General features: G+C 34.5%; 4 protein-coding genes, 4 long non-coding RNA genes, 2 other non-coding genes and 1 pseudogene across 39 annotated transcripts; 6 read left to right on the plus strand and 5 right to left on the minus strand.

The window, feature by feature from the left end:
* Positions 1-29,653: 29,653 nt before the first annotated feature.
* LOC136217973 (uncharacterized) lies at positions 29,654-35,356 on the minus strand. Of its 3 annotated transcripts, none has more exons than XM_066004693.1 (7): positions 35,228-35,356; positions 35,082-35,130; positions 32,134-32,232; positions 31,747-31,866; positions 31,364-31,646; positions 30,422-30,529; positions 29,654-30,330 (listed from the first exon to the last, which is right to left on the minus strand). In XM_066004693.1, the coding sequence occupies exons 5-7, from the start codon at positions 31,568-31,570 to the stop codon at positions 30,052-30,054; spliced, it is 594 nt and encodes a 197-aa protein (XP_065860765.1). In that variant the 5' UTR covers positions 31,571-31,646; positions 31,747-31,866; positions 32,134-32,232; positions 35,082-35,130; positions 35,228-35,356; the 3' UTR covers positions 29,654-30,051. The 3 variants fall into 3 exon arrangements, with proteins under 3 accessions (XP_065860765.1, XP_065860764.1, XP_065860766.1); XM_066004692.1 differs by having other exon boundaries at positions 31,364-31,651; XM_066004694.1 differs by lacking the exon at positions 30,422-30,529 and having other exon boundaries at positions 31,364-31,651.
* A 5,910-nt stretch (positions 35,357-41,266) lies between these two features.
* On the minus strand, positions 41,267-41,337 carry LOC136221377 (small nucleolar RNA U30). The gene has a single exon (XR_010685142.1). It is a non-coding gene; the product is annotated as a small nucleolar RNA U30 (small nucleolar RNA).
* A 4,704-nt stretch (positions 41,338-46,041) lies between these two features.
* LOC136217971 (LEAF RUST 10 DISEASE-RESISTANCE LOCUS RECEPTOR-LIKE PROTEIN KINASE-like 2.4) lies at positions 46,042-51,507 on the plus strand. Its single transcript, XM_066004691.1, has 3 exons — positions 46,042-46,929; positions 50,096-50,146; positions 50,228-51,507. Exons 1-3 carry the CDS (start codon positions 46,128-46,130, stop codon positions 51,319-51,321), a joined length of 1,947 nt encoding a protein of 648 aa, XP_065860763.1. The 5' UTR covers positions 46,042-46,127; the 3' UTR covers positions 51,322-51,507.
* Positions 51,508-52,018: 511 nt separating this feature from the next.
* LOC136220360 (E3 ubiquitin-protein ligase RGLG4-like) lies at positions 52,019-55,588 on the plus strand. Of its 11 annotated transcripts, none has more exons than XR_010684501.1 (8): positions 52,019-52,603; positions 52,864-53,027; positions 53,205-53,267; positions 53,362-53,501; positions 53,581-53,694; positions 54,087-54,207; positions 54,463-54,624; positions 55,315-55,588. XR_010684501.1 is itself a non-coding variant. In XM_066008170.1 (8 exons), exons 4-7 carry the CDS (start codon positions 53,474-53,476, stop codon positions 54,543-54,545), a joined length of 342 nt encoding a protein of 113 aa, XP_065864242.1. In that variant the 5' UTR covers positions 52,019-52,603; positions 52,864-53,067; positions 53,205-53,267; positions 53,362-53,473; the 3' UTR covers positions 54,546-54,624; positions 55,315-55,588. The 11 variants fall into 11 exon arrangements, 10 of the variants coding, with proteins under 10 accessions (XP_065864242.1, XP_065864248.1, XP_065864240.1 ...); XM_066008170.1 differs by having other exon boundaries at positions 52,864-53,067; positions 53,581-53,690; XM_066008176.1 differs by having other exon boundaries at positions 52,864-53,067; positions 53,205-53,249; positions 53,581-53,690.
* A 4,444-nt stretch (positions 55,589-60,032) lies between these two features.
* On the minus strand, positions 60,033-60,660 carry LOC136217140 (uncharacterized). The gene is made up of 3 exons (XR_010683445.1): positions 60,577-60,660; positions 60,361-60,493; positions 60,033-60,273 (listed from the first exon to the last, which is right to left on the minus strand). It is a non-coding gene; the product is annotated as an uncharacterized lncRNA (long non-coding RNA).
* Positions 60,661-63,354: 2,694 nt separating this feature from the next.
* On the minus strand, positions 63,355-68,171 carry LOC136217974 (inositol hexakisphosphate and diphosphoinositol-pentakisphosphate kinase VIP2-like). Of its 8 annotated transcripts, XM_066004699.1 has the most exons (9): positions 67,899-68,171; positions 67,589-67,663; positions 66,908-66,970; positions 66,759-66,833; positions 66,587-66,639; positions 66,287-66,480; positions 65,993-66,062; positions 64,413-65,777; positions 63,355-64,035 (listed from the first exon to the last, which is right to left on the minus strand). In XM_066004699.1, exons 2-5 carry the CDS (start codon positions 67,652-67,654, stop codon positions 66,616-66,618), a joined length of 228 nt encoding a protein of 75 aa, XP_065860771.1. In that variant the 5' UTR covers positions 67,655-67,663; positions 67,899-68,171; the 3' UTR covers positions 63,355-64,035; positions 64,413-65,777; positions 65,993-66,062; positions 66,287-66,480; positions 66,587-66,615. The 8 variants fall into 8 exon arrangements, 5 of the variants coding, with proteins under 5 accessions (XP_065860771.1, XP_065860769.1, XP_065860767.1 ...); XM_066004697.1 differs by lacking the exon at positions 66,587-66,639 and having other exon boundaries at positions 66,305-66,480; positions 67,956-68,171; XM_066004695.1 differs by lacking the exon at positions 66,587-66,639 and having other exon boundaries at positions 66,305-66,480.
* Positions 68,172-68,814: 643 nt separating this feature from the next.
* Positions 68,815-71,480, minus strand: LOC136220363 (uncharacterized). The gene is made up of 3 exons (XR_010684502.1): positions 71,021-71,480; positions 70,639-70,804; positions 68,815-69,616 (listed from the first exon to the last, which is right to left on the minus strand). It is a non-coding gene; the product is annotated as an uncharacterized lncRNA (long non-coding RNA).
* Positions 71,481-81,319: 9,839 nt separating this feature from the next.
* On the plus strand, positions 81,320-88,608 carry LOC136217975 (uncharacterized). Of its 6 annotated transcripts, none has more exons than XR_010683593.1 (6): positions 81,320-81,692; positions 81,985-82,075; positions 84,437-84,479; positions 84,732-85,672; positions 87,136-87,558; positions 88,159-88,608. It is a non-coding gene; the product is annotated as an uncharacterized lncRNA (long non-coding RNA). The 6 variants fall into 6 exon arrangements; XR_010683597.1 differs by lacking the exon at positions 88,159-88,608 and having other exon boundaries at positions 84,732-84,822; positions 84,928-85,672; positions 87,136-87,684; XR_010683596.1 differs by lacking the exon at positions 88,159-88,608 and having other exon boundaries at positions 81,906-82,075; positions 87,136-87,685.
* Positions 88,609-100,066: 11,458 nt separating this feature from the next.
* Positions 100,067-106,133, plus strand: LOC136217976 (LEAF RUST 10 DISEASE-RESISTANCE LOCUS RECEPTOR-LIKE PROTEIN KINASE-like 2.4; annotated as a pseudogene).
* Positions 106,134-124,636: 18,503 nt separating this feature from the next.
* LOC136220996 (small nucleolar RNA R71) lies at positions 124,637-124,743 on the plus strand. The gene has a single exon (XR_010684791.1). It is a non-coding gene; the product is annotated as a small nucleolar RNA R71 (small nucleolar RNA).
* Positions 124,744-133,988: 9,245 nt separating this feature from the next.
* LOC136217981 (uncharacterized) lies at positions 133,989-136,493 on the plus strand. Of its 6 annotated transcripts, none has more exons than XR_010683604.1 (5): positions 133,997-134,218; positions 134,592-134,721; positions 134,857-135,247; positions 135,870-135,980; positions 136,127-136,493. It is a non-coding gene; the product is annotated as an uncharacterized lncRNA (long non-coding RNA). The 6 variants fall into 6 exon arrangements; XR_010683603.1 differs by having other exon boundaries at positions 136,130-136,493; XR_010683602.1 differs by having other exon boundaries at positions 133,989-134,218; positions 134,857-135,980.
* Positions 136,494-142,379: the final 5,886 nt, after the last annotated feature.

A 142,379-nucleotide genomic window follows, 5' to 3' on the forward strand; every position in this document is an offset into this window, starting at 1 on the left:
TCAGTTAGGTGATGTTTCAGTTGAGTGATGTTTCAGGTCAGTGATGTTTCAGTTCAATGATGTTTTAGTTCAGTAATATTTCAGTTCAGTATTGTTTCAGTTCAGTAATGTTTCAGTTAATTAATGTTTCAGTTCAGTGATATTTCAGTTCAGTGATGTTTCAGTTTAGTAATGTTTCAATTTAGTAATGTTTTAGTTGAGTAATGTTTCAATTTAGTAATGTTTCAGTTCAGTAATGTTTCAGTTTAGTAATGTTTCAGTTCAGTGATTTTCAGGTGCGTGATGTTTCAATTTAGTAATGTTTCGGTTTAGTAATGTTTCAATTTAGTAATATTTGAGTTCAGTGATGTTTGAGTTTAGTAATGTTCCAGTTCAGTAATGTTTTAGTTTAGTAATTTTTCAGTTCAGTAATGTTTCAGTTGAGTGATGTTTCAGTTTAGTAACGTTTCAGTATAGTAATGTTTCAGTTTAGTAGTGATTCAGTTCTATGATGTTTCAGTTGAGTAATATTTCAGTTTAGTGACGTTTCATTCCAGTAATGTTAAGGATTTAGAAATTGAGCTTACAATTCTAAGGATTTCTAAATTGAGCTTACAATCCTAATGATTTATAAGTTGAGCTTATATTTATTACATTATGCTACTTTACGTTATATTAGGTTAGGTTAGATTAGAGATTGAGCTCACAATCCTAATGATTTATAAATTAAGCTTACGTTATGTTACGTTACATAAGGGATTATAAGCTTAATGATTTCTTATAAATAAATGAAAGCTGAAAAGAAATAAAAAAAGCCTAAGGATTTTTAAATTGAGCGTACAATTCTAAGGATTTATAGATTGAGCTTACAATCCTAAGGATTTATAAATTGACCTTACGATCCTAAGGACTTATAAATTGAGCTTATATTTTAACGTCGCGTTAAGTTACATTACGTTAGGTAACGTTAAATTACGTCACGTCACGTCACATTATATTAAGTTATGTTACTTACGCACATTAAGTTACATTACGTTACGTAACGTAATGTAATATAACATAACGCAACATAACATTATCTAAACATATAAGATTTACGTAAAATTCAAATGTTTTACGTAAAACTCGATTTTTCGCAATGTTAATGATTTTTTTTGAAAAAAAATACAACTTTACGTTAATTAAGTCAAACTTTATCTAAATTATCTCTAAAGATGTGATTTTGATTTTGTAATAATAACTTCACGTAAATTGAGCTTATATTATTACGTTACGTTACGTTACGTCACGTTACGTCATGTAAAGTTACGTTACGTTATGTTAGATTACTTATGTTATATTACGTGACATTACGTTACGTTATGTTACGTCATATCGAGTTAGGTTACGTTACGTTACGTTACGTTATATTACGTTATGTTACGTTACGTTACGTTACGTTACGTTACGTTACGTTATGTTATGTTATGTTACGTTACATTACGTTACGTTACGTTACGTTACGTTACGTTACGTTACGTCACATCACGTTATGTCACCTTACATTATGTTACATTACGTTATGTCACATTACTTCATGTCATGTCACGTTACGTCATGTCACGTTACGATACATTATGTTATGTTACTATTAGCATGAACTTTTTCGACCCTCATGATAAAATTATAGTTATCTTTACTCAGCATGTTGCAGGTGGGCCCCACGTCTCGTCGTATGGGATCACGCTTTGAAACACGATGAGAAAAGCTAGAAACGGCTCCTTGTCTCAGTAGTCTAAAAATGTGGAAAAACCGAACAAAGAAAACATACCGGTTTCAGACTCTCGTGAATTCAAAACACAAGCTCTTGATATCTATCATTTTTTTATTAGCGTTTTCATAATTTACATCATTTTTTATATTATTATTATTAGTTTACGTAATTCTATTACACTTATTATTACTTAGTTTTAAGTTAAAACAAGAAAATCAATAAAAGACAAAAGTATGGAAGAAAGAGAGGAGGGGACTTGAAAAGAGAAAAGGAAGAGACAAGAGATGAAAATAATAAATAGGGGGACAACACCATTAATTAAAAGACCAAAATCTCAAAAAAAAAAAGGTAAGAGATAGGGATGTGGAAAAAAGAGGTATGATTTGTGAAGATAATAAATAAAAAAATAGAAAAAAATTAAAAGAGGGGTTTGACTAAATAAAAGAAAAGAGATGTAGGACTTAAGGAGGAAGAAAACAGAAAAGGAGGAGAGGATCTGAGAAAGAAAAAAAATGAGCGGATGAAGATAAAAAAAATTAGAGAAAGAGGTAGAGTGATGATGTTTGGGAAAGGAAATTAGAAAAAAAAAAGAGTTGAATGAAAAAAAAGAAAGAAAAATGGAGATAACCCCTATATAAATACCATTGTATTTGATTGTTATAAATAATGTTGTACATTTCCAATGTGAAACTTTTCATGTTCCCAATTAATAAGCATTTATTAAGAGAAATATATTTAATGCATATAACATTGAATAGACGGATACAAAATTACTCAAAAAAAAGACGTCTTCTTATGTAAAATAAAAACATCCGAAGAAAAAAAATTATTTCTTGAAAGTTGGTTATATCTTGAGGAAAGAGAAAACGTTTTTAAAGCACAATATTCTAAGTTACAACTGACATGTCATCAGGTAAAACTCATTTTAATATTAAATCACAACTTAAATCATGGACCATTAGATTTTGATCCAATAACTATTAAACACTCACCATATATGGAGATAAGAGAAATTATACTGTATGACAGGCATGCCACATCAAAATCTGATGTGGTATGCCTGGCCAATAAAAATAGAACATGTGTTAAAAAAATCTTAAAGTTACACCATTAAGTTTCAAATCCCCTTCATCTCACTCGCACTTTCTATCAAATCCCTAACTCGCCGCCTCGCCGCCGTCCCATTTTGCTTGCTTATTGCAAGATAAAGATCGCATCACTTTCACTGATTTTGGATTGCACTTAGTTTTTGTTATTTAGGTACTGAATTAAGGGTTATGAAAATGGATTCCACGAATAGATCAACAAGTAAATTCCTCCTAGTGCACTGGATACAGAAATCAGATCATTTTTTATTCGACTCTTCCTCTAAGAGATAGCAAACACCAAAAGCTCATGAAACTCACAGTAAAACATTTTCATTGTGAAAAAAATAGGTATTAAACTGGGAAAATAGAGAATTGAATTGAAAATACAAGTACAGCGATGTCGGATTTCTTAATTTAAGTTGCCCCAAAATAAGAAAAGGTAAAATCTTCTCAATCTCCAGATGATTCCGTGAACCTTTAAAGCTTAATCTTCAGTTAACAATCTGGGATTTCACAATCGTAGTTAAAGGCTTAATCTTTCGTTAAAAATCTGGGATTTTGCAATTGAAGGGATCAATTTTTACAATTCCTGCTCAGATTTATGCATAAACTTTCTTCCCCCTACCTTAATTGCCTCCATGTAATCCTTCACTTTGCAAGCAATTTCTATTTTCTTATCTTCAATTCTCTCTCTATTACGCCTGATAGAAATGTAGAAATTGAGGAAGGAGGAGAACGGAATCACCTTTTACAGATGGAGGAAACAAATAAAATAATTATTTTTTTAAAGGTTTTTAACACGTGTTGTATTGTTATTGGCCAAGGCATACCACATCAGATTTTGATGTGGTATGCCTGGCATACAGTGTAATTTCTCATGGAGATAATTTAGTGCTCACCATTGAAAACAACCTCATATATATATATACATAAAAAGTATAATAATGCAGTGTAATAGGATAATACATATATTATGGAAACTCCAGTGGGGCTTCCTCACTAATGCTTATTAGTCAATATAGAAAAATCTTGTGCTTTTTTTGTTTTTTTGTGGCACAAACCCACTTTGCACCAACTATATAACCAACCATATATCATGAACTCAAACACCTTAATCTCAATGTTCCTTACCATTATAATTCTCAATTATTTGGAATGATTGCCTCTTCTTGGTTCCTGTATTCTGGTGTATACTTCCTTTTCATTCTCTTCATCTTTGCTCCATCATCATATTGTCAAGAAGATATGTTTTACAGCGAGTGCGTTAACCCATTTAATTGTGGAATTCTGACGAATCTTTCTTATCCTTTTTGGAGCGATGATCGTTCACAAATATGTGGTTTGCGAGGTTTCCATCTTCAATGCATACGTAATGAATACCCTGTCATAACTATTGAAAACCAAGCTTTCTTGGTTGTATCTTTAAATCAATCCCAAAAAGAGATGACAATTGTTCGTACTGATGTGTGGGACAATCCTTGTCCTGATGATGATGATACTACTGGATTCACCAACATAACACTAGATGCTGCTCTCTTCAGCTTTGCCCCAGACTTCTATACCAAATTTTCCAACATAAGTATATTTTACAATTGTACCGATCTCCAGAGTCCTCGATATCGGCAGAGGTTTTTATGCCCAGTAAATGGTGGAGAACGTGATGCTTTTTACGCATATGATGGGTGGCTATGGGGAACATTGATGGAAGAAATAAGCAAATGTAGTATTAGAGTTGAGATTCCAGCTCCAAAGAGTTCTATTGGAGAACAAATTTCGATTGCTTTAAGGAAAGGTTTTAATGTGTCGTACAAGTATGGGGAAGAAGATTGTGTTAGGTGCAGGGCATCAGGCGGTATATGCGGCACCAATTTTACTACTTTGGGATTCACTTGTTTTTTCCCTCATCATCCTGTTTCCAGCCCAAATAAACCCGTTATCATCTCTAATATAATGCGTTTCCAATTCAACATATGATATGATTGACCAGTCTTAGTTATCATACAAATAGGATAGTAAGATTCACTTAATTGTTTTTGTTAGACTACAGCTTTCTTTGACTCCCTCAACAGACTAATCTATCAATTTCATAATGGAAAACCAGCTTGGAATTTGCTTCTTCCCACAGCCACAAATTCATACTTGCCACTTTATTTTAGGCGCGTCCAGGATAATTCAAATTTGTTGCACAAAGTCAGTTTCAGTTTCAGTCTCAAATGAAAGAAAGAAATAAGAAAGCTAGAGTTTTTGAGCATATTTATAGGTTGTTATGCTTTTCTGTTAGATCTTTAAACTGTCACGTTTTCATTGGGACAATGTTATCTTTCAATGAGGATCCTTCACGTGTAAAGTTTCTCTATTGTTGGGTTCACACTTACATCCGGTTTTTAGGTCAAGTGAACTTAATATCTTTATAGCCATCGGAAAGCCGGCTGTTTACTCTTAGGTGAGACTTTCATCCTGTTGTGAAACCAGATGACTTTGTTCCTCTTAGAGCCGCATGTCCAGGACCCTATAAGCCGACCTTGAGCTCTCGGCTCAAACTGATGACCCATTTCAAGAGACTTGACTACTTTGTTTATGCTCCCTTGCACATCGATAGTGATTTTGATAGAAAGCAATTTTTGACAATGAATTAGCTTTGGATTAGCTTAGCCTTTACATACCATAGGTTTCTTGCACATATTTCCTCATTTATTTTGGATTTTTGAGTGATATAGTGCAGGTGTGAGAGGGATTTTTATAGAAAGCAATTGAAAATGAACAGTGTTATTTAAAAAACTGTTATTTAATATCTCAAACTTTTATTTCCAAACTTTCAAATCATAAGCTTGTACACAAATAGAATAAACCACATGCATTTTTTTAGTTAGCCCTAATATATATATATATATATATATATATATTTTGAATCACACTAACGGAGTATATTATAAATTTTCTCCTATTAATGTCGTTATATTTCAACAAATTGACATTACTTGTCACAAAGTTTTTCTGTTTTGAACCCTGTGTACTCTGGAGCCTATCTTCATCTTGAATTCTATCATAAGCTGTGTACTTCTTAGGTTTCATCTTTTTCCTTTATACCATGCAACCCTACTTATATGACAGCAAATATCTAGATGTTGAAGAATATTTCCTGCTAAAATATTCATTTCACTTTATATTGTTGAATTTTTATCCACAAGATCATATTTGCAAGCTAGGATTTGTCTCAATCAAATTTTGTTAGACACAGGCTTGCTAGCACTAGTCACTAGCAGTATTCTTGCTCTATGAATTTGCACACAATTTCAATATTCTCAATTTTACAATTGTGCTAATACTAACGACATAATTTCTTATGAAACTTTTATTGGGTAGGATGCTCCCTCCCTCTATATCACTTTTCTTGATTACATAATTTCTTATGAAATCTATATACATATCTAAATTTTGTTGATCGTTTTCCAGTTGCAATGGCATTGGTTGGGGCATTCTTCATAAGTGGCTTCATTTGTCTTCTCATGAGGAACCGTCAACTAAAGCTTAAGGAAGAATCAAGATTTTGAAGCATTTCTTAAAAGCCATGGACCTCTAGCTGTAAAAAGGTACAGCTATTCACAAGTGAAGAAAATGACCAATTCATTCGTAAGAAAAACTTGGCCAAGGCGGCTATGGAAGCGTTTACAAAGGAAAGCTATTGGACGATCTCCTTGTAGCAGTCAAAATGTTGAATGTGTCAAAAGAAGAATTAGGACAAGACTTTATAAACGAAGTTGCTGCTATTAGTGGAACTTGTCATGTTAATATTGTCACTCTTCTAGGTTTCTGCTTGGAGGGTCAGAAAAGAGCTTTGGTTTATGAGTTTATGCCCAATGGATCACTTGACAAGTTCATATGCGATCAAATGAGTGATCAACATTTAGGATGGGAAATTATTGAACAAATTGCAATTGGCATAGCACAAGGACTTGAGTATTTACATAGAGGATGCAACACAAGGATTGTGCATTTTGATATAAAGCCTCATAATGTTCTTCTTGATGAAAAGCTTGTAAAGATTAACTGTTTTACTAGTTACAGTACATTTTGGCCTAATCCACTTGTAGATCATCCGATTATATTCAATAATAGAATTCATCTTCAATTTCTCACTTCTTAATTTCTAGATGGTATCAGAGCCTTGAATCTTGATTCAAAGCTATTTTCTTCCGCAAAATTCTTGAGTTGAGAGGTTTTAAGATGACGAAGAAGAATCATAATCAAAGAAGCTTGAAGAATGGCCATGGATACCTTGATGATGATGAAGATGTTTCAGATTTTCGAAATGACTTCGATAATCGCTATAATCCTTCTCGATCGAGTTATCGTCAGTCTTTTGATGGAATTCCATCATCATCTCATCATAACGAGGGGCCTAGGTTAGAAGTTGCAAAGGAGAAGAATTTGAACTTAAAATCTGCTGATGAAGATCGATGTTCTTCCGATCTTGATGCACTGAAATTGCAGAATTCAGATAGTCCTGGCAACACATTAGTGAGTATTCCTCTTACAACCTCCAATTACCTTTCTTGGATTAGAGCAGTCAAAATTGGACTCTCAGCAAAGGATAAATTGGATTTTGTTCTGAGAGATGATTTTCAACCACCTGTTAACTCTCCCACATATAAAAAGTGGCAGAAATGTGATAACATGGTGTTATCTTGGTTGATAAATTCAATTTCTAAAGAATTATCAGAGTCTTTTTTGTATGTCAAGACTGCTAGAGAGTTGTGGTTAGAACTTGAGCAGCGTTTTGGCGAATCAAATGGGCCTCTGATTTATCAATTGAAGAAAGAACTGAATTCTTTAACTCAAGGAAATATGACTGTTTGCTTGTATTTCACTAAGATGAAGAAGCTTTGGGAAGATTTGGGTGAATTAAACCCAATCCCAGCCTGCAATTGTGTTGACAAAGCCAAGAAATTTTCACTGATGATTGAAGCTCACCATCTCATGCAATTCTTAATGGGGTTAAGTGACATGTATGATGCAACACGTGACCAGATCTTGATGATGGAGCCGCTTCCTTCTGTCAACAAAGCCTACTCCTATATCCAAAAGATGGAGAAGCAGAAACAGAATGTAACAACTCCAATTCATAAGGTGGAAATTGCAAATATGGTTAGCAGTAACAAGGAAGGAGCAGATAAAAAGAAAGATGAACTGTTTTGTACTCATTGTAAGATGAATAAACATGTTAAGGAAAATTGCTTTAAACTTCATGGATATCCATACTAGTACAAGCCAAAGAAGAAGGGAGTGAAGAAAACTCCACAAGCACATTTGGCTCAAGAAGATTCAGAATCAAGTCCTGATTTTGACCAACAGTCTGAATTCTTCTCTCACATGTTTCAGAAGGAGTTCCAGAAGTTTATGCAGAAAAGAAACAATGAAGAGTCAGCAAATTTTGCACAGTTTTCTGGATTTGCAGGTACACAATTTTCATTAACTGCTTCTGTTTTTGCACAAGATTGTGATGAGGACTCTTGGATAATAGATTCAGGAGCTACTTCTCATATGAGTGGCAAGCTTTCGAATATCATGAACTATAAAATTGCAGCAAATAAGAGAAATGTTCATCTACCAGATGGTAGTGTACAACAAGTGAAACATACAGGAACTGTGGTTTTTCATACTGATTTGGTGTTGAATAATGTATTGCACATTCCTGCATTTCAATATAACCTGATTTTAGTGGGACAGTTGTTGCAAGAAGGACAAGTCAGGGTCATTTTTTATGCAAATCATTGCTTGTTACACGACCTGAGGACTGATAAGGTGATTGGAGTAGGATTTTATCATGAAGGACTATACAAGCTTACACAAAGATCTTTTCAGCAAAAAGTTATAACTGATTTTTGTTCTAGTTGTAATGATCAAAATGTTGATTGTATTTCTAAGAATGACAGTTTGCTATGGCATTTTCGCTTAGGACACACTTCTTTTGAAAAGATGAAGCATGTATCTGCAGTCAATTTCAAAGAAATAAAAGATCCTTATTCCATATGTGCACTTGCAAAACAACATAGGCTGTGTTTTTCTAACAGTAAATCTGCATCTCACAGAATTTTTAAATTAGTCCATTTGGATGTATGGGGTCCTTATCATCAACAATCTATGACAGGAGCAAGGTTCTTCCTTACTATCATAGATGATTACTCAAGAGCATTGTGGGTAATCTTACTTAAATCTAAAACAGAAGTTCATGATTCTCTTAAACAGTTTTTTATATATGTGCACAATCAGTTTGAAGTGACTGTCAAAGCAGTGAGAAGTGACAATGGAACTGAGTTTGTAAATGGAATGTGCACTGGTTTATTCTCTTCTCTTGGCATTATTCATCAAAAAAACTTGTGCCTACACACCCCAACAGAATGGGGTGGCAGAGAGAAAGCACAGACATATTTTGGAAGTGGCAAGATCCTTATTATTTCAATCAAATACACCCATCACTTTCTGGGGAGAGGCAGTGTTGGCAGCAACACATATAATCAATCTCTTGCCTGTGAAGTCTATGAATTGGCAAACACCATTTTAGAAGTTATATGGGAGAGAACCTAAGTATGAGAATCTAAGGGTTTTTGGATGTCTCTGTTACATCACAAACATACAGCCAAGCAAAGACAAATTTGATGCAAGGGCTTTTAAAGGTGTTTTTATGGGATACAAACAAGGTCAAAAAGGATTCCTGGTATATAATCTTGATACAAAAGAAATGAAAGTATCCAGGGATGTTATTTTTCATGAAGAGATATTTCCTTTTAAGGAAATCAAAACAGTGACAACCACCGACACTAATATTTTTGAATTGCCTGTGTTTACTAGTTCTGCAGGTACAAATGTTTCTAAAGAAATTTCAAGTGATAAACTTATCTCTACTTCACCACCAGCAGTTGAGCAAGTTACTAAAATAGGAAGACAAGTTCACAAACCAGCATGGCTCACTGATTTTGTATCTGCAATACAAACAGATTCATCCAGTGCCATTAGTTGCACACCTATTTTTCATCAACAACATCTAGCTTTCTTGGCTAAAATTGCAGAAGAACATGAGCCTAAATCTTATGCAGAAGCTGTGAAGGATCCAAGATGGATTGCAGCTATGAAACTGGAGCTAAAGGCTTTAGAGGAGAATAAAACATGGATACTTGTGACATTGCCACCAGACAAGAAACCAATTGCATCAGGATGGGTCTACAGGATCAAATACAATTCAGATGGCACCGTTGATAGATTTAAAGCCAGACTTGTGGCCAAAAGTTATAATCAATTGTATGGAATTGATTATACTGATTCTTATTCTCCTGTAGCAAAAGGTGTAACAGTAAGAATTTTTCTAGCTATTGCAGCAGTAAGAGGGTGGCCAATACATCAAATAGACATCAATAATGCCTACTTACATGGTTTTATTGATGAGGATCTATATATGAAAATACCAGAAGGGTATGAAGTGGCAGATAAATCAAAAGTTTGCAAGCTTGTTAAATCCCTTTATGGGTTAAAACAAGCTGGCAGACAATGGAACAAGGAAATGTCCTCAACATTAGTGGCATTTGGTTTCATTAGGTCTACACATGAGCATTGCTTGTATACAATGAAAACTGCAGAGAATTTTACTGTTATTGTGTTATATGTAGATGATCTCCTGATTTCTAGTACTTCAGAGGTCAAAATCACTCAAGTAAAGCAGTATTTGCACAAAAAGTTCACAATCAAAGACTTGGGGTATGCCAAGTATTTTTTGGGCATAGAGATAGCAAGGTCAGATGAAGGTTTACTGGTTTCACAGACAAAATATGTCAATGATCTATTGAAGGATTCTAACCTGGTTGAAGCACACGCAACAACATCACCTTTGCCTTCAGGATTTCAGTTTCATGCAGAGACAGAGAAGTTGACATCACCAGATAGTTTCCGAAGACTGATAGGTAAACTCTTGTATTTAGGTTTTACAAGACCAGACATAAGTTTTCCAACTCATTTGTTAAGTCAAGCTATGTCAACACCATGTCAACACCATTTTGATGCTGCATTGCATATACTGAGGTATTTGAAAGGTACCTTAAACATGGCTATTCTCTATCCTATCCAAAATGACTTAATTGTCAGAGGTTATTGTGATTCTGATTAAGCTGTGTGCAAAACTACAAGGAAATCAGTGACATGTTACTACATTTTTATTGGCAAAGCATTGGTCTCTTGGAAAACTAAAAAACAGGCTACTGTTAGCAGATCATCGGCAGAAGCGGAGTACAGAAGTTTAGCTGTTTCAGCTTGTGAAATTCGATGGATCTATTTCATACTTGAAACCTTTTTGATCAAGGTTCAACTTCCTATAGCATTACATTGTGACAACACTTCTGCTATTGCAATTGCTGCCAATCCTATAGATCATGATCGAACTAAACACTTCGATATTGATGTCCATTTCATACGTGATTATATGGAACAAGGTTTCTTAACCACCCCTCATGTCAATTCAGCAGATCAATTGGCAGACCTCTTTACTAAACCATGGATTGGTTCCAGATTTACAGAGTTATCAGCCAAGCTTGGATTTGTCTTACCTTCAATTCAAGCTTGAGGGAGGACTATAAAGATTAACTGTTTTACTAGTTACAGTACATTTTGGCCCTAGTGATTTAGTAATTTGCAGTTACAAAGTTAGTTACAAGCACAGTTTTCATTCTCATTGTATCTGTTATAAATAACAGACTGTAATCCACTTGTAGATCATCCGATTATATTCAATAATAGAATTCATCTTCAATTTCTCACTTCTTAATTTCTAGAAAGCTTAGTCCAAAAATATCAGATTTCGGACTAGCCAAATTATGGGCTACGAAAGAAAGCATATTATCCATGTTAGAAGCTAGAGGGACAATTGGGTATATAGCACCAGAGGTTTTCAGCAGGAATTTTGGGCAAGTTTCATCAAAGTCAGATGTTTATAGTTATGGAATGATGATTCTAGAAATAGTAGGAGTGAGAAAGAAAGATGAACAAGTTGGAGGAAGTAATTCTAGTGAGATGTATTTTCCAAGATGGATATATAAGAGTCTTGAGTTGGAGAATGGAAATGAAGCTATTCGGGAAGAAGACAAAGAGGGTGAAATTGTGAGGAAATTGAAATTGATTGGGTTATGGTGCATTCAGACAAATCCATTAGAGAGACCAACAATGAGTAATGTGATAGATATGTTAAGAGGAAGTACTCAAAACCTCAGTATTCCACCAAAGCCTTTCCTTTCTTCTTCATCTCCTCCTCCACCATTTCCATTGTCAACATATTATTTTACCACATCTACAGTTTGATGATCTCAGTTCCTTTGTTTTTGTACCACAGACATTAATATCTGCCTTAACAATTCAATGAAGCTAAATATTGCTATATATGTACAAAACAAACTGGAAAAAGAAAACACTACATCATAAATGGTCAGTGCAACGAAACATACATGCGTTGCCTTCAATGTGTTGCAATATATAATTAAATTTGATCTATTGCAACATTGTTTAAAAAGTCTTGGCATCATTTATGATATGGTTTTACGTTTATCATCTTCTTGTACCGAAAGTCTTGGTCAAATATCTTTTAGTACTTCCTGTTTGTTATTTATTGTTTCTTCTCTTAATTGTTCTTGTCAACCAACTCATCTATCACCATGGAAACAACTTGGAATTTGGGTCCGTGGTAGTCACTTCTTTCCCTTCTTTCCACTTGGTTTTTTCTCTTCCAATTGTTTTGATGCAATGAGTACGTTAATTTACTGACGGATCTATAATTCACCGTGTCTCTCGTATTTTATTGGTACTAAATAGATATTTTTTGTGTTTTTATATTAAAAAAAAACTAAAACTCATATATAATTTCCATAGAATTTTTAATGTTTTCTAGTGACCACTGGGTGCTTAAGCCTCCCTCTAGATCCATTCATGGGTTAACAGGGATAATGCAAAACCATTTTTTTAAGAAGAATCATTTCGATTCAATTGAATCAATCAAATCATTACAAATCAGATCCTCCAACCAACTAAGGATCGAAAAAGAATAGAAAACGCTAGCCTGTAATAGAGCCTTTCATGCCATAGTATTGGCATCCCTATTCGCTAAACGAGGTGAAAAGGTTACCCTATACTCGGGTCTGATATTTAAAAGAACCTTGCAGTCTTAAATAACGACTTCAAATTCTGACCAGTCCTCCTCCGGTGAATTGATGATATTCACCACTTCTTTGGCATCACATTCTAATATGACATTGGTGCAGTGTAGCTCGATGACCCACTCCAGTGCCGATCTTAGCACGAATGCTTCGACAATTCTGGCAGTAGGACAGAATGATAGTAACCGGCTATGGCACCCCATGAATGAGCCATCAGAACTCCTAATAATAGCCCGCTCCACTTTTATCATTCTGCTGAAATAAAGCCCCAGTCACATTGCATTTTACCCATCCTTGGTCCGGACGAGACCATTTTACTGCAACCCCATATTGCCGTTCACGATTCATATCAGATCTTCCACTGCTTTGCTGCCAATTTTCTAAGAAACGTTTGGACAGCCGCATCGCCTGTGTCGATGGCAGAATCTTTGTCTCCCATACGAGTGAGTGGCGTTGAGTTCAGATTGTCCGCAGTGTTAATGCTACTCTGGTTGAAAATTCTGCAGTCTATTTCGCGAACATCTGTAATAGGCTCTCGTGCAAGTACTCCAATCGGAAAACAGTCGTGTCAATGTCGGTAAAATTCTAGCATTCTTTGGCATAACTGCAACCGATGAATAGATGATAATCATGTTCGACATCCATGACGCGCCCCAGCAGCGTTCGGTACCGCTGAGGCCGACTAAGGGATAAGTGTACCCCGTCGTTATCAAGTAATAAAATCTGGAAAGTCCAAGTATCGAATCCACAAGATTTATTTACTACAAGTATCGAGCTACTTGGTCTCAGGTGTTATCTAGGCTGTGTGGGTTTTGAGTTGGTTTTGTTTAAGTTAATCTACTCCTAGTTGAATTATGCTAGTCCTAGCTAAGTTATCTAATTCTAATTACGTTATTCTACTCCTAATTAAGTTATTCTACTCCTAATTAAGTTAAACTACTTCTAGGTGATCTTTCACTAATGCAATTACCCGAAGGAACATGGTATGAACGATAATAATGAAGATAGATTATTAGGTCAACAGATTAAAAACCTAATCTAAGTCACTTGTATTCAAGGCGATTAACCCTACTTACCCTCCTGAAGTCTCTAGTGCGTGATTCCCTTGTAAGGCCGAAACTAGGTCTAAGGCTCAGCAATTTAGTCTTAATCAACTAAGAGGTCGTCAATCTCATAGGCTCTGACTAGATCAGATTCAGCTCACAATATGTGCCTACTAGATTTTGGGGCTTTTGAATGAGTTAAACCAATTGAATAAAGCGTAAGACAGAGATTAAACAAATAATCATAGAACAAAATAAGAGCTAAGATATTATTAAAGGCGAAGAATATTGTCACGGGATACAATTAGCCTAGGATTCATAGACTGTATCAAAGAGTACAAACAAGGAAAGATAAAAGGAGATACGAAAATCCCTTTCAGGGAACCTGTCTACTCTGCCAGCTTCCTAGGTCTTAAGGACGGACCTTGAATATTCCTCGGTGAGCGGAGCTTCGAAGGTGCTTCAATGGAGGTTGAAGGAGATGGAGGAGGTGGAGAGGAATCTTCAAGGGTGAAGGCTAAAGTAATTTACAATAATGAAAGATGACAATAATTCCTAACAATTGGAACTATTTATAATGAAAAACTAAAACCTATTCCTAATGGAAAACTAATTAATAAAACCTATTCCTAATAAAAGGCTAATTAATAAAAAGCTTTCCTAATGAAAGACTAATTAATAAAAAAGCTTTCCTAACGAAAGACTAATTAATAAAGAGCTATTCTAATGGAAAAATAACTCTCCAATTATTATCTAACAAAACTAATTTATCTTTAGGGATAAAAAATCTAATTATTTAAATACAAAAAGCCCAAAGATAATCCCTAAAAATCTGCCAAAATATTCTGAATGACTTTTATTTGCATTTGATGCGCCGAGTGGGTTCTTGATTCTGATCCTTAAAAATCTCCACCTTTATCTCTAAAAATCTACACATAATCTCATAAAATATTATTTAAATAATTCACCCAAAATTAATTAATTATCCTACCAAAAATCCTTTTTTAATTACCAAGTCAAATTTGATTTATTTTTGGTAGGTTAATTTCTTAATTTTGGGTACAGATAAAGCTCAAAATAACATATAGAGATTAATTTATTAAAAGTGACAAAATACTTGACAAAAGTTAGAAATATTTAATAAAAAGCTAAAAAGTAATTTAAAAACCTAAAATTGACAAAACAGTAATAAATTGCTATTAAAGTAAATAAAAAGAAAATAAAAGATACAAAATAGTCCCTAAAACCGTACTAAAAGATAGGGGTTTTTTACCCCTATCAAACCTCCTCACACTTTAAAGTTTTACTTGTCCTCAAGTGAACTAAAAAACTAAACCCGCAATCATAAGTCAAGCTAGAAAACCTCCTGGTTTTACTAGGTGCCTGACACAATTTCGAGCATCTATAATTACATGCATTCGGAAGTACAAAATAGAGACACGATATCCAAAAGCCGCATTTCAATTATCATAGGTCATATTTTTAAGAAAAGGATACATGTTTAATTAAACGAGCTTAAGGGGATAGCTAAGTAAAACACCTCACCATAGGTAGTTCACTCAATTCACACAATTTTGGTGGCTAAAGTGTTTACTCTCAGCTTATGTTCTTTCTTAGGATTACGTTGACTTTGCACGTCCATCCGAGTTCCTCTACTATGCTACATGACTCCGATGATATCAAAAACAGCCTCGAATTGGGGTTGTAATGTGGTTAGAAGAGGGTTAAAGGTACAACAAGGGTTAATAGTTCTAGCGCTAGAAAAACAAAGTTAAAATGGCCTTAGCAAATATGAAGTAACTGAGCTTTTTATTCATTATTTTTTTTTTCTTGAGACGTTCTGATTTTAAGAACTGGGGAATGAAGTTCTCCCCTTTTTGTTCGTCTCTTTTCTTTTCTTTTTCTATTCCCTTTTTTTCCTTTCTTTTAATAGTGATGCTCATTCACCTCTTAGCCTTTTGGCTTGCTACTATAGTGCCATAAACAAAGAAAAAGCGCTAGAAGAAAATAAAGGCTCAAATTGAGCTTTGCAAAAACTCGGGTTAGGTAACAAACTAAGTGATAGTTTGCAAAAAAATAAGGGTTAGAACGAAAGAAAAACCTACAAGATACAAAAATACAGGCTCAAAGGGGCTTCCTAGAGTAGATGAAAAAGAGAAAATAAGGTAAAGAAAAGGTTAATTCTAATGAGGCCGATTCATCGTCTAACATCTCAAATCATTGCATGTAGGTTCAACTCAGTATTAGGTGCAAAATCTGTAATTTTTCCACAAGTCAAAGCATTCACACAAAAATATCAAGAAAAAGAGCTTTTTGATGTTCGCTCTTGGGCTCAAATTCAACTCACAGTTCTTGGGTTTCAAATTTGTGCTTACTAGTTCCCCCCAAACTCAAGTTTAATATCACATGCCTTCAATTCTTAAGTTATCTACCTAAGTAATGATTTTGGCATTTCTTCAAAAGTAGGGTCTAAATGCAAACTTTAGCTCATGCTTTTACAGATACAGAGATTGTGTCCTACACCTAAACTAGTTGCCGTGCAATCTTAGATTCGGTTTTCAGCCCTAAAAAACAAATAACGAAACTTTAACTTCGGATAGAGTGTACAATTCTTAGGATTATAACATACTAAAACAAATTAAAATAAAACAACGCGACACGAATTTTTCTTTTTTTTCGAATTTTTTTATTTATTTTTTTATTTTTTTTAGCTCTGTTCGGGATTTAAAAATCCCAAACTGTTGCTTATTTCGGCCGAGCAGCTCGGCGAGCTGGGCGGCAGTGCCCAGCTCGTCCGAGCTGGGCCTCCCATGGTGAAATTACACTTTTTTTGCCAGCTCGGCGAGCTGGCAGGCAGAAGGTCGGGAAATATATATTTTTTATTTTCGGGAATTTTTTTTTCTCCAGCTCGTCGCGAGCTGGCAGGCAGAAGGTCGGAATTTTTTTTTAAACCCGAACACTAAAAAAACGTAAAATAAAACTAACCAACTAAACTAAAAGCATAAATGTATAATCTAAATAAAATAAACCTGAAAAGTTTTATTAAAACTTGGGTTGCCTCCTAAGAAGCGCTACGTTATAGTCGGTGAGCTCGACATAGAATTCCCTCCTAGGTGTATGCTGACATTCGAGTTAGGAATTCAAATTCCTGAATAAATAATCCGTACCTGCAAAACAGATTATCAGTTTTAAGGAATTTTAATGAAAGCAAAGGGTGAAATTTAAATAAATTATGAAAAAGTTTAGTTTGCTCCCTTTTTGATTTGCTAGGTAGATCAAAGAGAATGAAAATTTCTGGACTTGGAGAAAAACTGAACTCTTTTATCTTTGGATTCTTCTCTAGAGACTCAATTTCAACTGATTCCTCAATTAATATTGAAACTTTTGGTTTCTCATAATTAGGGATCAGTTCTTCATTGTTAATGGGAAAAGATATTACCTTATCAACATGACCTACCAAATTGGGTTCTTTAATTGATTCGTCCGCGGTTGAATCAACTAAGATCCCTTTTTGTATGCATAAATTTTTAATTGAGGCATACAATCGTCAGTTTGATCTTCGTGAGTAGATAGAAAGTTAAGCAAATGCGTAATAGACTCCTTATTTCCATTGTTTCTAGCCATTTTCTCAAAAAAAGAAGAATCATTAAAAATAACAATAAAAATTAAAAACAAATATTCACAAAAAGTATAAAGAATTATATATGAACAAGTATAAACGATATAAACAAGGAATATTCACAAAAGAATGCCTAAACTAACAAATCAACCTTTGGTTCGATATTGCAGAAGAAATAAATCCCCGTCAACGGCGCAAAAAACTTGATGCGCCTCCGTTGCGTTCGATATCACTGAGGCCGACTAAGGGATAAGTGTACCCCATCGTTATCAAGTAATAAAATCTGGAAAGTCCAGGTATCGAATCCACATGATTTATTTACTACAAGTATCGAGCTACTTGGTCTCAGGTGTTATCTAGGCTGTGTGGGTTTTGAGTTGGTTTTGTTTAAGTTAATCTACTCCTAGTTGAATTATGCTACTCCTAGCTAAGTTATCTAATTCTAATTACGTTATTCTACTCCTAATTAAGTTATTCTACTCCTAATTAAGTTAAACTACTTTTAGGTGATCTTTCACTAATGCAATTACCCGAAGGAACATGGTATGAACGATAATAATGAAGATAGATTATTAGGTCAACAGATTAAAAACCTAATCTAAGTCACTTGTATTCAAGGCGATTAACCCTACTTACCCTCCTGAAGTCTCTAGTGCGTGATTCCCTTATAAGGCCGAAACTAGGTATAAGGCTCAGCAATTTGGGCTTAATCAACTAAGAGGTCGTCAATCTCCTAGGCTCTGACTAGGTCAGATTCAGCTCACAATATGTGCCTACTAGATTTTGGGGCTTTTGAATGAGTTAAACTAATTGAATAAAGCGTAAGACAGAGATTAAACAAATAATCATAGAACAAAATAAGAGCTAAGATATTATTAAAGGCGAAGAATATTGTCACGGGATACAATTAGCCTAGGATTCATAGACTGTATCAAAGAGTACAAACAAGGAAAGATAAAAGGAGATACGAAAATCCCTTTCAAGGAACCTGTCTACTATGCGGCCGGCTTCCTAGGTCTTAAGGACGGACCTTGAATATTCCTTGGTGAGCGGAGGTTCGAAGGTGCTTCAATGGAGGTTGAAGGAGATGGAGGAGGTGGAGAGGAATCTTCAAGGGTGAAGGCTAAAGTAATTTACAATAATGAAAGATGACCATAATTCCTAACAATTGGAACTATTTATAATGAAAAACTAAAATCTATTCCTAATGGAAAACTAATTAATAAAACCTATTCCTAATAAAAGGCTAATTAATAAAAAGCTTTCCTAATGAAAGACTAATTAATAAAAAGCTTTCCTAACGAAAGACTAATTAATAAAGAGCTATTCTAATGGAAAAATAACTCTCCAATTATTATCTAACAAAACTAATTTATCTTTGGGGATAAAAAATCTAATTATTTAAATACAAAAAGCCCAAAGATAATCCCTAAAAATCTGCCAAAATATTCTGAATGACTTTTATTTGCATTTGATGCGCCGAGTGGGTTCTTGATTCTGATCCTTAAAAATCTCCACCTTTATCTCTAAAAATCTGCACATAATCTCATAAAATATTATTTAGATAATTCACCCAAAATTAATTAATTATCCTACCAAAAATCCTTTTTTAATTACCAAGTCAAATTTGATTTATTTTTTGTAGGTTAATTTCTTAATTTTGGGTACAGATAAAGCTCAAAATAACATATAGAGATTAATTTATTAAAAGTGACAAAATACTTGACAAAAGTTAGGAATATTTAATAAAAAGCTAAAAAGTAATTTAAAAACCTAAAATTGACAAAACAATAATAAATTGCTATTAAAGTAAATAAAAAGAAAATAAAAGATACAAAATAGTCCTTAAAACCGTACTAAAAGATAGGGGTTTTTGACCCCTATCAGTCCACCTCACAAATCAGACAATGTATTGGAATCTATACCCTCTTCATCGTCAGTATGTAGCGTGACAAGATGCATTACGAGCAGATTTTCCAGAGAAACTTTCTGATCTTTAGTGGAACTACTAACTTCCATAGACCCACCCATCATTTGTGTTTGGTACCTCCCCGGTTTCTTTAGCAAAGGAAGTGATGGTAAGGAAAGTTAAAAATTAACCTTGTTTGGGAGTTTATAGGATGTAAATGAGGTTAAATGTTTAACTTCGTTTGAGAGTTTAAATTTGGAGGGGAAGAAATGTTAAATTTACTCTTCATAGATAAGAAATTTTAAAAAAGTTTACGTTACTCCCATTAACCTCTAATTTGGAGGTTAGATAGAGGAAGTAAAGATTTAACCCCATTAACCTCCATTTACTCTTAAAAAATAACTCCCAAACAAGGTTAATTTAATACTTAACCTTCCATTACTTCCATTTACTCCCATTAACCTCCTCCCAAACAAGGGCTTATGATAGTGCCTGGTACACGGATTTACTCGAATAATGACCATTTTTGGTGAAACTCCATATCAGGCGGTCTTGAACTTGCCTAGACGGGATTGTCATATTTCCTATCGCCCGTGCTTTATAATCTAAAAAGAAAGATGCCATTTTTCCACGGTCCCAAATTCGAGTGTCGGGGATGAAAAGGTTGGCTACCACATCTTTCTTGTGACCTTCTACCGTTGGTGTAGCAATTTGGAAGTTCCTCATTGAGCTAACCTAGGGGTCCTTCCAAATTGAAATCCCTCTCCCATTCTCGATTCTCCAACGAACGCCAGATTCAAGCAGTTTCACTGTTCTCCACACACTACTCCAAACGTAACTAGGATTAGTGTCCAGTTTGGAATTAAGGAAAGTTCCTACAGGATAGTATTTAGCTTTGATAATATTACTAACCAATGTATGTGGTTCGGTGATGGTATATGTGTTCCCAAGTCAAACTTAAATTTGGCAAAAGCAGCATAGTTGGAACTTTGATTTTTTGCTAATTACTTTCATTTACATATGCCCATAAATTTCTAAATGAAACCTGTTTCTTTCCAATCTTCTTCCCCTTTCTCCTCATTGATCATCCTCTTCCTGTTCATTTCAATATTATACATACCTAGCAATGCTTATAGTGATGACAAGCGGTATTACAAGCGTGCATCTTTTAGCTATGGAAACATAAAAAGTATAAGATATCCATTTTGGGGAAATGGGCACCCTGAATACTGTGGGCAACCAGGCTTCAGGATTCATTGTCAGGGACAAATAGCAACTATGATTATCATGAATCTCAAGTACCATGTCATTAAAATCAATCCCGACAATCAAATCCTCAGAATGGCAAGGATGGATTTAACGAATAGGTTGAACCGAGTTAAGAGAATAAACCGAACTGAACCGAATTGAATATTTCAGTTTCCATCAGTTCTTTGGTTTTAACATATAATTTTTTAAAATGATACTTGATGAATACCATATATAAAACTAATTAGTAATTACCATATAGAGGAGAGATCAGGTGTGACACATTCCTTATGGTGTGACAAGGCTTATTGTGTGACAACAGTGGCTTTTTAGTAATTGTGTAAAAAACGGAGGGGTATATTTGTAATTTTACATGCTTAGTATAAATAGTTATAAGTTAAGGGCATATTTGCAATCTCCTATATTTTTCTCGTTCTTTCTTCTCCGGTGATTCTCTGATATTTCTCTCCTTTTTCCGATAGCGTCGTTTCATTTCCGATCGTTTTTTTGTTGATTTTTTGGTTCGATTTCTTTGTTCCGTCTCTCATTTTGTGTTTTTTGGAAGATATCGGTGAGTTCCTGTATGTTTTCGTGTTTGTTTTCATCGTGTTTATGTTTGTTGTTTGTTCATTTCCCTTCGTTTTTTTGTTGAATATTTTGTTCCATTTATGGCTCTGATTTCCTATATTCTTTACTTTATCGGTAGGTTCGGCTCTCTTTTTGTGTATTTTTGAAGATATCGGTGAGTTCCTCTGCGTTTTCTTTGTTCATTTTAGATATTGTGTTATGCATGTTCTTAGTTTTTTTGTTTATATGTTCTGTTTAGGTTTTGTATTTTGTTTTTGTTTTGTTTCTTATTTTTTAGGGTTTCAACGGCATTTCATTTTATTTTTTGATTCTTTCCGTCTATCATTTGTTAGTTTTCTGACTTGTATATGTGTTTTTTTGTTGTTTTTCAGTATATATCAGAATGTCTAAACTACTTCTAGTAGGAAAGATTGTTTGCGTGAGAATGTTATTGATCCTGCGTTGCTTGATGCTAAAACTCTGATTATATGGGAGATGATGACGACAGGTACTATTTTGTTACTTATGTTTTTATGGAACAATATATGCATTCTTTTGGAACAATATATGTATTCGTTTGGAACAATGTATGTTTTTTTGTATGGAACTATATATGTATTCGTTTCGAACAATTTATGTATTCGTTTGGAACAATATATGTATTCGTTTGGAACAATTTATAAGTTCGTTTGTAACTATATATGTATTTTGTTGATCCAGTATTGTTATTAATTTTGTTATTTGTTATGTTTCAAGGTTCTTTGAAAAGAATAGTGATGAAGGAAGTAAACAGAGATTTGTGAAGAAATCTCATGCTTTGAAGAAAAAGTCATCAAATATTGTTGTTCCTATTGATGAAAGTTCTTCTGATGCTTTGAAGGACGTATAAAGTTATTCTGATGCCGATGAAAGTTCTTCTGATTCTCGTGATAATATGAATGATCCTGATTTTGTTATCAGTGCGAGTACAGCATCTGAAGAACAAGCAGATGATGAATATGTTGTTTCTGGTTGTGTTGGAAAGAAAAGAAAAGTTGGAGTTAATTTGAAGGGAGATGGTTCTTCTAGGTTGAAGATGAAGAAGGTTGAGGTTGTGAAAGTATCTGGTGGTTCTAGATTGAAGAGGAATAAGGTTGAGGTTGTGAAAGGAGTTGGTTCTTCTAGATCTGTGAACCGTGATTGTGAAAGAAGGATTGTGAAGAAGGATAGTTGCTATTCTGTTATGGAGCAAGATTTATCTAGTGTAGTATTGAATCAGAGGGTGCGTCCAACAGCATTTTTTAAGTTTGTTAAAACTATGCCAGAGACACACAAAGCTGCCATTAGGAAGATAGGGTTTGGTGGTTTTTTGTGTCTGGATATTGGGAAGCTCAATGGAATGTTTTGTGGCAAGGTTGTGGCTTTTGTCGATCCTGACAGATGTTGTTTTATTCTTCCTGGTAATGACCAGATTGATTTGAGTGAAGAGGATTTCCATTGTGTTTATGGCCTGCCATATGGAGGAAAGGAAATTAAGGAAGCGGATAGTAACAGTGGGGATAGTTGGTGTAATTTTTTAGAGACTTGGAGGAAGTCTTTTGGTCTAAATAGTGGCAGTCCTAAGGATAAAGATGTGCTTTATAGGCTGAAAAATCTGTTGGAAGTGGATGTTTGTGATGAGTTCATTTGGAACTTCATTGTTATTGTTGACAATTCTTGCATTCGTTCAACCAAGAATAGGGAATTCTTGCATTCGTTCAACCAAGAATAGGGCGTTGTACAATAAGTTTTTATTCAGTTGCATGAATGTGACTGAAATTTCGAAGTTGGTTTGGTGCCGGTTTAGTTTTAAGCATCTTATAGATTCTGTTCGTTCTTTCCAGAACGATTCTAAGCCATATTTTTTTCACAGGCCCTCTTCCATTTATACTGGTAATTGTTTTAATATGTTGGAATTTATTTTGAATAATTTATGTATTTTCTTATAATTTGTTTTTCTCATTTTTTTTATTGTAGATATGTTATTTTGATCGTTTGCAACGTGGGGTTGATTTGAGGCCACGTTCCTTTCCACTAACCTTTGTGTGGAATAATGTTCTAATCTCTGAAAGAATTAAGTTGGAAAAAGCCAGTGGTTTTGGCAAGGGAATTGTATTGAAGTGATTAGTGAAATCTGAAGCAGAGGTAGAATGTGAAGGCCCTAATGTTGAAGGTAAGAAGAAGAAGAAGAGAGAAGAAGAAGAAAAGAAGAAGAAGAAGCATGTAGAAGAAGGAGAAAAAGAAGATACTCAAGAAGGAGTCTCTGGCTGTCCCAGTTACTTCATGGTATGCATCTGTGTTTTTCTTTTATATAGAAGATTGTGTTTCGTTTTGATAAATTAGTGAATAGTATTTTTATAAATGCAGGAATTCACTGTCGGGTTTAAATCAGTGGCTAAGAAATTAGCTAATGCTGTAACTGAGATGTTTATGTTGGTGGATGAAGCTGAAAATATGTTTGAGGAGAATGACTTACCTGTACGGATGAATACATTTGTTGAAAACATTTTTACTAAGTACAGAGTGAGTAAGGAAGAGAGGATGAGCCAGCGTTCCGAGCGAATGCCAGCAAGTGAGCATTCGGGAAGATTATTTAAAGAATCTGATAAGGATAATGATTTTTTTAATCTGCCTGGCTTTTGGGAAGAATATAATGCTGTTAATGAAGAATATAACAAGCAGGTACAGAGAAAGATAGTTGAAGGTTTAGAAAAAGAGAGGAGGAGCAGAGAAGGAGAAGAAGAAGAAGAAGAAGAGAGGAGTAGTGAAGAAAGTTAGAGGGAAAGTAGGGTCATCTAAAGGTCTGAGGTTGAAAATAAAGATGAATTCTGCTCCTCAATTTGAGTTGTTAAGCCAGTCTTTAGCTGATCAACCTGTTTCATCTGAAATGTAATTTATTATGTTTGAATAATTCTTGTTTTTGTTTTGGAACATCTCAATTAATATTTGTGGATTAATTGATGTTTTATTTTGTTTATAGGGATGCTGATATAGTTTCTGGGGCTGGTGCTTTAGTTTGTGTAAATCAAGATCAATGGGATGAGATTGTTGATTGTACTGATGAAATTATGTAAGTTATTATTTGTTGAACAAATGGTTCAGTTTTTTGGAACCTTTCTTGTATATGTGTGGAACAATTTTTTTTTTTTGTTATATATTTGAGTTGTTTTATATTTTCACCAGTGATATCGATGATGCAATTGAGATAGAGATGTCTGATTCTGATGATGATGATAATATAGATTTGGAGTCTTTGCCTGGAAATGTTCCAGATTAATTTGCCGATATGTGTAGATGGGCTAACAATTATTTATGTCATGGGAGGACAGTTTTTACCACGTTTGAAGATTACATTTTTGGTTATCCAGTGAAAGCAGTTATATTGAAGAGGGATATTCGTGAATTGGCTGATCTAGCTCCAATAGGGTGTGGCCCAATTTTGTATTACATGAGGTATTTTTTATCTATAATTCCATGTTTGTATTAGTGATTATATTGTTTTATTTTTTTGAATGGCATGTTTACTGTATATGTTTCGTGTGTGTTTTCTACAGGCACCTTTATGATGTGATTGTGAATAATGATAGATTGGATACCACCTTCTCTCTTGTTGATCCAAACATAACTAATCATTTTGAAAGAGTTAATACGATTGGGGGGAAGATCAAGTTTTTGACAGAGAGATATGAACAGTCTGGCAACAAATGTTTGTATCTGATACCACGAAACAAACAGTATGCATTATTTGTCTATACTGATGATTTATTTTATTTGGTTAATAATGTATTATAGTTTTACTAATGTGTTTGTTTTCTTCAGGTATCATTGGACTTTGACTGTCGTTGATCTTGAGGTGAAACATGTTTTTCTTTTGGATCCATTGAAATCTCGTTTGGGCTTGGAAAATGATCAATGGAGATATGTTGTTGATGAGTATGTTTAATAATCAAATGCTTTTTTATAATGTATTTTATTTTTTGAATGCAATAGTTTGACATATATATGAATTTGTTTTGCAGATCTATTATTTCTTTTTATCATGAGAAGTTTTTGGTAAAATGGATTTGCCCTGTGGTACGTGTTTAATTTGTATGTATATTTGTGTATTTTTGTTTTATTGTTTTTAAGTTGTTTGTATTTTATTTTGTAGAATATTCCATCTCAGACAGATACCAAAAGCTGTGGTTATTATGTAATGAAGTACATGCATGATATAGTGTCTGAGAAAGTGTTGAAAATTGATAATATTGTAAGTGTTTATTCTTTGAACAATTGGTGTTTCTTCTTTGAACAATTGGTGTTTATTCTTGGAACAATTAGTTTTAATATATGACATGTTGAAGTTATAGTTTTGATGCATGATTTTAATTGTGATATGTTTTTTAGTGGGATAAGTATCCTAGGAGGTCAGCTTACGGTATAGATGTGATGAATGAATTACGTCGAGATTTGGGAGAAATTGTTTTGAGATATGTTATTGATAATGAAAATGGTGGAGGAGGTCGTGTAAGGAGGACTAAGGAATCTAAGTACCTCCGTTCTCCATTTATTTCTCGACATCCAAAGTTGATGGAGAACATGGATAGTCGTAAAAGGAGGATTGTTGAATTTGCACTGAGTCCTGGTTTAAGCAGGTAAGAAGTAGAAGTTATGTTTGTTATATGAATTTATATGTTATTTTGGCATATACTGATAGTTTTTTTCCTTGTTTTGAAGTGATGTATTTTTCAGTGATGGACAAACCTTTATTGACAAACAGGAGATTTTATCACTGTCTGGCAATGATCATATTGTCAATAATATTGTGGATGCTTGGAGTTCAATTTTGAACACTGAAGAATTGAAGAAATATAATGGAAAACTGAAAAGATTTTTTTTCAGTACATATGCTTTTGTATGTTTCTTAACTTTGTAAGTTTGTTTTTTGTTTTTATTTTGTAAATAATTGTTGTGCTAAATGTTGTTTTGATTATTTTGTAGAATCTTCTGTTTTCTAGAGCTAGTAGATCAAAAGAACATAATTTTAAGGAAAGGCTTCAGACTGAACTTTCTTTTTTCAATTTTAAAAACTTGGCTGATGTTGAATTGGTAAGTTTTATGGTGGAACAGCAGCAGTTGAATACTATAAAATGTATTGAGATACTAATGTATTTTGGTGTTTATTAAGTGTTTTTCCCTGTTATTTCTCATGCACATTTTTATCTGATTGTTGTCAACAATCTTTCAAAGACTGTTGAAATATTGGATAATAGTACACTCCCTCGAAGAATCAGTCGTGCTGATAAGTATGAGAATTGCCCAGAACAATTGGTATGTTGTAACATGATTTACTTCATTCTTTGGTTTTTTTTGTATATGTGATAACATATTTTCTGATTTGTTTGTTGTAGTTAAAATTCTATGCTCATTTTGTTTTCAAAAATGATGCTTCTTCATTAAAACAAATGTGTGCATACAAAGTGCAAATCCTGAAGATGAAGTGGAGAATCAACAATAACCACAATGATTGTAGTATTTTTCTTTTGAAGCATATGGAAACATACATGGGTCAGAGTGTGAATGAGTGGAATATTGGATTGACAAAGAATTCTAAGGTATATGTTGTAAATTCTTTATGTAACAGTTTGTATTACTATTATTCTATTTTTTATATCATTTTTTTTGCAGGGAAAAGATTTTAGAAAGCTTAGAATTCATTATTGCTGGAGCATTCTTTTGAATCCAATAAATCAGCTTATTGAAGAAATTGATAAGAAGTCAAAAGAATGGGTTGTTGGAGCTGGACTAAATTTAGAATAGCATATTTGTATCTTAAATTTGTAAATATATTTTAGAATTTGTAAATATACTTTAGAATTTGTATATAAAATTTTATATTTAAAAAGGTTTTTCAAATTATATTTGTTTATTCTTAACAGATGTCAATATATTCAATATATAGCAGATATAATTCATTCGGAACAGACGTTACATTTAATTGGAACAAATGGTACATTCATTCAGAACAAATTATATAATTACATGAAACAAGTGGTACAATTTGGTAAAATTCAGTCCACGACCTTTTTCAATACTCACAACCACTTAATGGTACATTAAGTTTGAACAAATGATATAGTTATATTAAACAATTTGTACAATTTATGTATACCTTTGGATCAATATAAGAGCATATCCAATGGTTCATACTCACAACCACTTTATATACATCATCCATTTAATAAACATCATTTTATTAAACAAATTATGTTGGAACATAGTACTAATTATGTTGGAATGGGAAATGAGTTTAGATCAAATTAAAGTAAATAAAAAGAATATAACTATTTCTGATGGAACAATGTAATATTTATTCCGGAACAACATATGTATTCGGATTGAACAATACAGTTCATGGAATGGAACAAATGGTACATTCATTCGGAACAAATGATATAATTACATGGAACAAGTGGTACAATTTGGTAGAATTTAGTCTACAACCTTTTTCAATACTCACAACCACTTAATGGTACATTAAGTTGGAACAAATGATATAGTTATATTAAACAATTTGTACAATTTATGTATACCTTTGGATCAATATAAGAGCATATCCAATGGTTCATACTCACAACCACTTTATATACATTATCCATTTAATAAACATCATTTTATTAAACAAATTGTGTTGGAACATAGTACTAATTATGTTGGAATGGGAAATGAGTTTAGATCACATTAAAGTAAATAAAAAGAATGTAACTATTTCTGATGGAACAATGTAATATTTATTCCGGAACAACATATGTATTCGGATGGAACAATACAGTTCATGGAATGGAACAAATTATGTATACCGTTGGAAGAATATAAGAGTATATCCAATTGATCAGTAAGTTTGCTTTTGAGGATTCATCCTGTAAAATAGAAAATGAAATGATATAGTTACATTTGTTTCAGTAATAAGGGATCAATAAGTAATCACTGTTTGTTTGAATATAAATAATACATGGTATATGTTTCATTAAAATTTTAATTGTTAATAAAATGAATACAGATTTATTTTAATCTGATTTTAATTCATCCCCTTTGCAATAATAAATAAATGAGGAAATAATTATTGATTCTGATAATTTATTAGTACTTAAATTTCAATTAATATAGGAAATAATACCAATAGTTTAAGAGACTGATTCACAGATTTATTTCAGTTTGCATTTAATAAAAAATTTGATATACGTAATAATCTTAATACTGCTGAGATTCCCAATATACATTTATTTTGAATGAAAAGCCGTGTTTCATTGCAGGAAAAGTAGAATTTGAAGAGACTCAATAAATTAAAGCTACTGAGTTTCCCAATAGATAATCATTTGAATGAAAGAAAGCGTGTTTGACATTAGGAAGTTGAAGAGACTAAATAAAATTCTATAAATAGTATTGCTCTCTGGTGCCTTCTATGGTTACTTTGTTTTTGACAAAGTTCCATTACTTGGTGTGTTTTCACCATTGGATGATGGAGCAGAAAATTAATCCAATGGTGAAAACACACAAAGTAAGGCTTACTTTGTAAAAAACAAAGTAAGCATAGCCTTTACCATTGCTCTCTTTATTGATCGTATTTTTTTAGTAGAACACTACAAGAAAATATCAGTTTACCCACGACATAATGTCGTCGGTACTAATAAGATTTTCGTCGGTAATATTGATTACCGATGACATACAAACAAAAATCATGTCGTAGTCAGATTGCTTGTTGGGAAAAAGGTTACCGACGACATTGAGTTTGTCGTTGGCATTAGCGACGACATTGTCGTTTGTAAGTTGTAAGTGACCAACCAAAAGAATTAATCGGTGTCGTTATTGGACACAGCATATGTCGTCGTTAAGTTGTCGTTAAATGACATGTCGTTGGTATCCTGTCGGTAATCTTCAAACTGAATTTGGCGCCAAATTAATTGGCGGGAGAAATAGCGTCAACTTTGTCGTCATTATGCGGTCGGTAAATGGCATTTAGCGCCAATTTAGAAACATATGTATCGTTTGTAAGTCGTCGGTAATTTTTCCGTTGCTATGTCGTTGCTAACATGTGTTGTCGGTAAGTTGTTGCTAACTTGAATCATATGAAAGTTGTCTGTAATATCATCGTTGGTAACATGTATCTTAAGTTGATAACTATGTTGTTGGTAGGTTGTTGCTAACATGTCGTATGTGCACATATATATATATATATATATATATATATAATAAATCGGCAACTTTTATATTATATTAATTTTTAAATAATTCTATAACTAATAAATAATATCCCATTCAAATAAATAATAAAAATAAAATAATTAAGCTAATTAGATAATATACCTAAAATAATCACAAAATATATTCAAAATTACTCCAATATTTTAGTTTTTGGAGCTTAAAGGGCTAGAGTTTTGAAAGTGATATGAACTATTTCAAAATCACAACCCTAATGTAACAAAAGATGGAACAATCAAGCTAACAAGAAGCAATAGGTTACTCAGGATGAGGAGATAAAGGTGGCCTACTCTCAGAACTTTATCCAGTCTGATTTGTAGAAAGGTTAGGAACCATCTCCCGAATCAATTCTCTAAATCGTTCAGCATTACGATTAATTTGCTCATCATTACGATCATTTAACTATTGGCGTAACTGAGTTAGTTCTTCCTGTATGGATCCATATTTTTCTTTCAAATCTCCAACTTCTTGCTCTAATTGAGCAGTATATTCAGCAGATGGTGGAGGTACAGAGGTAGCGCCACTGATATCGCTATATAAACAAGCCACTGATCCAATACCATAAATTCTATCCTTTCTTTTTCCGGCTGCAGCCTCTATGAATACTTGGCTCTCGTCTAACTCCTCCTCATTGTCGTCTTGTGCATCCAAGCGTTGTTGACGTAAAGCAACAACACGTTCCTATATACATTGAAAATTAATTAGTTAATTTATCATGCAAAAACATATGCACAAGTATATCATGAAAGTATTAATATTTATGATGTTACACATTAACTTGACGTGCTTTATCATCCACAAACGTTTGGCTATCCTTCTTTAGAGTGTGGGTCTTTACGAAAATCTCATGCAACGTAGGTTCTCTACCCAATTCTATTGCCTACATAAAATAGAAACTTTGGTTGAATATGGGACAGCAAACAGAGAAAAATTTCAATGTCCATATTCACTTATGGACACCTTTGACTCTAAATTGAACACTTCAACAATTAAACAGACTATTGCTGCAAAACATTCAGATTCAGCATTATCAACCACACAATTAATAAATGCCAAAACAAAGATATTCTCCTCTCCAATTCACACCAATGTCACGTACTTTTCATAAGAAAAAGCATTTGAAGAATTCTGGGAGTGGGAAATGCACACGAAGTCAAGCTTTAAATAAGAATTACTGAGAACAAAGTATGACAATTATGCAGACTCAATTCTGGCCATATTCCTTGAGAGCATCCAAAGCCGAAATGATAGATGGAGACCTAATAAAAGATCCAGGGAAGCATGTCCAATAATTATTTAATTTAATTGAAAAAACTGTTTTTAAATTCCCAAACTAATTTTAAAATAAAAAGGGAAAGCAGAAGTATGACATGTCATGCCATTTTTTTGTAGTTGTGGCAGGTTCCACGCATGCATCTCAAATGTGGATCCCATTTCTAGCTAATTTCAAGCAATTGTATCATTGAACTTCCAAATCTGTGCACTGGAGCAGAATGCACATGCTCAATACACCCTATGCTTATTTAGTAATTCTAAATCAGAACCCCACATAAAAAGTGGCTACCCTTTTATAGATGCTTATTTGATAATTCTATATCAGAACCCCACACAAAAAGTGGTTACCCTTTTATATATGCTTATTAGTAATTCTAAATCAGAACCCCACACAATGAGCAACCAGTAACTCATTTGTTTAGCAATTTAGAATACTTACAATTCTTCTCGCATGTTCAGCATGAGGAATAGAGCCTCCAGTGTGGCATGAAGGACCAGCCCCGTTTTTTCCTCCTTTTTTATTCTCTGAATTTCTTTTTGATTTGAGGAGGAATTCTGGACTGGTGAAAAACTTCTGCCATTCGTCCCAAATATTTTGTGGCACGAAGGGAAGTTTTTCTTTCTTTCCATTAGCAGAATATACCATATCCTTATATCGAGCGTGTGCTGTCTTATCCCATGCAATCTTGACTAATTCTTCAATGGCCTCATCCCAATAATATCTTTTCTGAAGAAACATTAAATGAAATATTAACAAAACTTAAGATTTCATACAATGTAATCCCAATAATATATACCTTAAATGGATTCATAATTTCATACCCTGAATTCTTCAAGTAGAATTTTTTTGTTTCTGCAGTTACTTCCGTCCAATGAGAACCAGATGCATCAACTTTATGCTCAAATATTTTTCGGATGGATCGAGAACAAGACGGCCATAACCTGAAACATTACTTAATTAATAGAAAAGAACAACAAAATAGAATAGAAAGATAAAAGAAGAAAAGAACAAGACGGCCATAACCCAAACAGATTCAATCTGAGTTGAGTTCTGCAAGAAATCAATCCATTAGAGTTCTAAATTTCAGCAATAATTCAGCTCATACAATTGCATCAAAACACATTAGTCAAACAAAATTAGAACTAACATGCAACATCCAAATCCCTAGTAATCTCTAAAACCACAACACCCGAATGTAGAAAACTAACCTCTAAATCAGACAATGGAACACAAATGATCTTCTCTATTTTGTCAAACAATGTAATCTGCATTCCATGTTTAGTGGCAAACCGCGATCAAATCAAATTCTGCAGAAACAAAAAAAGTTGATTAAGAAAACTCATCTTATTTTCATTCTAAAAAATTGACTAACTGTGTATCGGCTTAGAATTACAGCAAAACAGTCAACTCCACCAATTTCTATTTCTATATGGAACTCAGATGAGATGCTAATATCAGTTAATGAAATCACAGGGTCACTGAGCATAGAACTCTCGAAACAATTCTAGAAAACAACCATTGGATAAAGTTTTGACAAAACACATAGGAAAGTTCAATTATATATACTTGGCACAATTGGACCAAGACATCACAATAGTGGAAGTTGCTGGTTATAGACTTACTTATATGAATATCAGTTATTCGACAAGTATAAGGACTACATAAAACTTACGACACATGTTGGAATCTATGCACAATAGAAACTGAAAATTAGCACATGGTATGAGTAAGGTTCAAAACGTTTTGGATAAGGTTGAGATGCTTTTCTTGGCATGAACCAAAATTTTGAATGAAAATATATGTGGCTTTATCTTGAATCTCTGATACCCTCTTCACTACAACATAACAGTTTAGTTCTTTCAAGAATCCTCTATAGACTGCACCAAATCCACCTTCTCCAAGTTGCTCTTGCTCTGAAAAGTTATTTGTGGCTTCAGCCAAATCAGCATAGAGGAACTTTTGAGTCCTGATTTCCTTTATGAACAATTATCCAAGTCCACTCCACCATGATCCATGGATTCAAATGAGATGGATTTATAGGAGTGAATTTCATCATTGTCAATTAGCCCTTCATCTTGCTCTACTCTATTTAGAGGAATTTCGAAAAAGACTGATTGAAAACATTAACGAAAAGGACAAATTTTCAAAGCGAATCAGTTATAAAGAGCTTTATAGATAATAGTAAAAAGCTGTAATTCATAGTCAAAAGGCACAAAAGGGAACTGTCTCAGGAACTGAACCTGAAAGAGGCTCAAATCATTTTGATATCATTTTATATAAAGCAGTAAAGAATAGCAGAGGTGCTAGAAGGAATTGAAGGTAACGGAAACATGTAGACAGAAAATGGAATTGAATTAACTTAATGAATGATTTATTTCATCTTAAATTTTAAAAAGGTGTTTCATAGCAGAGGGACCATGCTACTATTTTTCCAGCATATGCCCCTCAAACCAGTACATGTGAAAAGAATAGCTGATTTCTACAAGTAGTAATTTAATTACCAAATTTGCAAATCATGAAATGCAAGACACTTAATGGAAAGAAATCATATTGCAAATTTGTGCTCTCAGAGTGATTTTATTAAATTATTGATCATTTTGAGGAACAATAAGAAAATCACTCTGAGAACACAAATTTGCAACATGATTTCTTTCCATCTGAAAATGAGAATCTGTTTAAGGAAAACATGAAAACATCTCATCTCAAGACTGCCTACTAGGTTTTATCACTGACGCACTTCAACATCCCATTGATGCCAATCTCGTGCCTTCCACCAACTTGTCTAGTGAAATGCCTAACCTAGGGTTACAGTCAAATAAATCCAGTTTCCCTCCTCTCTTGAGTCCATCATCAAATATTTAATTTGCCTCCTTAAATTTTCCCTCATACTCAGTTCAGTTTGAAGGTATTTAACTACCATCCTCATTCATTGACTCCATAATCACTTGTTCTTCTCAACATCCACATTCCACCACTCCTCACAAACAAGATGAAATTAATTAATTGCCTCAAATGTACTATCTAAAGCTAAAACTATGGTCTTCTCTTTCAGCTTTAGCTTGAGGTATGTAGCCGAGATTGCAGGCAATATGAAACACCGGGATGGAGGTTCAAGCTCCACTAGTATCATAGACTTGTAGAGACTTTCACTCTAATTAAATGATCTCGCACAGTTGATATAGAAGGATTTTCTGCTCTAAATGCCACCATCTTGAAATAAAAAGAAGAGATCACCACCCTTGACAACACAATCACATTCATGTCTCACTTTCAAGAAGACATTGATGAAAAAATGCACATCATGAATGACAAGGTGGATAAGCCAAGATGCAGAGGTGCTAGAAGGAATTGAAGTTAAAGGAAACATGTAGACATAAAATGGAATTGAATTAACTTAATGAATGATTTATTTCATTTTAAATTTTAAAAGGTGTTTCATAGTAGAGGGACCATGCTACTATTTTTCCAGCACATGCCCCTCAAACCAATGCAACAGTCATAGACATTTAAGCAATCCTTGAAAGTAAACAACTAACTTCAGCATAGAGGCATTCCAAATCTTTTTTCATGATACAACAAATATTAAGGTTTGTGTGTGTACAAGGAATACATATTACAACTTTGCTCAGCTCTACATAGCTTATTGGTATTCGTGGAACTTCCCCAAAACTTGAAAGCCATTAGTTCTATTGCCGGTTGACATTAACAAGAGAAAAGATGGCCAGAGTCGAAAGCGAAAAAAATTAGCGGCAGGAAATGAGAGAGAGGAGAGAGATGTAAGGAGAAATATAGTGATCGGGTCTGGAAGTTTATAGAGAGCTGGTTATGGTTATGGTTATGGTTGCAGTTGTTCAAGTTTTTAACTCAAGCCAAGCCAAGCCGACAGACGGCATTTTAAAATTTCTCTCTGTCTCTCTTACTCTCCAGTTCACAGTGGATTGGTTTTAGTGAATTTCAATGGATGACACCACAACCTACCACATCATTTCACCATCCCCTCTCTAGATCTTATCTGCCTTAACTTTACACCCCCATTCATATGAAAAAAAGGAATCCAAGGTAACGAGAAACATGTAGACAAAAATGGAATTGAATTTTTCAAATAATATATCAACAACATTACAATAGAAGTATATAGTAACAACGAATTTGGTACCTCTTTTGATGAACTTTGTTTATCTCCCTATTGATGAACTTCAGAAACCCTAAACACATGGAAATTAGGGGAAATCAAAGTAATAAAATATTAGGGAAATGTGTGAAATTGAAGTAAGGGGAAAGATGAAAGATGAAAAGAACTACCTGAGAGAAGCATTGAGAGGAGATATTGAAGTAAAGTGAGAGATGAAAGGGACCATGTGTGAAAGACGGCGTAGAGAAATGTGTTCTCAAATTCTGATTAGGGTAAATGGTTGTAGAGGGAAAAAATTTAGGGTGAAAAAATTGAGAGGGAAAAAATTGGGTGTAAGCAGGAGAGAAAAAGGTGGGAACTTTTGGGTTTTTTTTAATATATTTTTTTATTATTTGTTTGTAAGTCGTTTGTATTTTGGGTGGTAATTTAGTAATAAATAATTAAAGAGAGTTTCTTTTTTTCAAATAAATATTTTGTTTGTATGTCGTTGGTATGTTCTTTGTACTACCAACGACATGCCATTGCCACATAATTTCATCACTATTGGCAACGACATAAATCGTTGGTAACTTATGTCGTCTGTAAGTCGTTTGTATTTTCTAGGTATTTTGTTTTATTATGCTAATTGAATAATTTAGTATGTAAATAGTAGGTATGTCATCACTATTATCCACGACATATGTGTCGTTGGTAAAATATCGTTGGTATACTGTTATTTTCTTGTAGTGGAAGTTGAATTGAAGCAAAGATGTCAGGAAGCAGTTCGAGTTCGTTTAAGAGAACGAGGTCTTCTTCTCCTGTTGAACATTTAGTACCTAAAGCAGATAGTGAAATTCCTGATGAGCTATTTAAAGTTATTGAAGATATGGAGGAAACTTTTATGGAAGGGGATATTGACGACATCATAAAGAAGCTGAAGGGCATGAAGGCTTTCATGTCTTTATTTTGTGACTCAATGATGTCTTTCATTGAGAAAGGAATGGAGGAGAAAGCGGAGTTGAAGGAGGAGCTGGAGGAAATGAAGATAAATCTGAAGGACGAGATTAAGAAATATAACAATGATGTTATGGGTCCTGATAATGATTTTCTTTAATGTTTTTTTTTATTGTGAACAATTGTTTTTATTTTTATGTTTGTATGTTTTTTATGTTTATGTTTTTATGTTTTTTTTTATTTAATGATATACTATTTTGTTATGTTTTTACTTATTTTTCCTAGAAGTTACCTTTTTTTATACTGCTATATATTATTGATGTTCATATATTGTTAATGTATACACATGTTGTTTGAAATTAAAACACATGTTTTCAAAATGAAGTCAAATAAGAAAATATACTGCTAGATTAAAGAAAAGTTTAGACATAGGGAATTTACCTTATTTCTTTGCTTTTTCTGGACAGTTTCTAATGTCGTGGTGGCACAATTGATTACAACCTTTGCACATCCTTTGTTTTTTCTGTGTTTGTTCAATTGCTTTCTCTTTTTCTCCCTTCAATCTTTTCTCACTGTTTGTAACATGAATCCCAGTTCCTTTGTTTTTTGAAATTTTAGGTTCTTTGATAAGAACTTCAGAGGGCCGACTTGTTCCAACCAACATCTCTATGTCTTGAATTTTAGTAGAATTGTTGATGTTCTTTCTTTTCTTTGCTTCCAAATTTCTCCTCAATGCTTGAATGTTTCTTGTGAGATTATTTAGATCATCTTCTTCTCCTTCAGCTAAGCACACAGTCATGTGAATCTCAGACCATAATTTATTCAACATTATTTTCTTACCCATTGTTTTAGCACATTCTTCTATAACATTATTTTGCAATGTTATCTCTGGTAAGATTTTCCATCTGTTTAGGACATACTGCTCAGGAATTCTCTCCAGCATTCTATCTTTCCATACGAACACCATATGTCTACAGGGAATTCCTGCTCTATTGAACATCTTGCACGAACATGTTGTGTCGCTGTTGTCTGTATTATAAACAACCTGATATGTTGTTTTTTTACCTTTTTCCCTTACAGTGATTATGCATTTGTCATTGTATCTCTGTATATCATCAACTCCACAATTAAAGGAAGCATCTAACACTTGTTTTTGAAATTCATAAAAGATTGTTCTTGTAAATACTTCTGATCCATGTTTTTCAATAGAAATTGGTGTTTGAGATATAGGTATTGAGTGTTTGGAATCATTGTCATTTTTACCTTATGAATGCATTTGTGCTTCCATTGCACCCTCAAACCGGAGGAGGAATTCTATGAGAGTTAAATGACTTTTTGTGAAAGAACTGAAGAAGTGATTTTCACTTTCTGACCTTGATGTTGTTCTCATTAAGTCGGCTAGAAATGAGTCTCTGAAATATGCAGGAATCCATGTTGATTTTATATCATACATGTGTTTCAGCCATCCATGTTCTTCTAAATTGAATTCCAAAATAATTCCCATCTATTTTTCCTCAAACTCTTCTAGTTCCAATTCTACACTCCACACACAAGAATTTATCTTTGTGATAAAATCTGTTTCTTGCATTATTTGTCGTCTTGTATTAGTAACAAAAGAGTTTTAGAAGAAATTGAATGTATGTATATTGAACAACACATATATTTTGTAGGAACAATTTATGTATTATTATGGAACAACACATGTATTATTTGGGAACATTTTATTTATTGAATGGGATAATAGAAAATAAAGGGCATATAATGATTTTTCATACCTATTTTGTCTGACATTTTCTTCATAATGTGCCACATGCAAAATCTGTGTTCTGTTTTTTTAAAAACATTTTTTATTGCAACTATCATTGCTGGATCTTGGTCTGTTATCAAGCAAGTCGGCTCATTGTTGTCCATTGCTTTAAGAAATGTTCTAAAAACCCACTCAAATGATGTAGTATCTTCGTTAGCCACGAAACAAGATGCAAATGTAATACATTTTTTGTGGTTGTCAACCCCAGTAAATGGTCCAAATATCATATTGTACTGTTCGGTTTAGCATAAAAATAAGATTTTTTGTTTGAAGAACATGACATTTGTATTGGAACAACATAAGTTTTCTGGGGCAACACCAGTATATGAAGGGCATAAACCAATAATTTTATGTAAAAGATTATTATGTACACTACAAGAAAACAACTTGTTAGCTACCGCAGCTTTGGTAGCTGATTCGGTAGCTAGAGACATTTACCGACTGAATTTAGCTGGATACCGACCCAAATCAATCAGCCGGTAAAGGCTTAGTCGCTAGACAAATGCCGACCATTTTTCGAAGATAGTCACAGAAAATAGCGACTAATTATTTTGGTCGCTAAGCAGTCACAATAGTACCGACTATAATTTGCGACCAATTGTAGTCGCTAATGGGCAAAATGGACACGTAAGCAGATTTTTTACTGACGAATTTCTAACAGAATCCTGTCGGTATAGGCAAGACGGAAACCTAAGCTGATTGGTTTACCGACGAATATCAGGCAGAGATTCTGTCGGTAATTTATTTATTTGTAATAAAATCTTTTATATATAATTATAATTATAATTACAATTATTAAATACAATTATAAATATATTTTAACCTCACAATCCACAATATTCATGAAAACTAAAAATATATATAGAAATAATTAATATTTGATGTTTAAATATGTCAAAATACATATCGTAGGTCACAAAATATCATAATCTAGGTTAACCTAATATGTTAGGTGAAAAATCTATATGATAAACTAAAAAGGTTAACCTGTAAAGTTGTGTCAAAATATATCTAAGAGTTAAATTAACCTAAGTTAGAGATACGCTCTAACCTCTCTACAGTCGTCTAAAGATGATCGATAGTATTTTGGAGTTTGCTAATAGATGGGACTATTTGTATCTCCAACTCCGTCAACCGCTCCTGAAGTTGTATCAGATCAGTTGAATTAGCACACAAGTGTATACCTTCTGTCAATTGCTCTTGTCTTTCACTTACTTGTTGTAGACGTGCTAATAAATTGGTTCTATCCGCATTGAAGCCATCAAGACGTTCCTATACGGTCTCAAGTGTGCTTCTTATCCCATGAATTTCAGTTGTACTAGCACTTACATTGGATGGACCAGCAGAACTTGAAGATGATGCTCTTGAATTTCTGGGATACCGATCATCATAATACTGTGAAGCAGCTGAACCCAATCCATAAATTCCCCCATCCCTATTAATACCTCCAGCAGCCTCATAGAATGCTTCAAGTTCATTAATGGTATTTTGAACTTGCTCGGCAGCTTGTTCAACTTCCTCAACAGTATTTCGTTCAACTTGGGTATGACTTTCATATTTATCCTATACAAGACATTTAAAGAAACAAATTATCACATAAACAATATATAAAGAGTTAAATATTATCATTATGAATACATTATTACTCTTACTTGGATTTCTTTACACGATCATTCACGAATGTAATTCCATCATGTTCCATTGTGTGTGAATGCAAAAAGAACTGATCTGGATTCAAGGGCTTACCGTACTTTTTAGCCTGCATTACCAATCAACATAAGTAGTATGATTTAGATACTTCTAAGTTGCATAAAACATACAAGTTAAAACATACAAAACTAGCAAATCAATCCAAATTAAAGCATACAAAACTAGCAAAACATACAAGTATATGTAGTGTAATTAGCTGCTTGTATATGGCAACTTCAATTAAGAGATGCATAAATAACAACTTTAGGTTTGGACACCAAAATACACTACTGCCCCAAATTCCATAGTTATGCATTTCTGTTTCAAGAAATAAAAGGGCTTGACCAACATCAAAACAATAGCATTCACTGCTGCCCCAAACAACATTCACTTTAAAATAGCACTTTTAATGTCATTCATCACTGCTGCCCCAAATAGATAAACTAGCAAATGAGAAGAACTTGCAGATAGATACACTAGCAAATGGATATACAATATACCAAACAGCAGCATTCACTGCTGCCCCAAACAGAAGCAAACAGATTTCATTAATTTAATTAAGTGATATTTCAAACAGATATCATACTTCAAACGTTCATGTAAGTAGCTACTTCAAACATTCATGTAAGCAAATACATTAGAATACTTACAAGTTTTTCCGCAGTTCTGTAATGAGATACTGAACCTCCCATATGAGTACCTGTCGCTTTTCCAGATTTTCAAGCCCTTGCCCTTTTTGATCTTTCACTTTTTTCCTTAAAGGCCCTTGAATTCCAGACCCGCCACCAAGCCTCCCATGCCTGTTTAATGCACCAGTCCGGCATTTTTTTGTTTCTTCAGAGTTTGCGCATCGCATCCTTATATCTTTCTTGGAATTTATGAAGGAATGCTTGCTTCATTACATCATCAGAATACACCAAAGAGTCCCATACACAATCCTTCTGCATATATTCCATAATTTTTATGTTCAATGTGAAAATCAAATAAATAATAAAATGAGTATGTTGTTAATTTGATACTTATAATACCTTAAACTCCTCCCAAAATCTATCTCGAGTAGATTCTGGAAACATTTTGTACTCATTTGCTACCTCCTGTGGATATTGTTCGAAGATAGATGTAATCAATGATGAAAGGTGGGCATCAACAATCCTGCATCACATTAAAGAAACAAATTCTCTAGTTAGCCTCCCGTTGCTCATAAGTCTGTTATACATCCATACTCTATCATGACGAACCATTTTGTTCAACCTGTTGTTACCATTTTATCAATAAAATGAACTTTAACAAACAAATCAAACTTAAGAAGACCTATAAAAGCTCCTTAAAAGCCTAATTAGAGAAGAAAATAATCTATACTATGACATCACTATATGGTACAATAGAGAATAAATGAGCTGCCTGAAAAGCCTAACCAGAGAAGAACATGATGACCTGTTATCCGGGCCAACATCATTCACTGCTGCCCCCAAACAGCAGCGAAGCTACTGCTAAGCAGTAGCTTCACGAAATCCTAAGCATTTCCATTAACTCAGACTTATTGAAATCCTAAACTTTAGGACAGAACTGTCAAAATAACTAATCATTAAAATTGGGAGAATCATGTTCTATCTTTAAAGGTAAATTATGTTCTATATTTAAAGGTAAATTCCACAGTTGTAAAAGATGCATCAAAATCATGAAAAAAAAGGAAAGAAATCAGAGGCTAATGAAAAGAAATAGAAGCAATCCCCAGACTGAAATCATGTAAGCTATTACCATAAATAATAAGGAGAAAGGTGCTCAGACTAAAAAATAGAGTTTATCCTCATACTGATATCAGATTAACGAGATTATAATCTCTCCACTGCCACAGACTTAGGTGAACCCAAGAATTTAAGATTTATATTGTACTAGTGGCATAGACAACCTCTTTTTGTTGAATAAATAAAAGTATTCATACATGTATAAGATTTATAGGTGCATTGCATTTGTGTAGAAATTTCTAACATTATGAGAACATCACACTTGGCATGTTGTATATGCATAAACTTATATATTCATCATGAGAACAGCACACTTGGCATGTGTATATGCATACACTTGTAGCAAATAGATAATACTAACTTAGCTACTTCATCAATATATAGATATTTCAATCTATAAAAAGTTAGAAATGCATAGCTATTATAATCTTGAAAACTAAATCAAAAAAACCATTAGCTACATTGCATCATCCGCTTATATTTTTGGATGCAAAGATTCTGTTTTACAGATTCAAGGTAACCTTTTAATGTCTAATAAACATGCTTAGTTTTTTTCTCTAGTTATTCTAAGCATATATAACGTTGCAGGACTCTGAACAATCCTTCTGCATAACTTATCAAATTATTCTCATGCTAATATAATAAAAGCATAACACTCATTTTAGCCCCTAAACTAAAACTTCAAAGTCAATTAGGACTTTCAACTATCAAAATCATCAATTAGGTCCCTGAACTAAACAAAAATCAACAATTGAATCCTTATGCTATCCTAAAATCAAGATGCATTCCTCCTATCGAAACATAAAAAATGCCAATTTAATTCTTGATGTAGAAGAAACAGAGTTGATGAAAGAATGTAGAAATACATCAAATCATTGAGCAGGGCTAATGTACTTGTGCGGGCAGTAATGAGTATGGAAATATGAGCTAACAAGTAGAGTGGTTGTGCCTAAAGTAGAGTTACTTTCTCACCAGTAACATTTCCCAGAATCCGGAACCACACAGGTTGAAAGCACAAGACTAGACACATTGTCAAAAGGATAAAAGAAATTATAACCAATATATAAGCCAATGACCATTCATGAGTTCAAACCATAAAGACCTCATTCAATAGAACAACTCCTTACTATGGGATATGAAATTCCATAAACTCATTACTCATTAGTATTAGACTGTTAAAATATAAAAATGCAGTCCCAGTAATGAATCAGGCGAGTTCTAGTTCCAAAAAAGAAATATATCATCCCAATGGATGAACCCGAAGCTTGTGCTCCACAAAACTTTTTTTAACTTCAAAGCTACCAACAAAAACAGAACATACTACTCAACTAGTTAATAACTACTAGCAATGCCATGAACATCTAAAACAGAAGAATATCCTATCATCTTCATCAAACTCTTCTATTTCTTCATATGACTTATAAAAAATATCAGCAAAACCTAGGGACCAGCCCCCAAAACACAAGTGCAAACACAGAAATTAATTTACTAAACAAGAGCAAACACATAAATTATAAAAACTACACATCCTACAGTTCACATATAAACACTTATTTGTCAAATTATTTACTGAGGATGAAAAATACCTAAAGAGAGTGAGCTTACCTCCAACTATTCCTTGCAAAACAACCTTACATTCCTTGTCCTGTGTTCTCAAGTTTCACTTCTTCTATTTCCCTTCATCCATTAAATTGTTTTATGCTACCAAGTAGAGATATCTCCAAGAAAATAAAAATAAATTAGTATTTAATATGATTCATTGCAAAAGCTTAAGCCAGAAAGAACAACTACAAACCTTCAACCCCATAAGTTATCGCATAAGGAGAAAATAGCAAAAAGAGGATGAGCTAAGCAAACCAGTCCTCCATCTGCTTGCTGAAAGACGATTGGAGAATGAAGTTTATTGAAAGACGATTTTATGCCCAGTTGAAGTAGTCGGACGAAAAACGCAAACGCACAGAGAAGAGAGAGGTTTAGGGTTTTTGTTCTTTTTTTAATTTCTAATCGTACAGAGAAAGAGAGAAGATAGAGGTTTAGGGTTTTGTTTGCTTTTAATTTAATATAATTTCTATTTTCTTTTAATTTTTCTTTTATTTTTTTATATCAAGCGACTAAGATAGTCACCGGATAATACGTACAGTCGGTACAATGGGCGCCAATTTTCCGCCCATTGTACCGACTAGGAAAAACTATTGGCGACTAATTTAGTCGCTGTTTTAGCGACCACTTTTGACACGGTCGCTAAAAACAGTAGCTAACAAGGAGTTTTCTTGTAGTGGTAGTACCTGTTTGTGCTATATGTGGTGTCAAATGAGACCATATCACCATAAAGAGCATAGTTTTTGATACATACAGGGTCTGCCCATAAAGCTCTACAGAGTCTGCCGTCTTGATCTACTTCAAATTCGAAAAATAATGCACTCCATAACTCCTTTTTTCTGAAAATTATCTACGAATATTTGTGCATTTGAATCCTTAATATAGGCTTTCAAGTCTCTCTAGAAGTTTTTAAAATCTATCTTCGATGCACCAATATTTTCATATCCTCCATAAAGTTCATTTGCTTGTCTATAAGTTTTCAGAGGACCAACATTCATCTATTCAACCAAATCAGATTTTTTATTTTTTAGATGAAATGAGCAGAATTATATAACTAATCAGTTTAGTATTTACAATGCATAACTATTATGAAGTAGATGGTTTACCTTTGCATTATTAACTACCATCTTTTTGAGTAGAAGGTTCATGTTCCTGCCCTCTTTTTGATATTGTACACATCCTGGAGTGTAGAGAATATGATTATGTTCTTCTTTGAACTGTGTCACTTCATAGAATCCACTGTCAGAAAATTTGATAATCATTTTAGCACTGCATCCTACACGACTGAGTGTCCTTTTTCTTGTTTTTACATCACTAGATGTCGTTTTTTTCCTGTGATATTTGTAACCTTCTTTATTGCATACAAAAAATTGTTCTTTTATAACACATTGTTTTTTTCTTGAAGTTGATACCCTACTATTAAATCCAACAGCACATGCATATGATTTGTAGAATTCTTGAGTTTTATCATAATTCTCAAATATCATTCCAATAGCAGGTTTTAACTCATTTGAACAATTAGGGACCCAAAATTTTGTTCCGTTAGGACTGAGTCTTTGTAGTTACTTCTGGTGTGTAAGGTACAATTGCAGTAGAAGAGTAACTAGGCGAAAGCAAATATACAAAACAGGTAAAAGAATCGAGTTTAGGACAAAGATGTACTTGGAACAAATGGTACATTATTTCGGAACAAACCATACATTTATTTGGAACAATTGGGTCATTCATTTGGAACAAATGATAAAGTTACATGTCAACTCCGAAATCAGTTATTATTCAATAAACTTGCATTGTGTCACATTTTTATATCTTTAACCAAATATCTTAAAACTAATCATAGCTATTATTCAATGATATAGTTACATGTAACAAGTGGTAGTATTTGTTAGAATTTAGACTATAGTTTTTGTGAATAATTAGTGTAAGAAATATATTATCAAGACAGTGAATAAATTGTTAATGTAAACAGATTTCAATATTTTCAATATATAGCAGATATAATTCATTCGGAACAAACCATACATTTAGTAGGAACAACCCATATATTTAGTAGGAACAAATAGTATATTCAGTTGGAACAAATGATATAGTTACATTGAACAACTGGTACATTCAGTCTACAGCCTTTGTGAATAATTAGTGTAAGAAATCAATTACTAATGTGAACAGATCTCAATATTTTCAATATAAATCAGATAAATTTTGAGTTGCAGATATAAGCAAAATACCAGAAGATGATGTTGTTTCGTGTGTCATTTTGGACTGATTATGGTCTTCATATTCCATATTTTGGTGTTCGGATTCCATATTCAGAGTGAATTATATGAATACAGATGAGAAATCGATCGATAATGTTAAGGATAAGAGAATCGATCAGTAATGTTGAGAGAAGAAAATCGAACGATAACTCAGAGGAGAAGAAAATCGATCAATAATGGTGAGGAGAAGAAAATCAGTGATTAATCTGAATACAGATTACATATCGATCGACAATGGTTTGGAGAAGAAAATCGATCAAGCATGGTGAAGAATGAACTGTTGATTCGCGCATTTTTTGTGTGAGGAAAGCAGTGGAATGAATTGACGCGTGTTTTTTGATTTGAATTTGGTTGCCAAAACTACGTAGTTTTGTTATGTCACATAATAAGCTTCTTGCCGCACCGTAAGCCCTTGTCACACTGGATCTCACCCCTTACCATATATTCTGTTAATTATAATATCTTATTTTTCTTTGGTTACAATATAGCATATCACTGATCACCACATATAAAACATAACAACCTTTGTAGACTATATTGTTAAATTAAAAAATGTTTCAGACAATTTTTCACCAATACAGAAAACGTTGCTAATTACTTACAAATCATTATTGTAAATATTAATCGGTTCGGTTTATTCGGGATTTTTTGCTCTACAACAAACCAATCAAACTAACTGAAAATATGTGAAATATGAAACCGAAACTGAAATGTATAGATCGAAAAATCGAACTTCATGAAATAAGACTGTTATTTTAATTAATTACAGTTGAATAACACCCCTCGCCTATTAAGAGCTGAAGCCCAGTGATTTCTTTAGCATAAGCATTTTTTTGTACTTTGACTTTGGCCCCTGAATGGGTTTATGTAGGATATTTCCTCGTAGTTGAAATGGTCAAATTTTAGAAAAAGAAAATTAGGAAGCAGCATTGGAGTTGCTTTCTCATCTCTTTCAATTCTTTGAAGAACTGATAGTATACCTTAGGTTCAGCCTAATATCTTTTACTACTTCCTGTTTCTTATTTATTAGAGAAGAAAAATGAAAAAATTGGTTGCCTATTTGTTCCAGTGTTTTGGTAAATACTCCATCATCATGATTAGTCTTTTCATTCTTTTAATCTTTGCCCCATCTTCATATTCTCAAGAAGATATGCATTACAGTGAGTGTGTAAAACCATTTGATTGTGGAAACCTGACGAATCTATCTTATCCTTTTTGGAGCGATGGTCGTCGTTCAGAATTATGTGGTTTTGAAGGTTTCAAACTCCGGTGCGTAGATGATGAATTCCCTGCTATAACTATTGAAAACAAAGATTTCTTGGTTGTATCTATAGATCAATCCCAAAAGGAGATGGCAATTGCTCCTATGGATTTGTGGGATGATTCTTGTCCTGATGATACTGGTTTCACCAACATAACTCTAGCGACTAGTCCCTTCAGCTTTGTCCCAGACTTCTATACCAAATTTTCAAACATAAGTCTATTTTACAATTGTACCGACCTCAAGAGTACACAGAGATTTGGGCAATTTGGATGCCGAGTAAATGGTGAAGAACGTGAAGCATTTTACGTATATGATGTGATATGGGGACGAATATGGATGCCTGAATGTACTATTAAAGTGCAGATTCCAGTTCCACAAACTTCTCTTGTTGGGGATCAAGGTTTGAATGATTTGGGAAGAGTTTTAAGAGAAGGTTTTAATGTGTCATACAATTATAATGAAGATTGTGTTAAGTGTAGTGATTCAGGCGGGATATGCGGCACCAATTTAACTAATCGGGGCTTCACTTGTCTTTGCCCTGGCCATCCCTATCCTGATTCCTGCCCAAAGAGAACGGGTATCATCTCTCTATCATTCAACCTTAAACACACTTGTTATTATTTGAGCAATTTGCATATTCTGATTAGAACACATAGCATATGCATTAAAGTTAGAATCACTTTGCTTCTGGTTAACTAAATATTCATCGTTTCTGTCATCACTTTGGGTTCATTTTATGTTCTAGGGTCAGTTTTGAAGATGGTAAACGCATGGGTGAGGAGTGAGTGCACTTGCTGCAGAATTGTTACTTTTGTTGGATATAAATTCTCCAAGTTCTTATCTTTTTTTCCAAATGATTAGATCATAGAACAAAAACTACAATACCATATTTATATATATAAAAGTAAGAAAATAATAATAAAATACTATTTTATTTTATGTTGCATCAAATTTATGGGAGAAAAACCGTGTTTCATTGAAATGAGAACACGGTTTGATGATGGTTCAAGAGCCAACCATTATCAAATCTCCTTCCCAACATTAATTTGATGTTGGGTTGGGTTGGAGATAGTCAGGGACGGATAAAGGGAGGGATCCGGGGATGTTGGGTTGGAGATGGTCATGGACGGATACAGGGAGGGACCGAGCCCCTCCGACTGCTGGAACCACCATGACCACGAGTAGTTTCAGCCCTCTCTCTACAAAATTTGAGGTTGTTGTGGTTCCAGACCATTTGTCTCCAAAAAATTTAGATCGGGTGCTAAATTAGCATCCCAAAATTGGCCCAGGTCCTGTTAGACACTCTCTATATCCAAAATTTCAATTTTTTTTGGCTTGTTAGATCCTAAATCCAAAATTCTAATTTTTAGGCTCTTTTTAAATCCAAATTTCTAATTTTTTTTTTTTGCTTATTAGGCCCTCCCTAAATCCCATTTTTTCTATTAGACACAATTTTTTTATATGTTAAGAATCTTAAACATAATGTAGCTTGATTTAGAGAAGTTTTATATTATTACTTAAAAATTAGGCCTTGACCACTCAAATTAGAACATGCATATATATACGAAAAAAATTTGAACAAGTCTGATTTAGTAAAAAAAAAATGTTTACATACTACGTGTAAAATTGGCCCCCCAACCGAACAATCATGTATTCACTACTAAAGATGGTCTTAGGACATCATAAGATTTAAGTATTTCCTATTGACTGATTTTTGTCTCCCCTGTGACTATGTTGAATGGTTAAATGCATTATTGGTCATTGAATTTTATGGTTGTTTTGAAATGATTACTCAAGTTCAATTTGTCTCACTAAAATCATTCTAACTTTAAATTTTGTCTCAATTAAGTCACTCTCACTACTACAAGACCAACAAAACATCGGAAAAGTGACATGGTTGTCACACCAACAATAGTCAACTTTTTACTGCTGATCAAAATGACACGTTGTTGCCACCTAATTGACTGAGCGTATTGTTTCGGTCAGCTAGATGGCAGGCATATAACGTTTTAATCAGCAGTAAAAGTTGACTGCAACTGATGTGATACATACATCACTTTCCCCGTGTGTTTAAGTGAGTGATTTAATAGAAAAAATTAAAGTTAAATAATTTTATTGAAATAAATTGGAGTTGAAACACATTTTGAAATATATAAAAGTCAAATGTAGTGCTGTTTTTTTTTTTTTTTAATCTGCAAAAGGATCAGAAACGCGGTTTCTAGTAACCTCACTACATTCAACAAATTTATATTAGCAGCTATATGCATAGACATCTAAAGATAATATTAAATGTTGGCAATTTTAAATTTACTGTTGTTGTCACAGTTTTCCTCTTTGAACCCTGTGCATTCGGGAGCCATCCTGATCTTGAATTCTATCCTAACATGTTATGCTATGAAGCACGGAAACGTTGTTGAAGTAGCATTTCTACGTTTCCACAAGATGTGAGAAACGGAAATGAACCGTTTCCGGGTACGTTTCTGTAAATAACGAAAATTGGATACACGTTTCTAAAATCTGAAAGAGATTCAAAACTCAAATCGTTCGTACTGAAATTGATCTCCACACTTGAACACAGGTATCTCCATGATTTTTTCTTCTTCTTCTGAGTTTGCGATTTTCTTCTTCTTTTAGTCTGATCTCTTTGAGTCTGGTCTTAGTTTTCTTCTTCTTCTTCAAGTGCGGATTGCGATTGCGATTGCGATTGCTTCTTCGTTGACTGGTTTTGGAAATCAGAATACCAGTTTGATATCAAGTCCTTGTAATTGGTAATTTGTTCTCGTTTTTTTTTTCTTTTCTGTGCCTTCTTAAATGGTGTGATGGACAAAAGCTTCTAGAATGTTTGGGTGGGTTGGATTTGGACCTTTTATATTTTATATTGTTTATTATATAATTAGTGTTATTTCTTTTTTTACTGTAAACACCTTAATTTTACACATTTTTTATTAATTAATTGATACTTGATATTAACTACATGTTTATTTTATTAAATTGGTAGTTTTTAATTAATCTGTTTTCATTTTATCAATAATTAGTTTATGTATTTATAATTTATAATTATTTTTATAATTATGATATTTTTAATATTTATAAATATGCCCCTATATTTTTAATATTTACACGTTTCCCCCACGTTTCCGTTTCCTATGTTTTTTAGAAATCGCGTTTCCCGTTTCCGTTTCCGTTTCCGTATCCGTTTCCGTTTCAGTGCATCATAGATGTTATATGTACTACCTAGATCTATCTTTTTCCTTTATACCATGTAAGAGCATCTCCAACAGTCTCTTAATTTGAGTCTTAAGTTAAAATTTGAACAGAGAGTGTTAAAAATCAAGTTCAACTGCCTCTGAGTGACTCCTCCAATCAGTCTCTCTACCTCTTAGTGTCTCTTAATTCATGTTTTATTAATAATATAAGAATTATTGTTGGAGATGATATATCTTAATCACTCTTAAATCACTAAGAGTCAATTGTTTATATTATTTATAGAGAGTACACTAAAGGCTACTTATATTACAGTAAATATCCAAATGTCTCTGCCATATTTCCCGCTGGAACTTCAAAATTGTTGAATTTTCGTCTACAATTTCATTTCTGTAAGCAAGGATTTATCTCTATCAAGTTTTGTTATATACCGGCTTGCTAGCCCTAGCAGTGTAATTGCTCTAAACATTTTCATACACAATTTCAATATTCTCAATTTTATTATTGCGCTAATGCTAACAACACATTCTCTATTGTAGGCAGTGACCGAAATATTTTCAGTTCTGTTAAAGTGAAAGCTCTTTTTGGTAGTAAGTTCATATTATCACTTACTTTTCTTGATTACATAAGTTGCCGAAATTTGTATCTAAGTTTTATTAATCGTTTTCCAGTTGCAATGGCATTGGTTGGGGTATTCTTCATTAGTCTTTTCATGAGGAACCGACAAATAACCCCATGCTTCTTAAGGAAGAATCAAGATTTTGAAGCATTTCTTGAAAGCCATGGACCTTTAGCTGTAAAAAGGTACAGCTATTCACAAGTGAAAAAAATGACCAATTCATTCAAAGAAAAGCTTGGCCAAGGCGGCTATGGAAGCGTTTACAAAGGAAAGCTATTGGACGATCGCCTTGTAGCAGTCAAAATGTTGAATGTGTCAAAAGAAGAATTAGGACAAGACTTCATAAATGAAGTTGCTGCAATTAGTAGAACCTCTCATATTAATATTGTTTCTCTTTTAGGTTTCTGCTTGGAGGGTCAGAAAAGAGCTTTGGTTTATGAGTTTATGCCTAATGGATCACTTGACAAGTTCATATGCGATCAAATGAGTGATCAACATTTACTATGGGAAACTATTGAACAAATTGCAATTGGCATAGCACAAGGACTTGAGTATTTACATAGAGGATGCAACACAAGGATTGTGCATTTTGATATAAAGCCTCATAATGTTCTTCTTGATGAAAAGCTTAGTCCAAAAATATCAGATTTCGGACTAGCCAAATTATGCGCTAGGAAAGAAAGTATAGTATCCATGTTAGAAGCTAGAGGGACAATTGGGTATATAGCACCAGAGGTTTTCAGCAGGAATTTTGGGCAAGTTTCATCAAAGTCAGATGTTTATAGTTATGGAATGATGATTCTAGAAATAATAGGAGTTAGAAAGAAAGATGAACAAGTTGGAGGAAGTAATTCTAGTGAGATATATTTTCCAAGTTGGATATATAAGAGTCTTGAGTTGGAGAATGGAAATGAAGCTATTCGGGAAGAAGACAAAGAGGGTGAAATTGTGAGGAAATTGAAATTGATTGGGTTATGGTGCATTCAGACAAATCCATTAGAGAGGCCAACAATGAGTAATGTCATAGATATGTTAAGAGGAAGCACTCAAAACCTCAGTATTCCACCAAAGCCTTTCCTTTCTTCTTCATCGCCTCCTCCACCATTTCCATTGTCATCATATTCTCTTACCACATCAACAGTTTGATCTCAGTTCCTTTGTTTTTGTACCACAGACATTAATATATGCCTTAACAATTCAATGAAGCTAAATATTGCTATATATGTACTAAAAAAACTGGAAAAAGAAAACATACATGCATTGCCTTAAATGTGTTGCAATATATAATTAAATTTGATCAATTGCAACATTGTTTAAAAAGTGTTGTTATACATCTGCTACTCTGATCTGTTGGTTTCTAGAACTGATAAACAACTTTTATGTGTGCGTTATATAGCTGATATAGCGGTTGTTGTCCAACAAAATGACTTACGATTGTATATAATATGTGCCTTGGGTTCTTCTTCATTTTTGGTTATCTAAGTTTTTAATATCAATACTTAGAATAAACTGTGTTCAAGCTATTGGATATGGTTTTACGTTTATCATCATCTTCTTGTACCGAAAGTCTTGGTCAAATATCTTTTAGTACTTCCTGTTTGTTTTTTATTGTCTATCATCTCATTTCTTCTCTTAATTGTTCTGGTCAACCAACTCATCTATCATCATGGAAACAACTTGGAATTTGTTTCCGTGGTAGTCACCTCTTTCTCTTCTTTCCACTTGGTTTTTTCTCTTCCAATTGTTTTGATGCAACGAGTATGTTAATCTACTGACGGATCTAGAATTCACCGTCTCTCGTAATTTATTGGTACTAAATAGATATTTCACTACAAGAAAACAGCAAGTTAGCGACCGAATTTAGCAACTGGATTAGAATCGGTCGCTAAATTGCGACCGGTTCGGTTGCTAAATGTTTTTCCCTGTTGCAAAAAAGCTGTGGAAATATTGGCCCCCACATTACCGACCTGCATTTTTATTAGCGATTGTATTACCTGTTGCAAAGGAAAAAATTAAAAAGCAAAAGAAAGATGAAATTAAAAAGAAAATAAAAAAAGAAAACAAAAATATAAAATGACATAAAATAAGGAAAAACCTAATTTGTTCTCTTCAACCTCGACCTAAGCCGCCTCCTCTCCTCTCTTCTCCGACCCCCTCTCATCTCTTCCATATTGTCCGACCCCCTCTCCTGTCGTCATCTACGAACTAATCCATGTCCTCTCACACCTTCGACCTAATCCTTCTCTTTTCTGCGCGGCCAATTAACGCTAACCAAGCATCTTGGAACAGGCGGAACGTTTTTTATGTTGCTGGAGTTTCTTGGTAAATATGTTTCTCCAATTTAATTCTATTGCTTCGATTAACTCTATTTTTTCAATTCGTGGCTGTGAATAAGGAGAGAAAAAAGAGGAAATTGCAAGAAATTAGGGTATGTTATCTCCCTCTCCAAGTTAAATTATAGACCCAGAAATTGTTTATGTTAGTGTTTGACATTCTGGTTATTTATATTCTCGCTTTTGGAAATTGATTTATGCACCCAAGTTGTATCTTTGAATTTTGATATATTTTGGTACTGAGAAGGAGAAGGTTCTGCTTTATGGTTGATTTGTACCCGTAGGAAGGAAGTTTAGTTTGTCTCCTTTTGCTTTGGTATTTTTTCATTCTCTAAACAATTTGAATTTCTCCCAGGGAAGAAACATAATTGGCAACTTGTTTCTATATATAATTAAGTTGATGGGAGCCAAAAATTTGAGGGAGCAAAGTTGGAGGTCGACTTCCTCTGCTCCTTCCAATTCAACTTCATTTGAGTCACACCACGATTGTAGAAGTGATAGAAGTAAGCTTGATAGAAGGTACTCAAGAATTTCTGATAATTACATATCTTTAGACCAGGTATATGTTCAAATTTGTGTTTTAAAAGAGATTTTTATCTTTGTTTATTGGTCTTGCACATTCATTAATATTATATTGATGATTATTTTGGAATTATTTTGTGTAATCTTAACCATTTGCTTCTTTGTTGGTGACAGAGGCTTTTGCACGTGCTGGCTTAGAGTCTTCAAATCTTCTTGTTGGTATTGATTTCACAAAGAGTAATGAGTGGACAAGTTGAACTTCACTTTTCTTGTTTCAAGTTCTTTTTATGGGACATTTTGGAATATCTTTTTAATCTGGTTCTATGTACAGGTGCTTAGTCATTTAATAGACGAGTTTGCATGATATTGGAGATGGTTTGAATCCATACGAACAAGCCATATCCATTATTGGGAAAACTTTAGCTGCCTTCGATGAGGATAACATGATTCCTTGTTTTGGATTTGGAGATGGTATGTTGAGATAAATTGATTTGTTGCAAGAGTTCAATTAATAACATTTGTCTAACATGTTCAAATTTTTTGATGGCAGCATCAGCACATGATCAGGATGTATTTGGCTTTTACTTAGATGAGATATTTTGTAATGGATTCGAGGAAGCCTTGAGTCATTCTAGAGAAATCGTACCCAATCCATGTCTTGTAGGTTTGTCATAGTACTTTATGTCCACTTATGGTGGTCTTAAATTGAAATGGCATCAACCATTGTTGAGCAAAGTGGTAGTCAATACCATGTGCTATCGATAAGTGCTGATGGTACAAGACATGTATGCCATTGTATTGTGAAAACTTGACTAATTACATTTGAAAATGATATATTCTGAAACCCTTTTGAATATTCCTTTAGGTTGCAATTACACTTTCACATGCTGCTATTCTTGAAGAATCTATATGATATCAATCGTGATAATGTTGCTAAGTACATTATATGGATGTAGTATGGTTATTGAATTTTCTTTTGTTCAAAATATATGTTGTTAACTTGATAAAGCGAATTGCATCCTTAAATAGGTTGCCTTTCATGTTTGTTTCTTACAGGTAAATGAATCTGGTTGTGGAATTCTCCAACAAGATATTCTGCACTTCGTTAATAAATTCATTCAACCCAAAACTGGATCCTGCCGGAATAATGGTGGCGCAGACTGTCGTTTTGTTAAAGGTAAAACTAGAAAACACTAAATAATTTCAACTTGTAACATATGTTTTCTTCAACTTGTAACATATGTTTTCGGAGATTAAACACTAAATAATTTCATATGGTATGCTTCCTTGTTATCTACTTAATTTTGGTACATTTGATTGTTAAATTTTGGTCCTTGAACTTTTGGCATGATTGTTATCTTGTAGTGTTCTTTCGTGGTCGTTCCCTTTAATCCGGCAACTACTCATGGCTGGTTTTTTCTACGTTTTTTAGAAGGTTTAGGAGTCCAGGAAGAAGAAAAGCAAAGTCCAGTAAGAAGCAATTGGCTGGTCTATTCAAATCTTAAGGTGTTATAAAGACGCTTTTGGTCTGTGTCACTGCATTGTTGAATTTTCTGCTTTAGAGGCTAAAGATTCAATTAAAATTTATCCAGTGGTAACCTTTCTATCCTTTGATTTTTTTTCCTTGTAATATCCTATTATTTTATATTTTCTGAATTTTGACCAATGTTACATATTAAACTCGTAGTTGTGCCTTATTTAGGTGTTTTAGGGTGTATAATTGGGTTAATTGATCTTTGTCCTGATATTTAGGTGAGTGTGATTCTGATTCTTGGCTACTGGCATAAATAAAATGCATCGTGCTACTTGGCTGATGGTGTTTGTTGGCATAAAAAATGGCATACAATCATTCACACTAAATGCTCTCTGCTAGTTGGTTGTTGGTGTTTTGCTAGTTGGATGTTGCCATTTTATTTTCTTTGTTGGCTGTTGGTGGTGTTTTACTTTATGCTTTAACACTAGAAATAAAATCTTAGCAATGTGGAAAAATTGAAAAGGTTATCAGATGATCGTTTCTGTCGTTTTTGTTTTATTTATGCACAGTCAAGAAATTAGATACAGAACTATTTGACTACATTTTTTCAGCAACATTCTGCTTGTTCTGTTTACCAACATATTATGTTTATCCACAACTGCTTGTTCTGTTTTGCAGCAAACGGTAAATTAACACGTGTTCTGCCTCTTGCCTTTGTGCTATTTAATTTTCAAACTCGATGCTTGATACCAACTTGTTTTATTTGAGATGCAACATGCTTCTGATTTCGATTGGTTCTGTATATTGTAGGAAACTTATAAACCATCTTACTGAAGTTGAAATTGAACAGACTATTGAGTAAATTGTTGAGTCCATTTATTAATGAAGAACGTTCTTCCAGGCTAGATGGCTTAATAGGGATGGAGAATTTTTTGGACTAGATCAGCTGCTTCAGAGTATTATCATGACCGGTATCCTAAAAATTCAAGATCATTGTCATCTTCATATTGTGTTGGTGCATCTAATTTAGGTGTTAGTATTGTAATTATTGAGATAAGAACAACACTTGAGATTTTCCCCTTAATCGATTCAATATTTATATATTTTGACTTTAACTTATTTAGGTTAATGTAAATAATGTATTACATTATGATATTTATGTATTTTGATTTAATCTTCAAATATTATTATTAATTAAATATGTTTAATTTATTGTGAAGTAATTATAATTATAAAAATATATAAAAAATTGTTTGGCATTATAGAGCTAATTTGTCATTGCATGCTATCAACAAATTTGGCAATGAAAACATTCTGATAAATTACCGGCATTATATATTATTACAAATCACAAATATTACCGACAAATGTTTCGTCATCCGTCGTAAATTGTCACAATGCATAACTTTTGTCCGACAGTTAGCAACCGCACATGGTTGCAAAAATCGGTCGCTAACTCACTGATTTCTTGTTGCGACCTATTCAGAAAAAATCAGGTTAGTGAATTTACCAACCCGCTACTTAGCGACCGAGTCTATTCGGTTGCTAAATGATACTTTTCGGTCGCTAAACAGCTTTTGCGACCGAATTAGCAACCGAAATTTCGGTCGCTAACTCACTGATTTCTTGTAGTGTTTTTGGTGTTTTTCTATATATAAAAAAAAACTAAAACTAATATATAATTTCCATAGAATTTTTAACGTTTTCTAGTGACCACTAGGTACTTAAGCCCCCTCTAGATCCGTTCATGGGTTAACAGGGATAATGCAAAACCATTTTTTTAGAAGAATTATTTCGATTTAATTGAATCAATCAAATCATTACAAATCAGATCCTCCAACCAACTAAGGATCGGAAAAAAAAAAAAAAAACGCTAGCCTGTGATAGAGCTTGTCATGCCATAGTATTGGCATCCCTATTCGCTAAACGAGGTGAAAAGGTTACCCTATACTCGGGTTTGATATTTAAAAGAACCTTGCAGTCTTAAATAACGACTTCAAATTCTGACCAGTCCTCCTCCGGTGAATTGATGATATTCACCACTTCTTTGGCATCACATTCTAATATGACATTGGTGCAGTGTAGCTCGATGACCCACTCCAGTGCCGATCTTAGCGCCAATGCTTCGACAATTCTGGCAGTAGGACAGAACGATAGTAACCGGCTATGACAGTCCATGAATGAGCCATCAGAACTCCTAAGAATAGCATGTTCCACTTTTATCATTCTGCTGAAATAAAGCCCCATCCACATTGCATTTTACCCATCATTGGTCCGGACGAGACCATTTTACTGCAACCTCATATTGTCGTGCGTGATTCATATCAGATCTTCCACAGCTTTGCTGCCAATTTTCTAAGAAACGTTCGGACAGCTGCATCGCCTGCGTCGATGGCAGAATCTTTGTCTCCCATACGAGTGAGTGGCGTTGAGTCCAGATTGTCCGCAGTGTTAATGCTACTCTGGTTGAAAATTCTGCAGTCTGTTTCGTGAAGATCTGTAATAGGCTCTCGTGCAAGTACTCCGATCCAAAAACTGTCGTGTCAATGTCGGTAAAATTCTAGCATTCTTTGGCATAACTGCAACCGATGAATAGATGACAATCATGTTCGACGTCGGATTAAACCTCTTGGTGCCATTTTGGGAGATAAATAGGGGGTGGGAGTAGTTAAAAATTATTTACAATGGAGGGGCTGCTTTTGAACCGTGGTTAAGGATGTGTAACCATTCCGGCGCACTAGGCGCCGGATTGGGTATCCACTGCGCAAGTCAAACTTGCGCAGCGGATACTATTTGGAACAGTTACCATTCCGGCGCCACACGCGCCGGAATGGTACAATATTCCTGACCATACCTACAGCGCAAAGCCTAAAATCAGGCTTTGCGCAGGCTTGTACCCATTCCGGCGTACCAGATGCCGGATTGGGTACAAGACATTTTAGTCGACTAGTCTCTTCACGGGTCAGACCCGTGAACCCGTGAAGAGACTTATTATTCCTTCTTCTCCCTTCTCTTTAAGAGAAGGGAGAAGGTTGAAGCAGATTGCAAAAAGAAAAGAGAAAGGTTAGTAGTTTTTTTATTTTTTTGTTATTAAAATTTTATAGTTGATTTGAGTGTAAGTAAATTAAAATTTAGTAAACCATTTTAATCAATATTGCCTAAAAAATGTTAAATATAATGTACATATTTATATAAATTATAAATTGTTTAAGGAAATTTTTTAATATTTTTTAGTATTATGTTTATAAACTCAAAAAATATATATAGTTTTGTTAAGAATTTAGTAATTAAATTTAACAAAATTGTTAAATGTAATGTAGTTATTAATATAAACTTTAAATTGTTTAAGAAAATCTAATAATATTAACAATAATTATACTTATAAACTCTATTAATTTTATGAAAATGTATATAGCTTTGTTAAGAGTTTAGTAATTAATTTATATGATATTGTTAAATGTAGTGTATTTATTAATATAAACTCTAAATTGTTAAAGAAAATCTCTTAATATTCTTAGAATTATGCTTATAAACTCTAATAATTTTATAAATGTATATAGCTTTGTTAAGAATTTAGTAGTTAATTTAAACAATATTGTTAAATGTAATGTTGTTCATTAATATAAACTTAACTTGTTAGGAAATCGCTTATATTTCTTACAAGCATTGTTATAAACTCTAAAAATGTTATAAAAATACTTTCATAAAAAAATAGAAATGTTATAAATTTATATAATATTTAGAATTATTTTTACAAACTGTAAAAATATTTATAAATTGTATGTATTAAAAATGGTAATGAGATTTTGATGGTATAATTTATAAAAGTAATGTGGATTGTGATTTATTGTCAATATTACTTTTAAATGTACCTATGAACTCTAATAATGGTATACAAATATTAGTTAAACAAAATTATAGTAACCAATATCTTAAAATGGTATAATAATGTTAGAAAATGGTAGATGTAAAGTTATTGATATTTTATGCTTTATATTATAGAATTGTCATATTATAATTTATAAAATGATGCGTGTTGTGATTTTGTGCAGTTACTAACATTTCATATTATAAATTCCAGCGCCAGTTGAGGTTAGTTAATTCTATGAAGTAGATATTATAATTTTAATATTGTTTATTTTATTATTAATATTATATTTATTGTTAATATTATTGTTAAATTTTGTCTATAAACTCTAATAATGATATACAAATGTTAGTTAAACAAAATTATAGTAACTAATATTTAAAATGGTATAAAAACGTTAGAAATGAGTATATGTAAGGTTATTAGATTTATTATTAATTTGGGAGGTATAATACAAATGTTAGGTAAAAAAATTTATAGTAACTAATATTTTAAAATGGTTTAAAAATGTTTCAAATTAGTATAGGTAAAATTAATGATATTTTAAGCTATATATATATATCGAAGTTGTATTATTGATATGAAGTGTGATATTTGAACTGTGGAAATGAAATTGATGTATATATTATAGTTTGAAAGGTTTTCCAATTTATTATTGATATGAAGTTTATATTTGAACTGTGTAATTATATATTATTGATAAATATATATAGGTACAAGATAATGTCTGATTATATCTCCTACATAATTCATTGGGGTGGAAAGTTAGATCTTTCTACCCCTAGTTTGCAATACGATGCTTCATATAGTACGGCAAGGAACAAACGTTTGAAATTTCATAATAGGCCGACATATGATGCACTGGTGTCCAGAATATCAAGAGCAATAGGATTGGACGAAGATGAAAAGTTGACCCTCATTGTATATAAGTCACCTGGGTGTGGAGGATCATTAATGACCTTTTCATATTTTATCATATGTGCTGACGATGATATTGAAGTAATTTACGATAACTTTGAGTTATATTCAAGGTTATCACAATGTCGAGCTGTATGTTGAGTTTGAGCGGTTCGCAGTTGGGAATAATGACAGATTAGGGGTCACCATGACAAACACAATTGCTGATGAGAATCATCTTCAGATGACTTCTAATTGGGATGGTCAGGGTCCATCAAATGTTGGTGGCATATATGATAATCCATTACTACAAAAAAAGAGGCTTTTAATGAGAAGAAAAATTATCATCAAAAGTCCAAATATTCTCATAAAAGAGTTTTTAATGAGAATTATTACTCTAATGGCTCCCTTCATTACAGGGGTCTCTTACTAAAAGTAATTATGAGAATAAAATACCTTCTCATTATCACCATATATAATGAGATTAATTGTCCTCATCAGAATTTTTTATAATAATAAAAACTCTTCTCGTTAAATTGTTTATAATAATTAGAAATATTCTCATTAATTTTTTATATAATAATTAAAAAGCTTCTCATTAAATCTTTTATAATGATTCAAAAACCCCTCATTAAAGATTTCATCATGATAAAAAAAATATTTACATTATATAATAATATTCTACTTATTAATTATAAGAATACAATTCAATAATAAATTATAAAACAAAGTTTCATTTTAATTCATTAAGAAAGGACCACAACTTGGATCCTACATGAATGGTAGTATGGATCCTATGTTTTACTAGAGTTATAAATGATCCTCTGCTTTCTTCAACCTCTGTTTCATCCACTGCTGCGGAGACAAATCACCAGCACTGCAACTTAAACCTGAAGTAGGTACAAGTTTGTTGTAGTCACTGTATAATTTAGTCAGAAAAGATGCTGTTGCAGCAAACAGTAATGGTCCAGAATCACCATCAGGATTTAAGAGGATCAATCCACCTGTACAGATAAATGCATGTCATGTGGAATTTACACACATTGCACTAGCACCAGCAGAGTGTTTGATGATGGAAATAATTAATGAACCTGGTGTTTTCTTGAAGGTTTCTTGAGAGAGATAAGAAGAGATAAGTAACCTTGTAGCATTTGAAGAAAGATGTAAAGCATCCTCGAATGGAAAGCCAACATCCCGGAAATAGAGAAGCCTAGTTAGCAAAACCTGCAACACAGTAAGTATCCAAACAATCAAATTCCAATGTTATGAATACCTTTGCTGAACCAATAAACTTCCAACAACTTTACCGCGTTAGCAGTAAGCTTGTTGTTCCAATAATATTGGCTCCTCTACCACCGCTTCACTAAAATGATCAGTAGCATATATGATTACCGGGTTAATTACAAAATTGGCCCTATTTTATAACCCATTTACGTTTTTAGTCTAGTGCTCCAACTTTTTACAAATCTAGGCAATTTTAGAGAATTTGGACAAAAATACCCTTGTCTTCCTTATTCCCCCTTTCTTCCTCATCAAACACAATCACCATTACTCATTCATCACACTTGCTCCACACTTTCCTTCTCTTCGTTTTTTCTTTCCATTTTTTACAACACTTCATACAACAATCAAGTGAACAATCCAAGAGTTAAAGCTTAGTTTATTCATGTAAGTATGGTGTCGGGTTTAACCTAGATTTCAATTTTAATCTCAATACAATATCATATGTGTTTAATACGATGTATATAAGATGTATATGTCAAATTCAAACGAAAATAGTCTAGGGTTGTGCATTTCGGACCCATTCAACCAATTGAAACTATGTATTTTTTCATATTTTTCATGAATCGTTTTTCTGGGATTTCCCCCGACTTTGTCGTACCTGTCGCACCAAGAAAAAGTGCGACAATGGCCTGGTAGTTTAATGTTGTCGCACTTGTCATATTTTTTCACGGTGCGACAGACTCCAGAAATATGAACCTGTCGTACCTGTCGTATTTTTTTAAGGTGCGACAGACTCCAGAAATATGAACCTGTCGTACCTGTCGTATTTTTTTAAGGTGCGACAGACTCCAGAAATATGAACTTGTCGTACCTGTCGTATTTTTTCAGGGTGCGACAGACTCTCTTAGTATAAGCTTGTCGCCTTTGTCGTATTTTTTCAGGGTGCGACAGACTCTCTTAGTATAAGCTTGTCGATTTTGTCACATTTTTTAAAGGTGCGAAAGACTATCTGAGTATAAGTTTTTGTTAATATGTGTTTTTTTCTCAAATGTAGAAGTATGTCGTTTGGAACAGTTCCATGTATGTTATTGTGGCACGGCCATTGGAAAATCGTTCGAGAAGATATGACATACGTGGGCGGTCAATCGAAGTTGTTCCGTTTTGCAACTAACATCGATTTGCAAATGTTAAAAGCGAAAGTGTACACTTCAGTAAGTATTGATGCAACCGATTTTGATCTACATATCCCGGAACATTATTTGTTGTTGTTGGTAAAGATGGTAACAACATGATTTTTCCACTTGCATTTTCCATTGGACATAGGGAAAGTAACGAATCATGGACGTGGTTTTTGACCAATGTAAAGGAATGTATAGGCGATATCGAAAATCTAGCCATAATATCAGCCAGACACAAGAGCATTGAACATGCATCCAACTTGGTTTTTCCAAATGCCATACATGGAGCTTGTGGCTTTCATTTGAAACAAAATGTGAAGGCCAGATTCAGGGCCGTTAAGAATATAGATGCTGTGTTTTGGAAGACTGCAAAAGCATATCGAACTTCCGACTTTGACATGTCTCGAAATCTGTAAAATGTTCTTGTCATCCTATCAATCAACACATGTTTGACGTCGGCGATCGACTAAAGGGTGGGATTGTGGATTTGAATTCAAAAACATGTACGTGCAGGAGAAATTTTGAAAAGCACCTTTGATAAAGTGTACAATAGGTTTTTTTCAGGAAAGCTCCAGTTAAATGGGACATCCAGACTCCAAAAGAAATTCTTCTCATGCTAGTCCAAATACATGCAGTAGATGGTGCTTGAAGAAGATATAAAACAACAAAAGGAAAAAAGCAAATTCCATTATAGTTGCCCTTTACGTAAAAGAATGATTCAAGGAGAAATGTTCTGAAGATATTTTTATAAAGCTTACTATATTAATTTATTACAGGAAAATGTTAGCAGCGGTTAACTTTTGGGATATGAGAAGCATATACTTTCCAGATCCTGCTTTTACTGGAAAAATCAATCCTATCAATATTTCATGAATTCGACTTTAAGTAGAACCTATGTTTTCGGAAATGCCATCCATTCGAACAATGAAAACTTCTAACAAAGCTAATAACCAGAGTATCCTATTCCTTCAAAGCAAACAAAATTTCCCACAAAGGTGATTAAGAAGTCAGTTCACTAGATTTAACACATGAACATTCTTCCACTACAAACTCACCTCTAATTGAACCTTCCCACCACCACCCATCCCTTCCAATTCCACCAGCACCTCATGCAAGTTCCCTAGCAAAAAAATATTACAGTATGGACTATTGTGAAGCAGTCAATGCATCCAACTAGATATGCTACTATTAACAAACAGATTAACGGCATAGTAACAACAATCATGATTTTATCAGAAATATATTATCTATAATTTTTATATGCCTCTCACACAATGAACACAAACACAAGTATGATGCAGAATATGGCAATTAGGTGTAAGTTTAAAACAACAAAAGCACTAGCTTAATTAAGTCTACGCAACAGCTAGAGAAAATACGACAGGCGACAGAGCATATAGCCTGTCGTACTTGTCGTATTTTTCAAAATACGACAGGCGACAGAATATATAGCCTGTCGTACCTGTCGTATTTTTAAAAAATACGATAGGCAGAATATATAGCCTGTCGTACCTGCCGTATTTTTAAAAAATACGACAGGCAGAATATATAGCCTGTCGTACCTGTCGTGTTTTTAAAAAACACATACTCAATGTCGCACCTGTCAATCAACACATACTAATTGTGTCGTCCATTTAACACGAATGTACCAAAATAATATATTACATCAATGTCGCACCTGTCAATAAACATCAATGTACTAAACTACATACTACTTTTAACACGAATGTACCAAAATAACATATTACATATCTGTACAACAAATGTACTAAATTACAATGCCTAACTATCAGACAAAAGCAAACTTGTTTCTAGATTATCTACTAATAACTTCTGATGATACAACTCGGCTGCAAAACGCAATCTAAAATGGACGCCATACGATCCGTCAAAGTTGCACACAAACTGATCATGTCGGGTTTCACACCTTTCAGTTATAACTTGGACAAAAGCACAAGTGAATATGCCACAGTCATTTGACCCACTTAGTTCCAGGAACTCTGCTCCAGGTTATGTCTCGTTTCCCTTGTGCCTCCGACTAATGACCATTCTTAACCATGACTCTTCTAATGATATCCAGACGTAAACTTAAAAACATTTCTAGTGATTCCTCACTGCAATTTGACACCAGGCTGTCATATATGTATAAATGCATATCATGTATCGAATCAATCAAAGCAGTTGAAAAATTTAAGATTGTTTACCTTTCGTTTGCTCCGGGATTCCTTTTTACCCTTATCCATGGTAGAACGAGATTGTCGGAAAGAGGTTTGCCTTCTTCCTCCTCCTCTCACCGTTTGCCTTCTTCTGCCTCTTCCTCTCACCGTTCGACTTCTTCCTTCTCTTCCTTCTCTTCCTAGGCAGCTAGCTTACAGAAAATCAAGAGTCACACAAGGAAAGAAATCGATGTTTTGACCATCAATTTAACAAACTTCACAATAACCTGAGTGACACAAAGCATGTGAACAACAAACAATTTCTATCCTCATCTGTAAATCATCTAAGCACAAGCATGTGAACAACAAACAATTTCTATCCTCATCCATCAATCAAATGTTTGTAATCAACATAAATTTGATGCTCTTTCATATAAATTATTCTTTAACAGCAAAAATTCACAGCATTAACATAATAAAACCCCAAAATATTCTTTAACCCAAAACAAATATCACCACTACTGCTCAATAACCATGGAGAAGTTAAAAGATTTGGTATTTGATTTAGGGAAATAGCTAATATACCTTTCTGTTTGCTCCGAGATTCGTCGTTCGTTGTTCGCTGTTCTCTGTTCGCCATTCACCGGTCTCCGTCTCCAGTCGCCGGTCGCCTAACACCGTCATTGTTCGTCGTTGGTCGTTGGCCGTGCTGTTCGCCTATCGCAGTCTTCCTTTCCTTCCTTCCCTATCGAGTATCGCAGTTCAGAAAAGAAATTGATAGATAGGGCGAACGAACAGGGAAGGGGAAAGTAACGCCGTCGATGTTCGCTGTTGGCCGTTCGCCGGTTGCCTACGTCGTGCTGTTTATCGCAGTCTTCCTCTCCTTCCTTCCCTTATCGAGTATCGCAGTTGAGAAAAGAAATTGATAGATTAGGGCGAACGAACAGGGAAGGGGAAGGTAAAGGTATTTTTGTCCCAATTCTATAAAATTGCCTATATTTGTAAAATGTTGGATAACTAGGCTAAAAACGTAAATGGGTTATAAAATAGGACCAGTTTTGTAATTATCCCTATGATTACCAGTAGCAAAGTAAAGCCAAGTTCCTCCCCAGACAAGTTCATCTTTATATCCAGATGAGCTATAAAACCTTAAATTACAGAGAAATATTATACGATTCTACAACAAATAAGCTATTCACTAAAGAGGTTTCATACTAACAAACCAATATCTAGAGCCTAGGGGTCATAATGCACAAAAAGCACCACAAGGTCACACTCTTCCATGATACTATCTAAACGTGCATATATTCAACCATTAATAGGCACAACAATACGGATGGAAGAACGATTTTTTTTTCCGTTCGATGTGTTGAACAACAAATAAAATGAATGAATGAATCCAAGAATTAGTTTCCTAAACCCCCAAAGATGTAGACATTTACTCGTTTAAAGAGCTCATCAGTCACTTTCATAATCTTCTTCTTCTTCATCTCCGAAACTAAAAACTGAAGCATCGGCAGCAATTGCTTTAATATTGCTTGCTCCTACAGAGTCCATGTTAGGCATCTCAAGGCCTGAGTTAGGTTTCTATGTAGTTTGTTCTTTCGAAGGTTGTCGATTATTAAGGGACATTTGTTCTGTTCCATGTGTTAATTGGCCTGCTGTGATGTTGGATGAATCCCCTGAAGGAGTAGTAGTTTGCCTGCTGCTCTTTGAAGCATCAGTTTCTTCACTGTCACTGTCTGAGAACACATCATCTTCATTCTCGGAGGCTCTCTTTGGATTGGAATTGCCCGTAACTCCACTACTCGACTTGGAAGCATAATCTCAGCCTTTCGGTGTATCACCGGACTCCTTCCTTGAAGAATTTCCCATAGAATTTGTCGATGAAGTGCCATCGTAGTCTATCATCACAACTTCTACCTGGAAGCCTAGTGAAGGCAGTTTCCTCTGCAACAGAGCCGAGGACATAAAAAAGAAGAAGAAAAATGAGTTGTCTTAAATATCTTGTGAATATGAGAGATAAATGGATAGCTATGTTGCACAAAAACTGAAATGGGAACGTTATTTGTAAGACATAGTCTTCAAAATATAGCCAGGAAATGGAAATGGAAACACTATTGAATAGGAGTTTCCGTGTAACATAGATGGATAACATTATTTACCTTGTCAAAACCATCAAGATCAGATGCATCCAGTGTTTTTCTGTTCTCTGTCAATGTTGTATTTAACCAACTGAAGACCCAACAAAACAAAAATAGAAACACATCAAGAACTAGAGTAGACAGCCAAAATCAAATAGTGCTTCCACAGATAGTAGTAACAAGATTTTCCTTCTACTTTTGTTCATTGATCAGCACAGCAAATTGGCAAAATGGCAATCTCTTAAGTTAGCATAATATTAAATTCTGGAAATTAACTTTTTCATGAAATATCTTTCGAATAGGGAGCTCACAAACCAGTAAAAATCTCCTTACTGTTCATGAAAATGAATTTTGAAGTCCCCCGCCAACCCTGTCAGGCCTGGCTCCCCTGGTAGAGCAATCCATAAATAAGATTAACTAACAATCTGACTTGGGAGAACTAGAGCCTTCCCATCCACGCATCTTTTCTGGTTGAAGGAATCAATAGCCTCTCCAGCAGTTGGGAAGAACTACATACATACAGAAGGCAAAGAAAATAGTTATAAGAACAGGAGGAAGAGATAAAGAACAGAAAGAAACTACTATACCCTTAACATGGTGAAATTGAAGTCTAACCTTGAGGAAAATAAGAAGGCTACATATCATTACGCTTGTCCTACCCATACCAGCTTTACAATGTACAATAACCACTTAGGCTCTCATACTATTTTAAGGAACCATTTGAAGAAAAAACTTAAGTGTCATATAGTAGATTTTATATTAATCTCCCACACGAAGCAAGACAAACCTTGGCTACTTTTATATCAGCGCTTGCATTGTCAAGCCCATCCAACATGGAGGAATCCTTGCTAACAAGAGAAACCTAGAGACAACATATTGATTCAGTCGTATTGAAATATAGGAACCATAAAAACTCTTGAAATATGACATAAATACCATGATTGGTGTTAGTTTTCCTTCTAGATCAAATAGGCCTTTAGCAAATGCAGCTGCAGAGATCTACAAATTCATATCTTGTAAAATGATGTATGGAATGGAAAATCAATTCATATAAATTTAGATCAGAAAAAACCCCAATGCAATGACAGAAAAACAACCGAAGATCAAATGGTATTTCTCTGTGAACCATCAAGTTATACCTGCACTCGACTCTCATAGGTGTAAATTTTAAGATCATGACGGTAAGTACCATGAAGACGCAGCAGGCTAGTACCATCATATGCAATGTCAAACAATGTTATTAAGGGTAACATAAGAGGTCAGACTTGCATATTAATTAACAAGCTTTAGCTTCACTAACATAAATAAGCAAAATCATTTTGCAATATATCCTTGGTTCATTATGTACATGTTCTGTTTTACATATCTTACTAAAATCTAGGAATCTACTAGAATTAATGAATTAGTTGTTTTTAAGTTGTACAAGTGAGATAATATTTTACATTTATCTTCAACACTTACTTCCCTAGACAATTATGAACCGATTTGATCCTAAACATACACAACTATCTCCAAATTGATAAAATCACTTCACTAATTTTGAAATTGACCAATTAATGAAATGAAAGCCAAATATAAGCTTCTCAGATTAAATGGAGGAAAAGAAAATTTACTCACCACTATAATGACAACATCCAGTGATGCTAATTCCCACAAATGGTTCAATATGACCAACAACAGCATTCCACCACCCTGCCCATTAAGAAATAAACAATAAATTATAATAATTAGATGTTCCCCACTATTGAATCATAACAATAATCAGAGTCAATTAGATTTAAAAAAAAAAGTAGAATCTAGAATGCATCTTCGATCTCCTTTCCTACTTTAAACCCTAAATCCCAAATTGGCAGGAAAAATCACCAGATTCATTCAAAATTAAAGCAAACCCAAAGAAAACTCATTCAAAATTAACAAGTTAGCCCACCTATTGAAGCAAAATCTGGCGTTTTATGGTTGTGAGAGGTCAGAACGCAGCAGTTACCTTCCAAAATACAATCCGTACGTCTAATGACTGAGAGAAATTAAAAATGCTGGAAGTGGAGAGAGAGGGTGAGATGCTGGTTAAAATCGAGAGAGAGAGAGAGAGAGATGGGTGAGTGAGAGTTTAGGACACGGATTGAAAGAGAAAGAGGAGAAAGATATCTCTGTTACCAAAGAGGCGGGTGATTAGAAAGAGCAGAATGAAAAAGGGGGGAGAATGAAAAAATCTTCCCGCTTTAATTTTCCTTTTTCTAATTATATTTATTAGTGATATTAACAAAAGGGTTAATACACATATTTGCCTCTGTATTTATCTGTTTAAACAGATTTGCCCCTATATCAAATAAACACATAAATATATCCTTATATTTTTTAAAAAGCAGCAAAAATGCCTTAATCTAATAGAATAGTGATCTGGCACTAACGGTTCAACATGTCACCCTCCACATCACCTGCCACGTCAACTAAAAAAGGACACATTAAATTTTTAACGACAAAATTTTACGCGGCAAAAGTTTTCACGATAAAATTTTACGTGACGAAATTTTACACAACAATTGTTCTAAATCTGCCGCCAAATGAAACCATATCTACAAATTAGCGACGAAATTCGTCCTCTATAGTAATTCTAAATTTGCCGATATAACTGTAGAACGATTTTAAGTGCCCTATTAACAATTTATTTATTTTTATATTATATTTTATAGATAAATTTTATACCTAATAATAATTGACCAATGCTTAAATTTCAATCAACAAAACTTTCAGATCATTTGAAAAATAGCATATAATATAAAAATTTGTAAATTTTGATAAATGTCTAAATTGAATAAATTTTATAAATGGATCCAAATGGACATATTACAAATGTTATTTCTAAATTTGACAAAAATGATATTATAAATATTATTTCCAATTTTGACAGCCAACAAGTATACATCTTATGCTTCCTGCTGATCTTGCTGCTTCCTTCTCATCTCTTCCTCCATATTAACATCAGTTTCCTCATACTCGTCACAGAAGTTAGGCAGCTTTCGCCGTATTGCCTCTTTTTTGATAGTCTTGTTAAAATAGAGGAAAAAAGCTTTCTAGCAGCCTCTAAGCCCCTTTCACTCTTTTTCTACAATCACTGGCGTAAGATAATTGGCAGATGCCCTTGCTGCGGATTCGTCTGGTCATTGAGATTCGCCTCTTTTCTTTTGCTCACCCATTCGAAAGCAGGCGGAATTCCGTCCGAAGGCCTAATTTACTATAGAAAGAGAAAAAGAATGTGACCGTTTGCAGATTCTGCCTCGCTGAGTGCTTTTCTATCACAGTCTTCTAGCCCCGATTCCTATCCTCTTTGGCATAAGATTCCTATCCTCTTTGGCATAAGGCAGGCCTAAGTGATAAAGGGATTCATACTTCATTTCTTTCTGGGGATAAAAGAGAGTTGGATAACAAAACCAACAAAAGAAAATGGGGAAGTTTGTCTCGAGTCTTCTTGGGGGGCAAAGAGTAATCACAGATAGCGTCGTTTTTCTTCGTCAATCAATTCTATTAGCACCCACCTTCGGATCTGGAAGTGAGGATGTTCTAGTCTAGTTACAGATGAATGGAGTGGGCTTTCCGAGTCCATAATATGGGAATCGCTTGTTATTTAGATATCCCGACTATCCATACCTGTCACAACAAGGTAATCCCCCTTTCTCTTAAATTTTGGATGATCCTTTTACTGGAGAAAAGGACAATTAAAATAGCATTTGTCTATAGAGGATAAATCCTACAATTAAAACAATTCAACTCTAACCAACACTCTTGGAGTGAAAAAACCAAAACCAAAAGGAGCATTCTTCAAGAGTTCATTTGCATGACAGTGAACTAACTATCAATTGAGCATTCAACTTGAACAAATCAGTTCAAAGTAACATATCTCAAGCATCAAAACATCAGAAATTAGCGAATGGATTAATTTGACTAAGTTGTAGACTAAATTGATTTTCACACAAAATGCATTTTGAGTAAATTGACCATAAGAGCCAAGTATAAATCTAAAAACAAATAACTAGGCTTAACTTTCATTTTCTACTGTACACACCCACACCTTCATATTCCTGCTATAAAACGAAAGGCAATATACTATCATGTACCAGAATCCATATTTTAAAGCCATTTCAGGTGTGTTGCAATTTTAGTAGCCAAATTCAATGCCAATGCCATGATCACTCATCTAATAACCAAAAAATCATACAAGGATTTCTTCATCGATTACACCATTTACCAGACCTAAAATCATTTTCAAACATACACTAATCAGCCATAAGAGAGCATAACTGCAAAATATACTTATCACTTGTTGCACAAAACCAAGCCATCTCTAACACCTGTATCCTTGAAATCTATGCATTTATCAAGTCACCAGCTAATCTTTAGAATCCAACACAGCATTTACATGACATATAGATCAAATAACTCACTTATAGAAGATTGAAAAATTCTACAAATACTTCAATTCAACATGCCAACCGAATTCAAAGAAAACCACGAAAACAAGAAACTTTCAATTTTGATTGATGCATTATTAGAATTACATATTAAGCATTAGAGAGCAGGTCATAAATATGTGTTGTCATATATAGAAAAAGGAGAAACCATTCTCAGATATAAGGGATTTAGACTCGCGGAACCATACTCCCTTAATTTACCTGGCCAAAAGAGTGCCGTTTCATCTGGTAACATAACCAATTTCTTCAAGACTTACTCCTCCTTTTGCAGCGGTCTCAGAGAACCCACTTTTCAAGTTTGAAATCTAGTGTTGGGCCTTCGCCACCACACCTGGCTCCCAATTGTCACGAACAAGTGCACGCTGGCCTGTACAGTAACACACCAAATTCCAATAGAACTCAACACATAAAAAATTAAACAAGCATAAGAATGCCTCGAATTTTTATCAAAATCTATAATAAATGAGCCGCACCCAGTAGAAAAGAATCCATTAAAAACCAAAACCCTCAATCAATTAAACAAGAAAAATTATAGAGATTTAATAATAGGAAGAAAGATTAAACCATTTCAAAAGAAACTAACCTGACGATTTAAAGTGGTAGGGGTATGTCTAAGCCCTCACTATAACCCACTTCAGTCTTGGTTACACCAGGAACTCTCTGGAATACCAATTCGACACCCCAGAAGCATCCGACACCAAATTGAGCGAATCGCTAACCAGGAGGAGGCACATCGTCGTCGGGACCTTGAGGGATTGTTGGGTCCATGACGGATGGGTCTGGAGAATCCAAGCGGGACCTCGAGTAAATCGCTGATGCTCTGGATCCAATGGTCTGGCTAATTTAAAAAGACATGACCGGAGAAAACTTCAAGTTTATTTTCCTTTGCTTCCTCGTTTTCCAGAGAAGAAACCATCATCGTTCATGGTCGAAAGCGTCGTTGTTATCCTCCATTTTCCAGCCGCCTAGTTCTTCTTCCTAGAGATGAAGATGAAAGTGAAAGGTCATTTTGGCTTCCAACATATTCAGCGGCTAAATTAGGGTTTGGGTATGCCATGTGTTTTTTTTTTTTTTGAAATAGGTATGCCATGTTTTATAATTTTTATTAGGGTATAAATTTATTTTAATGATGTGTAATTTATTAATTGGTAGTGTATTAATAGATGTGCTGACTAGATTAACGGTGTTATGCCAAATAAGCAAACTGTTTAGATTAGGGCATTTTTGCTGGAATTTGAAAAAATTAAGGGTATATTTGTGTATTTATTTGATATAGGGGCAAATCTGTTTAAACGAACAAATACAAGGGCAAATATGTATATTAACCCTTAACAAAATTCTCATTGTAATTAGTGATATACTTTTTAACCAGAATATTTCCTTCTCATTAAACTTTTTCTCATTTAATGAGAATATTTCTAAAAAAAAATCTAAAAACTAAAATGTTTGGTTATTAATATTTAATGATATCATTTCCTTTCATTATATTTATCTTTCAATGAGAATATCCATTGTATCATTATTTTATTCTCATTACTACTTGTTTTTCTTGTAGATATGATATGTCAAATGATTTCCTCCATTATGCAATGAGTAGTCCATTTGAGGTTGGTCCGAGTGTTCCAAGTGGAGTCGGACAAAGTAGGTTAAACAATGTTCAGACATATGGCGCAAGCAGTAGTGGACATCAGACATATGGTGGAAGTAGTAGCGGACAAATGGCGATGATTGAAGAAGTCGATTCGGAAGAAGATGTTGATTTGGGTTGTATATCACCCGACAAAATTGGACCTGAAGATGATGATTTTGATCATGCTGAATACAATGATGATGAGGTTAATGATGATGAGGTCAATGATGCACATGATGGGGATGGTAGAAGCATCCAAACTGGGGAAGTTAATGTGACAATGGGAATGCTTGATTTGAATGTAGGAGTCCCTGAGGTGCCCTATTTTCATGGCGCACCAACAATACCCCCATTATCAGAATTTTTGTTTCCAGCTTCTCATTATATGAATCTTGCAGATTCAGACATTGGGTTGGGAGAACCCAACCAAATTGATGGTATGACCATATGGGATGGAGTATCCGAGCTGAAGGTAGGCATGGTATTTATTGGGAAACAAGATGTCCAAGCGGCAGTTAAGAGATATTCCATTAAAAGGAATGTCACTTTTGCTACATTAGGATCAAAACCCCAGAAGTATGCTGTGAAATGTATCAATGGAACCTGTCGTTGGAGGATGAGGGCGATTCTAAAAGAAAAACTAGGATATTGGCGTATCACTAAGTATGGGGATCCGCATACTTGTATCGCATCTCTTCTCACACAGGATCATAATAAGCTCGATTCTAGCATAATAATGGGTTGTATATTAGAGATGCTTCGTGAGTCACCATCATTGCGAGTGAGTGCTATAATTGGGAATATAAGAACTCAATATCAATACACGATTTCTTATAAGAAAGCTTGGTTTGCCAAGAGCAAGGCATTATTGGCGATTTATGGAAATTGGGAGGAATCATACAATAAATTGCCTCGCTACATGAACGCATTGAGTCATTACAATCCTGGTAGTGTCAGCGTGTTGATCGTGAATGAAGTGTCGGATTATCATGTTCGCGTGTTCAAAAGATTTGTTTGGAGTTTCAGGCCATGTATTGAGGGGTTTAGGCATTGTCGTCCAGTTATAATGGTTGATGGTACTTTTTTGTATGGAAAGTATCGACACACATTATTGATCGCAACCGCATTCGATGGGAATCGACATATTCTCCCAATTGCTTTTGCACTAGTTGAGAGTGAGAATCAAGATAGTTGGGGATGGTTCATGCAATGCATACGTGAACATATCACGCAACGAGAAGGTCTATGTGTTGTTTCAGATCGACATGCTGGAATTTTGTATGCAATGAATAGTGAAAACCATGGTTGGAGAGAACCATTGGCATACCATCGATATTGCCTTCGTCACTTCATGAGCAATTACGACTCAAAATTTCACAATGTGACAATTAAAAATCTGATATGGACCACTGGTACGTTGTCTTTCCATTAATATGTTGATATTTAGAAGCCATTTATTTCACTAGTTAACTTAAGCCATTTTTCACATAGGGTCTGAACCACAACCGCGGAAATTCACGAAGATAATGGATCGTATTAAGGTAATGGACAAGGAGTCATATAAGTGGATCATGGACAAACCGCTTGATCGATGGACTATAGCATATGATAACAGTGCAAGATATGGAGAACACGCCACCAATATAGCAGAATGTGTTAATGGTGTTTTGAAAGGGGTGCGTCAAATGCCCGTTAAAAGCATCGTGGAGCACACATTTATGAAGATGGTGTATTACTTTGACCTGCAACGCAAAATGTTTCATAAGTTACTTGGTCAATGAGAGCAGGTGGGACCTAAGTGCAAGAAGTTCTTGGTTAGCAATGTGAAAAAGGCAAGTGGGCATAAAGTGACCAACTATGACAGCCGCACTGGGGTTTGCCATGTCCAAACAGGGTATGATCCATTAACAAAAAAGGGGAACAACACACAAAATGTTAACTTGCACAAGAAGGAGTGTACATGCATGAAATTCCAGATATTCCGGTACCCATGTTCTCATGCCATTGCATGTTTCTTGAATCTCCATATTGATTGGTGGAAGTACGTTGATAAAGCGTACTTATTAGAGGAGAATTTAAAAGTGTACCACCATTCATTTCAACCTATGGCACACAAAGATTATTGGCCAGAGTTTCCATCTCCAAAGCTTATTGTGAATCCAAATACTAAACGACAGAAAGGAAGGCCAAAGTCAAGCAGAATAAGAAATGAAATGGATGTGAGGGAGAAAGGAACAACTTCGTATTCATGTAGTATATGTGGAAAAGACGGACACAACAGAAAGACATGTGTTGCAAGGGCTAGCACTTCTACTTTGCCTAATTGATAGTCAAAGTTGTAATTGCATAATTAGTTGTTCACCTAACAATATTTTGTGTATTACTGCACTTTTAATGTATGTGTATTAACTCCTAATTAAGCATTCTTTTTTGGTATATTCATCATTTTGTATTTTTATGGAATAGGTAATGGCAAATAGGCAATACAATCATTTCAATAACGGAGAAATAATCGATAAGTACGTTGATCCCACATGTGAAACATGGTACGGTCGAAAAAGACTATTTTCTACGGTCCGAAGTTCATATTGGATGGGGCCCACCAATGCGGGACATATTTTTGAAGGATATCACAGTACAGATGTTCCTGCAAATTGCATTGTTGATGAGTATACACCACCTGGGTGGATGAGATTATGGGAAGTTAGATGTGAGCTTGAAGCATATTGTATATGTCACAGTTTACCTAGACCTAAAGTCATATCATCAACATTGCCGAGGCGAACAGTTCAAGACATTGAAATTGTGAAAGAACAATTGCAATGTGAAATTGATATTATGGAGATTCGCCTAGATAAATTACATGGTGAAGAAGTCACAACTCTTGAACCGTCAATTATAACATCAGATTTATATTCTGACAGCGATGAAGACTTTCGAGGCTACTTACCATCTTGTTTGCCTCGTTGTTGTTACCACACGTTTCGTCTTTAGGATATGGTGAACATGTTTATGTCATATCTTATTTGCTTCTGTGATATTTTATAATTGAAAGACTTATATTTTATGAATAATGAAAGATAATATATTGTAATTGTTCTTATTTAAATTAGAAAGTAATCTCTTTATGTAGGTTTGTTGAATATGCCGATAACATATACTCCTGGTGATATATATCGTTGGATGGGACGAAAGTGGGCACTTGATGATGATTTTATGTATCCTCTAGATCCGAGACAACATAACGCGGAAAATGTCATGCGTATAATGCAAGAAGAATGAGAATATCGAGTCAATGAGGCAGATGTTTTACGTGGAGATGCAACAACTTGGGGGGTTCGCAAACCTTGTTTTAAGTCCATTAACATACCTCGCACGACCAGTAATGAACTCCACTTAGCTCTTCATAGAATACGGGAAGAAAATAACCGTATTAAGATCAGACTAAATCGATTTGAAATGAGAAAACTTGCACGCGAGTATGCTGAAGATGCACTAGTAGAAAAATGGCCATTTGCATCGGCCGTTTAGGGCCATTTGCATCGGCCATTGGCCGATGCAAAAGCCCTCGATGCAAATGTGTTTGCATCACATTTGCATCGGCCGTTGGCCGATGCAAATGGTTGTAGCATTTGCGTCGGCCCTTTAAAAGGGCCGATGCAAATGATGTAGCATTTGCATCACATTTTTAAAAGGGCCGATGTAAATGATGTAGCATTTGCATCACATTTTTTAAAGGGCCGATGCAAATGCAGTCTCATTTGCATCGGCCTTTTTAAACGGCCGATGCAAATGTCATTTAAAAAAATAATTTGGATTGAATGGAGCTCTATAATATAGCAAATAGCTTTGATTCATATATATTAAATGGAGAATTTTCATATACATATGTCCTTCACTATAATGGAGAACACAAAGTAAAAGGCCACATGGTAGGTGTAATGGAGAAAATATAGATTACTATGTCCTTAACTATAATGTCCATGCTTATGCTGAACTATACTCATGAAACAAAATGTTGATTTTCCACTTTCTATTCCTAAAATTCCCCAGCAACCAAATAAAATAAACAAAGCAAAATGTGAACACAAAATGCTATCATAACATAGGAATAAGGGACGATTACCATTTGGACTTGATTGAGGTGAGGTCGCAACCTCAGTTCGATATATTTATACCAAAAGTGTGTGGAATAATTGATCCTTGTATTCATATTGCTGTAAAAAGGGACATCAAACCATAGTCTCAAATCGCAAACTACAAAACAATCAACTTCAACAAAGTCCCCCCACCTCACAAAAAATGAAGAAATCCACCAAAATTAAGGATAATAGATACTTATTAAATGAATCCTAAACTTCCAATTAAGGAAAATAGATCAATATATTCTATGCAAATATTGAACTCTTCGAACTTGACAGTGTCAAGAGCATAGCTTAGAACAAGGAAAAATGAAAGCTTAATTACATCATCCATTTTTTTTAGGAAATAGACAGAATGAGCATGTGAATAAAGTTCAAAAATGTTTCTAATGAATTTTGATATTTAAGCACAATCGAATATAGGAAACCATGCTCTATGAATATGCAGATAAAGAGTTGGAGTGAGAATGCTATCACCGAATCTCAGACAATTTTCATCAAAGTAGGAATGCTATCACCATAAAGCCCTTGTGTAATTGACATATGATTATCTTATCAGTGAGCACATCATAAATATCTAATTGCCTTTCATGTTGTAATGCAAGATTAAGAACACGTTCAACTTCAAGCAGAGGATTTAACATCAAGATTTGAGATTTTCCCATAGAAAAATTCGCATTAAAACCTTTAAAAAACTTGATAACAAAATCATGTTCCTGATAAGCTCTAACCTTCTTAATAGCAGCACAAGTTTCACTACTACCATCAGTACATACATAAGGAGCAATCCTAAGAAAATTAACTAGTTCTTCCTAGACTATTTGCAATTTTATAAAATAATATGTTGCATTGCACATATCGCCCTACATTGTGGCTAAAATTTCATCCTGAAGTTCAACAATATGCAAAGCATCTCCCAAAAATTTCAAACTTGTGCAGCAGTGTCAAACCAAATGATAGATTATGCAATCAAAGGAGATAAAAAATGTTTAATGAGAGTACTAACTTATTACACCTACGACAAGACGGCTGATTCATAACAGGAATAGAAAACAAAGGAAAAGATAGATCCATCAATAAAGTGATCTTATTTTTCGCAATTAAAAAACCTTTGACATATCAACTCTAAGAAATTAATTCTTACTATTCAATGGTTGTGTCACTAAAACAAACATAAAAAGGACTCGAAGGATTCTAAGCCGTACGGTGATTCTCTAGAGTAACATTCGCATTCAGATTGGTAGCAAGATTCATAGTATTGTCCGATCTAAGAAACTGACTTAAACCATTAGTATTGCTTAAGAGGGCAGCAATATAGGACATAAATGATCACAAGATCAAAATAAGAACAAAGATCAGATCACAAGTTCAGAAGAAGAAAGGGAAAGCGAAAGTGAAATCGCTAGACGGAGTGCGATTCAATAAACAAGTGTAAAGCTCTCCTGTTATGATGAGGAAGATGCATGGAGTTGAATAGTTTCTTGCTTGCTTTCACTCTACTTACATCCTATTTGTTTTCTCAATAAGAAAGGAATCATCTTATGTGTTTTCAATAATCAATTGAAAGACATACCTGTCATTGTCAATGGAGATTATACTCATAATGTCTTCTATCTTATGTAATAATCATCTTCCCCATGAAAGACCTAATTCTAATTCAATAACTTTGATTATCTAGGAAATGATTGTTATGAATGCATAAAAAGGTAGATGATATGTAGTAACAATAATCATCATTATCAAAGCAGCCCTGCTTGCATTATGCATTGAATATTAATCACTAAAATAAGCAAAATTTTAACTCATAAACTCACAAGCAGATGGGACATCATGCAACGGGTGACCTTTCTGGTTCCTATCTACAATCTTTTGTGCAAGGGATACTTGCTTTCCAACCACAAGGATAAATGCCTTACCCTTTCCCAGAGCACCTCTAGCTGTTCTTCCAACACAATGCACATATTCACTTGGATCACGTGGAAAGTCGAAGAGTACGACATGATTCACACCACTAAAATCGATGCCGCGTGATGCTCTGCCATAAAGTATGAAACATACATTACTATTTTATGTTAAGCTTTTGCTATATGGATGGGGGCTCTATTTGACAGTCAGCAATCCGCAAAATCAGGATAAGGAAAATAAATGTACAAGGATCATAATACCTATCAGTGCAAACCAAAAATGAAGAGCACCCTCTGTTGAAAAAAATTAACTATTAATTTAAAACAATTAAGGAATTGTTAGTTTGAAGTCTCAGGGATCATTTATGTAATTTGTATTAATTAGAGAGCTTTTCATGTAATTTGTAAATTATAAAAAAAAAAAAAATGTGAAAGTTGGACCACCGAAATTGGTGGTCCAAGTCAAAATAATGGGCAGCAGCAATTTGCTGCTGCCTAATTAATTGGGTAGGCCAGCAATTATTGCTGGCCTTATCCCCTCCTTGGCTTATAAAGCCAAGGAGATGCTTCCTTAATTTTTGGACTTTGAGGGATTAGAAATTTAGGTGGTAAGGAGAGAATTGTGAGTATTGAAAGAGAGTAATTTATATATGCAGTATTGTGTATTTGTTAAGAGAGGGTAGTTCAATTATTTTGGGGAAAGACAAAATAGTAAAGATAATTAATTCGGGTATTTTGGGAAACACTTGAGTGTACTATTTTTGTTTTTATCTCATTGTAACACCCTCTTGTAAACCTCACAATTCAATAAAATTATTTTATCGTTTCCGCTAAATTGTCGCAATCCTGAAAAATTCCCAACAACTGGTATCAGAGCTTCAACGATCTTAAGGGATCAGTGAGTTTTGGAGAATGGCAGCCCACCAATCATCCTCGGTTTTTCCTCCTCCAAGTTTCAATGGCGAAAATTATCAAATTTGGGCTATCAAAATGAAAACTCATTTAAAAGGGTTGAGTTTATGGCAGTGGGTTGAATCTAAGAAGGAGGTAACACCTCTTGGAGACAATCCAACTTTAAATCAAATAAGGGCTCATGAAGAGGAATCATCGAAAGCTCCAAGAGCTTTGTCTATCATTCATGGTGCTGTCTCAGAGTCAATTTTCACGAGAATTATGACTTGTGAAACAGGAAATGAAGCTTGGGAAAAGTTGAAAGAACTTTATGAAGGCAATGAACGAACAAAGAGGATGCAAGTCTTGAATTTCAAAAGAGATTTTGAGACTTTGAGAATGAAAGAAAATGAGTCGGTACATGAGTATTATGACCGGTTGATGGCGGTTGTGAACAAAATCCGGCTAATGGGAGAAGATCTGCCTGATAGCAGAGTTGTTGAAAAATTGTTCGTGAGCTTGCCTGAAAGGTTTGAGGCAAAACTTTCATCTCTTGAAGATTCAAGAGATATAAGTCAATTATCCTTATCCGAATTAATTAATTCTTTGCAAGCTCAAGAACAAAGAAGAGCAATGAGAAATGGAAAAAATGAGGAAGCAGTTGAGGGAGTTTTCCTCACCCAAGATTCAAAAGGAAAAAGGGAAATTCCTCAATGTGGTCATTGCAAAAAGCATGGTCATGATGAGAAGGACTGCTGGTACAAGGGGAAGCCTCAATGTTTCAAGTGCAAAAAGTTTGGGCATTCTCCACCTTTCTACATGTCTCAATCTGTAAATTTAAGAGGCAAAATTTTGCGTGTTACCATTGTGTGCATGTAAGTATATATATAATTCTACTACTTCAACCAAATCCTAAGTTAATTCGATTTTCTATGGTTTTCAAAAATTAAAACCAACAGATAAGTGACAAGAAAAATCTTTAAAGGGGAAACTGTGTAACATACCCATCCATTTCCGGCATCTGAATGTCCATGAAGCAGACATCAAATTGGTGGGGAGGGGTCAGAAAATCAATAGCCTTTTCCCCACTCCCTGCGCAGACAACCTCAGCTCCATATTTCTTCAAAGCACCAGCAGCTACTTTAAGTTTCACACTGTTATCATCTACAATAAGAATTTTTCTTCCGAGAAGAAGATTACTGATTCCCCCTTTCACGGAACCCCCTTGTTTCCAACACCTATTGCTCGTTGTAATGACGTGGCCAACATGCTTGCCCATGTACAGCGCCGGATAAAATCCTTGAGCTCGATGAGAAGAAGAATGGAGAAGAGAATCCTTGACCTAGTCGGAGGTGGAAAAGGCAGCCACGGAAGGGAGCTGGGTTTCCATATTGTGAGAAGGAGAAGAGGGAGTTGGGAGGCGGCTACAAATAAGTACATTAACCCTAAAATCCAAATTTTATACTAACACTATTTGCATCGCCCTATTATAAAGGGCCGATGCAAATAATGTAGCTATTTGCATCAGTATTTCTTAAGGAACCGATGCAAATAGTTCAATTGCTATTTGCATCGGCTCTTTTAAAAGGGCCGATGCAAATAATACGTTCATTTGCATCGGTCCTTGTTAAGGGCCGATGCAAATAATGTAGTTATTTGCATCGGTACTTTTTAAGGGCCAATGCAAATCGTTCAATTGCTATTTGCATCGGTCCTTTTAAAAGGGCCGATGCAAATAATACGTTTATTTGCATCGGTCCTTGTTAAGGGCCGATACAAATACTAAATGTCATGACATTTGCATCGGCCCCAAATAACACTAGTACAAAAATGGCCTTTAGTGACGCCTTATTGGCAATGGTTTCTAAACAAAACCGATGCCAAAGGTCTTTGGGGTCGGTTTTTTAAAAAAACCGACCCCAAAAAAGATTTATTGGCATCAGTTTTTTTAAAAAACCGATGCCAAAGAACTTTGGGGTCGGTTTTGATAAAAACCGACCCCAATACTATTATCATTGGCAACGGTTTTTTAGAAAACCGAGCCCAATGTTTTATCATTGGCAACGGTTTTTAAATTACCAACTTCAAAGACTTTTTAATTTTTGAAGAAAAGATCATTAGAGTCGGTTTTTAAAAACCGTTGCTAATATTATTATTATTGGGGTCGGTTTTTCAAAAAACCAACCCTAATAAAATTATTAGAGTTGGTTTTAAAACAAACCGACCCCAATTAATTTTTCATTCACATCGGTTTTCCTAAAAAAACCGGAAAACCGACTCCAACTTTACATGAGTAATAGCCTATAGTAAACAATTTTAGTTCACGCCGTAGTCGTCTTCCCCAATGTTCACGCAGTCCAACAGGTCATGAGAGTCATATTCCCCAACAGTTCAGGCTTTCGATTTCGCCTAACGCGTTTCACAGTCGTCTTCCCCTAATGCATTTCACGGTAGTTCCTTTTGCTTCCACTTATTCACTTTCCATAAGGAATTTCAGAAGTCGTCTTCCCCTATACCGAGAAGGACTCGAGCAGTTCTTCCTAAAATCGTGTTCCCCTATAAAAACGACTTGAGCATTTCACGAAGTGGTTTTCCCCTAAGAACGACTCCAGCAGTTAGGAATGACTTCAGCAGTTCTTACTAAGTCGAGGAAACCTTCGTCTTCATCAGTTTCTTCCTAAGTTGGAGGTTTGTCTTCTGTTTATCTGATTTTATTCATTGATTGTGTGCCCTAAAAATTCCTATGTTGGAGGCTTGTTTCCGTTAATCTTCTGTTTTTCTGGGCAAACAAATCCATAATCATATATGTATGTTCCTTCTTCCATGATGCACACCTATTGTTCGATATAATGTCCCAGAGAGACATAGCCACCTGTAACTCCCTCATGCCTATTGTTCCAGATTGTGCCTCATGTGTGTGTACGGCTTTCCTGATTTGTGTGTACGGCTTTCCTGATTTGTGCCATATAGTTTTTAACAGATAAGAAAGCTTTGGGCCTAATTTGATACGGTATTGCTACGATGGAGATGTGATATTGCTTGTTGTTGGTTCATGCTTAATGACACTCTAGGTAAGCATTTATTTCTCTGTGTGTACGTCTTTCTCTATTTTGAGATAATTTCTTAATTTCTTAACTGCCTCTACAATATGCCCTGCTCTATTGTTTCCTTTCTAAAATCATAATCAACAATGCTACTTGATTTACATCTCTCTTAAATTAGATTTTTTTTTTTTTGCGGGGATACAGATTTCCTACTTGTTCAAATAGTCCAATGTCAGTTTTGCAACAATCTAAACATTGAATCATGAAATAAAAATTTTGTTGAGTGTGCATATTAGATTGTATTGGCATAAAAATCATTAGGTTCAAGTATCATTTTAGCATCACTGAATGTTGTAATGAGATTAAACAGACAGGAAAAGAACCCTGCATATTCCTCTAGGACTTCGATCCAGATTCAAAAATTTGAATCTGCATCATCTAACTAATCCAAGCAGATATTCATAAGAGCAGATGCTTCAAAAATACCAACAATGTCAGGATTTCTAATTATCTTTGGTGGTTTATATTGACTTGCTGGTGCTCCATTTTTCAGAGCCATTTTAATATTGAAATTGGAATTATGAATATTTTGCATGGCTTCATGTTTAATCAATTCAATTAGGCTTGTACACCAACATTTGAGGAGGAGCATTTTGGAAATCACTCAAAGTTATCAATAAAGAAAATTATAAGTACATCAATATTTGATGTTTTATTTATTTCAATATATTGATTCAACAAGTAACTTACATATTCAAAAAAGTAGGCATGAGAGGGTAATAGATGGAGCAATATGCATAAGAATTGGAATTGCTGATATGATATAAAAATACTCAGAATATCAAGTTAAGTGCAATTTTATAATGGTACCATTATACTTTTTAAAGTTTGCAAATTGCAACAATTTGAAAAGCTTATTAATTAGTTTATATAATTTAAACTTCTATATGGTTTGGTAAATATACTTATAACATTTCTCATTACCCCTTTATTCATATGATCTTTTTTATTCCCCACCATTTCTAGCTCAATTGTTTTTGTTTTTTTTTTTATCAAATATCAATTTTATACTTCTAAAACTAATTTAATTCAACTTCCAAATTAATTTCAATTTTCATTGAACATTTTAGATTTTAATGGGTGCACTTTATTATTTTTAGTAATCAAATCTTCTGATAATGTACTTTAAAAACCGACCTTTAATAGATACTAACAGAGGACCTATATGACCCCTATCAAGAGAGGAACAACACCTTCTAAGAGCTTCAATTGATTCTTGCAAGGGAAGCATCCCTCTGTAACTTCAAAGAAAATCTTCAAGTGTTTTGGACTAGTTTCCAAATTCAAGAAACTGGCATACTCTGAAATCTCTACAGACATAGAATTTCTCATTACTAGCTGAAAACTCCCCCATTGCACACATCAAATCTCTCTCTGTTATAATCTCATTGGAATTCTTTAGAGCTCTAATAAGAAACTCTACTTTTGGACATGAATTATAAAAACCAGTAACTCTCACAATATCCTATAAAGTTCTCTATAAATAAGTAGTCACAACCACTTCATATATCTTCCCCACTTCAACACCTTAAAAATAAACTGTTTCTTTGCCAACAGTAATGCCTTTTAATTCAAAATAGGCAGCAGTTGGAAGGATAAGGAATTGGGTTAACTCTGGAGGTTGCATTATATCCAAGTTAATACCCATAGGACATTCTGATGCAAAGTAATCTCCACCTAAAATCATGACATCTCCTGCATAGTACTTGAGCTTGGAATGCTTCCAGTTGCAACACACTTGACAAAACAATCCCATCCCAGAATATGGATCCAAATCTCTTTGAGAATTCATGTTGAGCCCCACCAAGAAGAGTTAAGACAGATTCTCTCATTTCAGGATCACTATATATGCATACTCATTCTGAAGATCATCACATAACATAATTGTACCCACTTGGATTCAAGCACCTTAAATGCTTTAATTAAGCATATAGCATATGGGGCAGCAATCCTATCTACTAAATCATAGTGCCTAAGGGCACAAAGAAGATGACAATACATTTGTTGCTCAATATTTCTACTTGAAATGACCTCAGGCGGACTAATGCAAGAGAAAGCCTGACACCAATATTTCTACCTGAAATGACCTCAGGCAGACTATTGCACTTCAATGTTTGCCAAGAGCTCAAAAGGATCCACTAAACCTGAATAAAAACATCACTGTTTATCATTCAACAATTCCATTACCGAGGAAACTATATAGGAAACCATAAAAATTTATAAGTGATTTGTGATATTTTTGCTATTGCTGAGTTGTTTATAAGTGATTTGTGATATTTTTGCTTCTTTTCTTATATTGTCCTAAATTTTTGTTTGGTATTTCTTCAGGTTGATGTGGAACGGAGTGATGTTGCTGATACACAAGTTCCAGGTATGATTTGATTTTAGTCTTTGTATTATCTTTAGAAAATGGTTTGTTTTTTCAATAATCAATTGTGCATAATTAAATAATGTGAAAAAAAATTAGTTGTCTAATTTATTTTAAAAGCTTTTCCGCTTTATTTCGGTATGTTACTCTTCCACTTGTCCAAGTCATTCTCGAAGTTTGGCTTTGAAAAATTCCAGACTATGCCCCATGCTTGTGTACGGCCTGTCCTGATTTCTGCCATATAATTTTTACCAGGTAAGAAAGCTTTGGGGCTAATTTGATAGGGCATTGCTATGATGGAGATGTGATATTGCTTGTTGCTGGTTCATGCTTAATGACACTTTAGGTAAGTATTTATTTCACTGTGTGTCTTCTCTATTTTTAGATAATTTCTTAATTCTAGTTTCAATTTTAGTTGATTTGCCTAATTTAATTGAGTTGGTGATTGTAGTGTCTTATAGCATTTATGGTTGAAGCATATTGGGTATTTCATTGATTGATGATGCCTGGCCTTAATTTCTACTACTTCTATATATATCAAGTGTCATTGTGTATGAAATTGAGAAACCAACATCTAGCCGGATGACCATAAAGGGAGATTACTTGGGTGGGATTTACGTATAAGCCTTCGCGGATGAGCAAAGTGTTGTGAGCTTCGGTGAGGATGCTTATGTATGTGTTTGGAAATTAAGCCATCAATGACTCTAATGAATGGAATTTATCAAACATAATATCAACTGCTCTTCGGTGTGATTCTTGTCTAGTTTCTCTTGTAATGAGCTTGAACAGGATGTTTGAAAAACTGCTCTTTTTAGTTAAAACAGTGTCGCCAAGTGAAGGCACCGATAATGCCAACTCCAGCTCATGCTCCTGCTCCACCAGTAGTGATCAAGCCACTAAGAGTCGACTATGTTATTGTTAAATACAGGAATCACTAATGTTGTGATAGATGCAAATGTGTGCCTCCAAGAACTTACTTATGGAAACAGGGAGAAATGTGGAAAATGCTACACTAGTGCAACCACCCACTGCAACAAGCCTAAATGTCCTTGAACTTCATATATATGTTTATGGAGTAAGAGGTGTAAATAGTGAGACCAGCTGAGATGCTTGTAGAACTATATCCAGCAGCAAAAGCATCAGAAACACTCTCATCTCTTTTAGGAAATCCTGCAAGGCTTGAAGTTTTTCTTATGGTATGCATTCTAGACTGTCTTCCTGTTAGGAATTTTTTGTGCATATGCCTGCAAAATTGAACTTGAGTCCTAAACATATACCAAACTAAACAAGTCATTCTGATATGATATGTTTTTTTCTTCTACTTGATGACCAACATCCTATATGATTTTATCATCTAGACTGTTGAATACATGAACAGGTGAGGTGCAGTAACAGTATATATTGCATGGACAAAATTGCAAGTTTAACTGACTTTTTTAGCATGGCCAAATAATGAGGATAGTTGTTGTTTTCATCAATTTTGATTGTTATGTTATTGTTTGGATAGCTGCATGAGATACTATGATAGAAGGAGGTCTCGAAGCCCATACCAAAGAGAAAGAGGAAGCCTTGATTATGGCCAAATTCCATGAATTTAGTTTTGAGTTGAAAATTACAGATCAGTTGCTTCTATTGTGCATGTGTTTTGAACTTAGTTGAATTCCACCATATGTCTACCCTGTTATCATAAATTTACACTTTTCTCATAATATTTTACACCATCTTGGTTATTCAGGGAACCCTTATGTTTGTCATTTAGACTCCAATCCACTAAATACATATATATATATTTCAAAATATAATTTAATAAAAAAAATAATATTGATAAAAAAAATTATATCGTCTTTGGCATCGGTTTTGAATGTAAACCGTTGCCAAAGATCTTAACATTGGCATCGGTTTTAATGTAAAATGTTGCCAAAGATCTTACCTTTGGCATCGGTTTTTCAATAAAAACTGATGCCATTGTTTTTGGCAACGGTTGTTAGTACAAAACCGTTGCCGAAAAGATAACCTTTGGCATCAGTTTTACAAGAAAAACCGACGCCATTGGTTATTGGCAACGGTTGTTTTACATAACCGTTGCGTAAGAGCTTACCTTTGGCATTGGTTTTACAAGAAAAACCGGTGCCGTTAGCACATCAGACACGCTTGTTGGAGTGGTTATAGGCAACGGTTTTCGTAAAAAACTGTTACCAAAAGTCAGATCATTAGCAACGGTTTTCAAAACCGTTGCCATTAATTGGCGTCGCATACATTGGCAACGGTTTAAAAACTGTTGCCTATGGCCAAAATAAACCGTTGCCAAAGTCCATTTTTGTACTAGTGTAAAGGGCCGAAGCAAATGAACCTTTTGCATCGCTCTTTGTAACGACCGATGCAAATGCGCCGATGCAAATGGTCATTTTTCTACTAGTGATGGTGACATAAATGAAGCACGTATATTCATGAGTTATTCCACAAGTCTAAATAATAGATCTGATATAGAAATGTCAGATGAGGAAATATGAAAAAAAAATATAAGCTTGTTTGTTAATTAACTATTTTTTTATCATCAATTGACTCTTTTGTTTGGTGTGATTCTATGATGCAATTATGTGTATGATTTAGTTTGACTACGTTAGTTTGCATATATTCTAACATTATATAAATATTGAAGGTTGTTTAGGTGGAGGGCGATGACAACTAGAACTATTAACTGGTTGTTGGCGCCATTCAATGATGACTACCAAAATTGTCGTATAAGTGATCCACGCGAGTATTATTGTGGTTTGAGACGTGAATGGCCATACAGGTTTGCGGAATCAGAAATGCTAGCCAATGACTTACGTTCCTTGGGTGTTCAGCTTGTACACCGTAGGTCTTTAAATATGCCAAGACGAAATGTCCGTGACTATGAAATGGCTGTGAAACGAATTTGGAATGAGAATAATAAAATGTTATTGCGGCGAACATGATATTATATGTTAAAATTGGCCAAAGAACATGCGATAGCTAATGGGAGAGAGTTCTCTTCTGTGCATGAACGAAGAATTTTATCAGTTCGGCGCTACCAATCTGATGAGGAAATATCAGACGAAGAGTGAGTAGTTATTTGTACTATAACTAATATATTTCAATTATGACAACTTTTTATAAATGTGAAATTCAGTTAAATTTAAGTTACTACTCTCACTACTCAAAGACCAAATTTAAATAGCGATAAAGGGAAAGTTGATGGTTCTTCAAAGAGAACAAAAGTTTATGCCTTAAATGCATACATTTTATGAAGCTCAAAAAATGAAGCAAGTGAATGAGAAAACAACAAAAAATAATTTTAATTAATTATTATTATTGCAACATTTATTAAAACAACAAAAGTCAATGAATATAAAATATTAGGGTGAATAATTTATTAGTTTATGGGTTTGTACATATTACACTAGTTAGTCCCTCTTTTTATAAATGTGAAATTAAGTTAAATTTAAGTTGTACCAAATTGGAATGCCGCAATTGTGTGCGGGGTATGGGCTGTTTGGCTAACACGGAATTTGGTCATTTTCGAGGAAAAACCACCTGATATACACCACTTATTAAGATCGATTTGGACATCCATCCGTGAAGCGAATTATAATAGTCGAGGAACTATGCGCAATACTATGTCTGATTTCCACATTCTGAAGCAGCTCTCTCTTACTGGCAGGAACTCTACGGCACCCCGTATCATAGAAGTGTGTTGGTTTCCCCCGCCCCAAGAATGGATGAAGGTCAACATCGATGGTTCTGCAATGGGGGCTCCTGGACCAGCTGGCGCGGGTGGAATATTTCGTAACTCTCGCGGATTCGCCCATGGTGCATTTTGCTTTCATATTCCTACCGCATACACTTTTGTAGCAGAGCTACAGGCAGTTATAAATGCAGTGGAAATTGCTTGGACGCGTGGATGGACTCGGCTATGGATTGAGGCGGATTCCACATACGTGGTTGACAAACTAAAATCACATTCTACCGTGGTTCCCTGGTTTGTCTTGCAAAGCTGGAAAAAATGTTTATCTCGTCTCCGGCTTATGACCTATTCCGCCACACATATTTTTTGTGAGGGGAATGGGGCCGCTGATCGATTGGCTAGAGAAGGATTAGTCACCCGTGATTACACATGGTGGGACACGGCTCTAATTTTCTGTGACTCCCTTATATATCAGGATTTAGGTGGCTTCAGCCAATTTGGATTTTCTTAACTTGTTTTGCCTCATTTGGATGTAGTTCATGTTCTTTGATACTGCTCTTTAACGATATTTCATTTATTTTTTATTATATATATATTCTTTTGGGTTCGGTTTTACCCTAGGTTCGGAGGGTGCCAACCTAGTTGGCATGCTCTGACCCAATGGCTATGCCGGATTCCAGATTTCATTCAAAAAAAAAGTTGTATCAAATAAGTTACATTTAAATTACTACTCTCACTACTCAATTTAAGTTATAAGAATGAAATAAGTTACTATTCTCACTACTCAATTTAAGGTACTAGAATTAAATAAGTTACTATTATCACTACTCAATTTAAGTTGTATCAAATAAGTTACATTTAAATTACTACTCTCACTACTCAATAATGTCCCCCAGTTCCACAATGAGTGTTATACCGAATTCTATTACTTACTCTACGACCTTGTACGGCTACTGGCCTTTGTATTTCTTCAGGGGCAACTTCTTCTTCGTTCGCTATATTAACCACCCCTTAATTTTACCAATAAAAAAAATTAATTGTATTAGTATAAATCATTGTAAATAAATTATTTAAATTTTGAGTAGATCACAAATTTATTACCTGAATTTAACTCACTTTGCACTTGGTCAAATCCAAAAAGTCCAAGACCACCAAAAAATTGTTGATCGCTAGACCCAATGTTGGAAGGACCTCCATGATCATGTATGTTATAATCAAATTGGCTTGATGATGCACCACTTGCATATGCTGCAAATGCATTTGAACCAGATGCATATGCTGCAAAGGCACTTGAACCAGATGCATGTGTCCTAAATGCGGGTACCATATGATCGTGAGGTGTGTTGGTATACCCCTCATTATTATGCTAGAATAATCATTTGGATTAAATTGTGGATTTGGGTACGTCATCATTGGATTTTGTGGATTTGGATAAGCCATTGGTGGTGTTGGGGTTGGTGTACTTTGGTATATTTGTTGAGAACTCTTGCAAAATTAAGAGTTGGGGGAGCACGTTGGGGAATATATGTATCAGCTAAGTTATGCTCTTGATTTAGAGCTCCAATCAAACTGGATGCTCGTCCCCTAATAGCCTCTCTATTTACTTGTTGCTCAGGCAAATGATACATTGCCTGAAAACCATCTCCCTATAAATTGAAACATAAGAACACACATTACGAATATATACATATATATATGTATGTACATAAATTAAATCATTCAATATTTTATACATATACGTACCATTGCACCCCTGACACCTCTAGTAGGACTTATCCATCTTCTAGTCCGCAAAACATACCATTGCATATATTCAGATTGAGGACCAAGTGGTCCTCGTAATCTCCGTGTGGTTGCTATAAAATTGTGTCGATCATTCCGTTTCTCAATGAATACCCGATGCCGAACCTCCCATTCTACCTCGGTATTATTGCGTAACTCAACAGTATGGAGAGACCGCACCTGCAGCGGAATCCCCGGAATGGGCTGATCCATACCAAATTGTCGAAGACATCGATCAGGTTGATGATATTCGACAATTTGAAAACATATTAATGGTACAACAGAACGCCACACTGATTGAGCAACAACGCAATATTGTGGCAAATGATCGAGCACATTCGTGTATGGCTCCCAGCACATCTACAACATAACACAAAATTGTCGTCAACATATTTATGAATATGATACATGTAATTCAGTTTGATTTACAAAATCCAAACCTCATCTTGTTGTTGTTCATCCAATGCCCTTCGAAATTCTTTCAAATTATGTGCCAACGCCGGATATTTCCTATCTGGTCCTTTCCACCTACAATTTAAACAAATACACATTTAACGATTTAACCAACTACACATATAACAACTTTTAATTAAATATTTACCTAAAAGAGTATGGCTTATCCATTGCAAAATGATTTTCTACACGAGGTGCAATCCTAGGAATTCTTTCACATGCCCACACTTGTAATAACTGTAAGCACCCACTGATTTGTGCAGTCTCGGGTTTTGTTGCTTTACACATTTCTCTATACAAGTGAGCTAGAGCAGCTACACCCCATGCATATTCACCTGCCTCATCAAAATCGTGTAGTAATGGCAACCACATAAAATGCACATACCCACTATTCTTCCCTCAAAATAATAAACCACCGATGACACGTAACAGGAATGCTCTTGCATAACATTCAATTGTATCATCATTAGCATTAGGTGCTAAGAATTGAAAATGTTCAGCTAACCATGATAATTTTATGCAGTTTCCCCTCATAGAACGTGGGGGAGGTACAACTCCTAAGTACAATTGACAAGTTAGTGGAAAGTCGTGGTTTGCAGTACCAGTTACTGCATTCCCATCTACACGTAAACCTGTCAGTACCTCAACATCTTGTAAGGTAATGGTGGCTTCACCCACTGTTAGATGAAAAGTGTGTGTTTCTGGTCTCCACCTTTCAACCAAGGTAGTTATTAAGCTATAATCCACGCTTATTCCACCGACCTTTACAATGCCCTCAAAGCCGGCCCGACGTATATAATTATCAAATCTCGGGTCTACATTTGTATACATTTCACTATTTGTTGTAACTTGACATCGTAATACATCCACTCCATCCTGACCACATAGTAGAACATATCATCATATTAAGTTAAATATACCATACTTAATTTTGGAATAATTATTATTGGTTAATTTCCATTTCATTGATTACCTCATTTTGCCATACACGTTGGGATCTATGAATACTTTGCATGTCTAAAACATCATCCATAATTGGTCCTGGTTGTATTATTTGTGCTGCTCTCCTTGCATTTGCCATTTTAATATATGATACGCCTATATGATAAATTATGATAAAGTACAAAATCATTTATTAAACTAAATATAATCAAATTAATAAGAACGTACAAACTAATTTATTAAACATAATATAATAAGATTACATTACACTATTAATAAGTAGACTTAAAGTTCTCCCTATTACAATAATCGTGTTGCGATAATGGGATTGATTGTCTAACTCTACACATCATTTCCCTATATAATAATTGGGTTATCATCCTTGCAAACATATTCCAAATGGACTAAATTTAACGCCACTATTTTATAGTTTCTTACATTTATTGCTTCAATTATTTCATTATATGTTTTTTTGTATCTCCATGATAAACCTTCATACAAAATCTTTAACTTCCATTTCTCACGGCCAACAAGATAACCGGTATTTATAATATCTTGGATTTCACTATTAATACTCGTAATAAATTCCACTAGACTTCTACCACGTTGCATTTTCATCTCCTTCATTTTTTTTTATTTTTTGTCTAGCCTTTTCCTTTGCAAAACGAGATATACATGCACGTGGAACCAGATATGATTTAGCCATCTATAAAACAAATAAATCATACAATGTAAGTTCATCATATCTTTTTGCTTAATATTTTTAAATAAAACATAGAGTTAATTACAAATTAATATTTTAAAGAATTGATATTTTTGAATAAAACAATAGAGTTAATTACTTAATAAGTCAATTGTAATTATAAATATTATAAACTTATGAGATTTTCTAAGCATGAACTAATATTTCTAAGCATACTTATAAACTAAGAGATTTGTTAAGCATGCATTAACATTTCTAAGCATAGTTATAAATTAATATATTTTTTAAACATTAATTAAATTTCTAACTATAATTAATAAACTAAGAGATATTCTAAGCATAAATGAAATTTTCATAAATTAATATTTCTAAGCATAGTTATAAATTAAGAGATTTTTTAAGTATAAATTAAAATTTCTAACCATAATTATAAACTAAAAGATATTTTAAGCATTATTTTAGTTTGATATATTTCTAACCATAATTTTATAAACTAAGAAATATTCTAACCATCATTATACATTTTGAGATATTCTAAGCATAAATTTTATTTGCTAAGCATAATTATAGATAGAGAGATTTTCTAAACATAATTATAAATCAAGAGATTTTCCACATATAAATTAATATTTCTAAAGATACTTATAATTTAAGAGATTTTCTAACCACAAATTTATATTTCTAACCATAGTTATAAATTAGAGATTTTCTAAGCATCAATTAATTTTTCTAAACATGCATATAATATTTCTATGTATAAGTTATAAATTAAGAGATTTTATTAGCATAAATTAATATTTCTTAGCATAAGAACAAATATATTAATAGAATTTCTAAGCATAACAACACATAAATTAAGAGATTTTCTAAACATAAATTATAATTTATAAACATTAAACACATAAATTAAGATATCTAACTATAATTATAAGTATTTCTTAATTAATTATAATTAACAAAATTAAAATACATACCTGAAAATGAAGAATTAAAAACTAGAAGGACAGGAAGTGATTTTTTTGTAAGAAGAAGAGGAGGAAATAAAAAAAAATTTGGCTGAAGGCAGATATTATCTGCCTTCTTCTTCCTCCTTCTCCCTTTAAAGGAGAAGGAGGAAGAATAATTGTATTCACGGGTCAAATGACCTGTGAATACACAGTCTCATTCAGCACTGCACAAAGCTGAAGATCAGCTTTGCGCAGTGTACAGTAGCCATCACGGCGTGCAGAGCGCTGTGATGGCTACTCTGCAGAAAGCTGCGACTAGTTCGCAGCTTTCGTCAGGAATCTTGTACCATTCCGGCGCGTGTGGCCGGAATGGTTACACATCCCTAACCACGGTTCAAAAACAGCCCCTCATTTGTAAATAATTTTTAACTACTCCCACCCCCCTATTTATCTCCCAAAATGACACCAAGCAGAGGTTTAATCCTTCGACGTCCACCTGACAAATCAGACAATGTATGTGGTTCGGTGATGGTATATGTGTTCGCAAGTCAAACTTCCATTTGGCAAGAGCAGCATAGTTAATTAGCTGAACGATTAGCATTGAATGCATATATTTGGAACTTTGATTTTTTGCTAATTACTTTCATTTACATATGCCCAGAAATTTCTAAATGAATTTCCATAAAAAAAAAAAGAAATTTCTAAATGAAACCTGTTTCTTTCCAATCTTCTTCTCCTTTCTCCTCATTGATCATCCTCCTCCTTCTCCTCATTTCAATATTATACATACCTACACGATGCTTATAGTGATCAAAAGCCATGTAGTAATTAACATTTAAGAGTTTGGAACCAATACAAACTTCTATTGAACTTCAGGAAATTTATACATCAATACAAACATCAGTTACAACTGACTTGAAATAATTAAATAAAATATTATCTACTAATAAATTAACTAAGGAACGTTTCCAACAAGCCATATTACAAGTGTGCACCTTTTAGATGTGGAAACATAAAAAGCATAAGATACCCATTTTGGGGAAATGGGCAGCCTGAATACTGTGGGCAACCAGGCTTCAGGATTGATTGTCAGGGACAAATAGCAACTATGATTATCATGAATCTCAAGTACCATGTCATTGATATCAATCCCGACAGTCAAATCCTCAGAATTGCAAGGATGGATTTAATGCATAGGCTGAACCTAGTTAAGAGAATAAACCGAACTGAACCGAATTAAATATTTCAGTTTCCTTCAGTTCTTTGGTTTTAACATATAATTTTTAAAAATTGATACTTGATGAATACCATATATAAAACTAATTAGTAATTACCATATATTACATTAATTATAATATCTTATTTTTCTTTGGTTACAATATAGCATATCACTAATCACCACATATAAAACATAAAACCTTTGTAGACTATACTTACGTTAAATTAAAAAATGTTTCAGACAATTTTTCACCAATACAGAAAACGTTGCTAATTACTTACAAATCATTATTGTAAATATTAATCGGTTCGGTTTATTCAGGATTTTTTGTTCAACAACAAACCAATCAAACTAACTGAAAATATATGAAATATGAAACTGAAACTAAAATGTATAGATCGAAAAATCGAACTTCATGAAATAAGGCTGTTATTTTAATTAATTATGTTAACCTACATGATTAATTATTGATTAATTATAGTATTGTGATAATTTTCTGCTATGTACTTACTATATACATTATGGTTTAAATTGTTGTAACTAATTCTACATTCTGTTGATGAGTACAATAGTGTAGGGACTTTATTGTAAAATGTTATGTACACAGCCCACTTGTAAATGTAAGGGCTGTTAGTATAAGTAGGTAAGTTTAGGATTAGTTTTAATTACTTTTTCTCTTTTCTCTGTATTCGAGATACTGAATGAAGAACTCAAGAGTCTTCATCTTCTTTCCTTTCTTCTTGTAACTCTTCTTCAAGATTCATATTAATGCACAACTCATTTTCCTCTCATATGAGTGTTAAGATGGTATCAGAGCTAAATGCTTTTCATTTCCGCACCAGATTTACAAGAATCGGTCATTGATCGATCCCCAACCTTTTGGGTTTCTCGTCTTCTCCTCTTGATCTTCGGGTTTTCTCGATCTCTCTTCGGTTTCCCTCCCGATCTTCGGATTTCTCAATTTCTTGGAAGTTCTTTCTTCCTCTTCTTGTGTGTGTTTGATCTTCTATCGATTCTTCATCATGGTGAACAGAATCGATGAATCTAGCCCCTTCTTTATTCACTCAAGTGAAAATCCATCTCTTATTCTTGTCAATCCACCGCTATCTGGAACTAATGACTACCATTCATGGAGCCAGAACATGAAGATGGCGTTACTATCCAAAAACAAGCTGGATTTCATCGACGGCACGATCGAGGCACCGACGAGTAGCTCGTCTCAGTTTATCAGCTGGAAGAGGTGTAATAATATGGTTCTTTCATGGATTGTTAGGTCATTATCTGCTTCAATTTCTCAAAGCGTGTTGTGGATGGGAGACGCAAGAAGAGTCTAGGTCAATCTCAAAGAAAGATTCGCACAGTCGGACATCTTTCGTCTAGCGGCCCTTCAAGGAGAGATTTATACATTAAAGTAGGGTAATAAATCGGTCTCAGACTACTTCACGCAATTATAGATGCTTTGGGATGAGTATATCTCAATTAGAGATATTCCGGATTGTGTTTGCGAAGGATGCGTGTGTAATGCACTGAATACGGTTAGGAGTAACAGAGATGCAGATCAAGTGGTTTTCTTCCTAAAGGGGCTCAACGACGCTTTCGCTACTGTCCGATCTCAAATAATGGTCACTGATCCAATTCCCAACATCAACAAGGTGTTCTCCCTGATAATTAAGCATGAATGTCAAAATCAAGCTCTTGATGCGGCCAATATTGGTCAAGATTTGCTCGCCTTAGTTCAGAACCCCAAAGGTCAGACTCAAGATCTTCAAGAACTCATAGCTCTTGTACAGAACTTCAAGGGAAACAAGAAGTTCGGATCGAATGGTAAAAAAATGCACCCATTGCGGCTTCAAGAATCACACTGTGGATAGCTGCTACAAGAAAAACGGTTATCCACCGGGCTACAAGTTCAAGAACAGAACCAACAGAGTTAATTTTGTCAATGCGGAAGATCAAACAGAGAACAACGAGAGTGGAATTTTGGGAGCAGCCCCGGTTAATGCAGCGATACATCAACTTTCAAATGAACAAGTTCAACAGCTGTTGAAGCTCCTTCCATCGTCAAGCAATACATCACACATTAACTGTGCCACAGCGTCCATTTGTCCCGTGACCAATGTCACCGAAGGTACGTCACACACATCCCTAATTGCTAGAACTCAGAAAATATCTTGGATAGTTGATACGGGGGCAAGTTGCCACATATCAAGCATTAAAGAGATGTTTTCTGAACTAAGACCTGTGAACAATTGGAAAGTCCTTTTGCCTAATAAAACCGAAATTTATGCATCGCACATAGGCACCATTAGATTCACTGAAGACTTCATTCTATATGACACTCTGTTTGTTCCTAGTTTTGCTTATAATCTTATTTCGGTTTCTAAGCTTACCAGCACCTTGAATTGTGAAGTTAAATTCACTAATAGTGACTGCTTTATACAGCATACACAGACGAGGAAGACGATTGGTATAGCTAAATCCAATGATGGGCTTTATCAATTGCACAGACCATGCTTGAATGCTGATATTTTCTTTAATAAGCATGTTATAAATAATGTGAGTGTTATGAACAATGATTCTGTTGATCAATTGTATGATGGTTCTTTGAATAGTTGTGATAATAATAGCAATACTTTGATGTGGCATAATCGTCTTGGACATATAGGACAATCTGGTTTTGCACATATTAACAAACACATTGGCAATTTGAGCATTGGTAATTTTGTTTGTGATGTATGTCATCTCGCTAGACAAAAGAAGCTTGCATTTCCTGTCAGTAAGTCCAGAACTAGTAGTTGCTTTGATATGGTTCATATGGATATATGAGGTCCAACCAGTACAAGCATTAATGGAAATAAATACTTCCTTACTGTGGTAGATGATTACTCTAGGCATACTTGGGTTTTCTTTGTTCAGGTTAAGTCTGTTATATCCGTTTTGGTTCAACGTTTTATATCCATGGTAGAAACTCAGTTTAGCAAGACAGTAAAAATTGTTAGGACTGACAATGGCCCTGAGTTTAGACTAGATAACTTTTATGCCGACAAATGGATTATACATCAGACCAGTTGCGTTGAAACTCCGCAACAAAACGGTCTTGTAGAAAGAAAACACCAGCACATTCTAAATATTGCCAGAGCGTTACAATTTCAGAGTAAATTGCCCATCTCTTATTGGACCTATTTTATATCTCATGTTGTGTTTATACTTAATAGGATGCCGTCCAAAGTTATTAACTTTTCTTTGCCTTATGAGCTACTTAACAACTCTATTCCTGATTATAATGATCTAAGATCATTTGGTTGTCTTTGTTTCACTTCCACTCTACATAGAGATAGGAAAAAGTTCGATGCCAGGGCTGAAAAATGTGTGTTCCTAGGATACCACTCAGGCACCAAAGGATATAGAGTTCTCAATCTAGAGTCTTACAAGATCTCTGTCACTAGAAACGTCTTTTTTTATGAAAATGTCTTTCCGTACCAAGAATTGGTTGATAGAGATAATGATAACTATGTTGTTCCCATCTCTCAAGAGACTCTCAATAGGGATATTGAGGTTCCTCCCGCCAATGTCTCCTTTGACCCCTAGAATTAGGAGGTCAAACAGAACCTTTAAGCAGCCAGAATACTTAAGAGATTACCATTGTGCCATTGCTCAAGGTGATTCTACCACGTCTGTTGAGAGTGATGTTTACCATCCGTTGTCCAAGGTTATTTCATATGACAGACTTTCTCAGTCGCAAAAGAACTATTCCGTAGCTCATATGATTGACCAGGAACCTAAGACTTACAAGCAGGCTGCTAGTCGTCCTGAATGGCAGCAGGCTATGCAGGAAGAATTAAATGCCTTCAGTAACAATAAGACTTGGGTGATATGCTCTAAACCTAAGGATAAAAGTGAGGTGGGTTGCAAGTGGACTTTTAGAATAAAAAGAAGGAGTGATGGGACCATAGATAGGTATAAAGCCAGGTTAGTTGCCAAGGGCTTTACTCAGCAAGAGGGAGTCGATTTTTTGGATACATTTTCCCCTTGTTGCAAAGTTAACCACCGTGAGAGTTCTTGTTGCTTGCCCTGCCATCAAAGGGTGTCACTTAGAACAACTTGACGTTAACAATGCGTTTTTGCACGGGGACCTTGAGGAGGAAATTTATATGAAACTACCCCCCTGGTGTAAGTACTGATGTCCCTAATCCTAGTTGTAGGCTGACCAGGTCTTTATATGGGCTTAAGCAAGCCAGCAGGCAATGGAACATTAAACTTGCTACTGCTTTGCAATCCATAGGCTTTACCAAATCCTTAGTTGATCCTTCTCTTTTTATTAGAAAGAAAAATAACAGGTTCATCGCTATTACTGTCTATGTAGATGATTTAATCCTTGCTAGTGATAGTCATGATGACATAAAAGAGGTGAAAGCATTCTTAAACAGGGAATTCACCATTAAAGACCTAGGAAAGCTCAAGTACATTTTAGGAATTGAGGTATCTAGGACTTCTGATGGGATACATTTGTGTCAAAGGAAGTATGTTCTTGACATGCTTGCGGACTTCGGATTTTTAGAATGCAAATCATGTTCCACGCCCATGTCAATGACCAGAGTTGATTACACTAGCTCACCTTTACTAGAGGACATTACTTTGTACAGGAGATTAGTAGGCAAGTTATTATACCTCACTAATACTAGACATGACCTTAGTTATGCTGTTCAACAGCTCTCTCAAAATCTGGATAAACCTACTAAGTTGCATCTTGCTACAGCACATAGGGTTCTTAGATACTTAAAAGGCAATCCTGCACAAGGCATTATGCTTTATGCAAATTCTGATATTCATATCAAAGCTTATACTGATTCTGACTGGGCCAATTGCACGGAAACCAGGAAATCAATCACGGGTTTCTGCACGTTCATAGGACAGTCGCTTATATCCTGGAAATCCAAAAAGCATCAAACTATTAGCAAGTCTTCTTCGGAAGCCGAATACAGGGCTATGTCCCTCACTTGTGGTGAAGTCCAATGGCTTCAGTACTTACTAAACGACCTGCATATGATAGAGTCGCATCCTCCGACTCTGTACTGTGATAACATTTCTGCTATTCATATTGCCAAAAATAGCATGTTCCATGAGAGAACGAAACATATTGAATTAGACTGCCACTACGTTAGACAACAGGTTCAAGCTGGAAAGGTTCACTTACTTCCAGTTAGATCCAATGATCAACTAGCTGATTTCTTTACTAAGCCTCTTCACACACCTGCTTTTAAATTTCAGTTACAAAGATTAGGGGTCATTAATGTTAACCTTCCAGCTTGAGGGGGGATGTTAACCTACATGATTAATTATTGATTAATTATAGTATTGTGATGATTTTCTGCTATGTACTTACTATATATATTATGGTTTAAATTGTTGTAACTAATTCTACATTTTGTTGATAAGTACAATAGTGTAGGGACTTTATTGTAAAATGTTATGTACACAGCCTACTTGTAAATGTAAGGGCTGTTAGTATAAGTAGGTAAGTTTAGGATTAGTTTTAATTACTTTTTCTCTTTTATCGTATTCGAGATACTGAATGAAGAACTCAAGAGTCTTCATCTTCTTTCCTTTCTTCTTGTAACTCTTCTTCAAGATTCATATTAATGCACAACTCATTTTCCTTTCATATGAGTGTTAAGAAATTACAGTTGAATAACACCCCTCGCCTATTAAGAGCTGAAGCCCAGTGATTTCTTTAGCATAAGCATTTTTTTTTTTTTGTACTTTGGCTTTGGCCCCTGAATGGGTTTATGTAGGATATTTCCTCGTAGTTGAAATGGTCAAATTTTGGAAAAAGAAAATTAGGAAGCAGCATTCGAGTTGCTTTCTCATCTCTTTCAATTCTTTGAAGAACTGATAGTATACCTTAGGTTCAGCCTAATATCTTTTACTACTTCCTGTTTCTTATTTATTAGAGAAGAAAAATGAAAAAATTGGTTGCCTATTTGTTCCAGTGTTTTGGTAAATACTCCATCATCATGATTAGTCTTTTCATTCTTTTAATCTTTGCCCCATCTTCGTATTATCAAGAAGATATGTATTACACTGAGTGCGTAAAACCATTTGATTGTGGAAACATGAAGAATCTATCTTACCCTTTTTGGAGGGATGGTCGTTCAGAAATATGTGGTTTTGAAGGTTTCAAACTCCGATGCGTAGATGATGATATCGCTGCTGCTATAACTATTGAAAACAAAGATTTCTTGGTTGTATCTGTAAATCAATCCCAAAAGGAGATGGCAATTGGTCGTATGGATTTGTTGGATGATTCGTGTCCTGATGATGATACTAGTTTCACCAACATAACTCTAAATACTACTCTTTTCAGCTTTGTCCCAGATTTCTATTCCAAATTTTCAAACATAAGTCTATTTTACAATTGTACCGACCTCCAGATTGCACAGAGTTTTGGATGCCGAGTAAATGGTGAAGAACGTGAAGCATTTTATGGATATGATGGGCTATTGGGAGGAATATGGATGCCTGAATGTACTATTAAAGTGGCGATTCCAGTTCCAAAAAGTTCTCTTGGTGGGGTTCAAGGTTTGGATGGTTTGAGAAGAGTTTTAAGAGAAGGTTTAAATGTGTCATACAAGTATAATGAAGCTTGTGGTAAGTGTAGTGATTCAGGCGGGATATGCGGCACCAATTTAACTAATCGGGGCTTCACTTGTCTTTGCCCTGGCCATCCCTATCCTGATTCCTGCCCAAAGAAAACGGGTATCGTCTCTCTATCATTCAACCATAAACCTACTACATATTTACTCTTATTATTTGAGCAAACAGAGCAATTTGCATATTCTGATTAGAACACACAACATACGCATTGAAGTTAGAATCACTTTGCTTCTGGTTAATTAAATATTCATCATTTCTGTCATCACTTTGGGTTCATTTTATGTTCTAGGGTCAGTTTTGAAGATGGTAAACGCATGGGTGAGGAGTGAGTGCACTTGCTGCAGAATTGTTACTTTTGTTGGATATAAATTCTCCAAGTTCTTATCTTTTCTTCCAAATGATTACATCATAGAACAAAAACTACAAACATATTTATATATATAAAAGCAAGAAAATAATAATAAAATACTATTTTATGTTCCATCAAATTTATGGAAGAAAAACTGTATTTCATCGAAACCAGAATACGGTTTGATGATGGTTCGAGTGCCAACCATTATCAAATCTCCTTCCCAACATCAATTTGATGTTGGATTGGAGATGGTCTGGCACGGATACAGGGAAGAACCCGGGGATGTTGGGTTGGAGATGGTCATGGACGGATACAAGGAGGGGTCGGGCCTCTCCGGCTGCTGGAACCACCATGACCACGAGTAGTTTCAGCCCCCTCTCTCCACAAAATTTGAGGTTGTTGTGGTTCCGGCCCCTTTGTCTCCAAAAAAATTTAGATCGGGTGCTAAATTAGCATCCTCAAAATTGGCCCAGATCCTGTTAGGCACTCTCTAAATCCTAAATTTCAATCTTTTTAGCCTGTTAGGTCATCTCCAAATCCAAAATTCTAATTTTTTTTTGGCATGTTAGGCTCTTTTTAAATCCAAATTTCTTTTTTTTTTTTTTTGCCTATTAGGCGCTCCCTAAATCTCATTTTTTCTATTAGATACAATTTTTCTTTTACATGTTAAGAATCTTAAACACAATGTAGTTTGATTTAGAGAAGTTTTACATTATTACTTAAAAATTGGTTCTTGACCAATCAAATTAGAACACGTATATTTACTAAAAAAATTTGAACAAGTCTGATTTAGCAGAAAAAAAAAAGTTTACACACTACGTGTAAAATCGGTCCCCCAACCGAACAATCATGTATTCACTGCTGGAGATGGTCTTAGGACATCATAAGATTAAGTATTTCCTATTGACTGATTTTTGTCCCTCCTATGACTATGTTGAAGGGTTAAATGCATTATTGGTCATTGGACTTTCATGGTTGTTTTGAAATGGTTACCCAAGTTCGATTTGTCTCACTAAAATCATTCTAACTTTGAATTTTGTCTCAATTAAGTCACCCTCATGACTACAAGACCAACAAAACATCGGAAAAGTGACGTGGTTGTCACACCAAAAATAGTCTACTTTTACCCCTGATCAAAATGACACGTTGTTGCCACCTAACTGACTGAGCGTATTGTTTCGGTCAGCTAGGTGGCAGCATATGGCGTTTTAATCAGCAGTGAAAGTTGATTGTAGCTGATGTGTCAAATACGTTACTTTTCCAGTTTGTTTAAGCGAGTGATTTAATTGAAAAAAAAATTAAAATTAAATAATTTTATTGAAATAAATTGAAATTTGGAACAACATTTTGAAATATATGAAAGTCAGTGACCAACAATATCATTTGTGTAGTGCTGTTTTTTTTTATCTGAAAAGGAACAGAAACGGGTACCTAGGGGGTATTTCCATACCCGTCTCATTACCCTAACGGGTAATTATTTTGATCTCATACCCTTTTATACAGAGTACAGGTAGTCTCATTAGGGTCGGGTAATGCCAAGTACCCACGGGTACACTACCCATTGCCATCCCTAGTTTCTAGCAACCTCACTATATTCAACAAATTTACATTAGCAGCTATATGTATAGGCATCTAAAGATAATATTAAATGTTGGCAATTTTAAATTTACTGTTGTTGTCACCGTTTTCCTCTTTGAACCCTGTGCATTCTGGAGCCATCTTGATCTTGAATTCTATCCTAATATGTTACCTACTACTTAGGTGCCGTTTGGTAGCGAGGAATGGAATAGAATTCTTTAGGAATAACTATTCCTATGTTTGGTTGGTGGAATAAGATAGGATGAAATAGATAAATTTTTTATTCAAAAGACAATATTACCCTCAAATGTAATTTTTTATTTCTTTTAAAATTTTAATTATTATTCAAATATTTAATATATATTATTTTAAAAATATATAGAAAAACAGAAAAATGCGAAATATGAAATACGGAAAAAAAACACGAACAAATTTGAAAATCATAAAAATCACGAAAAGTAAAAAAAAATATTAAAAACATGAAAAATGTAGGAAAACACAAAAATGTGAAAAAGGCGAAAAATATAAAAAAAACGAAAAACGCGAAAATGTGAAAATGTGAAAAAAGCGAAAAATATAAAAAAAAACGGAAAACACGAAAACGTTAAAACATGAAAATGTGAAAAATGCGTTTATAACGTTTTTTCATACTTGCATGTTTTTTTTGTATTTTTTTTAAGTTTTTTCTTGTTTTTCAAGTTTTCTTGTTTTTCGTGTTTGTTCACATTTTCGTTTTTTTCGCATTCACGTTTTTTCATGTTTTTCGTATTTTTTCGCGTTATTGTATTTTTTTTGCATTTTTCGTTTTTTCGCATTTTAGTTTTTTTTTTCCTTTTTTAGCGTTTTTGTATTTTTCGCATTTTGTTACTTTTTTGTGTTATTCACGTTTTTTTTATGTTTTTCGTATTTTTTCATGTTTTCATGTTGTTTTATGTTTTCGTGTTTTGTTTGCGTTTTCGCATTTTCATGTTTTTCAGGTTTTTGTGTTTTAACATTTTTCGTGTTTTTCGTATTTTTCACGTTTTGTATATTTCATACTTTGTTACTTTTACGCGTTATTCATGTTTTGTGTTTTTTCGTGTGTTTATTTTTTCATTTTTTCTTGTTTTTTTTTTTGCATTTGTTCACGTTTTTTCATGTTTTCGCGTTTTTTTTTTAATTTTCTCGTGTTGGTAACGTTTTCACGTTTTTTCGTGTTTCATATTTTTTGTATTTTTATATTTTTTAACGTTTTCCTTAATTTTCCATTTTTCATGTTTTTTATGATATAAATTATGGATTCGCCAAAAAGTTATAGGATTTGAGAAATCGGTTAGAGAGAAGATTGAAGATTTGATAGAGAATAATTTTGTAAATTACAAAATACAATATTAGGAATAGGCTATTACTTGCTAAATTGAAGAATAGCTATTCCATAAAACAAGGAATAGGAATTCCATGGAATTGCTATTCTATCCAAAAAATCCAACTAAAGGTGGTATTCCCCCTCTATTCCGCGAACCAAATGAGCCCTTAGATCTCATCTTTTTCCTTTATGCCATGTAAGGCTACTTATATTACAGTAAATATCCAGATGTCTGCCATATTTCCCGCTGGAACTTCATAATTGTTGAATTTTCATCTACAATTTCATTTCTGCAAGGATTTATCTCTATCAAGTTTTGTTATATACCGGCTTGCTAGCGCTAGCAGTATAATTGCTCTAAGCATTTTCATACACAATTTCAATATTCTCAATTTTATTATTGCGCTAATGCTAACAACACATTCTCTATTGTAGGCAGTGACCGAAATATTTTAGTGAAAGCTCTTATTGGTAGTAAGTTCATATTATCACTTACTTTTCTTGATTACATAAGTTGCCGAAATATGTATTTAAGTTTTATTGATCGTTTTCCGGTTGCAATGGCATTGGTTGGGGTATTCTTCACTTGTGGCTTCATTTATCTTTTCATGAGGAACCGACAAATAACCCGATGCTCCTTAAGGAAGAATCAAGATTTTGAAGCATTTCTTGAAAGCCATGGACCTTTAGCTATAAAAAGGTACAGCTATTCACAAGTGAAGAAAATGACAAATTCATTCAAAGAAAAGCTTGGCCAAGGCGGCTATGGAAGCGTTTACAAAGGAAAGTTATTGGACGATCGCCTTGTAGCAGTCAAAATGTTGAATGTGTCAAAAGAAGAATTAGGACAAGACTTCATAAATGAAGTTGCTGCAATTAGTAGAACTTCTCATGTTAATATTGTTTCTCTTTTAGGTTTCTGCTTGGAGGGTCAGAAAAGAGCTTTGGTTTATGAGTTTATGCCCAATGGATCACTTGACAAGTTCATATGCGATCAACTTTTAGGATGAGAAATTATTGAAGAAATTGCAATTGGCATAGCACAAGGACTTGAGTATCTACATAGAGGATGCAACACAAGGATTGTGCATTTTGACATAAAGCCTCATAATGTTCTTCTGGATGTATTTCGGACTAGCCAAATTATGCACTAGGAAAGAAAGTATAGTATCCATGTTAGAAGCTAGAGGGACAATTGGGTATATAGCACCAGAGGTTTTCAGCAGAAATTTTGGACAAGTTTCATCAAAGTCAGATGTTTATAGTTATGGAATGATGATTCTAGAAATAGTAGGAGTTAGAAAGAAAGATGAAGAAGTTGGAGGAAGTAATTCTAGTGAGATGTATTTTCCAAGTTGGATATATAAGAGTCTTGAGTTGGAGAATGGAAATGAAGCTATTCGGGAAGAAGACAAAGAGGGTGAAATTGTGAGGAAATTGAAATTGATTGGGTTATGGTGCATTCAGACAAATCCATTAGAGAGACCAACAATGAGTACTGTGATAGAAATGTTAAGAGGAAGCACTCAAAACCTCAGTATTCCACCAAAGCCTTTCCTTTCTTCTTCATCTCCTCCTCCACCATTTCCATTGTCAACATATTCTTTTACCACATCTACAGTTTGATGATCTCAGTTCCTTTGATTTTGTACCACATACATTAATATTTGGCTAAACAATTCAATGAAGCTAAATATTGCTATATATATGTACAAAACAATCTGGAAAAAGAAAACACTACATCATAAATGGTCTTTGGCAACAAAAAATACATGCGTTGCCTTAAATGTGTTGCAAATAAATTTGATCTATTGCAACATTGTTTAAAAAGTGTTGTAATACATCTGCTATTCTGATCTGTTGGTTTCTAGAACTGATAAACAACCTTGATGTGTCGTTATATAGCTGATATAGCGGTTGTTGTCCAACAAAGTGACGTACGATTGTATATATTATGTGCCTTGGGTTCTTCTTCATGTTCGATTATGTAATTGTTTAATATCAATACTTCGAATAACTGTGTTCAAGCTATTGGCATCATTTATGATATGGTTTTACGTTTATCATCTTCTTGTACCAAAAGTCTTGGTCAAATATCTTTAGTTCTTCCTGTTTGTTATCATCTCATTTTCTTCTCATTTTCTTCTCTTAATTGTTCTTGTTCAAACTATAATAGTTGACCCGGTCAACCAACTCATCTATCATCATGGAAACAACTTGGAATTTGCGTCGGGTGGTAGTCACTTCTTTCTCTTCTTTCCACTTGGTTTTTTCTCTTCCAATTGTTTTTCATTAGGGGATGCACCGCATAGGTTAATCTAGCGACGAACTAGTATTCATTATCTCTCATTTGTTAAATAGATATTTTTGGTGTTTTTACATAAAAAGTTAAAAATCCGTATACAATTTCTATTGAATTTTTGGTAAATAATTTATTAGTTTCTACATTTTTACGTAACACACTTTTTAGTCCCCTTTTTTTAAAAACACATTATAAGGTTCCAATCTCTTATCAACATTAATCCTTTGATTCTTTTGTCTATAATTTTTAGATTTTTAACCGGATGTATTTTAGCTAGAATGGATATATACGATTTTTATAGAATCCACACAATCTGGCTTCAAGGACGTAGTTTGTTGCTTGCTGGTATCAACTCAATGGCATAATAATTAACTAACGTTAAGCCTTTTGCTTGCTGAAGACAAGGCAAGGTAGGATGTTGTTAAATTGATAGTGCGCAGAGAATAAAGGTAGCCCATAGATAATAAATGTGAAAAAGGGATCCTATCGGTCCTTATTGACTGACGGAACTCAGTCTCAAGCTTATGGCTTTACCTTTCGATTCGGAGCTCCAAATCGGCATTTCCAACCACCTTCCTTTTTTATCAATTTGCCAGCATTTTCTCTGTTGGAGGAAAGCCTTTATATGTTCAGATCATGCTATCGAAGGGGTAAAGGTAGGGTAGGGCATTTTGACTGTCTAAAGGCTCAAGTTAGGTTGGCAATTTGAAGCTATGACAGTAGGGGCATCTCATCAATAACGACAGGTCGTGTGTACTAGGTCCCTTCACCACGTGTAAAATCAGCCCCCAACCGAGCAGTCCTGTATTTGCCACTGACCCTTCTAACATAGCAATAAAAGTTCCCGTTCACAGAAGCGAGATCTACTATGGTAGGATTTTGTTTTAAAGTTTCCACTAGTTATCCAGGTAAAATGGGCATAAATCCATATCTGATGCCTTGACTTGAGTTTCAGATTGATTTGAACCAAAATGAACTACCCCATTAGAATAGGGTGACAGGAAGTCAACCAGATTGACTTTGTGTCGTTACATATTTTCCTTAGCGTATATCAATATGATACGGCTCGGTGTGAATGGTAGTAGGGATTTGTTATGTAAGCAGTAAGATTTGAACCCCAACCTTTTGTTTTTCAATCATTGAGTGATATCATTAAACTAATTTATTGTTATTAATTAAAATTTAATTTTTAGACAGATGATTTATTAAATTTATATTTTTTTAAATTTGTACTATTTTTTGTTTTATTTATTGATTCATAACGGGTAAGGGTACCCAAGGGTACTCGCGAATTAAATGGAACGGATAATGGGATGCAAAAAAGAATACCCATTAAGGTAATGGGACGGGTACGGGTAATTAAAAAATAAAAGGGTAAGGATTTGAAATTGGGATTGAGATTGGCATTACCCGCGAGATCCTACCCATTGCCATCCTAGATGGTAGACAGTCCTACAATCTTGATATATAACATACTTTTATCTTAGATTCATATCGTTCTGTTGTACCCGAGCGACTCAACTCAGTGGCAGGAGAAGAAAATTTTAAAGGTCATGAAGAAGTGGAAGAAAGGATGAGTGGAAAACTACTTTTGTTTGGGATTTTGCAGCTCCAAGTTCATATTAGGCCCTTGTGCTTGTTCGCTCACCAAGGAGACCTATGAGTACGTCTTTGATTTTGGTTTGGATGGCCCTTAGCTAGCCCATGGATCAAAGCTTTTACCTGGACCACCCTCATGCTTCCACTTGGACAGTCGTTTGCTCCCACTGAAGCATATGGTCGACTCTTGACCTAGCCTGGTTGGACCTGGTGGAAACTACTACATGAGCCAACACCTTTTCGAAACAAGAAAATGAAAATTAGCTCGCCTGCTATAAAGGAAGCTAATCGTGTTGTTGACCTCACCCACGCCTACTTTTGGTAGATACCAATCAGGGGCTTCACGTGGCCCACCCGACTACACAATCCATAACTCGTCTTCTATAGCTCAACATCAATAATAAATAGAGTAATCACATTTAAGGTACATAAGTTTATTCATTCTATTAATTTTACATTATATTTTTGTTTACTAATTGTAATTATAACTTTGCATAAAATAACATAAGCATTGGAGCATATATGTCATAGAGCATCCCCACCCTTTTTTATCTTACCTTTGTGTAGTTGTATATTGATAAATGGAGATGCACCCAATTTCTTGCTGATATTTGTATAATTCTAATTAAATGGTATGGCTTCTACGTCAAAAACAGTAACCTTTATATTAAAATAATATTCAATTCTAATAATTTCAAACTATTAGAGGGCATTTATTTTTGTGAATTGCTATTTACCGCCCTTAAATTACTTATCACCACCCCTTTTGACATTTTTGCCATTCTCATAATTTCAACCCAAACCTCTCAAATCACCTCAAGCTTTTTTAGATTTTAAAAAACCCAACCTAAAATGCCATGGCACAAAAACACGGGATGGGAAAAGGCTTAATGAGCATTCTGGTAAGTTCTAATTCTTGAAATTTGTTCGAAAACACGAGTTCCGTCTCCGAAATCGGAGATGGAACTCGAAAATTTTAGGGTAAACGGGTGCGGATCCCGTTCCGGCCCTGGGCGGAACGCATGAACTATGCGCCCCCCCCCAGGGCCAAAATGGGATCGCCACCCGTTCCCACCTTAGGTGGAATGGGCAGCGCACCCGTTCCACCTAAGGTGGAACTACGGGGGGCACCTGTTTGGTCGTAGGGCCAACTGGTGCGCCGCACTCGTTTTGGCCTGGGTCGGGTGGTGTGAGTCATCCGCCCAAGCCAAAAATTGGGTATTTTTAAATTTTTTACAAAAAAAAAAATTATATCGGGACGCCCGTTGGCGGACCCGAAATAGTAAAAAAAAAATTGAAAATGTACAATTGAATATTACAAATAAAAAATGTAGTTAATTGGTTTGTTTGTTAATTTGCAGGCTGACATTGCTGATGGTGGTTCTGAACACCGGCATACATCCACATGTGCTATTACCGCCTCTGCTCGGAGGGTTCGGACCGAGTAGAGATTGATGGTGGACGACCAGAGGGCACACATTGCACACGATGCGCGTGTTGGACGTCAGGAGGAGGCTGATGATGTAGAGATGGACACAGATGACTCTATGCCTCCTCCGAGTGCTAATACTGTCCCAGTACCTCCTGGCATAGTGACGAGCGGTCGAGACAGAGGTCGTCTTCTGGTAAGAAATTTAAACTTACATTATATATTTATTCTTGTACTAGCTAAATTTAGTTATTATTATATGATTTACTCCTCATTAGTAGAAAATACAAGTATATTCTGTAATTCGTGTACTGTAATTTCAGGTAGCAGCAAACACTCCAGGAGTACTATTGAGGATGACTGGATCGTGAAGGCCCCGGTCCCCGGGGGTCTAGTTGATGCATCTATAATCCCGAGATTTCTTGGACATATTGCTTATGCTATCTAGAGCGGGCAGGATAGGGGCATCCTCAGGTGCCAGACCAGATAAGGTTATTACGGTATGCTGGTGTTATGGCACAGTGGTGCTTCTGAGGAGATCTGGTCGCGTATCGAGTCATCTGGGTTGGCCCATCTTCCAGCTATCATGGACGGCCACATCGATGTGCCTCAGATTACGGATTTTACGGAGCGGTGGCAGCCAGACATGTCATTATTTCACATGCCGTTCGGTGAGATGAGCATTCTGTCGCATAACGTGTGGCAGATTTTACATATCCCCGTAAATGGGGATATGGTGACCGCTGAGCTGGGTCCGGATGAGCTGTAGTCATGCGTGATGGACTTGTTTGGGCGGACTCAGGTAAGGTTATTGGTCGGTCACTACTTTTCCAGCGATATACGGGCGGCTTCCATCATGGAGTTATGTCGAGGAGATCGGATTCCCTATGCCCAGGCTATAGCTTGGATGTGGCTGATGCTCGGTTCCACCTTGTTCGTAGATAAGAGTGGTGATCGCATCCGACCTTCCTGCCTGCTAGAGGTGCAGGACTTGGCAGCTGGAGCCATGGGATTCTCATGGGGCTTGGCTGCACTAGCATATCTATACCATCGTTTAGGTATTGCTAATAGAGGAGACTACAGGCAGATCACGGGTTGTCTGACACTACTTTAGGCATGAATTTATGAGTACTTCCCGTGCTTCAAGCCTCATCGGGAGGGAGTTACCGTGGACCCCGATCTTCCTAAGGCTTCCATGTGGCCATCCATCGCGCTAGAGAAGACTAATGATCGGATGAGATCATATCGAGCCTGGATTGATAGATTGACAGCGGATGAGGTACAATTTCCATTTATTTATGAATAACGTGCAATTAAAATATTTTGATTTACTTGTATGTTAATTTAGTTGTATATATCTGTAGGTGATGTGGATGTCGTATGGTCCTGATGCCATTACGGGTACCCCGAGGACGACATACGCCGGATCGATACGATACCAGGATGTGATCGAGTCGTACATGCCGGGGAGATGCCTTCGCCAGCTTACGTGCAGACCATCCCTAGACCGATCTTGAGGCCTTCCAAGGCCGTACGTCCCTGGTCTAGCTTACGGTACCGGGTAGAGGTGCCACACATGATGTCACAGGATTATTGGGACTCGTTTCCCGAGGCGGCCATGCTTATATTATCTCGGTTCACTCCGGCTCGGACTCCGACGGCTTGTGAGGATCAGTACATACATTGGTACACTCGTCATTCACATCCTCGTCTACTGCAGGAGATTGCACCCGCACCGACTGTTCATACTCGATCGAACAGTGAGATTGTAAGTGATTTTGGTTTAATCTACTGATTTACAAATATGAAATGATATTTACTGAAATATGAAATGATATTTATTAAGTCTTTGTTTTTTCTTTTGTTAGTGGATTAGCCGTTTATCTAACTGGGGCGAAGGTATGTTGGATGTGCTGAAAGGGCATGATGAGGAGGATGCGGCTGAGTGGAGACAGTCGTTGGAGCAGATTATGGGTGCTTGACATTTGGCCAAGTGATTTGTGACTGTATTTTAGTTTTTTATTATATTTGTACGGATTATATTTTACACTTTTAACTTCATATCATGACTTATTTATGAAACTCAAACAGTATCATTCCAGAACACTTTTGAACTCAAACAGTATCAACAACTGAATATAACTGTAACGTAACAGTAACTCAATCATTCTAGAACATTACAGAACTCAAACACTATCAACCTGTAACATAACTGAAATGTAACTGAAATGTAAATGAAACATTCAAGAACATTACAAAACTCAAACAGTATCAACTTGTAACATAACAGAACATAACTGTAACTAAATCATTCCAGAATATTACAGAACTCAAACGTTATTAACCTGTAACATATCTGAACATAACTGAAACTTAATAGGATCATTCCAGAATATTACAGAACTCAAACAATATCAGCCTGTAACATATCTGAACATAACTGAAGCTTAACAGGATCAATCCAGAACATTACAGAACTCAAACACTATCAACCTGTAACATATCTGAACATAAATATAACGTAACAGTAACTAAATCATTCTAGAACATTACAGAACTCAAATACTATCAACTTGTAACATATCTGAACATAACTCAAACTTAACAGGATAAATCCAGAACATTACAGAACTCAAACACTATCAACCTGTAACATATTTGAACACAACTGAAACTTAACAGGATCAATCCAAAACATTACAGAACTAAAAAACAATCAACCTGTAACATATCTGAACAAAATTGAAACTTAACTAGATCAATCTAGAATATTACAGAACTAAAAAACAATCAACCTGTAACATATCTGAACATAACTGAAACTTAACTGGATCAATCTAGAACATTACAGAACTAAAAAACAATCAACCTGTAACATAACTGAACATAACTGAAACTTAACAGGATCAATCCAGAACATTACATAACTAAAAAACAATCAACCTATAACATATTTGAACATAACTGGAACTTAATAGGATCAATCCAAAACATTACAGAACTAAAAAACAATCAACTTGTAATATATCTGAACATAATTGAAACTTAACACGATCAATCCAGAATATTACAGAACTCAAACACTATCAACCTATAACATATCTGAATATAACTGAAACTTAACAGGATCAATCCAGAACATTACAGAGCTAAAAAACAATCAACATGTAACACATCTGAACATAACTGGACCAATCCAGAATATTACAGAACTAAAAAAATCAACCTGTAACATAACTGGACATAACTGAAACTTAACAAGATCAATCTAGAACATTACAGAACTAAAAAACAATCAACCTGTAACATATCTGAACATAACTGAATGATAAAGCCTAACAAATACACAAAGTCTACAAAATACACAATAACAATACAACTAATTGCCCTTAATGTTTACCAATCTGTTCCACTGTGCTCTCCGATCATCATAGAAGTGATCACACCCTTCAACGTTTTGATCATGGAACTCAAATCACCATAACAGTATAGGGGGTATTGGAAAATTAGTAGCTAAATTTAAACTGATATAGTGTCGGTAGTTATTCCCTAAATAAGGTATACATATCTCCCGTTCTAGTCTTGTAGCAGTGGAGGCGGCATACAATGGTAAGACAATACCACAAAACATCAATGTTTGCCCACCCCCGAAACTAAAAAACATGACAACATGTTGAGCGATTTCCGCAAGTGCACGGTATACGCTTGTAGTAATAAAAGATATCGATCCCACAGGGAACGCTTTTTAACAAAAACTTATTTTGAATCAGTTAGATTTACTTTTAAGGTTTATAATATGTAAAATCGTTGAATTGGATTTGGTTTTGAAATTGCTAGAATAAGAATTAGATTAGAGTATAACAAATGTTAGAAAATATTTCTGATTTAGGGATTAATTTGCAAGACATGAACGTTTAAATACTTTTAGAAAAGTAAACAAATGTATTCGTTTGAATTAAGCAAAGAAAACAACTTAAACTTTGTATAAATTATAACAATGAAATAAATGACGGAACCTCTAATTTTAGGGCTTTGAACCATAGTCAATCTTCCTACGGTCGGGTAAGATCGCTACCTTAATCAAATTAATACTCTACTGATGATATTAATTTGTTAAGTTGTTCAACAAAGTTTCCTTATAAAGATTTTGAATTTAACTACGTTTTAATGAAAACACCAGCAATCCACCTCGGATCCTTTATCAACGTGCTGCATAAAAATCTATCGAATAGAACAGACTTTATTAGATGAAACATAAATTTGATACAAGTTTACAGAGAACAAGGAGCATGAAAACATTCTACGGTGTGCAAGTGAACGGGTTGTCAATCCTTTCCTTGGGTTTCGTTAGAGTTTGTCAGACTCAGGGCGGATTCTCTACTCAATCTTCTCGCTGTAACTTCGTAATAGGGATACGGTCGGCCTCTACCAAAATGTAAACTAATATGAACAAATCTAAACGCTACTGTGTTTGTTATTATTGAATAAACAATGTGTGTACATCATATTGCTTTTTACAGAAATGAAATCTAAATTCTGAATCACTTGACTCGGAATTTCTGCATAAATTCTATACTAATCTCTTTCTTCTATATCTTTCCAACTCTCCATCAACTCTTTATTTATAGATGTTGAAGAGTCGTAGTTGAAGTGTCGTGTCCGTTGTGAATGATCATATCCGTTGTGAAGGGACGTCTTTATCCACCCGAACGAACGCGTTTCTTTGAATTAAACATGCGTTCATTGTACTTGGAGGAATTTCTGCACTTACCGAGAATATTTAATTCTTGGCCGAGAATGGGGAGCATTTATTTGGTCTTCGAACGAAGGGAAGGAGTTGCTGAAAACGCGTGTCGCGACCGAGAATTTGAGATTCTCGGTCGCGGCTTTTGTAAATTCTCTATCGAGAATCTTGTTTCCTCAACCGAGAATGTGACATTTTATTCTGTTTCTGACTTCGTCTTTGTCCTCGTTTAGGTGTAATTGATCTTCGTTGTTTTTACCTCCTTTTGTAGGGTTTTTATTCTGTTTTTAAGCTCTTTTCGTTCCTATTTGGATTTTACCAAATATTTACGTACCTTGCAAGAAAGAAACATATTCGAACGTAAAAGTATTCTAAACAAGTATAAATAGCACAAATTCGTAGCAATATTGATGTAATTATTGATGATATATTAGGTATATTTTGGCTTAACAAATCTCCACACTTAATCTTTTGATAGTCCCGAGCAAAATTTCACTGAATTTATTCTTTAACTAATCTCGTTATGAAAATAAAACATATATCTTTGTATTACCTTTTAAATTAGTTAAGCCAAAAAGACTAGCTTCGCATGGCAAATTTATACGCAAAATATCAAACTAACTTAGTATAAATACGATATATCATTCGTCTTGTATTTTCAATTTTGAATTGTAGTATTCGGGATGATATAAGCACGCATGTTATTGAGTCTTTCGTCTCAAGGCATTTCAAAGCACAAAATTTCCTTTCCCAAACCTAAACTAATATATGAGATATATTAAATTTAAATAAGTACTTGGGTTAATCTTATTTGCTTAGTTACGCCCGAGATAAGGGTGGTTTGATCGTAACTTTATACGTTTTTTATTGCTTAGTGTTTGCTTAAGAGGTACCGACCATGCCATGGGTGGACGCAATCGTTACTTTAAACTTTAAACACGCTTATTTTTTTTATTTAAACGTTCCTTTCATACCTCGATTGTGATAAGGGTGGTCGCACCCGTGGCCAAAAGTAAACGGTACTTAATTTTCTTCCCTTTCATACCTCGATTGTGATAAGGGTGGTCGCAACCGTGGCCAAAAGTTAAGAATTCAACTAATTGATTGATTAATATGAAATATAAAATTGAAATTGTAACTTGGAAAAAAGAAAGATAGCACATTCATCCTATATTGACTTAAAATTCAACATGTATTATGGCTAAAGTTTCCTTAAAAACTTCAATTGGTGTTAATGTAAGACGAAATCAAACCGAGCTAAAATTGTTAGTTCAATTTAATGCCTATAAACCTAATTGAAAATTTAAAATAAGATTTATTGAATCATGAATTTCATGATATAAAATAGAGATTGGAATAAAGAATTTTTTACTTTAATACATTCACTCGAGACAATTTTACTTAAAATCATATCAGAGATTTGTGAAAAATTTTGTGAAAAATTACCCGTAATAGAAATATTATTTCTATAGATAATGATAACCTAAAAATAATCATAAGTTAAAATATTTTAAACATATGAAATGTAAAGTTATGAAAAATAATGTGAAATAAAATGTGTTGCAATATATGTTGCATTTGCATAAAAATTATTCGTTGCATTTAGTATTTGTGCTAAAAACTAAAATGATATATGTATATCTCCTCCCACACTTAAATTGGACCATGTCCTCATTGGTGCAAAAAGCAATAGATCATGAAAAATAAGCACATAATAAAACATACGAAATAAAGATAGAATTTTAGCAAATAAAAAAAACATTCAACATAAGATTAAAAATTGTACGAAACATAATAAATAAAATTGTACCAAACTTAACAAGATAAAAAGAAAAATAAAAGAGACAACCTAAGCATTAGGCGGGGAATCCGGAGGTGTTGGTGAAGTCTCCACATTGCGGCGACGGAAGAATGAAAGCATCCGATACCGAGTAGACCTATGTTCGCGCCTCAAAGTATTGAGGTTGTCATTCATCACCATGTTATTCTCCACCAAATCATCAATTCTTAAATTCATTTGGCGATTATTGGAATTGATTTGGTTCAAAATCCTCCTCAAATCTACCGGATCGTCTTCTTGAGGTGCTTGGGGTTGTGGTTGAGCCGGCGGTGCATCTTCCTCGCCTTCCGCCTCGCCTCCGCCTTCGGTACCTACAAATTGAGAACTTGAAGCGCCTCAACCCATAGTGCCACGAAGATGGGCAATACGGGAAGCATAGGAAATAAAAACAGGAGGAACCGAAGTAAGCAATAAGTGAGCCCGCTCAAGCGCCGAGATGTCCAAAATTGGAACATACCGATGGTAGGTGGACATGTCATAATCGGCCAATTCACCCCGTGCTCCCAAAACAATAGCCGTGATAAAATTACCAAGAGGGACTTGAATTGTGGAAGCCCTCGAAGCATGGAACAAATTATCAAACAACATACCAATGCTATCAACCCTCAAACCCTTAAACAGACAATCCAAAACAAACAAATCTCGAACTTGAATCTTAGAGCTCTCAACACGACCAAACAAGGAAAAACTCAAATATTTGTGAAAGAAGAACACACAATTGTCCTTAATCAACTTGCTTGAAGTGTTTTTGGAGTTAAAATAGTCTTGGTCCGAAAGAGTTTGCCAAATAGAGTCATTATCAAAATCCTTAGGCTTGTCATAAAAATCAGTAGTAGGGAAACCAAACATATTTCCCATAGCTTCATAATCAATGGTGTAAGTCACACCATTATTCCTAAAAGAAATTGATGTCTTCTTCTTGTTCATGGTCAAAGTGACCAAAAACTCCACCACGTATTCATGAATACGGGGAAAACGCATAGAAACGAACTCTTGCCAACCCAAAGCCTCAATAAAAGCATCAATTCTAGTAGAGAAGTTCAATGCTCTTACCGAATCGAAGTCAAGGAAGTGCATATCCACGAATTCCCGTTTGGAATTGGAAAAGTGAAGAAATCGAGCGGCTTCCTCCTCCGTTTCGATATCGAAATAGGCTCCGCAACGAATACGAAGGCGATTAGCTTCCGTAACCGGAGGCTTTTGACCAACAGTCTTTCGTCTAGCCATGGTAATGGTGTTTAGGGTTTGCAAAGAAGAAGAAGAAGTGAAGAAAAGAGAGAAAAGCAAAGCTTAAAGATGAAGTGAAAGTTGTAAAATGAGGTAAAGAATTGAGAAGTGATAAGAGAGGGTAAAGAATAAATTGGGAAGAGGGAAAGTGATTTATGGGGAAGAGTTTAGAGTAGGGGATTGAGTAAAAAGTGAGGTGATGTGAGGTTTGTGTAAGGAGTAGGTTTATATAGGGTGAAATAGGGAGATGTAGAGGTAGAATAGGAATAGGAATAGGCTTGAAATAGGTCAAAAATCCGGAATATTGCTGCCTACAGGTCGCGTGTCGCGACCGAGAATGCGGATCCACGGTCGCGGCACGCGAATTTCAGAGAACAAATCGCTCTGAATTCGGCATGTTTTCGCTGGACTTACCGAGAATTTTAAATTCTCGGTAGAGAATTGGTCAAAAGTGGCTGTTTAGGTGCCTTTTGACTTGGTTTGTGTAATTTAATTGGTAAATTGTGTCCTGAACTTAATATAAACTGTACCTGCACTTAAGAACTAAAATAAATAGCATTAAATTCAAGGAAAACCAAAGGTTTATCCTTATTAATTGGAAATACTAAAGAGAAAATAAATGGCACATTAAGAGTTAATGAAACATTAATGCCCATTTATGTATACAAGTTAAATGAATCATAGTAAGTGCATATTAATACATATATTGAATTAATTGAATGAAAATTTAATGTATGGAACACAATGAATTAAGTTTATGAAGTGGGATTATGTGTTGATTAAGAAACCATATTAGATTATTCTAAGCATTTTTGTTTTTCATCTTCATTTAATCAAGAATAATTAGAATTCGTCAACATTGAATGGACTTAGTATAGATTTATCCATGAGAAAATGGAACAAATATATTTTAACTATTAGAAAAGCAATAAACGAACTAAGATGAATAGAAAATTTTATTTATTAAATTAACACATATGTACAAAAGAGAAAAATAAAGAATTGAATAACAACAAAATAAGGAAATATGTACAAAATAAAATTTAAAAACATAAACTATTCTATATAATCATCCCTATCAAGCGGGATTTCTCTAGCCCTAATACGATCAATTTGCAACTGCACGAAAGCTTGACGTTCCGGTGCAGAAAGAAAATGAGGGCTTACTCGAAATACACGTTTCACAAGACCTTCGTACTCGAGAAACTCATAATTGAGAGTCGGAAAACTCTCATCCTCGCTCCAAGGAATATTGACAGTGCCCTTGGTACCGAGAATTATTCCGCAAATTATATTCCCGAATCCAATCTTTTTATCCTTGGATCGAGATGCGGCAACAAGACCTTCCATTAGATTTTTGGAAGTATCAACGGTATTTCCTTGGAATATATCGCCAAGGACATACAAGTCAGTGTCTCGGACTATACGGCTGAAAGTGCGCCCGAACAGACTGTGACACAGAAACTTGTGTAAATACAGCATTGAATTGGAGTGAAAAAACTGATTGTAGGCGAGTTTAGGATTGAATCGCCAGAATCCAGTGAGCATTCTCCAAATATCAGTGGATGTCATGTCTTTGCCAGGATGACGTTTGATTGTATCCCTCGGGGGAAAACCAAACCAAGCATGCAACTCGGGATATCCGAAAGTAAATATTTCGCCATCTCGACGAAAACTAAGACGCACCCGTCGTTTGTTAACGAAATGAACGGTACAGAAAAACTCGAGGATCCAATCGCCAATTATTGGAAATCGCATGTTGGCGAATTTTGTCCACCCTAAGCGTTCCAAATAGTGACTCATGTCATCGCTTATGCCGAGTTGTGCATTCAAGAAGTCATCCAAATACCACATTCCGACAAAGAACTTGTAACGAAGCCTCCAGTAGCGCCTTCCTTCATCGTGATTGAAGATAGGAAAGGGTGCACCGTATCGTTTAGATAAGTCGGGACGTTTAGTGCCAGAAGCAGCAATTTTCTTAGAGATTTTGTGTTTAGTAGTCATGGTGTTTGGGAAGAATCGAATAAACAAAGTTGTCTGGAACTTAGTTTATTAATGGAGGTTTTAGAAAATCAGAAATTTGTTCTGACAGAGATGAAAAGATAAAAATTATAACAGAACTTTTGATCCTCTAGAGTTTATTTATAGGAATTTAGGATGAAATGAGGTGTTGTTTTGATGCGAAAAGGCATAAAATCATACCTCTGAAGATTGAAGAAACTTAATTTTTCGTTTCTGAAAAGTTATGCCTGCAGGTAGAAGAAGATACAGGTTTGATAGTGCAGGAAAGTGCCGTGTTCGGTCGCGACACGCTGATTTCCTTGCGGAAATCAGGCGTCGAAACCTATTTTCCGATTCTCGGCCGAGAATTCAATATTCTCGGTAAGTTCAGAAAATTCCCTACCTCTTTGGTTGATTCTGAAAATGTGAATTCTCAACTGAGAATTCCAAATTCTCGGCTGAGAATCACCAATTTTCTCCAAAAACGTACTAAAAGCCTAAAAATAAAATAAAAGCATGACTTAAACACATTTTTATGCATCTAAATTTTAATATAAAGTCTATTAATAATAAAAAAAATCATAAAATTGGCATATGTAAAATTTAACTAAAATAAAAAATCATTAAAACATATTAAAACTAACAAAACGAAATTAAAATAAATAAATAAATAAAATACATTAAATCTAAATGAACTTAATTGTTAGAAAAATGTGTTACAAATGCAATTTTTTCGTTTGAAATATTTTCGAAATAGATTTTACATCTATTACCGTTAACATTAAAACGAACTCCGTCAGGTCCTTCAAGTTCTAAGGAGCCATAATCAAATACCTTGATGACTAGATATGGTCCTGTCCATCTGGACATAAGTTTACCTGGAAATAAACGGAGCCGTGAATTAAATAACAGCACCTTGTCCCCTATTTTAAAGCTTTTGACTTTAATCTTGGCGTCGTGCCATTTTTTCACTTTTTCTTTATATATTTTCGCATTTTCGTAAGATAAATGACGTAATTCGTCTAACTCATTTAAGTCGAGCAAACGTTTCTTACCTGCTTATTGTAAATCAAAGTTAAGTTCCCGAATAGCCCAATAGGCTTTGTGTTCTAATTCGACTGGCAAATGACACGTCTTCCCATACACTAAGCGGTACGGAGTCATTCCTATTGGAGTTTTAAATGCAGTACGATATGGCCATAACGCATTGTTTAGTTTATAAGACTAATCTTTTCTTGAAGATGAAACTGTTTTCTCTAGAATCCATTTGAGTTCTCTATTTGATATCTCTGCCTAACCATTCGACTGAGGATGGTATGGCATTGACACACGGTGGCGTACTCCATATTTTTTCATAAGTATATCAAAACTTCGGTTTATAAAATGGGTACCGCCATCACTAACGATGACTCTAGGACAACCAAATCTACAAAATATATCGTCAAGAAAACCAACAACAACTTTAGAATCGTTTGTCGGGGTTGCAATTGCTTCAACCCACTTCGAAACATAATCTACGGCGACTAATATGTAAGTTTTACCATTAGAAGGGGGAAAAGGTCCTATGAAATCTATTCCCCACATGTCGAATACGTCAACTTCTAATATGTTTGTGAGGGGCATCTCATCTTTTCTACCTAAATTTCTCGTTCTTTGGCATTTGTCACAACGAGTAATAAATGAACGGACATCTTTAAACAATGTAGGCCAAAAGAATCCACATTCAAATATCCTGGCTACTGTCTTACTAACGCCGTTATGTCCTCCATATGAGCTAGAATGGCATTCAGACATTATAGACTCATATTCATTTTCACTAACGCATCTCCTAATTATCCCGTCACCACAAGTTCTAAACAAAAAAGGATCTTCCCAAAAATACTTTTTAATGTCAAAGAAGAATTTCTTCTTTTGTTGGAAAGTTAATCCTTCCGGAGCAATGTTGGCTGCAAGATAATTTGCAATATCCGCATACCATGGTGACATGACACTTTTTATTTGATAGAGATGTTCATCAGGGAAATCATCTCGTATACCGATATTTTCACCTATAGGACCGTTTTCATCTTCTAGTCTCGATAGATGATCGGCGACAAGATTTTCGACTCCCTTTTTATCTTTAATTTCTATATCAAATTCTTGTAACAATAAAACCCATCTAATTAGACGTGGTTTTGCATCTTTTTTAGCAAATAAATACCTTAAAGCTGCGTGATCAGTATAAATAATAACTTTTGAACCTAACAAGTATGACCTAAACTTATCACATGCAAAAACTACAGCTAACATTTCCTTCTTGGTTGTGGTGTAGTTTAATTGTGCACCAGAGAGTGTGTGACTTGCATAATAAATGACATGAAGTTTCTTATCCTTCCTTTGACCTAAAACACATCCGACGGCTAAGTCACTTGCATCACACATAATTTCAAAGGGTAAATCCCAATTGGGTTTAGCAATAATAGGTGCACTGACTAGAGTTGTTTTCAATGTTTCGAAAGCTTTAACGCAATCTTCATTAAAATCAAAGGTTGAATCTTTCATGAGTAAATTAGTAAGTGGTTTGGAAATTACAGAAAAATTCTTAATAAATCTCCTGTAAAAACCTGCATGTCCTAAAAATGACCTTACTCCCTTAACAGTAGTTGGAGGGGGTAATTTTTCTATTACTGAAGTTTTTGCTCTATCCACTTCTAATCCTTTTTCAGATATTTTGTGACCTAAAACAATTCCTTCGTCAACCATGAAATGATATTTTTTCCAGTTTAATACTAAATTTGTTTCTTCACACCTAGACAAAACTTTATCCAAATTTTGTAGGCATGAATCAAAAGAATCTCCATAAACGGAAAAATCGTCCATAAAAACTTCCATGATATCTTCAATGAAATCATTAAAAATCGCAGTCATACAACGTTGAAATGTTACTGGTGCGTTACACAGACCAAAGGGCATTCTCCTATATGCAAATGTTCCATAAGGACATGTGAAGGTTGTTTTGTCTTGGTCATCCGGGTAAATATATATTTGAAAGAATCCGGAATAACCGTCTAGAAAACAATAAAAAGCATGACCAGCTATCCTTTCGATCATTTTATCAATGAAAGGCAGAGGAAAATGGTCTTTCCTAGTTGTTTTATTAAGGTTCCTATAATCTATACAAACCCTCCAACCGGTGGTGGTTCGTGTAGGTATTAATTCACCTTCGTCATTCCTTACAACAGTTATACCTCCCTTTTTGGGTACGCAATGGATTGGACTAACCCATTCACTATCCGAAATAGGATAAATGATTCCATTGTCTAGAAGTTTAGTAATCTCATTTTTGACTACTTCTTTCATATTCGGATTAAGGCGTCTTTGCCTATCTGCTTTAGGTGGCTTATCTTCTTCTAAGTGAATTCTGTGCATTACAATACTAGGATTAATTCCTTTTAAGTCTGAAATTTGCCATCCCATACTTCCTATTCTATTTCTAACAACTTCCTTTAATTTTTCTTCTTGAACCTGTGTTAGTTTGTTAGAGATAATTATAGGTAGAGAATCGCCTTCGCCTAAGAAAGCGTACCTCAAATGGTTCGGTAATTCTTTAAGTTCTAATTTAGGTGGAACTATAATTGAAGGCGGAACTGGTCCATCTTCTCGAATCAAAGGCTCTGGGTCCTTATCTTCTAATTCCTCACTCATTATAGGTTCTATTATTTCTTCTTTTTGAACAATGTCATTTACACATTCTTCAACTAGATCAAGTTTCATACAAGTGAAATCCTCCATAGGATACTTCATTGCTTGATTCATATCAAACTCGATCTTATCGTCTCCTATTCTTAAAACTACTTTCCCTTCCGACACATCGACTAGAGCACGTCCCGTGTTCATGAACGGTCTACCAAAGATTAGCGGACAATTAACGTCATATGCAAAATCTAATATCACGAAATCGGTCGGAAAAATAAATTTGTCAACTTTAACTAAAACATCCTCAATTATACCATATGGTCTTTTAGTGGTTTGATCCGCTAATTGCAAAACCATGTTGGTACGTTTGATATCTTCTTCTAAGCCTAACTTATTAAAAATTGATAATGGCATCAAGTTTATGCTTGCTCCTAAATCACAAAGACAACTTGGGAATTCAATATCTCCCAATTTACACGGAATGGTAAAACATCCGGGATCTTTGAGTTTGGTGGGCAAATTACTTAACACAATTGAACTGCAATCTTCGGTAGTGAAATGGATGAAATTCCTTCCCAACTGATTTTCTTTGAAATTAAATTTTTTAGGAATTTACCATAATTGGGAATTTGCGTAATCGCATCCATAAACGTCAAATTAATATGCAAATTTTTAAGTTTGTCTAAAAATGTTAAAAGTTGTTTGTCATAGTCCTTATTGCGGACTTTGTGTGGAAAAGGTGGTTTGAGTACAAAAGTTTTTGTACTAGAGTCAAGTTGTGCATCTTTTTGGTTCAATGTATCTTCTTTGGACTTTGGTAAATCAGTTCCAGGTAAAGTCGAATTTTCGGGCATTTTCGGGCCTAAGTAATTTTTCCCTGAACGAAGAGTGATAGCCTTTACATGCTCTTTCGGATTTTCTTTCGTATGGCTGGGAAGACTTCCCTCTTTGCGGGATGGAATTGATTTAGCGAGTTGTCCAATTTGAACCTCCAAATTATGGATGCTAGATGATTGGTTTTTAATAAGCTGATCGAATTTATTCTCGATCCGTTTAAAACCATCGTCGTGATTACTTATTTTTCCGCTCATAGCATCAATAAATTTGTCGATTTTAGAAGATAAAGTGCTAATCGTATCTCTTGATTGATTTTGATAATTAGTGGTACGATTTTGATTAGCATTAGCATTATTATTGTTATCTCTCCAGTTAAAGTTAGGATGATTTCTCCATCCAGGATTATATGTATTGGAGTAAGGGTTATTAGTTTGGTTTTTCCCTTGGACAAAATTTACCTATTCAATTTCGCTCATACCTTCATAATCCACATCCGTTTGGATTGGCTTACCATTAGGATCACACGGTGCCATAAACCTATCAATTTTTTGCGATAAGGCAGAAAATTGGGCTTGCAACATCGCAACTGGATCAAGATTCACTATACCTTTAACTGATGACGTAGTTGAGGATGATGGTTTCGCCATTGGTACGTGTCCACACTCCGCGGGCCATATACTGCTGTTGATTGCCATTTCCTCCAGAAGTTCTCTTGCTTGGGCCGATGTTTTCTTCCTGAATAACCCTCCACACATAGCATCCAATGAACCTCTAGTTGTAGGATTTAGTCCATTATAAAATGTTTGCATTAAAATTTCAGCGGGCAATTGGTGGTGTGGGCATAAACGTTGAAGTTCTTTAAAACGTTCCCAAGCCTCATAAAGAGTTTCATTATCATTTTGAGAAAAAGATGTTAACTCTTTTATGACTCTTGCAGTTTTTGCTAAAGGAAAATTTTTTGATAAAAATGCTTGGGCTAATTGCTCCCAAGTCTCAAATGATGCGGCTGGCATAGAAGTTAACCATTCTTTGGCTCGACCCTTCAAAGTAAAAGGAAAAAGGCGAAGATTGATTGCTTCCGCAGTCACATTCGGTATTTTAAAAGTGTCACAAATTTCTAAGAAATTTGTCAAATGGGTGTTAGGATTTTCGTTAGGTAACCCGTAAAATGTTACGTTATTTTGTAACATATTAAGCAATGCTGGCTTAATCTCAAATTGATTTGCATTTATTTGGGGTCTAACTATACTGTTTGTTACACCAGCCACTCCTGGCCTAGCGTAATCCATAAGCGTAGCCATAACTTCTGGCTTAGTAATTCTAGTTTATATTGGAGTTTTGTTTTTCTTTTTCTTGTCTTTCTTGTTCTTTTTAAGAGTCTTTTCAATTTCTGGGTCAATAGGATCTGATGACGTGCCCGAACTTCGAGAACTGCGCATGAACTTGAAATTTCGCACGAACCGAAACTACCTACAAAACAGAATTTGAAAAATAAATATGTTAGTAACTTAAAATAAATAAAATATAAAATTTTGAATAAGTATAAATAAACCTAGATTCGAAATAAAATACGAAAAATCTAAATTTTTTGTCGAAAATTTTGGCGTTCCCCGGCAACGGCGCCAAAAACTTGTTGAGCGATTTCCGCAAGTGCACGGTATACGCTTGTAGTAATAAAAGATATTGATCCCACAGGGAACGCTTTTTAACAAAAACTTATTTTGAATCAGTTAGATTTACTTTTAAGGTTTATAATATGTAAAATCGTTGAATTGGATTTGGTTTTGAAATTGCTAGAATAAGAATTAGATTAGAGTATAACAAATGTTAGAAAATATTTCTGATTTAGGGATTAATTTGCAAGACATGAACGTTTAAATACTTTTAGAAAAGTAAACAAATGTATTCGTTTGCATTAAGCAAAGAAAACAACTTAAACTTTGTATAAATTATAACAATGAAATAAATGACGGAACCTCTAATTTTAGGGCTTTGAACCATAGTCAATCTTCCTATGGTCAGGTAAGATAGCTACCTTAATCAAATTAATACTCTACTGATTATATTAATTTGTTAAGTTGTTCAACAAAGTTTCCTTGTAAAGATTTTGAATTTAACTACGTTTTAATGAAAACACCAGCAATCCACCTCGGATCCTTTATCAAAGTGCTGCATAAAAATCTATCGAATAGAACAGACTTTATTAGATGAAACATAAATTTGATACAAGTTTACAGAGAACAAGGAGCATGAAAACATTCTACGGCGTGCAAGTGAACGGGTTGTCAATCCTTTCCTTGGGTTTCGTTAGAGTTTGTCAGACTCAGGGCGGATTCTCTACTCAATCTTCTCGCTGTAACTTCGTAATAGGGATACGGTCGGCCTCTACCAAAATGTAAACTAATATGAACAAATCTAAACGCTACTGTGTTTGTTATTATTGAATAAACAATGTGTGTACATCATATTGCTTTTTACAGAAATGAAATCTAAATTCTGAATCACTTGACTCGGAATTTCTACATAAATTTTATACTAATCTCTTTCTTCTATATCTTTCCAACTCTCCATCAACTCTTTATTTATAGATGTTGAAGAGTCGTAGTTGAAGTGTCGTGTCCGTTGTGAAGGATCATATCCGTTGTGAAGGGACGTCTTTATCCACCCGAACGAACACGTTTCTTTGAATTAAACATGTGTTCATTGTACTTGGAGGATTTTCTGCACTTACCGAGAATATTTAATTCTCGACTGAGAATGGGGGAGCATTTATTTGGTCTTCGAACGAAGGGAAGGAGCTGCTGAAAACGCGTGTCGCGGCCGAGAATTTGAGATTCTCGGTCGCGGCTTTTGTAAATTCTCTATCGAGAATCTTGTTTCCTCAACCGAGAATGTGACATTTTCTTCTGTTTCTGACTTCGCCTTTGTCCTCGTTTAGGTATAATTGATCTTCGTTGTTTTTACCTCCTTTTGTAGGGTTTTTATTCTGTTTTTAAGCTCTTTTCGTTCCTATTTGGATTTTACCAAATATTTACGTACCTTGCAAGAAAGAAACATATTCGAACGTAAAAGTATTCTAAACAGGTATAAATAGCACAAATTCGTAGCAATATTGATGTAATTATTGATGATATATTAGGTATATTTTGGGCTTAACACAACATCATTATACAATGTAGCAATCGGATACAAGTTGTCCCAAATGAGCATCTAATAGTCTTAGGTACAACCTGCACCGTCCTAACTAATCCTACTAATTGATGAATCAACCTCGTCAACATATACATTTTCATACATGAAACGGTTAGCAATTATTTCATTTCTAATGCTATGCCTAACTTCATGCCACGATTCTTCGCTACCAAAAATATAGGTTGCAATGACACAAAAGCCACAATTGCCATCACCAATGACGTCGAAATATGATTCGACGTAGGGCTTAATTATGTCGACTATTTTATCAGAATGTTCAAAATCACAAACGTCAAACGTATTTCCATCTGCAGTGAGTGAAATAAGATATTGTAAACTTCGCATGACTTATTTTGGGTGTAAATGAACTAGATATTGCAAAATATTTACAAAAACAAATTGGATTTATCAGCTAAACATTACCTGTTGAGGCAACATTATGGACCGATGATGAAGAGCTTCTTCTACCACTTCTACCACGACTCTGAGACAAACTAAAGAACGAGCACGTCCACGACGAGTGTCATTATACTCCCAGTCACTCGGCATGCATTTTGTGGATTTACTCCCCTTAGGTCATCCTCGAATGTGAATTTTTACATCTAGTTCAGTGTAGTGTGCTTGATCCAAGTGTAGTTGATCATGGATAAGTAATGAAATATTCTGCATAAAGGCTGGGTCGCCTTTAGAGACCTGGTCGACTAAGGATTGAAAGTATCTCTGATCCTCTATTTGATCATTACACCTTACATTTTCATCAGTGTGACGATAATTAATTAAAAGTGTTTTCTAGAACACATGAACACTCTTAATACCGATCATGCGGTTAAGATCATAAGCTTGTTTGAGCTCGCATGCACATGGTATCTGATGAGAGGTTCTCAATATACAACTGCAAAGCACGTTCACTTCATGGCTCAAACCTCTCATGCGCTCTAACTCATCACTGAGCAACTGCATACAGTGGTGGGAGACATTAAAGACCAGGTAGTTAAGTGGGAATCTGGAGTACTTGACTCCTTTACGAAGTCTTGACTGCTCAAGCATGTACCTGATAAGAAGATAAACATACTATCAGTGATAAAATATGTGATTTGTGACCAAATTACTTAACTTCAGTAGAATAAATTGCAAATGTTAATACCTAATATTAGTTGATTGAGATTCTATTTGCTTGTGAACCTTCTGCCATATCGTATCGAGGGAGCTAGTGGTGGTATTTAGCCATTACTTTAGACTCGCATGTTCGCTCTCCACTCTACAAGAAGTTGTGTTGCCAAAATATAAGAAAGTCTTCCTCCAAGCAACAATGAACTTCTCCTTATGCACCAACCACGTCTCTTCAACGTAAAAGATAACATTTTGGTACCTAGACATCCCATCCCTCATCTTGTTCAGAGTTATCTCATATTCAGTAATGGTTAATGATTGTATTAATGTTCTCCATCTTCCATTCTTGAATTTAGCGACATGTACCTTATCTCCCATAAGTCTGTAGACCCGATCTTCTACATCCTTATTTATATGCCAAGTGCATAGCAAGTGTGTTGAATGTGGAAAAACCTCTTGGACCGGCTTCAACAACCCCAACTCCCTATCACTAACAATAATAGTCGAGTTAAGATCAAACCCCATCAAAATCCTCAGCCTCTGGAAGACCCAACGATAGCTCCCTTCAGTCTCATCTTTAATTATCACATATGTTATCTTAAAGTTGTTATTGCATGGCGTCATCCCAACAATTTCAACAAATAGAATTTTGTACTTGTTGGTTTTGTACATTGAATCAATGCCGATATACCAGTAGTAGGTCCTGAACATATCCACTCAGTCTAGATGTGCCATAAACACATGCATTATCACACCAGAATCAGGATCAGCCTGGGTATAATTAACATACATGTTCTCAACAGCAATATGGTAGAATTGACCAGCCAGGTCTCTACCTTCGAACCCATCCTTCCTCAACTTACCCATATAATTGTAGACGTGTTTAATTATTGGATTGTCTGCTGGATGCTTTTCTTTAACTACTGCTAAAATAGCACATGGCTTTGCTTGAGCCGAACTCATATCACGCACAATTATTTTAGACGCGGTACTAAGTCCGTTCATCTACTGACTTCCCTCTGCATACACACGTAATGTATGATTGTGCATACCAATTGACCCAGACTTAGTCTGTATCCCCCAACCAGAAAGGTGTGCATGTTGATAGGCTTTAATCTGAAATTTATATCTGCACGCTTTAGTTTTACTTCTTCTTATTAAAGTCTCTTCAGAAGTTCTCAGAAGACCTCTATAACTTTCACCCTATGAACATCTCAACAACTTCTGCTTTCCCCCATGTTTGTGCGAAAATATTATTAGCTCAAACTCATTCTGAATAACTACCTATTTTGCCCATTCAACAGCATCTTGACACAAAGGGAAAACGGTGTCCGTTATGAAACGGGAACTGTAATCAATGTCGTCGGGATACTAATCTTCTATCGGTTTCTGAATATACCAAAAATGCATAACAGTTGTTAATATAGTTTGACAAAATACAAAAAAATTACAGTTGAATGCGTTTCGGCCCTATTTTAAGGGAAACGGGTAGGCCACCCGTTTCACCCCAGGCCGGAACGGGCAGCATGCGCCACCCGTTCAGGCAAAAACCAACGAAAAAGAAATTTAATTTACAGATTTCGAAATTTTTTTAATTGTAGGATCGTAATATTACCTCATGTTCGAAATAGTCTACTTCCAGAATGCTCGGTTCCATTTTCATAAAGTTCCAATTTTTTGCTTGGGAGAGAAAGGGAGAGAGAGGATTTTGAGTTTTTGGATGCAAATAATAAAAAGGGCGGAAATGTAAAAGAGGGGACAGTAATAAGTAATTTAGAGGCGATGAATAACAAAAATCCTTATGTTTTTCAACCATGTTGTGAGTAGAGGTGATTTATGACAGTGTAGGTAGGTAGAGAGTATTCTACACTCCGCTTAAGTTACAACTAGGACGATACCCTCGTGTTGCTTCGGGTATTAAAAAAATAATTTACACTTACAATAAAATTAATAAAAAGAATAAAAAATATAATAACATAACATAATTTACAGAATTATATGGGAATACATCATGTTAAAATTAAGAAACATGATGGCTAAATATAATAGTTGTGAAAGTTAGGAAGACGACTTTAAAAATCGTACTGCTTAATATGAGATGACGCTTTGGAAACCTTTTTAAGCTACAAACTTAACTCAATATGAAGAATATTCAATTCGTAATATGGCCAGAGAATTGGTAAACTTCAAATTAGAATATTAAATAGAGATAAATTAATCTTTCACCATAGTTGGTTAGGTTAAATTGGAAAGCAATCAATCATTTTCATCTCATGGTTAACTCATTGTACACTTATTTTAATCCATTTGATCCAATCAGAATAAATATGATAAAAACAAATCAATATCTTTCGTGCTTAAATCCCTTATTGTATTGTTATGCTTGTTTATTCTTGAACACCAATCTTTGCAGATAAAATGTGATTCCTCTTAAACAGAAGCAACTCGAACTAATTAATTGGAATGAAACAAATCAATATCATCCGTGCTTCAATCCTTTGTTGGATCGTTATGCTTCTTCATTCTTAAATAGCATCACATATGATATTGATTTATTTTATTTGTAGATTTCAATCTATTCATCCAATCAAATATCAGTTCACCAAATTAAAAGAACAATTCATCTTAAAAAAACAAATCTCAATACCATATCCAGCTTTCTTCAAATAACTCATAATTAGTGGAGCCAATCAACTAAAAAAAGGAAAAAAGCCTAATACATCACAAGCTTCCTGAACTTTGCAAATGTTTCACCGGCTTATTGAACTTGATTATTCTGTGTCACCAACTCCATAAACTTGTCCATAAAAACATATTAGCTCCCTGAACTTTATGAATGTCTCACCAACTCTAAAACTTGCTTATTCGGTAACAACTAAATACGAAAATCACAATACTAATTCTCAATCCTCATCCATTCGATCTCTCAAACCTGCAACAGTAACTCTTATAATAGGTTAAAAGATATGAGAAGAGAAAAAACTACATCTCGAATAGATGAATATGTATTTTTAGAATTTAGATTTAATAGGTTTTTGTATTTAAAAGGTGATTCTGGATCCATAAAAGGAAGGAAATTCAAAACGCTTAATACACCATTTGTCCCCTGAACTTGTCCAAAAAACTTGATTGGCCCTCTGAACTTTCAAAGTGTCCCGATAGCCCTCTCAACTTGCATAAAATATTCAGTTAGTCTTCTGAACTTACGTAAAATATAATCAATTGATAACTCGATAGCAAAAAAAGTAAGTTAAATGCGAAAGATGTATTCCACGCATTTTAGAATGTTATTACATAATTAAAAAATAGATTAAAAATGAAGTTATTACTTGCTCAATTATAAAACTAATCTTCTCTAATATTAGAACCGCATATCCCGAACTTATCATTTTACTTTTTTTTAAGAAGTGTCTAATACATCTTCCGTATTTAACTTACTTTTTTGCAACCGAGTGATCAATTGATTATATTTTGTGCAAGTTCGGAAGGTTAACTGAATATTTTATATAAGTTGACAGAAATACTGAGATACTTTGAAAGTTCAAGGGGTCGATAAAAATTTTTGAACAAATTCAAAAAGACAAATGATGTTTAAGCTAATTCAAAATAATAAACATGAGAAAAAATCAAAGCAAGAGAAGAAGAGAATTGAATGAAAAAATATAAAATAAAGCGTGTAAATTACATACGTGGTGTACAACATTTACCCTAAATCACACTTTGGTGTACAACCAAAATTTTGTCACACTAAACCGTACGAACTTCAGGTGACCTCCTACTAAAGTGTACAGCCGGTTTTTATGACCAGTCAACGCTGGTCAAAGTTGGCACATCATCATTTTTCATTATAACATTAAAAAAAGTGGGACCCACTCTTTACAGAGTTGCTAAAATAGGCTTATCACTTATAAAATTACTAAATTACCGTCATCTTCTTCCTTCAACTCCTCTCTCCCTACCATTTTTCTCTCACTCCTCTCCCCCTACCATTTCTCTCTCACTCCTAAAATTCTCTCTAAATCTACAACTATTAAAGATGCAAAGCCTGGAACTTCCTCCTAGATAACCTAATCTCAGACATTAAAACAAATCACTAGATGCAAATAAAATTTGAAGAAAGAGCATATGAGAAAATCAGGCTTCAAGATAGAAAGACCTAGAGTTTCCATATCTTTAGCTCCTAATGAAGTTGCATCAAGCAAGACGTTCCATCCGTTTTCCTCGGCGATTCCCATCCAGGAGTATGAATATCTTGCTCCTGCAACTCTTGATTGAAGCGGAAAAACAAATAATACTCGGCAATTTTTGCATTTTCTCTTGCTTTCTAACTTCTTCTGTAGTTTTCTTCCCTGGATTCTCATTCTAAGCCAAACGAATTCAGCTGACATGATTCTTGCTCGTTTTTTTTGCAATTCTCAATCATAGATTCCACCGATTCGTTTTCGTAGTCATAAACTGTGAGAACATTGTTGTGAGACTGAAACGGATAAGCTTCTGCGACAATTTTGAACGTTGAAGCTTGATTCGTGGTGAAACCCATAGTATATTCATCTTCAGAAATATTCATGAAGCTCATAATTCTCCTCCGTATGTTCTTTTCCAGGTCGGATTCCGAGGCGCCATATTACAATTGAGAATTCAAGCTCACTGACTTGTAGGAAATATTGAAGAACAGCGAATTGGAATCGGAATTGGGATTCGGAGGAGGAGTAGTTGATGTAGAGGGAATCGAAATGGAAGAGCAAAGCTGAGAATATGAGAAGAGGCCATGGCCGATATAATCAAGACAGACATGATCGGAGAAGGATAAATGATAGTAGTGTTGTTGCTGGATTTTATCTGCGTGATCGGTGAGGGGAAATTGAGGGAATGATGCGATGAAATTGGTGAGTGATTCGTGTAAAGAAGGGATGGATTCGTGATTGGTGAATCGGGAATTGGGGGAAATTGAAATTTCGAATTCATAGCGGGAAGAAGCAGCGGTGGTTATGGATTTAGCGGTTTCAGAATGAGGAAAGGTTAGTAGAAAATGTGCCAATTTTCGTTAAACATAATTTTTTTTGAAGTTTATGTTAAAATTGAGGTATTGGAGTGGCCCAACTTTACTAAAATAACGTTTTAGTGAGAGAAAATTAGATATAGAAAGAAAGAAAGAAAGAGTTAGAGAGAGAAATTAATAGTTGTAGATTTAGAGAGAATTTTAGGAGTGAGAGAGAAAAAGATGAGTGAGAGAGAAATGGTATGGAGAGAGAGGAGTTGAAGGAAGAAGATGAGGGTAATTTAGCAATTTTATAAGTGATAAGGCTATTTTAGTAATTCTGTAAAGAGTGGGTCCCACTTTTTTTAATGTTATAATGAAAAATGATGATGTGGCAACTTTGATCAGCGTTGGCCGGTCATAAAAATCGGATGTACACTTTAGTAGGAGGTCACCTGAAGTTCGTATAGTTTAGTGTGATTTAGGGTAAAGGTTGTACACCACGTATGTAATTTATTCAAAATAAAGCATCTCAATGTTTTACATAAGCCATAAGTCTATGGAACTATGTCGTTTTGACAAATGTAGGTTTAGTTGTGAATGTTTTAAAATTGGAGGACATAATTAGAATTAGCTTTGAATTAAAATTGAATTTGTTCCTTTTCTCATTCTCCTTTAATAATTATATATATATTATAAAACTCAAGAGGTTCAACAGTACAATTGGAATAATTTGTCCAATTTTTCCAATTGAACCCTTTAAATTTAATGTTTCTATCCAAGATAAGGTCTTTTTAAATAATTTTCTAGATCCATTAATCTTATAACAAAACGGCACGGTTTTATATGGGGGCAATAAAGTCATTTTGATATTCCATTGTAGGGTTATCTTTCATCCATTCCCTTTCTTATCTCATTCTCTCTAACCCACAGCCGCTCCTTCAAGAACTCACCATCTTTCTCTAACTTCATCTCCTTACTCCATTGATTTGTAGATTTCTGCAGGAATATTTTTTCACAAAATCCTTTCCGTTTACAAGAAAACCGACGGTGATGAGACCTTCATTATATCAGCCTGATTTTCTATACGTTTTCTTTCGCATGGATCTGTTACCCACAGTTAAGAGGTTTGTAGATTATTAGGTCCAGATTCGCATGGATCTGTTATCGCTTAGCAACATATTTTCTTTCGCTTCTATGATTTTCTATTTTGAGGATCGAAAAATATCATCATCGACATGTTTAGTATTTGTTTTCTTTGAATGTCTCGGTCCATGTGTCACACGAATCTGTTAGCACTTTATAGTAAGTTTTTCTTTATTTTTCTTTGGTTGTCTTCTGTGTAGGAGATCTAAAAGCATCTTCATTGACATGTTTCGTATGTGATTTTTGATGAAAAATATGTTTATTCTTTTGCTATGGCTTTTAATTTATTAATACCTTTCTTCAATTAGGCATTCCGGTTTAATTTTTATCAGTGTGGCTTATCTTCTTTTGCAGTTCTTTTATTGTTGACGGCACAGATGAACGATCGGACTGTGTTCATTGTTGAACCATTTTCGTGGTTTATATAAACTGATCTAGGATCAATGTATGGAATTTTTCGATTTCTTTCTATATGGTACTAAAGGTTAGTATTTTGTTGATTTTATTTCTGATGAAAAATATGTTTATTCTTTTACTGTGGTTTTTAATTTATTTATACCTTTCTTCAATTAGGCATTCCGGTTTAATTTTTATCATTGTGGTTTATCCTCTTTTGCAGTTCTTTTTATCATTGACGGCCCAGATGAACGATCGGACCATGTTAAGGAGAGGCCCTTCACTTGTTAGCCTTGTCACTAGATATAAGTGAGGGAGTATCTAGAGCCCAATAGACTTCAATGTATATCTTCGGGATATGAACTTAGTCCCCTGAGAGCACTGCTCCGCTCCCCCTAGGAGTGTACAAATGTAATTAATGACTTCAAACTTTACAGCGGAAACAATTTAGAATTGGCAAGTTCCCGACTACGACCTAAAGTCCGAAAAGCATATAAGCGATTAAGGGCTGTTCACCTGAGGCATAGAAGATACTGATTTCCAGGCCAGGTAGGCTCCCTTTTTAGGAGACATTTTCAATCAATGCATTACGCGGATGATCGCACCAACAGAAGGTATTATAATCGAACCATTTGGTGGTTTATATAAACTGATCTAGGATTAATGTATGTCATTTTTCAATTTCTTTCTATATGGTATTAAATGTTATTATTTGGTTGATTTTAATTGAACTTTTATTGTATCTTCTTGGACGGGATATAGACATTTTAAGTTTTTTTTTAAGTATTTTCAAAGTTGAATGGAAAGATATCCGGTTTTTAAAAAAAGTATTTTCAAAGTTTTTTTCATTGTGTTTGATGCATGGTTCAAATTTGTGATCAAATATTTTTACAGTTTTTATTTTGCAACCAATATTACATGTTTGGAAAAGACTTCATATTTTTTTTTTTGTGGATTTAGGTGATTTATTTGAGTCATTTTTCATGTTTTCTGGTTTTAAATGTTGTATTTTTACAGAACTGCAAGGATTGATATGAGTTATGAAGTTTTTAGAGATATTTTTTTTAATTTGTTTTTTTTTCCATGGAATTGTTCAATTTGTGTTTATTTTAAATAATTTTTTATTTTTTTTCATGTTTGCATGGTTTTACATAATCATCATCATCTTCACTTTTATTTCCTAATATGATTTTTTGATGTTCGCTTTTTTAATCATCTCTGAACTGTTTCTGGCAGATATAAGTGGTGATTTTAAGAAATCGGGTAGTTGTTGGGCCTTTAATCGGACAGTTCAATAGTTTCGGGTTGTTGCGTTTTTTATTTCTCTTTACTGTTCTTCAATCTAAGGTATTTTAATATTTAAATTATTTTATTTGTTATCTTAACAAATTATTTTTTAAAATATTCTTGCAGTTTCTTAAAGTCTTTTACTTATTGGTTTTTGTAATTGATTTTTATTTACTTTTATGTTTAAAAGGTTGGTATTTTTTTAGCAGGTTTACTGAATATGAATTCCTCTTTGGAGATGCCTTTGAAGATACTGTAAATATCTAAGATTTCTTGCAATGAAAGAGACTGAAAAAATGGCCTGATAGAAATTAAAAATATATGATAATCACTTGATAAATTATAGATTGTTCAATTTTTTTTATTTATTTTCTTTTGATTGCATAGGATAAACTGAATCAAATTAAGGTGGATTTGTAAGATACTAACAAAAGTTTCTTTTAATTTTGATGTTGTTATATATATATATATGGTAGAATTAAAGAATTAATCTATTATTTAGTTGTTGAAATTTATATATAAAGAAGAAAAAGAAAAAGAAATATCAGGAGAAGACTTTTTTTTTTATAGATATTTTGGCATGTTGCATCATATGCTATTATGAGCATTTATTAAGAGATAGATTTTGTTTATTGATGTTTTGTTTTTTATAGACAAAACATGACAATATTTATTAGTATGGAAAGTAGTTCTTACTTCAAGAAAAAGCAAAAATATATATATATATATATATATATATATATATATATATATATATATATATATATATATATTTTTTTTAAAATAAAACCAATTATGAAGCTAATAGTTAGGTTATGAAAAGTATATATTTATGGAATAACCAAAGAAATAACAAGATCCAATTTGGTATCCCGAAAAAACAATATATTTTTTTCATGAAATAGAATGTTTCTTGAGATAATTTACTAAAATTATTTCAAAGTTGTAAAAAGAGTACCTAATTGAGTTGGCTTGCTAGCCAATATTTCATAAATGTTGTCTTTGAATCGGACGTCAAATTAGTTGTTGATGTAGTTAATTCTGACAGATAAGATAGTTCGGAGTTCGGTTTGATTTTTCAAGACTGCATGGATATCATCAACTTGCATTTTGGTTTTAAATTGTATTTTATTTATCGTTTAGCGAATACGACCGCTCATGTTATGGCTAGGCGAGTTTATTCCAATACTAACGATAGTCTTTTCAGTGTATTGTCTATATAGCTAGCAAATGTTATTCGTGAGGACGCTGGTCCTATTATCTAATAAAGTTGCAATTCTGGTTCAAAAAAAAGGTTTTACGTAAAAAAAAAATTCAATATCAATGTTTATCGAATAACGCAGTTAAAAAATCACTAAAATAATTTGAGACATAAAATTATAACTTTAGAGCATCTCCAATAGATTATTAGTTCAATAGATTATTAGTTCATTCTTTAAAAATGATATACACAATTTACTTTTAGTCATTTAAAAAAAAATACTAAAATAGGCATCATCTCTAAATATTCATCTTTTATTTATTTTTTATCATTAAAATTATAATGTACTATTTATCAATTGTGACAGAGAGAGACTCATCAATAATAAATTATTAATAAAAAAAGAAATAAGTAATGGACTAAGAGTTGAGAGAGAGACTATGTTCTTTGTCACTTAATTTCAGTATTAGTAATTTCAGTTCAATATCAACTTTGTGGATTCGTCCATGGATTCTCGCTCTTTCAGATTCGTCATTCTTTGGTGTGGACAAAAAGACGCAGAGAGATGGTGAATATGTAGTTTGGTTAACAGAAGCATGAGGAAAGAGATATATAACTGACATTATACAGTGTGAGAGTTTTAGGATTGAATATGAGTCATTTGATGATTGTTGTACGACAACGTATTTGATACGTACACATACTATGGCAGAATAATAACAATACGTTGACTTTATAATGACGTATTTGATACAGAAAATAACCATACATTTTATTTATTATTGAGTTTTTTTCTTTTTTATTTTGTTACATAATTTTCATGAAAAATTCTATTATAAAAAATTTACTTTTTTTACTACTATAAAATTTAATTATTTTCTCAATTATTTCTTGTCCGAAGCAAAGCTATGGTATCTTTTCTTAGTATAGAATAATTTGCAATACCAAACAAAGTCAATCAGTGTCTTCCCTCTTCTATATTGGCCATATTATAAATCCTCATCCTCTTAATATATAAAAATAATTTATCCTCTTCCTTCTCTCTTCTAAAGAAAGCAAGATTGAAAAGAAGCACGGCTATGATTGGGTAATCAAGCAGGAGAATTGTATTGATAGAAATCAGAATGAACTGGTTATCAAAACAAAGTAATCTAAGAGAATACAATATAATCCGATCCATGTACAATGAACTAATTCTATCTTTTATATTGCTAATCTAACTAACTGAAACTGACTCTGTTAACTAACACAAACTGACTCTGTTAACTAACAGTTAACAATGTTAACAGCACTTGACAGCTATAGCAATTGCTGAAGTGTTATCACAATGTAGAGGTATAGGCAGCTGTACTTGAATCCTGAACTCCTTAAGTAGAAAATTAATCCACTTAACTTCACAAGCAGTAATGGCTAAGCTTCTGTATTCAGCTTCTGCAGATGACCTACTAACTACTGACTGTTTCTTACTCTTCCAAGAAACCATGGATTTGCCAATAAAGATGCAATACCCTGTAACAGACCTCCTAGATCCTTTGCATACATCCCAATCTGAGTCACAATAAGCTTTCAACTTCATCTCGGATTGTTTTGGATAGAATATACCTCTATTCTGTGTCCCCTTCAAGTATCTGAGAATATGTAATGCTGCATCCATATGATGTTGGAAAGGCTTGGACATGTATTGACTAAGCTGTTGTGTAGGAAAACTTATATCAGGCCTTGTAAAGCCAAGATATAATAATCTCCCTATCAGTCTTCTGTATGAATCGGGACTATTCAGTGGAGTTGATGTAATATTAGATTCATAACCAGATGGCAAAGGAGCTGGAGCTGCTGCTGCATCTGCCATATTTGCATCCTTAAGTAGATCCCTTGTATACTTTCCTTGTGAGATAACCATGCCTTCTTCTGATCTGGCTACTTCAATGCCTAAGAAGAACTTAACATACCCCAGATCCTTGATGGTGAATTGTTGATCCAAAAATTGCTTGACTGCAATGATTTCACCCTCCTGATTTCCAGTGATTAGTAAGTCATCTACATATAGAACAATGACTGTGTAACTCTCTGTACGCTCTTTAGTATACAAGCAATGGTCGTGTTTAGATCTATTGAAACCAAAGAGGAGTAGTTTAGAAGCCATCTCTTTGTTCCATTGTCTGCCTGCCTGCTTAAGTCCATAGAGAGACTTTTACAGTTTACAAACTTGATCTTTGCCTGCCTTTTTATAACCTGGTGGAGAAAGCATATATAGGTCTTCATCAATATAACCGTGTAGATAGGCATTGTTAATATCAATTTGGTGTATTGGCCATCCATATGATGCTGCTATGGCTAGAAAAACTCTGACTGAGACAACCTTTGCAACTGGTGAATAACTGTCAGTGTAGTCAATCCCATAAACTTGATTGTAACCTTTGGCTACAAGTCTAGCTTTGAACCTATCAATAGAACCATCTGCTTTCCTCTTGATCTTAAACACCCATCCAGAAGGTATAGCTTTCTTTCCCTCTGGTAGAGATGTTAAAATCCAGGTTTGATTTTCTTCTAGTGCATTGATCTCTTGATTCATTGCTGCTATCCATCTGTCATCTTTGGAAGCTTCTGTATAGTTCTTTGGCTCCTTGCTCTCATCTAGGTGAGCTAGAAAAGCCTGATGAGAAGGTTGAAATTCTGGTACAATACAGATTTCTGTGGAAGAAGTAAAGACTTGTTGAACAGCCTGCACAGATGCTACAAAGTCACTCAACCATGCTGGTTTCTGTACTTTCCTGCGGGTACTTGATAATAGAGGAGCAGATAACAGGTCTGAATTAGGAATATCAGATCCTGATGTGGAGGAAAATAGTTCCTCTGCATTGGTGTCAGCAGAAGAACTAGGGACTTGCATCTGTATCTCAGTAGACTGCATAACATCTTGATCATTAGACTTGTAAGGAAAAGAATTCTCATGAAAAGACACCTCTCTTGTAACATGAAAAACTTTTGTATTGTAATCCATAACAACATAGCCTTTTTGACCAGTCTTATATCCTAGAAAGATAGCTTTGAAAGCTCTGGCTGCTAACTTATCCTTCTTAGATTGCAAATTAGTTGCATAGCAAAGACAACCGAAGACTTTAAGATGGTCATAGTCTGGTTTTCTTTTATGGAGCAATTCAAATGGAGATTTCCATTTCAACCGTTCTACTGGTAAAAGATTGATAATATGAGTTGCAGTCATTATAGCTTCTCCCCAGAAATCATTAGATAAACCAAATTGAAAAAGTAGAGACCTTGTTACCTCTAATAAGTGTCTGTGCTTCCTCTCTATAACCCCATTTTGTTGTGGGGTATAGGCACAAGCTTTTTGATGTAGAATGCCAATGTTTTGTAACATATGTTGGCATTCTTTGCTGATAAATTCAGCTCCATTATCACTCCTGAGAATTTTCACTTTAGTGTCAAACTGATTGTGTATCAGTATAAGGAACTGATGTAAAGATGAACAGGCTTCAGCTTTGTTTTTTAGTAGAATAACCCATAGAGCCCTGGAGTAATCATCTACTAATGTCAGAGATATCTAGAGCCGTTGCTGCTTAGCTCATGATAAGGACCCCAGATGTCAACATGAAGTATGTCAAAAATCTTCTTCGTAACAGTTTGGCTGATAGGGAAAGCTGATCTATGCTGTTTTGCTAAAGGGCAAATCTCACAGCATGATGACAAACAGTCTACACCTTTCAGTCTGTCTACATGCTTTAATTTCTTCCAAGACACATGACCAAGTCTGTAATGCCACACCAGACTGTCATCAATTGACCCTGTAGTACAAGTATGTAAGGCTATTTGTTTTGTTTTTGTGTATTTCTGTAACGTGGATCCCTGAAATGAGGTTTTATTCAATATATACAGCCCATTTTGTAAGAAACCCACTGCCAGAACTTCTTTAGTCATCTGGTCCTGCAGAACACATGTATCAGGGTTAAAGATAACTTCTATCTCGGCTTCTCTTAGCAACTGACCCACTGATAATAGATTGTACTTAAAAGTAGGGATATGAAGCACATTCATCAATTTGAATCTTGCAGTAAAATGCACCATGCCAGTATGAACAATTTGTTTAGCAGTCCCGTCAGGTAGAAAAACTGAATTAGATCCCTTAACCACATGTATCTCCACAAAATTAGAAAGATTGTTGCTCATATGGGATGTTGCCCCTGAGTCTATAATCCATGATTCAGTGTGATCAGGATATTGGAAAGCATTAAGGGAATAAATGGTACTTGCAAAACCTGTAGCACATAGGTTTGCCATCTCCTTGTTCTTGAGATTCATGAACTTGTGAAACTCTTTCTGAAACATTTGAGAGAATGCTTCAGCACTATTATCTGTGTTTTCATCACCACTGTCTCCTTCTTGTGAAAAATTAGCCAAATGAGCCTGCTGTGTGCCTTGTTTCTTGCCATTTGCATTCTTCTTTTTGGGTTTAAACCAATCTGGGTACCCCTTTATCTTGAAACAAGACTCCTTCAAATGCCATGTCTTACTACAGTGACTGCATACCATTTCATCCTTGCTTTTGCTTTCTTCACATTCAGCCTTGTTATATGACCCAGAGACATGAGTAGCAATCTCTATCTTGTCCATAGCCATGCTAACATTCTGCTTTTGCCTTTCCATTTTCTGTATCATAGCATATGCTTTATTCACAGATGGAAGAGGATCCTGCATCAATATTGAATCTCTAACTGCATCATACATCTCATTAAGACCCATCAAGAACTGCATCAAATGATCTGCTTCCTGCATTTCCACAAAATTCTTCATTGAAGAACCGCAAGCATTATGGGATTTAGCTCTGCCAAATCTTCCCACAATTTCTTCATTCTTGTATAGTAACCGCTCACAGACATCTTCCCTTGAACTAAAGAAGCCAATTCCTTCTTTACTTGATAAATCAATGGCCCATTTGACTCACCATAGCATTGTTCAAGCACAATCCACAATTCTCGAGCAGATGTAACATACATGAAGAACTCCTTCAATTCTTTTAAGATTGAGTTCAATAGCCAAGCATGTACCATGCTATCACATTTCTTCCACTTTTTGTACATGGAAGATCCCATTACAGGCTTTAGATCATCCCTGAGGATAAAATCAAGTTTATCTTTGGCAGATAAACTGATCTTTATTGCCTTTTTCCAAGAAAGAAAGTTCTGTGGAGTTAGTGGAACACTCACCAAAGCAAGCCCTGGATGATCAGAACTCTGAAGCAT

This window comes from Euphorbia lathyris, chromosome 2 (genome assembly GCF_963576675.1).
Source record: "Euphorbia lathyris chromosome 2, ddEupLath1.1, whole genome shotgun sequence".
NCBI classification, from domain to species: domain Eukaryota; kingdom Viridiplantae; phylum Streptophyta; class Magnoliopsida; order Malpighiales; family Euphorbiaceae; genus Euphorbia; species Euphorbia lathyris.

What these genes read in the sequence shown, in the direction of transcription:
- LOC136217973 (XM_066004693.1), bottom strand. Translation starts at nt 31,570, where the DNA reads ATGGTATATTCTGCTAATGGAAAGAAAGAAAAACTTCCCTTCGTGCCA. An exon ending in CTGAACATGCGAGAAGAATT is followed by an intron (nt 30,530 to 31,363) that starts GTAAGTATTCTA and finishes TATTTTATGTAG; the next exon opens with GCAATAGAATTGGGTAGAGA. An exon ending in ATAAAGCACGTCAAGTTAAT is followed by an intron (nt 30,331 to 30,421) that starts GTGTAACATCAT and finishes CAATGTATATAG; the next exon opens with GAACGTGTTGTTGCTTTACG.
- LOC136217971 (XM_066004691.1), top strand. Translation starts at nt 46,128, where the DNA reads ATGAAAAAATTGGTTGCCTATTTGTTCCAGTGTTTTGGTAAATACTCC. An exon ending in TTCCTGCCCAAAGAGAACGG is followed by an intron (nt 46,930 to 50,095) that starts GTATCATCTCTC and finishes TCTCTATTGTAG; the next exon opens with GCAGTGACCGAAATATTTTC. An exon ending in AGTGAAAGCTCTTTTTGGTA is followed by an intron (nt 50,147 to 50,227) that starts GTAAGTTCATAT and finishes ATCGTTTTCCAG; the next exon opens with TTGCAATGGCATTGGTTGGG.
- LOC136220360 (XM_066008172.1), top strand. Translation starts at nt 53,474, where the DNA reads ATGATTCCTTGTTTTGGATTTGGAGATG. An exon ending in TCGTACCCAATCCATGTCTT is followed by an intron (nt 53,691 to 54,086) that starts GTAGGTTTGTCA and finishes TGTTTCTTACAG; the next exon opens with GTAAATGAATCTGGTTGTGG. An exon ending in AGACTGTCGTTTTGTTAAAG is followed by an intron (nt 54,208 to 54,462) that starts GTAAAACTAGAA and finishes TACGTTTTTTAG; the next exon opens with AAGGTTTAGGAGTCCAGGAA.
- LOC136217974 (XM_066004697.1), bottom strand. Translation starts at nt 67,654, where the DNA reads ATGCTGTTGTTGGTCATATTGAACCATTTGTGGGAATTAGCATCACTG. An exon ending in TGGATGTTGTCATTATAGTG is followed by an intron (nt 66,971 to 67,588) that starts GTGAGTAAATTT and finishes ATGAATTTGTAG; the next exon opens with ATCTCTGCAGCTGCATTTGC. An exon ending in CTGATATAAAAGTAGCCAAG is followed by an intron (nt 66,481 to 66,758) that starts GTTTGTCTTGCT and finishes GTATGTATGTAG; the next exon opens with TTCTTCCCAACTGCTGGAGA.